Raw genomic sequence first — 144,179 nt, forward strand, 5'->3', positions numbered from 1 at the left:
GATGCTCGAGAGGATGTGGAGAAATAAGAATGCTTTTACACTTTTGGTGGGAGAGTAAATTAGTTAAACCATTGTGGAAGACAGTGTGGCAATTCTTCAAGGATCTAGAACCAGAAATACCATTTGACCCAGCAATCCCATTACTGGGTATATTCCCAAAGGATTATAAATCATTCTGTTATAAAGACATGTGCACATGTATGTTTACTGCAGCACTGTTCACAATAGCAAAGACTTGGAACCAACCCAAATGTCCATCACTGACAGACTTGATAAAGAAAATGTGGCACATGTATACCATGGAATACTATGCAGTCTTAAAAAAGGATGAGTTCATGTCCTTTGCAGAGACATGGATGAAACTGGAAACCATCCTTCTCAGCAAACTTACACAGGAACAGAAAACCAAACACCATATTTTCTCACTCATAAGTTGGCACTGAATAATAAGAACACATGGACACAGGGAGGGAAGCATCACACACTGGGGCCTGTTGTGGGGTGGTGGGCAAGGGATAGCATTAGGAGAAATATCTAATGTAGATGATGGATTGACGGGTGCAGCAAACCACCATGGCACATGTATACCTATGTAACAAACCTGCACCAGAACTAAAGTATAATAAAGAATATAACAATAATAATACCTTCACAGCAAAAAAATAAATAAAAGCATATGTATTTTTTAACATCTGTGATGGGGGATGTGGCCTGCCTTCCCACTAAGACTCTCACAGTGGCAAATTCCAGAAAGGACAGGGATTCAAATGCTGCACAGCTAAAAAGAGACAAACATGTAGTACATTAAATGATTTTAAATGGACAGAAACATTAATTTGTAATGTATCCAGAAGTTTTTAAAAAGTTGTTTCACTATGAAGTGGGGAAACATTGGTATAATAGACTATGGGAATTGTTCTTCTTTTCTGCCTAATGTTCCCACCCCCCTTTCTTCAGAATCCTTTGGGAAATATCTCCTCTATGCATTAGTGCTGGGGCTGCTAATCATAGGAGCATGAACACAGAACCTGAAATTGAGATATGGACATCGGTAGAGAGTTATTTGGTTTATTTCCTCCATTGCGATTGCTTAACTGGGAGATTTGAGTTTGTCTGGCAGCCATTTGTCTGCCACTAGGAGAGACTCTAGAAGAATAAAGCAATGCAAACAAAGAGTTGGAGAGACAGTCTTGACAGCAGTATTTGAGTTTCCAGATGCACTCTTGCCTTAAGATGCACTCTTGCACTTTCCAATTACATGAACCAATAAATCCTTTTTGGAGGAGTTGAATTTCGGTCACTTGCAACCAAGTAGTCTGACTTTATGCAATGCATAAGATCTAGGAGATAATAAGGGCAGTATCATTTTTTTGAGTCCCACAGTTGCAAATATTTGAAGAAATATAGTTCAAGATAAGAGTGGGATAGGAAAGATATTTGAACAACAATTCATAATGTAGATTATTTTTAAAAGCTAAGACAATGCAACCTCTCTTAGAATCAAAGGAACAATGCTTTGAGAAGACAGCTGTGAAGTTAACAATTCCTTGAGAATATAAAAAACATCAAAAGCATGAGTAAAAGACATAGCTGTAAACTATACCACAGGAAATTCATGTTTAAGAATTTCCTTTACCACTAAAGAACTTATCCATGTAACAAAACTACCTTTACCCCCAAAACTATTGAAATAAATTTTTTAAATTAAAAAATATAGGAATTTCCTAATAGAGAAGAAATAATTGAATGTTTCATTATTTTTTAAAAGATTAGAATCTAGCCTGCTTAATACAAAGTGTAAATAATACTGTAATAAAAATCAAAGGATCCATTCTAGACAGATCTCTCACTACATATCCATATAATCTTAATTTATCTGAACCTGTGGTGTCTTACCTCTAAAGCAAGTGTGGTGGTTAATACTGTCAACTTAATTGGATTGAAGGATGCAAAGTATTGTTCTTGGGTGTTTCCAGGAGGGTGTTGCCAAAGGAGATTAACATTTGAATCAGTGGACTGGGAGAGGTAGACTCACCCTCAATCTGGATGGCCACCATCTAATAAGCTGCCAGTGTGGCTAGACTGGTGGAGTCTTCCTGCCTTTGTCTCTCTCCTGTGCTGGATGCTTCCTGCCCTCAAACATTGGACTCCAAGTTCTTCAGCTTTTGGACTCTTAGACTTACACCTTTGGCCACAGACTGAAGACTGCACTGTCGGCTTCCCTACTTTTGAGGTTTTGGGACTTGGACTGGCTTCCTTGCCCCTCAGCTTGCAGATGGCCTATTGTGGGATTTCACCTTGTGATCTTGTGAGTCAATACTCCTTAATAAACTCTGCTTTATATATACATCTATCCTATTAGTCCTGGCCCTCTAGAGAACTCTAATATAGCAAGCATCTCTTTCACCTCTAAAATTGTGACAACATTCAAAGTTCATTTTAGTCTAACAATACATTTTCTACTACCACCTATAGTCATGAGCTTAGACAAAAAAAGGCAGGAGAAATACTTGCGCAAAACATTTCAAATCACGCATTTCAGTTTAACACAGAATATAATTTGGTGATATTTATCTTCGGAATTCTTTTTGAAACTGCTTTATGCATTTCTTTTTTTTTTCATTGTACTATTATTATACTCTTACTCTATAAATTGTCCCCTTTTCAACTTCTGATACATATATAGAAATCCATCCACAGCTTCTGAACTACTTTAAAAATTTTTTATTATTATAGCAAAATACACTAAACATAAAATCTACCATTTTAACCTTTATTTTTCAAATTGTTGTAAAATACACATAAAATTTACCATCTTAACTATTTTTAAGTGCACAGTTTAGTGGCATTTAGTACATTCACATTGATATGCAACCATCACTATTACCCATCTCCAGGCCTCTTTTTATCTTGCAAAACTGAGATTCTGTACCCATCAAACAATAACTCCCCATCCTTCCTCCCCCAAGTCCCTGGAAACCACCATTTTAATTTCCGTCTTTATGTATTTGACTACTCTAGATACATCATATAAGTGTAATCATACAATATTTGTACAATAATTTTGTGAATACCTTATTTCACTTAGAATAATGTTGTCAAGGTTCATCCAGGGCTGAGCACAGTGGCTCATGCCTATAACACCAGGCCTTTGGAAAGCTGTGGTGGGAGGACTGCTTGAGCCCAGGAGGTTGAGGCTGCAGTGAGCATCCCACCATTGCACTCCAGCCTGGACAACAGAGCAAGACCCTGTCTCAAAAAAAAAAAAACAAAAAAAAAAAACATGTTTATCATCGATGTTGCAACACGTGTCAGAACTTCCTTCCTTATTAAGGCTAAATAATATTCCATTGTATGTATATACATTTTGCATATCCATTCACCTGTTAATGAATACTTGGTTTACTTCTGCCTCTTGGCTATTGTGAATAATGCTGCTATGAACATGGGTATATGAGTATCTATTAGAGTTCCTGCTTTTAATTCTTTTGGATATCTTAGAAGTGGAACTGCTGGATCATACGGTAATTTTATGTTTAAGTTTTTGAGAAGCCATCATATTGTTTTCCACAGCAGCTACACCACTTTACATTCTCATCAGCAATGCATAAAGGTTGTATGCCATTCGGGACTTTTATACATTAAAATATTTTATTAACCATTGTTAAATAGTACATGATATTTCAAAAACACAATGAGATGATCATCTGGAACACCTCCATGCAAATACAACTATCATTTTGTAAAATTCCAAGTTTTGTCATTTGTATATTTTCATAGAATTTTAATAGTTTATAAAATTTTGATTTTCTTCATATTATGTATCTAAGCATTTTCCATGGCATTACAAAGCCATTATCATTATCATCCTAATGTTTATGTTATAGTCAACCAAGGGGAAATACTATAATTTTCTTAATCATTGAACTATAGAACATTCAAGTTGCTTCCAATTTTCTAATATTGGAAACATGCAATACATATGTACATAAATCTTTACTTCTTTTGAATCCTTTGCACAGAAAAGTATTAGTTAAAAGTATGCACATTTTTAGAGTTGCTGATAAATATGAATACATTCATTTTCAAAGTGATCATATAGATGTGTATTACTTCAGCACTCTCACCAGTGGGGCCCATAACAAGAGGTACTGGTACTCTTTCATCACTAGTCCTCTAACAAATTGTCTATCACCTAGTAAACACACAATAAATGTTCACTAATTGAGTTCATGAGTGAATAAATGAGAATGCCATGTTACTGAATCCTCACTATCACTGAATCTTATTTTGTTTTCTAGTTTAAGACAGCTGGTACATTTTAGCTATTTTAAAACTATTTAAAATAATTAAAAACTTGGTCTTTGAATCAGAAGTCCATAAGAAATGAATCTCCTTGCCAGAATAAAGGTCTTTCTTGGTATTTAAACATTTTTCTATACATTGCCAAGTGTAATGTAATTTCATTCCATTATAATTTTTCTTTCTAAGCATAAAAGCATTATTATGGGAGCACTTTTCTAACTTGCCAGGTTTTGCCATATCAGGTAACTGTAACCTCTATTTAGCATTTGGCATAAGAAAATGAAATTGTATCAACCATACACAACTCATCATAACTGAAATGCAATTGGCTCTAAATTTTTCTTATTTTGTTCGTTTCTTTTTATTGTGAATTTCCTACCCATTAAACTGAAAGCTCTTTGAAGTTAAATCTTTCTTTTTCATCTCTATCTGCCAAGTTGATTAGCACAAAATTTGGCACATAGTAGGCATCAATAAATATTTCAGGCATATTTATTATGCTCTATGGCTGATTTTTGTTTGATCTAATTGAGAATAATTTTCAAGAATCATGATAAAAATAAATTATATATGCATTAAATACATATTACAAGGATTTCTTTATGTTAAGGTAGTAGAATAAAATTAGGAGATAAAAAGGAAGCCTTAAACTATCCTGGTAGTCAATGTAGTATTCAATTCTTTACAGACTGTAAATTATAATGGTAATGGTACTAGAATTATCAAATTTTTCCCAAAGCAATCTTCAAGGCTAATCAACATAGACAATCACTCTTTTCATTTCTATAGCAATAAGAAAATTTTAAGAAATATCTTTTGATTGGAGTTGTCTTGAAAATTGCTTAGTTGGAGGCCTTATTTTAAAATGCAACAAGCCTGAAATATTAAATGTAATTTGCCATGCAGCCTAGAGAAAGAATGAAGCATTTGGTACATTTTTCCTAATTGTTTCTGATTGCTGCCTGGGTAGCTCCAGCACTTCATGTTCAAAATCACCTTTGAGGGCTTCGACATCTTTGACTACTACTTTTAATCAAAAAGAGGCAAAGTATAAAATAATTTGACTATTACATGGCAGAAATCCTCATAATAACTGGCTTTAACATTTTTACTTAACTGACCTTAAAGAAAGAGCCCTCAGAAGGTAAACTGTTGGTACTTAATGAATACTGATTAAGGTGACACATTACCTGATGCTAATATTCACAGAAATCACTGTCCCAAGAAAAGCGGTCAATACTGAAGTAAAGAGAGTTAGTTTTCTAATGATAGTCATGTTTTGTTTAGGTCTGCTTAGCATAAAGCTCACTCTTATGTTTAAGTATGTTATTTTAAAAATTTATGCACTTCTAAAAATGTATTTGCATAAAAAATAAAATTGTATAGACTATCTTTATTTCCACCAATAGCATGATAAAACTAACAGAAAAATAATATAGAAGTAGAAATATACAGTTATACGAAAATTTAGAGACAGACCGATCCTTAATATCACTGAGGAGAAAAGGAAACCTAGAGACTGACTTGCCCAAAAGAAAATTATCAAGTTTCTTGCAGAGCTCAAATGGTAATTCAGATCTCATTATTTCTTGTTAAATATGCTTTCCATCACCTTATGAACATCATTATCTTTTTCTTTCACACTAAGAACACTGTTTTCTTAATCAGTTATTGAGTTCATGCTTTGACGAGGAATGAGGAAAATAACTGGTCTAGTAAATGGAGATCATGCAAAGAGGACAACATATTTCAGAGTGTTCTTAAGTAGGCATCAGTGGATGGGGTATTTGGATATAATCAAAAGGAGGGGAAATGGGCTTCAGGCCTTCCTTGTTCTTAAAGATTGTTTACTGACTCATAAAGCAAATACTATTCATTCTGTGCATCAGAAGAAAGTGGAATAAAAATTCTAGAAGAGTCCACACTATATTCAGGTTAGTCTTTTAAGATGTACTGTATTTTTAAAGAATTTGTACATGGGGAAAGAAGGCAAACATAAAAAAAGGAAGTCTTTTCATAAGAGTAAATATAACTTTTAGGTTTTCACAGCCCACTCTTATAGCCCAGAGTACATTTGGGAATATGAATGATACAGAAACAAGTTGCCCAGGGATACTGAATTGTGCAATTCAGGGTGTATGCTTCTACACGAATTTGACCACTCAAAATAAAAAAACTGTCATTGAATTTTTGCAGTACATAGTATGGGTAAATTTTTTGGTTTTATTAGCTGTATTAGGCAGGGCGTACATGCTCTTAAAGCTTGCCTCTAAAATTTTATTATTTTCATTATTATGATGTCAGGAGAAAAATTATCAGGGAAAAAGTTCACAGGGAAAATGATCCATAGGCTAGTTTTATATAAAAGTCACAAAAACATCCATTGTTTCTTACTACATGGTTATCTCTACTAGTATATGCATCTCTTTTGTGCATACTGCTCTTTAAATGTGTATGAATTTTCTACCAATTACAAAGTCTTATAGGAGTAAAACTGATATGTAATAAAAACATGAATCAGATATTTGGCTTGGAATTCATAAATAACAGAATTTTTTAAATTCCATGGGATTAATAATTATTCTAATATTTATTTCTATATATTGGTTTTAATTTAAACTAAGAGTCTAAAACACAGCTCTGGTAAAATAAAAATATTTTAAAGTACCAGCATAAATGTTATTAAAATGATTACACTTCAAAACTATACTGTTAAAAAGAAACCACATCTAAAAATTTCCTACAGTAATACTTAGTCATTGCTGATTCAACAAAATAGAGTATATTTTATTTTGCATGTTATATATAACATATACTTCACATTTGTACAAATTTTTATAGATATACATATCTGTATATATACACAAATATATCTCAACACATATGCTAAAATTTATATTTTACAGACATTTGAAAAAATCAAACAAGCTTCAGAATGTATACATAAATTCAGTAAATGTTCTCATTTACTATATAAAATGAACTAATTTTAAAGATTTCAAAAGATGACCTATTAATCTAATACTACAGTGGTCTAGTATCCCACTGTCTGATTATCAAAGCTCAAAATTTACCAATATACCAAATAAATTACAGTAATTTTCAACTGTAATACAACTTTAAAAAATAATATGGCACTTCTCTTCCTATGAAAGCATCAATACTTTAATTTCTTTATTCAGAAAAACAACAATTTTTCCAAATATATTCTGGATAAAGGTACTATTATAAAAACAAAAATCCACTACACCTCTATACTGGTTATACAGTGGCTAAATCACTTAACGGCTTGGTGAGTTTTTTGGAGGGTAGGAGTACTGCAGCCAATTTAATGCTTTTGTTTTTAATTTTTTTATTATTTAAAGATTATAAAATAATATATATTATTTAAAAATGTATTAACAGCACAAAAGAGTATAAGGTAAAATGTGAAAGTTCCCCCTCCAGTCAAATCCCAGTTAATCTCTTGAGGTTAAGGTCTGTTGTTTCTTATATGTCCTTCAGAAATATGCATATATAAAACATGCTCATGCTTACATCCAGTTTAACATAAAATCATACCATGCAAAATCATAATTTTTAATTGTTTTAATTAATGTAAGTTGGACATCTTTGCATAGATGTACATGCCAATATATCTCCTTTTTACATAATCTTTTTACATAATCAGTCCCCTATTGAAGACTGTTTTGTGCTTTTTTGATATTACAAATTTTCTAGTACAAACACCTGTAATAGCAAAAACACTGAACAGTCTTCAATAAGGAATAGGTTCAATACATTTAAATGAAATTCTGTGTCAAGGGAACTGCGTTTTAAATTTTGTTAAACACAGCCAAGCTAAGTTTCAAAAATGTACCTCTAATCTACCATCCCACCAAAACTGGTTTTTGTTATTTTATGCATAAACTGTATTTGCTAAATGTGGTTTCATTTCCCATAAATAATTATTTAATATGAGTAACCTCTAGTTTTTGTGTTTTAAAATATATTAACCTAAAGAGAGCATCACAATGTAAACTGCAGGAAGTAATTGTAACAAATGTGGACTTTTCCACTCAACAGTATAATGAGGCTGGAAAGATTGCAGAGGGGTCAACAGGCTTTCCTCCAACATTAGGCAAATTACACCTAACTTTTCCCCCCTACTCTTATGTAATCATAACTTTCCTACTCAGTAAAAATTCTCTCAGTTAACTTGCACATGGCACTTCCATTTACATATTCATTCAAAAGGAAAGTGAAGATAATATTCACAAAATTCTAAATGGTTAGTACATTTATAAATGGAGAACTTGGCAGGCAAATGCCAGGAAAGGGGCATCTACTTGAGGTTGCTAACTTCAGTTATAGCTTTAGAAATTAATAAGGCATCATATCCTTGGTTACTGTCAGTAAGTTAACTGATGCTCCAATCTAGTGTAAAATGCTGGGAGAAAGACTATGAAATCTGCATCATCAACTATCAATAATGTTTGCAAAAATAAAGGAGAATGATTATACTTAATTCAGATGTGTGTAATTTAATTTTTGTAGAATCAAATTGTTAAGTATGCCTGTGGATGGTGTATGGCAGACACACCAGACAGCAAAACATAAACATATCCTGAGAATGACCCTGTATGGCAGACACACCTCAATGTAGGTTCCGTCTTCCCATCATGGCCAACCCAGAGATTCATCCTTATCTATGAGAACATCTGAGCCCCATCCCATCCTGTGGAACGTGGGCCTTACAGAAGATTGAGGTCCTTTGTTTTGGGTCAAATGAAGGTTGCCAGATGGAGGTTGCTAGGGGGAGGGTGTTAAGTGCAAGCACTATCTAAACTGCATGCTTTCTGCACATGGTGGCACTTCTCCTGTCTAGCCCACTGCCACTGTACTGCTCTGTACATAAGTTCCCTTCAACAAACCCAGTATCTCATTTGCTGGCTCTGGGTCTCTATTTGGCCTCTTGAACCTGGTGCCATCCATACTGAAGTGAATGGGGTCCGGCATGACAGATATTTACAGTTTTGTTACCATTAAAATTTGATCTTTCGGTGAAGTTAAAATTTTTACAAATTGTCATATAATTTAAAAAATTAAAGTCTTGCTTTTTAAATATTCCAATTTACTGATTTCCAGTCCACTAATAATTCTACTGTGTTCTTTCTTAAACACCTGTGTTTTTTTAAACGATTATCCAAAATAAGTTTCCAGTAGTTACAATGTTCCAAAATAATATCCACTGGAACACCTCTAAAATGAAGTCTCATCTGTGAAGTTATTGATGTGGAATAATAGTGAAATTTAACAGTTATATAGGAAAACTAAAAATTCTTTATAATAACCAAAATTTGAAACTATCTTTATCATACACTCCCCATCAGTAATTACTGTAAATTTTTGAGTACTGGAATTTAAAAGACACATATTGTATCTTAGAGTAAAGCTTGAGACCAACCAATGGCAAAGCTATGATTACATTATATATTGTTTATTTGATGGTTCTATTTATGAATGTTTATGGGATATGAAAGTTTCTATATTAAAGGAAATTTCAATATAAAACATTGTAATTAACCATTGGGTACTTCCTGTCTTCAATATTCTCATAACTCATAACTTGCCCAACCCAAATCTCACGAACATGCTGAGACACTCTAAAATTTCTACCCACCACATGCCCTTTCACATGATCTTTGATGCATATCATGATCTATGATACAGTGACTTTCAATAAGCCATATAACAAGTCAGTCTTTTTATTTTATAGTCCTTTTCTTCTTCAGTTTTCTTCTTGTCCCATTAAGATATAAACTTTGGAATTCTTTTCCAATCTTATTACTGCAACTATCTTTTTTTTTAAAAAAAAATTATAGAATATTCTATGTCTTAACTTCTCTCCCAAGGTCAATATGTAATATAGGTCCTATTCTGTATTTCCAACTGGTCATAGGCACCTGCATATCCCATCAATCCCTTACACACAGGTCTCAAAGTAGATTCATTATCTTTCTTCCCAAAGCTATTATTCCTCCTGTGCTTCTTTAAAGACACCCGGAACTGTGGGCCTGATTTTGCCTCCCCTTTAGCCCATACTTAGTGCTGCAGCTCTGATTATTTTCAGAGACTTCTGGCCAGTGGTCTCTGGGAACAGGGCAGAGTGAGGGTTTATGGGGTGGGTTTTGTTTTTGTTTTATTTTTTAGCAAGAGAAGTAACTTGGGTATGAACTGAAAACGGGCATTACCATTACACAATAACATGTATGTCATGATAATGCCTGACTAAACATCTTCTCTGGCTGAAGCAGCAGTTCCAGATTTTTCACAATTTGTTTCATTTTATGTGAATCGCAGGGCAGGAAAAATATATGAACTCTGAAGACATACAGATATGGACTCAACTCCAGATGTCATCACTTATTTTACTTTTCTCAAGCTCAGATTCCTTACATTTGAAATAATAATAAGCTACCTCATGAGGTTAAGATTAAACGAGGTACACAAAGTACTGATTCTATGTATGCTCTAAATGTGTTAAATGAATTAAAGAATAAATGTTCCTCTACCTGGAATATCTCTTCTCCCAGCTAACTCTTTTTTTTTCTTGTTTTTTTTTTTGAGACAAGATCTCACTCTGTTGTCCAGATTGGAGTGCAGTGGGGTGATTTCGGCTCACTGCAACAACCTCTTACCTCAGCCTCAGAGTAGCTGGGACCACAGGCGCACACAACCACATCCAGCTAATTTTTTGTATCTTTTGTAGAGACAGGGTTTCATCATGTTGCCCAGGCTGGCCTCGAACTCCTAGGCTCAAGCGATCCTCCTACCTCAGCCTCCCAAAGTGCTAGGATTGCAGGCATGAGCCACCACACCTGGCCCAGCTGTCTACTCACCCTTTAAAACCGGATTGCAACTATCCTTAATTTCCCCAGAATTATGTGTCCCACTTTGTTTCTGAACTTCAGCGCATACCTGTTTATCACACACACTGTAATTACTGATGTCCTGTTGTTCAAGTTATATCCTTGATGTCCAAGTTACCTTTTGATAAATTCCTTAAGGATCATGTTTTATTTGACTTTCTACAGCAATTAGTGTAGTTCCTGACAAATAGGAACCACTATTCCCTTCACTATTTCAATAAATGCTGAATGAATATTTTATACACAGCTAACCAAAGGGCTTGTACCATATGCTCTACTAATTTTATTCTAAGAAAGTGTGATGTTCAAATATATTTGAAAAACAGCAGATATTTCAACAATAAACATGTTAATTCTGATTGGGTCATACGTAAAGGCCATGAGAAGAACAAGCATAAATACACCCTCTACATAAAGATAATAGCTCATCCTTACTAAGCATTTATGCTGTGCCATTTACTCTGCTAAGCAATTTACAATTATTTGATTTAATCCAATGACATAACTCTCTGTGGGTTAAGTTCTATTGTTTGCCTTATTTTACAAGATATGCGGAAACCGAGCACTAGAGAAATTACATAACCTCAAGATCACACAAGTAGTGAGCAGTGGTGCCAGGGTTTCAACCCAGAGTTCCTGACTCTGGAGCCTCTACTCTTAACCATATGAAACAGACTTCTTAGCGGTAACTGGTGCTTCCAAGATGCTTAATGTGGTACTCTGACCCGCAATAAGTGAGCTTCAATGAGAAAAACTTAGGATGGACCAACAGCACATTTTCCCATATTCTATCAAATCGTGAAGACACCAAACTACGAAAGGGTCTACCTGCAAATTAAGTCCTTGAAGACAAGTATATGTATATCCCGGGTTTTCTTCCACACGCTTTCAACAAACTACACTTTTCCTCTGAACAGAATATCTTAAAAATAAATAAATAAATACAACTTTGGCTTTCTTTTAATATTCACACAGTAATTATTTTTCTATTATGAACTGAAAACCTAAATACTTAAATACAAAGTCATCATTTCCAGGATAGCCAAGAGCCAAGAACTAAAAAAAAAAAAAAAAAAATTAAGGCCTCGTTTATAGTTTTGAGGAATGGGGATCCAAACAACACAGTCCACAAGTCATCTTGGGACTCTGAAGTGTGCAGAACTTGCTACAGTATCTAACCAATCACATGGGGGAGTTGCGGGTACCTTGATACCGACAAGTTAGCTTCAAAGTTCCCTTACACGAGCCTCTAAATCAGCTGAGACCAATTATTGTTAATGCTCTCCGGGGCCGTGTTGAGGACTCCCAATTGGCAATCTGGAACGTTTCCAGAACTTGGTGGGGGGGAGGGGGCTCATATTTCGTGGAGAATGGGGGAGGTGAGCCCTGGATATAGGGATAACTTTTTAACTAGCCTTAATTGGGGTCTTTGCGGCCAGGCTGTAAAGATTCCCGCCACACTAATAAGAATCAGCCACGGCCTTTTAATTGGAACGCCGGAACTCTGCCTTGTTTTACTAATATCTTAATAACACGTTTCTATGATGGACATGTTGGTTCCTTGTATTTTAAGACGCGGCCACAAACTGAAGCGATAGCGATCACGTATATGCAGTCCCCCAATCGTCCAAGCCGAATAGGTTGCATGTAGTATCACTCAAAAAACATTCATTACCGTCGGTGTGTTGAGTGGTGAGGGCCAGTGTGCGAATTCATTAATGGAAGTCGCGGGACCCCGAGCGGTTGGAGCCCTGCCACACCCCTCTGCTTGCGTTAAGACAACCTGACCCAACCTCTGGGGAATTGATGCGCAAAATGGCGGTTGCACTTCTGTTCTCCGACCCCGGCGCACAATCCTGAGGAAGGACGTCACGTCACCAGGGCAACGACGCTCCTGCGTAAAGGCCCGGCCCAGTGGAAAGTTCAGGGCGTCCCCGCTCTCGCCGCTGGTGCTTCTCCTAGGCCCAGTGCCAGACCAGAGCATGAGCGACTCACGTCGTCCCTGGCCAGGCAAATGTTGGCCTAAGCTTGGCGCGAACGAAGCGCGCTATTTCCCTGCTTCCTTTAGGCCAAGCCTGCTGTACGGCAGGGCCCGCCCCCGGAGCGAGCATAGACCGGGGCAGCGAGGCCAGCCGGGCGCCGGCCAGGTCCTGAGCGCGCACGCGCTCTGTTCAGCTCCGGGTGGCGGTCGCCGGAGTTGACGTTAGCCATGGAAACCGAGAGCTGGCCCGGGCGGGGCCACGGTGAGCTTGTTGTTGGGACGCCGCAGCTTTTCTGCCTCCGCATTCGGGCAATAGCCAACCTCCCGGCGGGAGCGCCTAGCCCGGGTTTACCTGCAAAAATGCAGTCCCCGGGATGCCTTCGCGTCTTCGCTTCCCTCGGTTGACTTGAGGTACGTTCGTTGTCCGATGTCCACCTTGGGACTTCTTCGGCGCTTTAATGTCCAAGCCTGTGCGGAGAGCCAAGTTGTTCTTGGAGTATTCATTGCCACAAGAAACACATTTTTCCTTTTTAGTTTCAAAACCTGTAAGTGCAATTATTGCGCTTAATGAACTCAGTCATTAGAGATAGTAATTCAGTGTGATTTTAACTTTACTTTGAAAGTCTACTTTAGTCTGTTGAATTTGTAGCATTTTGTTTCTAAGAGACTCGTACGAAATGGAAAATGGCACACCCGGAGCTGTGTCCCTTAGATAGAACTGTACTCTCACGCCTTATCTCCAGCTAAACCTCTTTTGTCCGAATTGTTCAACTCTTGGGCCCCTGAACGTGAAGCGCTCCTTCCCCCACTGATCTCGATCTCTGTCCCCACAACCTCCTGTCTGTCCAGGACCAGAATTTACTCCAGTGAATCGAAAGTTGTTTTTCATGCCGCTGCATTGGTTATCTGCTTCGTATCCATCATTTTTCACTTACTCATTTTTTACTATTTTTAGGTGTTTGTTTTCTTCATTAAATCATTCCTGCAGTTAGGGCAAAGACTGTCCTTCATGTTATTTGGTATCCACCGCCACTCACGCCAGATCCCCAAACCTTTAGCATAGCATCCAGTTCAGATGTTGCCTTTTTACAAATTTAACTGTTTGGAGCATCTGTTGGCTACTCCTAAATTTCCTACTTAAAGAGCTGCCTTCTAATTATTAACTGCTGTGGAAAATACCAATCGGGGAACCTTTTCTTTTTCCTTTTTAAGAGCTTTATTGAGATGTAATTTACATTCAGTAGAGTTCACCCATTTACAGAATTGTGCAACCCTTACCACAGTCAAGTTTAGAACATTTGCATCACCCCAAAAAGAAACTCTTTACCCTCAGCAGTCACCACCTCCCCCATTAACCTTACCCCACCAGCCATAAGCAATTACTAATCTATTTTCCGTCCCCATAAATTTGCTTATTTTGGACATTTCACAAAGATAGGATAATACAATATGTGGCCTTTTGTAACGGGCTTTCACTTAGTGTGTTTTCAAGGTTCAGCCATGTTGTAGAATGTATGAGTACGTCATTCCTTTTTATAGCCTAATTCCATTGTGTGGATATATCACATTTTATCCATTCATTGATGAACATTTGGGTCGTTTTCATTTTTTTGGCTGTTAGTAATATTTCTTCTATGAATGTTTTGTGTACAGATTTTTGTGTATACATACATGTTTTTATTTCTGTTGGGTGTATACCTGAGAGTAGAATTACTGGGTTATATGGTAACTCTAGCCTTTTGAGGAACTGCCAGACTGTTTTCCAAAGGAGCTGTATCATTTTACATAACCGCCAGATATGTTTGAGGGTTCTGATTTCTCCACAGTCTCATCAATACTTATTATTGTCTGCCATTTTTATTGTAGCCAGTCAAGAGGATTTGAAATGGTACCTAATTATGGTTTCAACTTGTGTTTTTCTAATGAGTAATGATGTTGAGCATCATTTTATATTTTCTGTGCTTATTAACCGCTTGTATATCATCTTTGGTTAAATGTCTATTCAGATCCTTTGCTCATTTTTTAAAGATTGGATTATTTGACTTCTCGTTATTAAATTGTAAGAGTTCTTTATATAGTCCAGTTGTAAGTCATATATGTATATATATATGATTTGCACAAATTTTCTTCCATCCTATAGGTTGTTTTCACTTTCACAGTGGTGAGGACCTTGTTTTTTAAACACTTTCTCACTTGTTACAGGGTACTGGATACCAATCCCCTCATGCTGGCTTAGCTATCAAAAGTTTCCCATTTTTACACTTTGTAGATTCCTCTTGGACCCACTTTTCTCCAAAGAACCCTCTTCCCCCAAGTTATCCTTCCAGTTCTCTAGCTTCAAAATGAAATTCCCTTTCATTTGGCAGTTGTTAGTCCAAACTGCACCATTTTGTAACTCCCCCCACCATTTTGCAGACCTTGGTCAAAGTAACACATTCCACGGGAGTTTGGGCTGTGAGAAACATCCTGCCTAACCACCTGACCACAGTGCACAAGAACATCCTTATCATACCCTGCTAAGCAAAGGCCCGACTGAAGGAACATCCCTATCATACCCTGCAACCGGAAAAAAGGGCCAAACCACCTGATCATAGGAACATCTTATCAATATCCTGCCGGGCAGTGAACCAGACAGCCCAGACCCCTTCTGCCCATACCTGTAAGTCCCCAGCCTGTGAAGGGCGGTAGGCTCTGGCGTTAAGCTGCTCCCCCATCTCTGCAGGTTTTTGCAATATACCTGTGTTGCTGTAGAGCCCCCCCACCCCCATCTCTCTTTAACCCCCACCTTCCCTTTTAAGAAAACCTAACAGCAATAGCATGGTATGATTTAAAAACTCATTCTGCCACTAACTGACGTTGTATCTTGGTTAAGTCACTTAATATCACTAGTTCTCAGATTTTTTTGTAAAATTAATTAATTTCTTTCTGGTAATTCATGTGAGTAGCAGACTTTCACCTGATACTTGATTTTAAAAGAAAAGTTTTTCAACCCAATTGAATTTGTAGTGGGTGTCAAGAAAAATGATGGGACAAGTCTCAATCATTTTGGATTTATTTGCCAAAGTTAAGGACGTGCCCGGGAGACAAGTCTATGCCTTTCTCTGAAGATGATTTTGAGGTGTCCAAATTTAAAGGGGAAAGGGCAGGATATTGAGAAGTACACAATTGTCATATAAGAGGTAGGTAGGGGCAAATAGTCGTTTATGCCTTTGTCTGGCTCAGTGAATCTCCATTTTTTACATAAGATGACATAAAAGGGGCAGAGGAAAAAATGGGGGGAATCTGCATTTTACGTAAGATAACAGACAAAATGGGGTGGGAAACAATCAGATATGCATTTACGTCTGGTGGGCCGGGGTAACTGCCCCTGTAAGCTATCAATTGGCATTGCCATGATGAAATTTTAGCTCACTGGGAATTTCCTTGTGGGCAAAATACAGGGGAAGTGTGTAGCTTTCCATCTTGTAGCCATCCTGTTTAGAAACCAAAGGGGGAGACAGATTTGCATGACCCAGTTCCCAGCTTGACTTCTTCCCTTTGGCTAAATGAGTTTGGGGTCCCAAAATTTAATTTCCTTTCACATTTCCCTTCTTTTTTCTGTAAAATCTTTTGGAAAAAGCATTTTAAAAGGAATACGAGTTCCTGGCCTCAGGTTGGTTTTTCCTCCCTTTTTCAAGCTGCTTTCTTACTGCTAGGATGGTTTATTCCTAGCAGTTCAGGTCCCCAGTCTCTAGGAAGGCTCATTCCTAGGAAGTCATGCCCCATGAAGATTAAAAACAACAGGGAGAGGAAGGAAGTAAAAAAGGAAAGGGAAAAAAAGAAAAAATATGTAGGCCAGATTTATAGCAACAAAAGGAAATCACACCTGGAAGCTGGGTCAGGCTATATTACTGCCTTCTCAATTAGAGCAATTTTCTAGGGAATCATTACCCTAGCCCTTTCAGTTGACATATTTACAGGCACATCCCATAACAACACTGTAAGCAGAAACAGGACACAACACAAATTAATATTACTAATATAAGCAATAAGCTTCTGCCACCAAGTTCCCCAGGATCCAAACCCACCACTCAACCAGTTGATTAACGAGGGTTTTGGATCTAACAGGTATCTGGGTTTTCTGGGTTTTCATATCAGTCATAAGTCAGGTTATGTTCTTCAATTCATCTGGAGTATAAACGCAACATTCCGTTTTTATGATGGCGCAGGTCCTCTCTTGTGCTGCCGTAAGTCTATCTAAAGGCATACAGTTTTGCAGCACAACTTTCCTCATAAGCATGACTTCCTTGTTTAGCGAGGAGATACTCATGCAGCTATCATTCAGGACCTTTTGGGTGTAATTCATTAAAGCCTCTATATGCCATATAACATCTTCAATACCTATCTGTGGTACAAAGATTCAAGCTAAGTGGTCATACCATTGAAATACCAAATGTGTCCAACAAGATTGTAAATGAAAAAGGTTTGCTGGTTTTGGCAGGGTCTGAATTACTTATCCTTGTGCCCAAGCATAACCTAGGGAACATTGTCCTAACCACTCTGGAGGTAACCACGGCCATAAGTTAGTGCCACATAGCCAATATGTCCCATTTGGAGCTAGCCAATAAATACCTGGTCGTTGGCACCCAATGGGTGGCATGCCATTCAATGTCTTGTAATATGATAGTGTGGTCACATCGTTTTCCAGGTATCTACCCCATATCTCTTGTACTGTTTGGACATAGGTCCTTGGTGTGATTTATTTGCTCCCAGCACAAAGCATTTTGGCTGAGTTGGCCAAATGAAGCGGTGAGCCAGATAAATCAATACCAATTTAAAAGGCCTATGTTGGCCGGGCGCAGTGTCTCACACCTGTAATCCCAGCACTTACAGGTGGCTGAGGCGGGCGGATCACGAGGTCAGGAGATCGAGACCATCCTTGCTAACACAGTGAAACCCCGTGTCTACTAAAAATCCAAAAAATTTGCCAGGCGTGCTGGCGGGTGCCTGTGGTCCCAGCTACTCAGGAGGCTGAGGCAGGAAAATGGCGTGAACCCAGGAGGCGGAGTTTGCAGTGAGCTGAGATGGTGCCACTGTACTCTAGCCTGGGCAACAGAGCGAGATTCCACTTCAAAAAAAAAAGTCCTGTGTAACAAATAATTGTTCTTGCTGTACTGTATCCAAATAATTAAGCCAAGTATAATAAAGCAAGCCAGTCCTGCCATGACTTGGCTTTTAATAAATGGGAAACTGGAGAGAGAAAATTATGTTTCAAAAACTGTAGCACACCTGTTGTTAAATTCTAGTCTTGCCTAATGTTTTTCAATTTTTATTATTTTCTACAGTTTAAATTAAATTCTAATTTTTCTGGCTACAAGTTTCTAAATAAGTTGTGCTTTCTTAAAGCCCTATGAACTGAAAACTAGATGTTTTATCAGGCGCTGCCTCTAAGCCCCCCAACTATCACAGGAAGAAATCTCTTCACTGCTGGGCACTGACAACTAATAGCTGAGGGTGCCCGGAATCCTTCACCCCCATGTCTAGTGAGTCTACGGAACCAGGGTAATTGAGACAATATCTTTTACAGGAATCAACTCCTGGATACATCACACTGGAGTCGAAGCCTGGTAAGCTGAGGAAGCAACCCCTGACAGCCCAAAGGAACGTCTTAAATATGATGGAAATTATTTACTACGCCACCCTTGTGGGAATTGCTTTACTCACTGTACTGTTTGCAGTAGGACTATATACTGTAGCACCCTCAGGGTGGAATATCTGACAGGGAATCTCAATTGCTGTAGCATTTTGCTTAATTATTATCCTCATAGAAGGAATAACGGTTACTAACAAAAAATAATACATGGGCCTTTCCAAACATGTGCCTCTGCCTCTCATTAGGTAGGGAATGTTGTTTCTATCTCAACCAATCAGGCCTAGTAAGAGACTCTGCTGAAAAACTTAAAGAAAGGGCTAAAAAGCTAAGGGAATACCAAAACAACCAAATAGATTCTTTGGGAGCAGAATCATAGCATGGGTCACCCCATTCCTGGGCCCTCTCCTAATATGCCTAGGACTAATGTTCTTACCCTGCCTAGTTAACCTTTTTCAAAGATTTTTAACTGACAGAATCATGGCCATTTCACAGACAACTACCCAAGAACATCTACAGATGGTGTTACTTCTGCAGTCAATGCAAGACTCAGAAACTGTCTATCCCCTTGTCAACAGGAAGTAGCCAGAAAGAACACACCGCCCCTCATCCTTTTTATAACTACAGGGTCTGGATTGACAGAGCAGGAGCATCGCCATCTTGGACGAAGACCAACATTTTAAGTTTCACCTTGATCAAAATCCACCAAAATCCAAAGGGCATTAGCCTTATAGCTAAGGTCAGCATGACCATAAATCATACATAACATCTCTGACCAGAAACATTCCAAACCCCTCCTGGACCAGAGACATGCCAGCCCCGACATGACCTTCCCTCTGGCTGGAGAGATGTCAGCCCCAAGATAACCTCCCCTCCGACCAGAGACATTCCAACACTGTCATAAGCTTCTCCCCCATGTAGAAACATTCCAAGCCTGTAATAAGCTCTGTCACCAATAAATACTCCTCGTCTGTAAGAGAGAGCTTTCCTGACTGAAATTGGCCAGAAGCCTCTCTCAGGTTTATTCTCCAAAACAAACCTGTCTTTGACTGTTGAGCCACTTGTTGTTTTTCTTTCCTCTTTAACTTACACTGTGATCTTATAGAACACTCTTATTCAAAAACCCTCCAAAAGTTCCTCCAAAAGTCTTGAATTTGAATACCATTTTATAGATCCAAAGAGATGTTAATGTGCTTGTTCCTTTTCAGTCTTTCTTTTCTAGTACTTGGGTAGACTTTCCTTTCACTGGTTGGGGAGGAGGGTGCTTACCATATAACTTGTAAACCAAAGCATGAAATGTATGTTTCGGTTTAAACACCAAAGTCTTTCGCCGGGTGCGGTGGCTCACGCCTGTATTCCCAGCACTTTGGGAGGACAAGGCGGGTAGATCGCCTGAGGTCAGGAGTTCAAGACCAGCCTGGTCAACATGGTGAAACCCTGTCTCTGCTAAAAATACAAAATTAGCTGAGCCTGGTGGTCCATACCTGTAATCCCAGCTACTCTGGAGGCTGAGGCAGGAGAATTCGCTTGAACCCGAGAGGCAGAGGTTGCAGTGAGCTGAGGTCATGCCATTGCACTCCAGCCTGGGCAACAAGAGTGAAACTCCGTCTCTAAAAAAAAAAAAAGTATTTCAAAAGACTCCAGAATTTAGCTGTTTATCCATGGAATAGCATTCAGTTAAGATTCCATAGAGTATTTTCAGGATTATAATGGTAGCTATCTTTGCATCTCTGGATTCCTACTGGTACCCTCAACAGATAGCAGATGGCTGTAAGACAGACTTCATATGTGCATACTTTTTAGAATTGCGCTAGTAGTAGCAAGTGATTTTTATCCAGAGCAACTGAAAATTAAGTTCTTTCATATCATGCTTTTGAGTACTTAGGTGTATAGGCCAGTTTGTTTTCTTTGCCAGGTATAAAGTTTTCTGTTTTTCGAATTACAAAATGTGGTAATGCTTGGAAATGTAAAACTTTAGTATATTTCCTTGCAGATTTTGTAAAATATTTTTTAGGAACATGGATGAATACATTGTATTTATTATTGAAAATTTGTCTAATTTTTAAACAAGCAGAAATTAGTTTTTCTTGACAAGTTTGAGTTTAATTTAGGTTATTTATAAATTAACTTTATGTTTCTTGCTTAATAATGAAAATGGAAAGACTTCCAGAATTGCTTCTACCAACAACAATTATTTGAAGGGAAAATGATATTTACTGGATTGTAACCTTTGGGTTAGAGAGAGCAGTATTATTACTGAGCACCTTGTAGGTACTCAAAAGTTTGTAACTAGAAGTTTAAATTGTGGGAAGTAATAATTTATCTTTTAGCTGTTTCTTCATAGAAGGAAGAGTAACACATTTGGCCTATAATTAATAACTATCAAAATTTAAATATTTAATCTTTTCTAGCATCTTCTAACAGTGCTTTAAGAAAAAGGTAATGGTCAGGTGCAGTGGCTCATGCCTGTAATCCCTAATTCCAGCACTTTGGGAGGCTGAGGCAGGCGGATCTCTTGAGGTTAGGAGTTTGAGACCAGCCTGGCCAATACAGTGAAACACCATCTCTACTGGGAAAAAAAAAATACCTGGGGGTAGTGGCTCATGCCTTTAGTCCCGGCTACTTGGGAGGCTGAGGCATGAGAATCTCTTGAACCTAGGAGGCGGAGGTTACAGTGAGCCAAGATCGTGTTACTGCACTCCAGCCTGGGCAACAGACTGAGACTGTCTCAAAAAAGAAAAGGAAAGAAAAGGACAAGGTAACATAGGAAAAAAAAAGTCATGTCAAAGAGTTAATGCCCTTCATATATGAAAAGTTCTTCCAAGTTCATAAGAAAAATGTTCAAAAATGATCACTTCAATAGAAAAATAGGCAAAGGACATGAGCCAATTTACAAACAAAAAAAAATAGCATTTATCTACACACACACACACGCCCAAACATATATACATACATGTAATTAATTTTTTTTTTTAATTTTTGAGTTGGAGTTTCACTCTTGTTGCCCAGGCTGGAGTGCAGTCTCGCCATTTTGGCTCACTACAACCTCCACCTCCTGAGTTCAAGTGATTCTCCCGCCTCAGCCTCCCAAGTAGCTGGAATTATAGGCACCCACCACCACGCCTGGCTAACCTTTGTATTTTTAGTAGAAATGGGGTTTGGCCACGTTGGCCAGACTGGTCTTGAACTCCTGATCTCAGGTGATCTGCCTGCCTCAGCCTCTCAAAGTGCTGGGATTACAGGCTTGAGCCACTGTGCCCTCCATAATTAATATTCTTAAACCATATTCATGAAACAATGATAGGATTTTGAGGACTCAGCTCTGATTTCTTAAATCTTGCCCAAATTCCTGTCTAAGGGGCCTAGAGAGTCATGCCCTACAAATCATAAATTCTCATCAGATGGGTTTTATTTAACCCTATATATCTTGACTTACTTTCCAATCTGACTCTGGCATAATAAGGAAGAAAATCAAAATGTTTTACCCAAAAATATATTTCCTTGCCATACCTTGAAATTGCCCTGCAAAGTCTCTTGTGGGAAAAATCCACATTCTTTAATGAGGATTTTTCCCCTTTCCCCTTTGTTTTCCTTCCTTCTTGTCCAGTTCCAAGAGATAATCAGCTAAGAGCCAGGCACCCTTTTAAGTCTGATAAGAAACATTTTACCACCTGCTGTCTAAAGTCTGCTGAGAGCTTCCTCTGCACAATAAAACTTAGTCTCCACAGTCCTTTATCTTAACCTGAACATTTCCTTTCTGTTGATCCCAGGTCTTCAGATAAACTCATCCTATTGTCAACCAGAAAATGTTTAAATTTACCTATAGTCTGGAAGCCCTTGCTTTGAGTTGTCCCGCCTTTCTAAACCAGACCAATGTATTTCTTAAATGTATTTGATGTCTTATGTCTCTCTAAAATATACATCACTAAGCTGTACCCCAACCACCTTGGGCACATGTTTTGAGGACCTCCTGAGGGTTGTGTCTGGGCTATGGTCACTCATATTTGGCTCAGAATAAATCTCTTAAAATATTCTATATAGTTCGACTTTTTTTCATCAACAATTTCATAAAAAGGAACACTCAGAGATTAAAGAAGAGCTCTTAGAAGTTAAAAAAGTGAACAAAGATTTGATAAATTTCTACACATCTATTAGAAGATAGTCTCCTGAAAGTACAACAAAAATATAGTTAAGACAAGTGCCTCAGTGCAGAAGTACTCCTTACTATCACCTCACCTGTTATGATGACTACTATCAAAAAGACAAAAGATGAGTGTTGGTGAGGATGTGGAGGAATTGGAACCCTTGTATGCTGGGTGGGAATGCAAAATTGTGCAGCCACTATGCCAAAACAGTATGGAGGTTTCTTTAAAAAAAAAAAAAACTAGCAATTTTGCTTTTGGGTATTTATACAAAGTAATTGAAATCAAGATAAAAGTGATACTTGCCCTCGCATGTTCATTGCAGCATTATTGAACTTAAATGTCCATCAACAGATAAATGGTTAAAGAAAATGTGGTGTAGACAGACGATGGAATATTATTCAGCCTTAAAAAAAAAAAAAGGAAACCATGCCATATGTAACAACAGATGAACCTTGAAGGCATTATGATAAGTGAAGCCAGTGACAGAAGGACAACTACTACGTTCCACTTATGTGAGGTATCTAAAATAGACAAACTCCAAATCAGTGAGTAGAATGGTGATTGCCAGAGAATTGGGGGAGGGAAAATGGGGAGTTGCTATTAAACAGGTATGAAGTTTTAATTATGCAAAATGAACAAGTTCTAGAGATCTGCTCTACAACATTGTGCCTGTAGCTGACAACACTGTATTGTACACTTAAATGTTTAACAGTAGATCTCATGTTAGTGTTCCTACCACAATAAAAAATCAAAATCCTAACAAACAGGAAGAAAGGGATTCAATAAATGAAATCAACCAATCAATAAAAATAATATGATAGATTTAAAAAATTTTACTAAACAAAAATCAATCACTACAACTTCTCAAAATTTTTTTGTTGAACTTAGAGAAATATATATTTAATCCAAAAATGTGGCCACTTTTGTTTTGTTTTGTGTGTGTTTAACAGATTTTTAGCGTGGTGTTATATATGTCTGAGTTACATACAGTTTTGGTAACTAAGAATTCCTCTCAGTACATTGCCAAATTGATCTCTGTTTCTTATTCTTCTGAGTAATGCATAAGAAATACAACTCCCAAATAAAGCAACATTACTGTGGCTATTTTGTTGGTCCACTTTCATAGTAGTATATGAAGAAAGCCTATGGCTTAAATCAATGTTGCAATGTCATCTTTATCCCTTCAGTTCTCTTTTCATAGTTTTGTTTTTTTTTCCTAAGTCTTGAGCCGTTTTTAATTTGAATATTGTAGAGGTGGCATCCATACCAATGCATCAGTTCTTCTGGGAATTATTTGTCTTTCAGAACTACGTGCCAAATTCTCACTGGGGGAGTACATTTTAGTTATTGTGAATTTGTTTTCTATGCTAGTAATTCAGGTTAGCATTTAGAAGATTTCTCTATATAAATGAAACTGTTGTCCCCTATAAATAAAGTATTTTCAAATTCTTCAATATTTTTAAATGTTCCAGGATCTGTAATTAAAATTAAATGTCAACGGGTACCAGTGAATCATAATTTTTGTCTTCATACTTCCTTAACGAGTTGTTAGTATCCATCAAGTAATCCTCTTTTATCCTTAAAAAGAAAATAGAAACACCCATACTTTAAATCAGTCTTTAGGTCTGATATGCTTGCTACCTGTCAAATTTCCCTGATAGTTTTTTGCTTGTGTACCTCTGTTCATGACATTCCTCCTTAACTGGCATACCCTTTCAGTTCTCGGTTTGGCTCAATCTTTAAGATCCTGTGGAATCCCAGGCCAGTGTTTCTTAAAGTAGTTTCGATAAAACATCAGTTACGTGATCTGTTATTAGATATCATGGAAAAAGTGGGTTCCAAGGTCAAATGAATTTGGAAAACTCAAATGACACATTTTAAGCAGACTTGCAGAAGTGTTTTTTAATATCAAAGATCTCAAAATCTTTAATCTGCTAATATCCATTGTGACTCTTCAAGATGACAGTATAGTGTATAATTTTTCAAACTGCTTTGACTACAGACGCCTTTTCAGCATATATTCTGTGGGACACATGATCCTGTATCTTTCAGCCTTTTAAAAATTGTTCACTCAAATCACCATACCAGTGTCCTCTCCCATGTTTCTTAGGCTTCTTGAGGGAACATACATTCTCTTTGTACTTCTTGGTCTGGTCTCACTCAATTCTTGATTTCTCCCACTTTATTTTGCCTCTTATGCCTACTGTTCTATGTCTGCCCTTCTTTCTCAGTATGAACTAGTTCTTCCTTTCCTGATGATGCAGGTTAAAGCATAGTATGGGACAGGAAGCAAATTAAAATTGGACTTCTGACATCTTAAAATTCTCTAGTCATTTCCTTCACAGGAGAAACCCAGCCATATTTCTCCCTCAGGCTCATCCTGCTCCTGTGTCGCTATGTGGTATATTGATCTAGCCAGAATCTTCCCTGAACCAGTAATACTATGAATAGATAGTATTATTTGCTCCGTAAAAAATAAGATACTTTCCAAACATTTTAAAACTGAATAAACAGTTTATAGGCTTACTATTTTGAGTAGAGTAGGATATGCTGCAAGTTTTTGAAAATGGTAAATACGGCCAGGCGCGGTGACTCATGCCTGTAATCCCAGTAGGCGGAGATCATGAGGTCAGGAGTTCGAGACCAGCCTGACCAACACGGTGAAATCCCATCTCTACTAAAAATATAAAAATTAGCCAAGTGTGGTGGCACACACCTGTAATCCAAGCTACTCAGGAGGCTGAGGCAGGAGAATTGCTTGAACCCGGGAGGTAGAGGTTGCAGTGTTCTGAGATCACACCCCTGCATTCCAGCCTGGGTGACAGAGCAAGACTCCATCTCAAAAAAAAAAAAAAGAAAGAAAATGGGAAATACTCCCAGCTTCCCTTTAAGACAGCAATATGACATATTTTCCAACTTTAATTGTCTTATTTAGGCTGTGTCATTAAAGTATTACATGCTTCTCCCTGGAAAGGTATTTTGCTAAATATGAGGAATCAAGAATCTCAAGATGTGGCCTCTGTATTTATCCGTTTTCACACTGCTGATAAAGACATACCCGAGACTGGGTTATTTATAAAGAAAAAGAGGTTTAATGTACTCACAATTTCTCATGGCTGAGAAGGCCTCACGATCATGGTGGAAGGTGAAAGGCATGTGTTACGTGGCAGCAGACGAGAGAAAATAAGAACTGAGGCCGGGCGCGGTGGCTCAAGCCTGTAATCCCAGCACTTTGGGAGGCGGAGACGGGCGGATCACAGAGGTCAGGAAATCGAGACCATCCTGGCTGAGTGAAACCCCGTCTCTACTAAAAAAAAAAAAAAATACAAAAAACTAGCCAGGCGAGGTGGCGGGCGCCTGTAGTCCCAGCTACTTGGGAGGCTGAGGCAGGAGAATGGCGTAAACCCGGGAGGCGGAGCTTGCAGTGAGCTGAGATCCGGCCACTGCACTCCAGCCTGGGCGATAGAGCAAGACTCCGTCTCAACAAAAAAAAAAAAAAAAAAAAAAAAAGAAAATAAGAACTGAGTGAAAGGGGTTTCCCCTTATAAAACCATCACATCTTGTGAGACTTATTCACTACCATAAGAACAGTATGGAGGAAACCACTCCCATGATTCAGTTTCCTCCCACAGGGTCCCTCCCACAACACATGGGAATTATGGGAGCTACAAGTCAAGATGAGATTTGGGTGGGGGAACCGCCAAACCGTATCAGCCCCTATGCCCAATAACATATTGGTAGAGAAAATAAATAAACCTGAAAAGATAAAATGTAAAGAGGTGAACAATACAAGAAGTTACTCCAAGAATGCCGTATACTCATACATGTTACAAGGTTGAGTATCCTTTATCCAAAATCCTTGAGACCAGAAGTGTTTTGGATTTGGGTTCCCCCCCGCCCCCCAGATTTTGGAATGTTTACATTATACCAATTATGCATCCCAAATCCAAAAATCAGAAATGCCCCGTTAAGCATCTCCTTTGAGTATCATGTTGGCACTTAAAAAGTTTCAACTTTTGGAGGATTTTGGATATTCAGATTTGTGATGTCCAACTTGTAGTATGTAGAACAAGCAGTGGTTTTGGTATACAGAGAGAAGAGATACTCAGCTACACCAAACTGCTCTGCAAAATTTTCAGAAATGTCTTAAAAGTTGTTTAACGTTACGAATTAGGGAAGGGAGGAGAGGACATCATCCTAGGCAAAGGAGAGAGTATGAGCTCAGTGGTACCCAGGAAGAAAAACATAGAACGTATATACAGGGTGTGAGGTTGAGAGTTCTGGAGGACATTTGGTAATTTGAAGAGATGTTAAATGTTACATATAAAAGACACACAGCTTAGTTAATATTCCTTCTGAAACTTTTTATATATATGCAAGCCATATACAGCAATCTATATATATAGATGTGTGTACTCTTTTTTGGATACAAATGGTATCAGTAGTGTGTTTATTTTACTTTTCAGCATATCATGGGCATCTTTCCATGTTTCCATAATAACGCTTCAGATATTGCACTGTTTGGAATATGATCACAGATTATTTCATCAAATGGATGAAAACATTTAAACAAAACTTTACAAAAGACCCAGAAATACTAACATGCAGATAGATAATCTGGTTTATAAAGTATCTTTACTTTCCCAGGAAGCCACTCTACCTTGTTTCCGAGTTATCTCAGTAGAGCCAGAAGGGCCAACTTTCACCTAACTCCTTGGGGAAATTTCAGGCACATCCACATTCTTCAAAATCCAGGCCATCCATCCAAGTTCATTTTCCTGTCTGATGGCATCTTCCATAGATAACTTATGTCAGAATGTTTATCCCCTCCCACAGGAGTGTGACCCTCCTTACCCATTGGCTTCTATAAGACAAAGTGGAATATTGTACACTGAGCATACGAGACAAGCTCGTACAAAGGGGAAGGAGGCACTCTTTCCATTCCCTAAGATTGACCAGTAGACCACTAACGTTCGATTTGGCCCTGTAGTTCTGTTATTTTGTGAGTATAGTCATCCCTTGGTATCTGTGAAGGATAGGTTCTAGGACCTCTCTCAGATACCAGAATCCAAGGATGTTCAAGTCTCTGATATAAAATGGTATCGTATATGCATATAACCTATGCACTTCCTCCCTGTACTTTAAATCATTTCTAGATTACTTAGAATACCTAATACTATATAAATGCTATATAAATAGCTGTACTTTATTATTTAGGGAATAATAATGGGAAAAAAATCTGTACATGTTCAGTACAGATAGTTATTTTCCTGACTATTTTGTCTGTGGTTGGTTGAATCCATGGATGCAGAACCCACAGACACAGAGGGCCAGCTGTACTTGCAGGGCTGTCCTGTGAGTTAAAAGCTGTGATTCATTCTATGCAGAACTAAGACCAATGACTGGAAGATGTAAGAAGATAGATGTTTACAATTTTTAAAACTCCATAGCGGTATAACAAAGAGGTGATCTAAGGTACTAATTCTTAAAGGTGACCCCCCAAACTTTTCATGCTGCCCCAAATTTCTCTCCAGAATTGATACTGGTTAGGTAGAACTGACTAGAGGAAAGATTATGTTTAAACTGACTGAAAGAAAGGCTATTTTAAGATAGCTTTAAATTTAATTTTTCCTTTCTAGCCTAACATGATCCACCAAAGTAATACTTTGCTAGCTGGTTTTGTGTAGGGTAACTGTTTTTCAGAATAAGCTGCAAAGATTAAGGAAAAGTTGAACTGAAGATAACTTATGTTATTTGATACTTAGATTTTATGGCTATTGAATAAAAGTAGCCTAAATTGATTTGAGTTGAAAGTATTGACATTTTGGATTTTCCATTGACCTCAGAATTTAAATATGTGAGTTAAAGTCTAATTCCAAATATTAGGTTATAAATGAATACAGAATATGATTTTTTTAAAAAAAGAAATAAGGCTGAGCACAATGGCTCATGCCTGTAATCCCAGCACTTTGGTAGGCGAGGCAGGAGGATCACTTGAGCCCAGATACTCAAGACCAGCCTGGTGGGTAACATGGCAAAACCCCATCTCTACAAAAATAAAAAGTTAGCCAGGCATAGGGGCATGTGCCTATAGTCCCAGCTACTCAGGAGGCTAATGTGGGAGAATCACTTGAGCTTGGGAGGTCAAGGCTGCAGTGAGCTGTGATCACGACAGTACTCTCCAGCTTGGGTGACAGAGTGATACCCTCTTTCAAAAAATAAAATAACTGAGCATATTTATTTTGTTTATAATATGTTATAAACAAACTAACACTAAGTTGCTATAAAACACTGTCAAGTATGTGTCAGGAAGGGGTCTGAGGAGTACAGTTATAAATCCTACCCTTGAAGGAAGTAAGGAGATAAAATAGTAGTGTGATGTTTTTCCTCACAGGTTTTAAGTATGACATTTTCGAACAGTGACTTTTTTTTAATTTTTATTTTTTAGAAACTGCTGTGTTACAGAAAAGCATGTGACTTTCAGAATAATCCCGAGTGAGGATGAGTCCAGATGTGCCTCTACTGAATGATTACAAGCAGGACTTCTTTCTGAAGCGCTTTCCACAGACTGTCCTTGGAGGCCCTCGATTCAAATTAGGCTATTGTGCCCCTCCTTACATATATGTTAATCAAATTATTCTTTTTCTAATGCCATGGGTTTGGGGTGGAGTCGGAACACTTTTGTACCAGTTAGGCATCCTGAAAGACTATTACACAGCAGCACTTTCAGGTGGATTAATGCTTTTTACTGCATTTGTCATCCAGTTCACAAGTTTATACGCCAGAAACAAATCAGCAACAGTAGAAAGAATACTAGCCACGGATATCTTAGCAGAGGAGGATGAACATGAATTTACAAGTTGTGCTGGTGCTGAGACTGTCAAATTTCTCATTCCTGGCAAGAAATATGTAGTCAATACAGTTTTTCATTCTGTTCTTGCTGGATTAGCGTGTGGTCTTGGAACATGGTATCTGCTCCCAAATAGAATAACTTTGCTGTATGGCAGTACAGGAGGCACTGCTCTACTATTCTTCTTTGGATGGATGACATTATGTATAGGAGAATATTCATTAATTGTAAACACAGCTACAGAGACTGCAACTTTCCAAACACAGGATACTTATGAAATTACTCCTCTTATGAGACCTCTTTATATTTTTTTCTTTGTTTCTGTGGATCTGGCACACAGGTAAAAACCTACCAAATACTTTGTAACTTGCTTTGTTTTTAAGTATACAGAGTAAGAGAGCTCTCCTTTTAGTGTTACAAAAAAATGAATCCATGGATTAAAAATAAACCATTGGATGACAGGTTATTTTGATAATTATTCTTTCAGGATTAATCTCTGTAAAACATACTAAAGCAATAGTTGAAATTTATTAAAGAGTTTTTTTAAAAACCCTTTTTGAGATAAGGAACTTTTCAATTTTGTGTTTCACTTTAAATAAGGAGCTTTGAGTTTTTAGGATAGCCTGGCTGAAACCTGTGTAAGGAGATGGAACTTTCCTGTGGGGGGGAAAGGAAGAATTTAGAATTTATACACATAAGTATTATATAAAAATTGAGTGATTTAAGACAAATAGAAAATTTATTTCTAATTTTGTGATAGCAACAATAGTAGAAATATTGATTTTTTAAAAACCAACTTGTTACAGAAGAAAAGTAGAAAATAGTTTTTTTAACAAACATGATTGTTCACAAAATTGTTTGATAACCCCTTTTACTTGCCTTTTCAAGTTTGACTTTTCTTTCTCTGTCTCTATAGATTGCAGCTTTCTTTTCTTAGGTTAGTGTCCAGGTAGATATGTTCAGGCATGTTACGGTGTGAATATTTGTGCCTCTCCAGAATTCATATATTTCAGTCTTAAACCCCAATGTGATAGTATTTGGAGATGGGGCCTTTGGGAGGTAATTAGGTCATGAAGGTGGGTCCCTGGTATGATGGGACTAGTCCCCTTGTGAGAGGAGGTACCAAAGAGCTTGATCTCTCCCTCTCTGTGCCATCTAAGGACACAGCAAGAAGGTGGCCACCTGCAAGCCAAAGAAGAGAGCTCTCACCAAAACCTGACCATACTGGCAGCCTGATCTTGGACTTCCAGCCTTCAGAACTGTGAGAAAATAAATTTCTGTTCTTTAAGCTACTCAGCCTATGGCATTTTGTTATGGCAGCCTGTGCTGATTAAGATTTTGCTACTAAGAAGTGGGATGCCTTTGTAACAAATACCTAAAGATGTGGAAATGGCTTTGTAACTGTTGGTAATGGGTAGAGGCTGAAAGAGATTTTTTTGTTTCTTTGTTTTGTTTTGTTTTGTTTTGTTTGAAATGGAGTCTTTGCTCCATCGCCCAGGCTGGGGTGCAGTGGCACAATCTCAGCTCACTGCAACCTCCGCCTCCTGGCTTCAAGTGATTCTCCTCCCTGAGCCTCCTGAACAGCTGCGTTTATGCGCCACCACACCTGGCTAATTTTCATATTTTTAGTAGAGACAGGGTTTCACCATGTTGGCCAGGCTGGTCCCAAACTCCTGACCTCAAGTGATCCACTCGCCTCGGCCTCCCAAGTTCTGGGATTACAGGCTTGAGCCATCACGCCCAGCCAAGGCTGGAAGAGTTTTGATGTGCATGCTAGAAATATGGACATTAAGGGTGATTCTGATGAAGTCTGAAGTCCCCTGAACCCAGAGGAAAGGCAGTCCTTGTTACAAAGTATAAAGAACTTAGCTGAACTGTGTCCTAGTGTTTTGTGGAAGGTAGAACTTTAGAGCCATGAAGTTGGATACCTACGTAAGGAGAGTTCAAAGCAGTGTTGAAAGGAGCAGTTGGCTTCTCCTGACGGTTTCTAGTAGAATGTGAAAGGAGAGAGATGAATTGAAGAAGGGATTAAGCAAGAAAAGGAACCAGAACTTGAAGATTTGGAAAATTTTCAGCCTGGATTATCCACATTGTAAAACATGAGAAAGCATATTCTGAAGAGAACACCAAAAGTGTGGGGCTGGACTGTCACTCAGTAAAGAGCTTTTGGCATTATATGAGTAGGAACACTGCCAGTTTGAATTGAAGCGGTTGGAGACAGGAAGTAATGAAGGCCGACAGTCAAACTTCTTCGATTTGACAGGATGTAATGATAGAACTGTTCAGCTACAAACGTGCAGTATTCTTCTAGAAAAGGAGAAAATGATGCCAAAGGTGATTTAAGGGTCTTGAGGGCTACCACCTCAGTTTCAACAAGTCAGATAGCCTCTACCCAAAGCCTTGGGAGCAGTACTGAACTTCAGAGCCACAGAAGCAGTACCCTCACCTAGATCAGTGGCAGTGACCTGCCACCCCAGTGGCCTGGATGGCAGAGTATGGAACCAAACAGAATTATTCTCAAGCTCTTAGATCTATTGGAATTTGCCTTGCTAGGTTTTGACTTTCTTGGGATCATCACCCTTTTTTTCCTGTTTCTCCTATTGGAGTGGGGATGTCTCTTCTATACCTGCCCTACCCTTAGATTTTGGAAGCACATAACTCATCTGGTTTCACAGGTTCACAGCTGGAGAGGAATTTTGCTTCAGGATGGATTGTACGTAGGTCTCATCCATATCTGATTTAGATGAGACTTTGGACTTTAGCCATCGGAGTTAATGCTAGAATGAGTGAAGACTTTGGGGGATATGGGGATGGAATGAACGTATTTTGCATTTGAAAAGGACATGAGTTTTGAGGGGCCAGGGATGGAATGTTATAGACTAATTGTGTTCCCTCAAAAATGTTTACGTTGAAACCGTAACCCCCAATGTGATGGTATCTGGAGATGGGCCTCTGGGAGGTAGTTTATGAAGGTGAGACCCTAGTCTGATAGGATAGTGCCCTTAGGAGAGACACCAAAGAGCTTGGTGTCTCTCTTTTTGCCACATAAAGACACAGCAAAAAGGCAGCCATGTGTAAGCCAGGAAGAGAGTCCTCACCCGAACCTGACTATACTGGCAGCCTGATCTTGTACTTGTAGCCCCCAGAACTGTTAGAAAATAAATTTCTGTTGTTTAAGCCACTCAGTCTGTGGTATTTTGCTATGGCAGCCCAAGCTGATTAAGACAAGGCATTTAAAAATATTAAGTCAGTTTGGGCACTGAAACTGACCTCTTCTTGGGTGTCTGTTTGCAATTTCTTAACTTTTTTTTTTTTTTTTTTTGAGATGGAGTCTCGCTCTGTCACCCAGGCTGGAGTGCAGTGGCGCGATCTCGGCTCACTGCAAGCTCCGCCTCCAGGGTTCACGCCATTCTCCTGCCTCAGCCTCCCGAGTAGGTGGGACTACAGACGCCCGCCACTGCGCCCGGCTAATTTTTTGTATTTTTAGTGGAGACAGGGTTTCACCGTATTAGCCAGGATGGTCTCGATCTCCTGACCTCGTGATCCGCCCATCTCGGCCTCCTAAAGTGCTGGGATTACAGGCGTGAGCCACCGCGCCAGGCCAATTTCTTAACTTTTAATCTCTTCTAGTTACACTGCATTTATGAACCAGAGGGCGGTGTAATGCCCATGTAATTCTTCACCTAACCAAAACTGTAAGGGGAGGATTAATAAACAGGAAATCCATTTATAATTGGTTTCTTAATACCACCACCATTTACTGACTATAAAATATATTCCAGTTAAATACTTGTTTTGGAAAGTTAGTAAAATTGAATTTAAGTGTGTGTGTATACATGATTGCCTTTAAAATATTTAAAATTTATAAGGTGGTTATTTTCAGAATACAAATTACTGAGTTACTGTCTCCGTATCCCATTTCTGAGATCAGAAATTGAATGCCTGATGTAATCTTTGGATTCAAAATGATGTCCTAAGTTCTTTAATTTTAAAAAAGAATCTTTTAATTTAGTTTTCCTGACATTCTGCATTACTCATTTCTAAAAGTACATAAAAGGTTTTTTACTAAAATCTTGTTGGATTTAATACACAGTTTTAATGTTTAAGATTTGATAATTACAAAGAGTTATTTGTTTTTGTTTTTTTAACTGTAACTAAAAAGACAAAGCCAGTCCCCACATCTATTTTTAGAGAAGAAAAATGACTATTTTATCCAGAAAAATTACCTCCGGTTTCACTTTTGATTCAGAAAATAATAGAATTGAGATCATCTCTAGACAATAGGTGTGATACTGCAGCCAAATGATGTATGAAATGCATGGACTCTTCAAATTTGGCCAGTTGACAGGTAAATTGTTTCTTAGTTTTATTTCAGAAGATACGAAAGAAAGCGGAAGAGGTGAACCCCACAACGTGGTAATCTTTTCCTTCCCCATTCTTTACCTAGTACAGTTGTGTAATAATACTTTTAAATGACTTTTTCTGTGCATTTTAATTTTTATCAAAAACATTATATCTCCAGTGCTTAGCTCAGACACTCGGGAATTGTTTGAATGAATGATACACATGTACATCATCTTAGCCACTGTAGAAAACATCTTTTTTCTTGACATGTGGATCTTAGTGAGTGTGCAGAATTTGAAACATTTTTATAGCTGTTAGGTTCCAAACTAAGTTGTCATCTTAAGGGCTGAGATTTTTTTTACCCTAGAACATTTTTATTATATTATCAGAAATATTATAATTTAAATGTTTTTCCATATTAAAGAATTAACCACAATAATGATCCATTTGGAGCTAAGTCCTATATACAGGAAAATAATCACATTACTTCAATTATGTTATCCTTGAATATAAATACTTTACTTTGCCATTGCTTATTGTTAAAGGACCAAAAGAGATTTAGGGGTAGAATCTAGTTTTGATAAAAGGTTTCATGAGCGCACATTCTTTTTACACAAATTATCCTATTCTTGATAGAGGGGTGTTGTCTTGGGGAAAAAATAAAAAGACTGTACCAATCTCTGTGTTTTCCTTGACCTTCCTGTGGCTTACTATGTATGTATGGTTTGATTTTCTTGATTTTGTTGTTACTTGAATGGTTTCTACTCAGAATGAAATGAATTTTATTTTATAAAAAAGTATTGTCCTCTAATTTAGTATCACATTGTTAATCTTGTGTTCATTAATTCTCTGCTTATAAAAATTTGAAGGGCATACATTATGAGGCAGAGCACATTAATTGGCATAGTCCTGACATCTGTGTGAGCAAACATACAATGCCATTACTATATTATATCCATAGTTGCTGTACATTTGCTTTGGGATTGTCAGCATATGCTTAAGTGGATAATTATTTCAGAAATTGTCTTTCTTTATTGTTATTATTATTTTTTTTTGAGACGGAGTTTTGCTCTTGTTGCCCAGGCTGAAGTGCAATTGTGTGATCTCGGTTGACTGGAACCTCTGCCTCCTGGGTTCAAGCAATTCTCCTGCCTCAGCCTCCCAAGTAGCTGGGATTACAGGCGCCCACCACCACGCTCAGCTAATTTTTGTATTTTTAGTAGAGATGGGGTTTCGCCATGTTGGCCAGGCTGGTCTCGAACTCCTGACCTCAGGTGATCCACCCACCTTGGCCTCCCAAAGTGCTGGGATTACAGGTGTGAGCCACTGCGCCCGGCCCCAGAAATTGTCTTTCTCCTCAACTTGGATTCCCAGTAGTTCGGGTATTCAAGTACAATTATGCTGTAAGTTTTGAGATTTTGTTGTCTTTTGAAAGTTATCTTTGGAACCCCAGAAGTACTCTGACCTTATTGGTCTCTGGACACAGTGTTTGATTAGCGTTATTTTTTTAAAAATTCATAATATATTGATAATATGTATAGTCCTGTGCTTTAAAATTAAATTATTTGAAGCAGTTTGATGATGGTACATTTAACTGTTAAGTGCTGTGCCAAGTTTGAGTTTTTCCACTTAAGGTAGAGGTAGTCACTCCTTTATGAGGAGATTGTAATGTGCAAGTTTGTGTTCTCAAATTCATACCACTGCTTATGCAAAATGGAACAGTGCTGTAAATGCTAGTTAAGTTGTTAGGTTAACCTGCAGAGATACAGTCATAACCTGAGTTGCTCATTTCTGATATTAACCATTCCAATGTTAAATTCTGGGAGGAGGACAGTACAAGACAAAGAGGAAGAGAAGAGCTTTCCCCTTTTTTTTTTTAGCTGCTAATGTATGAATGTGAGTAAGGCTTTGACTTTCCAAAGTTACTTGAAATTTTAAATTATAAAATTTTAAAACTCTGAAGAATCATTGGTAGAATTTCAGCCAATGTAGTAGTTTAGACATTTAGGGGAGAAATGTTTATGCTCTGGCCTCAGTTGTTCAGTTTTACAAATTCCTGTATTCAATTTACTTACTACTCAATGATGGCTTTTAATTCCTCCTCCTTTACACATTTGAGTTCACATATTCTCTAAATGCTAAGCTTGTACACAATTGTGTAGGGGTAGTTGCTGATGTAGAAGGACACTTGTCACAATTTGTATGTATTGATCATTTAAAAGTTGGGACTAAGACTTTGTGTGTAGCGTGTGTGTGTGGGTTTTTTTTTTTTTTTTGGAAGGGAGTGTGTTGTTATTCTGTGTTGCTTTGCTTTTCCTTAAAAGATCCTCTTCTATATATTTTGTGTGATTTAAATGTTCTTTTTTTATAGGTTTATGGTAAATATGCCAGCTCTAGAACAAATGAATCAGATTTTACACATCTTGTTTGTATTCTTACCCTTTCTGTGGGCACTTGGGATTCTGCCCCCACCCGATGCACTTTTCTTATGGGCAATGGAGCAGATTTTAGAGTTCGGCCTTGGAGGCTCATCTATGTCAACCCACCTACGGTATTTATTTTTAAATATTGATGTTATATGTAACTTATTCTTAAAGAACATTTTTCTTTTCAAGTAAATCTTTTTTTCTTTTTTTTCTCTACAGGTTATTAGTAATGTTCATCATGTCTGCTGGAACAGTTATAACATCATATTTCATTCCAAGCACTGTTGGTGTGGTTCTTTTCATGACTGGATTTGGTTTCTTGCTGAGTCTGAACTTAAGTGATGTGGGTCACAAAATTGGAACCAAATCTAAGAATTTACCCAGTGGTCCAGAAAAACATTTTTCATGGAAGGAATGCCTTTTCTACATCATTATATTAGTCTTCGCTCTTTTAGAAACTGGTTTGCTTCATCACTTTGCTGGCTTCTCACAGATTTCTAAGAGCAGTTCCCAGGCTATTGTGGGCTATGGTTTGATGATATTACTTATAATACTGTGGATACTTAGAGAAATTCAAAGCGTGTATATCATTGGAATTTTCCGAAATCCTTTTTATCCGAAGGATGTGCAAACTGTGACTGTATTCTTTGAGAAGCAAACTAGGCTCATGAAGATTGGTATTGTCAGACGGATTTTGCTAACTTTAGGTAGGAAGATAAAGTCTATTAACCTTGTGTTACAAATCATCTCCTGGAAGTATTCAAAAATATTACTGAATTCCCATATTTGTGTGGTATTATACCACATACAAGTGTTCTTTTATGTTTTGGTTTTTTGTTTATTAGCTTTTTTAGTTCATTGCTTAAATGTGCTCAGAAAAAATGTATATTTGCCAAAATAAAATATGGTAGAAGGAGCTGTTTTGCCTTAATTAAATTTCTCTTTGTTTTGTTTTAGTATCACCTTTTGCCATGATAGCATTTCTCTCATTGGACAGTTCCTTACAAGGGCTCCACTCAGTGTCTGTCTCTATTGGATTCACAAGAGCCTTTAGAATGGTAATCCTAATATGTGTTTAATAGTATTTTCCTATTGCTAAGTTTTATTGTAATTTTGTTTAATAGTTTGCTTAGATTATCTAATTCTACCTGATAAAAATGAATAATTTGTATACTGCAGGTATGGCAGAATACAGAAAATGCTTTATTGGAGACAGTCATTGTATCAACAGTACATTTGATCTCCAATACAGACATATGGTGGAACAGAAACCTGGATACAGGAATCAGACTCTTACTGGTAAATGTGTCTTTTAACAGCTTTACTGAAGTATCTTTTACATACTGTAATATTTATCCATTTAGTGGTGTATATACAGTTTTGTAGTCATCGCTGCAATCTAATTTTAGAACATTTTCAACATCCCAAAAAGAAACCTCAACTGTTATTTCCCATCTCCCCTCTCCATCTCGCCTACTCCCAGAATCTACTAATCTACTTTCTGTCTTTATGGATTTGCATATTTTAGATATTTCCCATGAATGGAATTCTGCAGCATGTGATCTTTTGCATCTGGCTTCTTTCACTTTTATGTTTTCAAGGTTCATTCATGTTATAGCATGTATCAGTGCAGTCATGCACTGCATAAGGACGTTTTGGTCAATGACAGACCACGTATACAACGGTGGTTTGATAAGATTATAATGGAGATGAAAAATTCCTATCACCTAGTGGCATAGCCCTTGTAGGGTAGCTCATTACTCACATGTTTGTGGTGATGCTGGTGTAAACAAACCTACTAGGCTGCCAGTCATATAAAAGTATAGCATATACAGTTGTGTACAGCATGTAATACTTGACAATAAGCAACTACAATTTATGTATTTAGTGTGCTTTTTATCATTATTTTAGAGTATATTCCTATGTATTAAAAAAAAAAAGTTGACTGTGAAACAGCCTCAGACAGGTCCTTCAGGAGGTATTCCAGAAGAAGTCATTGTTATCACAGGAGATGACAGTTCTATGTATGTTATTGCCCCTGAAGACTTTCCAGTGGAACAAGATGTGGAGGTGGAAGACAGTGATATTAATGATCTGACCCTCTGTAAGCCTAGACTGATGTGTGTTTTTGTATCTTCATTTTTGACAAAAAAATTTTAAAAGTTAAAAATTTTAAAATAGAAAAAAGCTTACAGAATAGGGATATAAAGAAAAAATGTTGAGTAGCTGTACAATGTGTTTTAAGCTAAGTGTCATTACAAAAGAGTCAAAAAGTAAAAAAGTTTATAAAATAAAGTTATGGTAAGCTGAGGTTAATTTATTATTGAAGAATCAAAAATATTTTTAAAATAAATTTAGAGTAACCTAAGAGTACAGTGTTTTTAAAATCTACAGTAGTGTATAGTAATGACCTAGGACTTCACATTCATTCACCACTCACTCACTAACTTAGAGCAACTTCTAGTGCTGCAAGCCCCATTCATAGTAAGTGCCCTATTCAAGTGTACCATTTTTTATCTTTTATAATGTATTTTTACTGTACAATTTCAATGTTTAGATACACAAATACTTACCATTGTGTTACAGTTGCCTGCGGTTTTCAGTACTGTAACATTTAGTACAGGTTTGTAGTCTATGAGCAATAGGTTATACCATATAGCCTAGGTATGTAGTAGGCTATATCACCTAGGTTTGTGTATATACGCTGTATAATATTCACTCAATGACGAATCTCATTATTTGTGAGCATATGTTTTCATTTATCTTGGGTATATGTACCTAGGATTGGAATTTCTGGTCATATAGGAACTCCATGTTTAATACTTCAAGATACTGCAAAACACATTTCTTAGAACATATGCTTGTCTGGCTGGACGTGGTGGATCACACCTTTAATCCCAGCACTTTGGGAGGCTGAGGAGGGAGGAGGGATGTGTTTATCTAGATTTCTTTCCTTGTGATATCATTGCCTGGTTTATGTGTCAGGGTAGTACTGATCCCCTGAAATGAGTTAGGACATGTTCCATACTCTTCTATTTTCTGGTAGAAGGTGGTGAAGGATAGGTATTGATTATTCGTAAGTGTTCTGTAGTATTCAATATGTATCTGAAATGTTTTGTGGTATGTAATATTTTGTATTGAAGCCATCTGAGCCTCAGCTTCTCTCTGTGGGTAGTTTTTATTCAATATCTTTACTTTTTGTAGGTTATTCAGATTTTTTATTTCTTCTTGAGCCAGTTTTAGTAATTTGTGTCTTTCTAGGAACTTGTCAATTTCTGCATTATCTAATTTGTGGCCTACAGTGGTTCAACCTTAAAACATAGTTAGTACACTGCCAGCTCTTTTTACTGTTACTGTTTTTTTTTTTTTTTTAAAAGAAAGTCCAAACTTTAAAATGTAGTCTTGTTTATTAATTGTGAGGTTGGAGAAAATTAACAAAGAATCAAAGAATAAGATCTATTTCTTCAAAAATATTGGGACAATAATAAAATTACTGTATAGTCTTTCTTATATGATCTTGAAAATTCATGAAAAATCTTTTAAGGATAGATAAAAATAATTTTTATGTTTCTACAGGTTGGTATCATACGTGATCGTTTGATTCGGTTCATCTCTAAATTGCAGTTTGCCGTGACTGTACTTTTGACATCATGGACAGAGAAAAAACAACGTCGAAAAACAACTGCCACTTTATGTATACTCAACATTATCTTTTCTCCATTCGTGTTGGTCATCATAGTTTTTTCTACACTACTCTCTTCTCCCTTACTCCCCCTTTTCACCCTTCCTGTGTTCTTGGTGGGGTTTCCCCGACCTATTCAGAGTTGGCCAGGAGCAGCGGGCACCACAGCCTGTGTGTGTGCAGATACGGTGTACTACTACCAAATGGTGCCCAGGTTGACTGCCGTGCTGCAGACTGCAATGGCAGCTGGAAGTTTAGGTAAGTAAATGAGTTGTGCTCAAGAATTTCTCACTGATGTATTTAAAGTACAAAAAAATAACAAACAGGAAACAATCGTTTTATCCAACCATAAGATAGCATAGCAACCATAACAATTTGGTGTGTAGTTTTATCCAACCATAAGATAGCATAGCAACCATAACAATTTGATGTGTAGTTTTATCCAACCATAAGATAGCATAGCAACCATAACAATTTGATGTGTAGGCAGAAGGACTAAATATGAAATTAGAAGTTTATCTCCTGCTCCTTGTTTTCATCTAAATTAAGTTACAAAATAAAAATACTTGGGGAAATTTTTATTAAAGTGATTTGATAATTTTTTAAATATATTTTCTTGAATAAATTCAGATTACAATTGCATCATTGAAACATGGAAACACCTTTCCCCCAGGTTTTCCATGAATTTATAATGAGTTCATGTCAAGTAGATGCAATAGCATACATTCATAAAGTTTAGTGAAAACTAGCTTTACATAATATCCGCTTGAGGAGCAGAGGGAATTTTATTCATACTTTACAAGTTATAGAGACTTTAAAGCAGTCTGACAAGATAACTGGACAGGATAACAAAAACTTTGGTCAGTGATCAGTAGGTAAGGTAGCCTCCCAAAATGAAATGCTATGCAGTTATTAGCAAGAAAATAGGTTTTTGATGACAGTAAACTAATTTTATGAGTTTTAATGCTTTTGTCAAACCCTAACTATAAATTTTAACTGTATTGTACTTCTCAAGGTTGGTTTTAGATAAGGTATAAAATTGATGACACTAGTGTGTCATCTCCTACCTTGTGCTTTAACCCCTGAAACTTGTTTTTAAAATGACAGATAACTTTCTGACAAACTCATTCTAGTCAGAGTAGCAATTTAAGATTAGAGTTTTAATAAAATGCTTACTTGGGGTTGAACTTTTCTAATTATTATGTGAGATGATTTATGAGAAGAAAAATATTTTATCTTTGTAGTACAAATGTTTTATGAATAGTCATTTTTCTTATAGAAAATAGTCTATACTTATAATACTTTTATCCAGTGCTAATTAATTTTCATTATGTAATGCTATTCTACTTTTTAAAACACCTGTGAGGTTAAACTCCCATCAGAAATAGTAATTAGATAAAAATTATACTTTATTATCAAACCAATTATATTCAACCAAGAAGTGTATTATAAAGTATTTTCTGGTGGGGAAAAAAGCAATGAGATAATATTTCACATACATCAGAGTGGCAAAAATGTAAACAATTTGACACTACCAACTATTGGCTAGGGCATGGGGAATAAGAACTTTCAGACTTTTCTGGAAGGAAATGTAAATTTTTACAACCACTTTGAAGAGTTAAATGGTAGTCTGTAATAAAGATGTACATATCCCATGGCTGAGGGATTCCATTTCTGATTCCATGATTTAGTGATTCCAGTTCTAGGGAAATTCTAGTACATGTGTTTTGGGGGTCCTCAAGACTACTCCAGGTTTGACGGTTCACTAGAACTCACAGCTAAGATTTATTACAGCAAAAGGATGCAGAGCAAAATCCTCAAAGGGAAAAATAACAAGGAGTAAAAGAGACTGGGTGCAAGTGTCCAGGAGTTGCACAGAGTCACACAGAATGTGCTTAATTCCCTGGCAACAAGTGTGTGTTGACTGCCAGAGAAGCTCATTTGAGACTCAATGCCCAGGGCTTTTATTGCAGGCTGGTCCTGCAGGCACTGTCTGCCTAGCACATACCAATACTCCAGAATCCCAAAAGGAGAGCAGGTGTTCAGTATATACTGTATTGTTTGTACAGGTAGACACAATGGGAGACTCTTACCAGGTAGGGGGTTCCCAGATGCCAGGCAAGGACCAACCATATAAGCAGACCTTTTGAAGAATAGCAGTCGGTTCTGGTATGTTAACACTGTTCTGAACCACATGTTGTACAAGCAGACTTGCACAAAGATAATTTCTGCAACATTACTTACAATAGTGAAAAGTTGGAAACATCTGAAAAGTTTATCAATGAGGAAATGAATACTCAAATTCAATTAAATTGATACAGTGTATTTTCGACAGCAGTTATAATAAATTTTAGCTGTTTGCCATAGATGTGGGCGAATTTCATTAATAAAAGAGAAAAACTAAATTTAAAAAGTATACAGTGTGGTAGCATTTTATGTACATTTTTTAAACCATAAAACACTTTTATATGTTCATATGCATGTATATAAAAATGTCAAAGATATTTTAAGTCATGACTGTCAAGCTGACTTTTATAAACTCAATACTTTTCCTAATATAATTGACATGTATTTAAGATTTTATACAACAACTTCTAATTTGTTTTTCTGGAAAATCCTTGAATTTTTATGTATTATCACCTGCAGATTGTCTGTTCCAGCTGCTCTTGTAAAGAGTTAATTTAATGCCTCTTGATACGCAGTGAGTAGTTATTTCTGTTCATGACCTAATGATAGGGTAGGAGTTGTGAATCAGTTCTAGATGTCTTTTCAGTTTTGAAGATTCACATGGCAAAAATAAAAGAAGCTTGAAAAATGATTTTCTTTTTTTTCTAATTTGTTGTAGGTCTCCTCCTACCTGGATCTCATTACTTGGGCCGTTTTCAGGATCGTTTAATATGGATAATGATTCTGGAATGTGGCTATACTTACTGCTGTATTAACATTAAGGTCAGTGTGCATTTAAAACATCTCTAGTATTTTTATAGTTCATGTGTAAAATTTTACTTGTTATGTTCACATCAAACACTCAGTTTCAAAGAAGAATATCTTTTCAATTACCTGTGAAAACACCTAGGGATTTTTAAAGTATATTTCAATAAGCATATGTTGATGGGTGGACTGTTAATTGTATAATAGAGCATGATAACAAAATATACCTGCTTCCATTCCTTCCGGTCCTATTCTTGTTACCTCTCTCTAGCTGAGCATCTCAAAAGTGTGAATCAGTAACGTTTTTTAACTCCTATTATCATTTAAGCATTCTTAATAAAAACTATATTCTAATCCTACTGCCCCTACCTGCTATACTATATTTCTCTCCTTCCTTGAAGAGCAAATGGCCTTATTAGAGCTGCTTATAGTTGTATCTCCAATTTAATGTCTTCCATTCTGTCTTCAACTTACTGTAGGTTTTTGACCCTGCTACTCCACCCGACCTGCTCTTGTCAAGGTCGCTAGTGACTGGCACATTGCTAACTCCAGTGATCAACTCTCAGAACGAGTCTTATTTGAACCATCAGCAGCATTTTACACAGCTGTTCTTTTCTCTTCACTTGTTTCGTGGGTTACTTCTCTACTTTGTGATTCCTTCTCTTTTCTTTGACCTTTTAACACCAGTGTGTCCCAGAGCCTAGCAGTCCTTGATGACAACTCTGTCCTTCTGGTTGTTCAGGCCAAAAATACTAGAGTCGTGTTTGACTCCTTTTTTACTTGTATACTTCCACACCCAGTCCAACAAGAAATCCTGTGGGCTCCGCCTTTAAACCATATTCTGTATCCCATCTCTTTTTACCACCTTGGTCCCAGCCACCTTGATCCCTTACCTGGATAATTGAAATAACCTCCTAATTGGTTGTCCTGCTTCCACCTGTGTGCCCCTACAGTATACTGTCAACCAGAATGATCTTTAAAATCTAAGTCAAACCATGTCACTTCTGTACTCAAAACCTTGCAGTGGATCTCTTCTTTCATTCAGAGTAAAAGCCAGGCTCTAAATGGCCAGACTTCCTATTCCCTCTTTGGCCTTCTCTATTACTTTAACCCTCTCACTCTATTCCAGCCTACTGGCTATTCCCTCTGCCTGAAACACTCTGCTTTCAGATAATCATCTAACTCCCTCCCTCACCACTTTCAGGTTTTTGCTCAAATGTCACCTCCTCAGTGACCTCTCCTATGGCCATCATATTTAAAATTACACTCCCACTCTTATCCCAGCACTCCCAATCCCCCTTGCCTTGCTTTACTTTTTCCTTATTTTTATAGTACTTATACCTTCTCACAAACTATATAATTTACTTATTAGTTTTACTGTTGATTACCCATGTCCCTCACTTTATAAGTATCACAAGCACAGGGATCTCTTGTTTTTATTCAGGAATACATCCTAAGCCCCCAAAACAGTGCCTGGCACACAATAGGCCTTTAACAAAAAAAAAAATTTTTTTAATGAATTATAAGTTAATTTCTTGTACTAGCACAGATTGGATAAAATCACTAGTGACTAAAAAGCTGTCTCTCTAGTCCAGTGATTCTCAAAATGCAGTGCCCAGACTAGTATTAGTAATACTTCCTGAGAACTTGTTAGAAGTGGAAATTCTTGAGCCCTACCCTGAACTTGCTAAGTTAGAAACTTTGGGAGTGGGCTCAGCAATCTGTATTTCAAAGAGCACTCTCAAGTGATGCTGACTCACCTACAGATTGAGAACCTCTGTTCTAGTCTAACCCATACGAGAAGACAAAAAATATTGAGGACATTTTGATTACTTATTTTTATTCTATTTAAAAATGATATGGTTTAATAATACCTAATAATGTTGATTGATCCTTTGTGCTCTGTGACATATGTGGTTTAAAAATATACTTTTTGATGGTACTCTTTTTTTCTGTCTTTTTTTGATGCAAGCTGGGTTAGGCCATGCCATCTATTAACAATTAATACTTTAAAATTTACAAAGCATGCAACCGTCACAACCATATACACTAGGATTATTTTCCTTTGAAACAGAGGAAAAAGGAATCTCACAGAGGGTAGGTGACCTGCTCAAGTTGTGTGCCAGCCACCTGGTAGAGCTGTGACTTAAAAACAAGTTCTGAAGGCACTGACAGCTTTGTAAAAATATATAAATTAGCAATAGCAATTATAATAGTAAATAGTGACCTGATACATCCTTTTCAAGTGATTCCTTCTAAGGAGGTAATCAAAATGTGTTTAAAATTTATGTAAGGATATATTGATAATATTCATTCACTCAGCATATATTTGTTGCATACCCACTGTGTACCAGATACTGGTTTAGGCACTACTGACATAGCAGTAACCAAAGTAATCAAAGAAGTAAATCTGCATTATGATGTTAGAAATCTGGAACAGGAGAATGATAAATTCTGGCACATCCATACATTGAATAATGCTGTTAGTCTCATAAAGTGGGATGGAAAGGATATAATACTACTGTATATACTGTATATACTGTAGAATTCTAATTTTGCTTTTTTCTCCTCCAGGATTATAATTTGAAAGTTTTTACTGTGTGGCTCACTCTTAACTATGGATATAGTCTTTTAAAATTATATTCATACCTAATAAATTTGCCCAATTTCTAGTAGAATTTCCATAATATTTTCAAAAAAATAGTAGCATTATTTTTAATCCTATCCAGAATCAAATGTGTTAAGTGCCGTTAACTTTAAGTCAGGATGTTGCTCTTGAGTTAAAGAAATTGTTTTTGTCACTTTCCATATTTTTGTGATGAGAATCTATGGGCATTTTCAAGACTAGTTGCTGTATTCTATGTAATAAATGATTATAAACTTAAGTATTTTTTATTTCTTCTTTAGGGGTTAGAATTGCAGGAAACATCCTGTCATACTGCAGAAGCTCGCAGAGTTGATGAAGTTTTTGAAGATGCTTTTGAGCAAGAATACACAGGAGTATGTTCCCTTAATGAACACTTTGGAAATGTCTTGACACCCTGTACTGTTTTGCCTGTGAAATTGTATTCTGATGCCAGGAATGTTCTATCAGGCATAATTGATTCTCATGAAAACTTAAAAGAATTTAAAGGTGACCTCGTTAAAGTACTCGTGTGGATACTTGTTCAATACTGCTCCAAAAGGCCTGGCATGAAAGAGAATGTTCACAACACTGAAAATAAAGGGAAAGCACCTCTAATCTTGCCTGCTTCGAACACTTCACCACCTCCCAAATCCCCAGAAGACATAGATAGTTTAAATTCAGAAACTTTTGATGACTGGTCTGATGACAATATTTTTGATGATGAGCCAACTATCAAAAAAGTAATAGAAGACAAACAGTTGAAAGATTTGCCAGGTACAAACTCATTTATTCCAGGATCAGTAGAATCACAGAGGGTTGGTGATCATTCTACAGGCACTGTTCCTGAAAACGATCTTTACAAAGCAGTTCTATTAGGATACCCTGCTGTTGACAAAGGAAAACAAGAGGACATGCCATATATTCCTCTCATGGAATTCAGTTGTTCACATTCTCACTTAGTATGCTTACCTGCAGAGTGGAGGACTAGCTGTATGCCCAATTCCAAAATGAAGGAGTTGAGCTCGTTATTTCCAGAAGACTGGTACCAATTTGTTTTAAGGCAATTGGAATGTTTTCATTCAGAAGAAAAGGCCTCAAATGTATTGGAAGAAATTGCCAACGACAAAGTTTTAAAAGACTTTTATGTTCATACAGTAATGACTTGTTATTTTAGTTTTTTTGGAATAGACAATATGGCTCCTAGTCCTGGTCATATATTGAGGGTTTACAGTGGTGTTTTGCCTTGGTCTGTTGCTTTGGACTGGCTCACAGAAAAGCCAGAGCTGTTTCAACTAGCACTGAAAGCATTCAGGTAATCCATTTAGATCATATGTAAGATATAACATTGGTGGAAAAATATTGATTTTTCTAAATCACGTACAAGAAGACAGTTGTTTCTAGTTTTTTAAAATTTACTTTCTTCAAAATGAAAAAAAGTTTCATGTGTAGTGTGATTATATCAAGAGTACGCTTTAATTTGTGCTTCCTTTGGTTTTGTTAATATGGAAAATCTATTTTTTTTTATGGCTTACTGATTTCTTCACCTTAACTGCATCATTTCTCCCTCCACTTTTTAGCTGAGATAGATACGATTTCAGTTCAATGTCTTAAAATATTGATTTAACAAAATCTATTTGATCCATAAAGTTGACAACAAATATTCTAAAATTCTTCGGTTCTCCATTTTTTAGGTATACTCTGAAACTAATGATTGATAAAGCAAGTTTAGGTCCAATAGAAGACTTCAGAGAACTGATTAAGTACCTTGAAGAATATGAATGTGACTGGTACATTGGTTTGGTATCTGATGAAAAGTGGAAGGAAGCAATTTTACAAGAAAAGCCATACTTGTTTTCTCTGGGGTATGATTCTAATATGGTAAGGTTAAAAAATTTTTAAGCATATATATACTAACCTTAGAGAATGGATGTCAGTTATAAAGTATTTGAACTAAGTGATAAATGATATAACATTATAGTTGTGATACAGTTTTAAGGCATTTATAATCATGACTTTATGGCGAAGCTAGACGAACTCTAGCTGATTTCTCTCCTTTGCCAACTGAAGAGGAGCCAATTAAAAATGTGTAGCCATAGTGCAATACCTGACCTATAAGAGAGCCAAGTATGTGTAGTATGCTATAACATATTTGACTAAATGGATTGTATTCCTATGTTCAATGTATGAATTATCACTTGGATTTGACTCTTAGAAAAAGTTATTTGTGGCCGGGCGCGGTGGCTCAAGCCTGTAATCCCAGCACTTTGAGAGGCCGAGACGGGTGGATCACTAGGTCAGGAGATCGAGACCATCCTGGCTAACACGGTGAAACCCCGTCTCTACTAAAAAATACAAAAAACTAGCCGGGCGAGGTGGCGGGCGCCTGTAGTCCCAGCTACTCAGGAGGCTGAGACAGGAGAATGGCCCGAACCCGGGAGGCGGAGCTTGCAGTGAGCTGAGATCCGGCCACTGCACTCCAGCCTGGGCGACAGAGAGAGACTCCGTCTCAAAAAAAAAAAAAAAAAAAAAAAAGAAAAAGTTATTTGTAAGTGGCAAAGTATTTTGCTGACATTTATACTGTATTGAAGCAAACCTAACCTGTGAAAATCCAGAGACTTAAAATAGGGGATGACTCTTTAAGATTTAGTACTTGTTCTTATCACATTTAAAATGTCATCAAGTCTACACAATATGAAAGATTCAATGTTACGAGCTTATCGTGGTTTTGTCTGTCTGGCATTATGGTTTGAGGAGCTCTGCAAGTGCACTCCCCAGTGAAACTGATGAAAATTATATTTTTTTAAAATAACCACTTAAAGTCTTAGAAAGTCTCCTAAGGGCATACAGCAAATGAACATAAATTTATTTTTAAAAATCTGCTAAAACCCAGTGAGAATAGTAAGAGACTGCAGTATTTGAACCAAAACCTACCCTACCTGAACCTCAGCAAGATGGAACCTCCCCTCAGACTGGTACAACCCAGAACATAGGCTCTCTTCTCTGTCAACTCCCAGGAGGACTGTTTTCCTAGGAAGGGCAGGAGTTCAACATTTTTAATCCTGTCCCAGCTACCTGTTGCTGAGGCTACATTCCAGGCATGTGAAGTCCAAGCAAAGATTCCCTTCTGGCCCACTGCACTTATGGGATGGAGACTTTATCTTGGGTGTGGTGCCACTGAAAATACTGGGGCCTTGCTCACTCTTGCCCACTCATAATGTGGAGGTCCTATGCTGGGAGAGGCAAGCTGGAAAGACCTGAGGCTACTCCTTCCCTCCACCAAGTGCTTATCTCCTAAAGCAGAAGGGTCACTCAAGAGAGAAGCATGCTATCGCCCAGAACTCTGGCTCAGAGACTTTGCCCAGTGGAAGAAGCAAATTATTACTAACAGCAACAAAAGCTCTGAATCTCTTCTTCCCAGAGGAACTGATTTATCTGCAACAGAGTGTAGACACATTGAAGCCCAAAATGTTCTTAAAAACAGTGGAGGACTTCCTGTTTTATGATAGTGTCAAAAAAAGAAAACAACATAAACGATGGAGGTTGTGGTGAGAACTAATTTCTAGGAGACTGGTAGGTTCATTAAGCTAAACGGTAAACTGGCTAGATTTTTTTCAGGGGAAGAAACAGCAAAGAGCCTTCCTGGGATCAAACACATGAAAAGCTATTCCTTTGAAGGAGTTCACATTTAATTGGATCAGTCTGTGGAGCAATGTATGCCTCAGGTCTTTGTTGAAAGTAGAGTAACCAGCTGGCAATCAGTGGAGCTTAATAGCTGGGTATGAACACTTAACAGACAAGATAACCCTGCCAAAACCATCCCAAGGTAATTGTATGCATTCAGTTTGACTGTACTCTATGAGAGGCCGTATCTGAGACTTCAAACTGGGCGGGGAATGGTAGGGAGCAGACAGGGATTGACTTCACTACAGTAAGCCAGCCAATCACTAAACAAGTACATGATAATAACAAGCCCTGGAGTTAGGAATGAAGAGGACCAGCACCCAGAATTTCTACAGTGTTACCTGCAATATCTGATTTTCAACAAAAAGTTGAGATATGCAAAGAAATGGGAAAATCTAACCCATATACCAGGGGGAAAAAGTAGACAACCGGGCTTGCCTGTAAGAGGGAAGAGATGTCAGATTTAATAAAGATTTCATAGTAGTCATTATAAATATATTCAGAGAACCAAAAGAAACCATGGTTGAAGATATAAAGGACAGTATGGTGACAATCTCACATCAAATAGAGAATGTATGTAGAGATAGAAATTATAAAAAAGAACCAAATGAAAAATTCACTAGAGGGGCTCAACAATAGATTTGAACTGGCAGAAGAAATAATTAGTGAACTTGAAGATTCTAGATCAATAGAGATTATGCAATCCAAAGAAGAGAAAAGAATGAATAAAAAGAAAGAGAGCTTCAGAGAAATGTAGGACACCATTAACTGCTCCAACATATACTTAATACCAGAAGGAGAGAGAAGGGATAAAAAAATTATTTGGTGAAGTAATGGCTGAAACTTCTTAAATTTATTGTAAAACATTAATCTACACATCCAGGAACTTCAGTGAACTTTATAATAAATGCAAAGAGATCCGCAGGCAAATAACATCATGGTAAAAATGTGGAAATCCAAAGACCAGGAGAAAACCTTGAAAGCACCAAGTAAAAACTATTTGTACATTTTAAGGAAAGTCATATAAAATTAACAACTGATTTGTCATCAGAAACAATGGAGGCCAGAAGCATGGAATGACATAGTCAAAGTGCCCCCTTAACCCCAAAACAGAAAGCTTAACCAAGGACCCTGTATCTGACAAAGGGATCTTTCAAAAATGAAAGCAAAATAAAGAAATTCCAGATAAACAAAAACAGAATTTGTTGCTACCAGACCCGCCTTACAAGAAACACTAGAGTTCTTCAGACTGAAAGTAAGTGACCACAGACAATAATTCAGATTCACACACAAAAACAAAGAGCACCAATAAAAGTAACTGTGTAATGATAAAAAAGAGTAAAAAGGCATATTTCTTCTCTTAACTGATTTGAAAAGCAATTCTATAAAATGTATTCATGTATTATTGGGCCTGTAATATATAGGAATGTAATTTGCTAATAATTGCACAGAGGAAGCCAGTTAGGGGCAAAGCTGTACTGGATAAAGGAAGTGAATCCAGATGATTCGTTTCTGGATTCTTGAATCTACAGGAAGATAGAGAAATAGCATTTTTATAAAGGGTAACATAAGGCTGGGTGCAGTGGTTCACGCCTGTAATCCCAGCATTTTGGGAGGCTGAAGCAGGCGGATCATCTGAGGTCAGGAGTTCGAGACCAGCCTGGCCAACATGGTGAAACCCTGTCTCCGCTAAAACTACAAAAAAATTAGCTGGGTGTGGTGGTGGGTGCCTGTAATCCCAGCTACTTGGGCACCTGTAATCCCAGCTACTTGGGAGGCTGAAGCAGGAGAATCACTTGAACCCAGGAGGCGGAGGTTGCAGTGAGCCGAGATCACACCACTGCACTCCAGCCTGGGCAACAAGAGTGAGACTCCATCTCAAAAAAAAAAAGGGTGCCGGGCATGGTGGCTCAAGCCTGTAATCCCAGCACTTTGGGAGGCCGAGACGGGTGGATCACGAGGTCAGGAGATCGAGACCATCCTGGCTAACACAGTGAAACCCCGTCTCTACTAAAAAATACAAAAAAATAGCCAGGCAAGGTGGCGGGCACCTGTAGTCCCAGCTACTCGGGAGGCTGAGGCAGGAGAATGGCGCAAACCCGGGAGGTAGAGCTTGCAGTGAGCTGAGATCCGGCCACTGCACTCCAGCCTGGGCCACAGTGCCAGACTCCATCTCAAAAAAAAAAAAAAAAAAAAAAAAAAGTAACATAACAATGCTGGGCATGGTAATTTAGGACTACAATCCCAGCAAGTTGGGAGGCCAAGGCAGGAGGATTGCTTTGAGACCAGGTGTTTGAGACCAGCCTGGCCAACATAGCAAATCCTATCTCTACAAAAAATAAAAATTAGCCAGGTATGGTGGTGTGCATTTGTAGTCCTAGCTACCACTTGAGAGGCTGAGGTGGGAGGATTACTTGAGCCAGGTGTTCAGGTTATAGTGAGCTATGATTGCACCACTGCACTCTATCCTAGGTGATGGAGCAAGACCCTGTCTCTAAAAAAATAAAAATAATTAATATAACACAATAAATGCATACTTGCTCCCTTTTCTCTTACCTTCTTTTAAAGGCATAAAATTATATAAAGTGATAATTAAAACAATGTACTGTTGGATTTGTAACGTTTGTAATGTGATATGTATAATAGTACCACAGAAGGGAAGAAAAGGGACTAGAACTTTGTAATATTTCTGCTTCACCACAATTAGTATAAATCTAAGACTGACTCTTGTAACACAGAGATAGTAAGCTTTAGTCAACCACTGAGGAAATAACTGAGGAAAAAAGTGAAAACCGTCATTAAAGAAATTTAAATGGCATATTACAAAATAGTCACTTTCTTGACAAGAGAAAGGCAAGAAAGAATAGAGGGATAAAAAAGATATGAGACGGGAGGCTGAGGCAGGAGAATGGCGTAAACCTGGGAGGCGGAGCTTGCAGTGAGCCGAGATCGCGCCACTGCACTCCAGCCTGGGCGACAGAGTGAGACTCTATCTCAAAAAAAAAAGAAAAAAAAAAGATATGAGACAAAACAGAAAGGAAAATGACAGACAAAATTCAGCTATTTCAGTAATAAAATTAATGGGAATGGATTAAATAATCCAGATGAAAGGCAGAGATTATCAGACTGGATTTAAGAAAATGCTTGTAATCCCAGCACTTTCGGAGGCCAAGACAGGTGAATCACTTAAGTCCAGGAGTTCAAGACCAGCCTGGGCAACACAGTGAGACCTTGTCTCTAAAAAAAAATAAACAAAATTATCCATACATGGTGGTGTGTTCCTGTAGTCCCAGCTACTCTGGAGGCTGAGGTGGGAAGATTGCTTGAGCACGGGAAGCACTATGATATATAAACTATATAATATTTTATTAATATAAATATGTAATATATAAAATATATAAATAAAAGACACAAACCATATGATCATCTCAGTAGATATAAAAAAACTAACAAAATCCCTCACCCTTTCATAGTAAAAACAAACTAGGAAAGAAGGGAACTTCTTCAACCTGAACATCTATGAAAAACTCACAGTGAACATCATAATTATTGGTGAAAGATTGGATGCTTACCCCTAAGATCAAGAAGACAAGAATATCTACTCTTACCACTTTTATTAACCATTGTACTAGAACTTCTAGCCAGGTGGTATGGACTGAATGTTTACACCCTAAATGTACATGTTGAAGCCTAACCACCAATGTGATGGTAGTAGGAGGTGGGGCCTTTGGGAGGTAATTATGGTTAGATGAGATCATGAGCATGGAGCCTTGTGATGGGATTAGTACCCTTATAGGAAGAGGAAGAGACACCCACAGCTTCCTGTCTTTTTGCCATAGAGCAGAATAAGAAGATGGCTATCCATGAGCCAGGAGGATAGCCCTCATCAGAACCCAGACATGAAACCACCCCGATCTTGGACTTCCCAGCCTCCAGAACCATGAGAAATAAATGTCTCTTCTTTAAGTCACCTAGTCTATGGTATTTAGTTATAGCAGCCTAAGCTAAGACACCAGAGTAATTAGGCAAGAAAAAGAAATAAAAGGCATTCAGATTAGGAAGAAGTAAAATTATCTCTATTCACAGATGACATGATCTTGATGATGTATAGAATATCTAAGGAATCAACTAAAAAGCTTAGAACTGATTAACAAATTCAGGATGGTTGCAAGATATAAGATCAACATTAAAAAATCTGGTGGATTTCTATACACTAGCAACGAACAAACCAAAAATGAAGTTAAGGAAATCCCACTTAAAATAACATCAAAAATAATAAAATACTTAGGGAAAACGGAACAGTAGTAGTACAGAGCTTATACTCTGAAAACTACAAAACATTGTTAAAAGAGAAAGTTAAATATCTAAATAAACATCTAGTGTTCATAAATCAAGATAACATTGTTAAGATGGCAATACTCTCCAAATTTATCTACAGATTAGCACAGTCCTTTTCAGAATTCCAGTTGGCTTCTTTGTGGAAATTGAACAAGCTGATTTTCTAAAATTAATATGGAATTTCAAGAGACCCTGAATAGCCAGAACAATCTTGAAAAAGAAAATTGGCCGACTCATACTTCCAAGTTTCAAAACGTATATGAAACAATAATCAAAACAGTATGGTACGGGCATAATGATAGACATATAAATCAGTGGAATTGAATTGAGGATCCAGAAATAAATCCATGGGTCTTTAGCCAACTAATTTTCAACAAGGATGCCAAGACCATTCACTGGGGAAATCATCTTTTGGTAGCAACATTCAAAAGAATAATGTTGGATTACTAGTATTAGTTTCCCAGGGCTGTTGTAGCAATTACCACAAACTGGGTGACTTTTTAAAAAATGGAAATGTATTCTGTCATCATAGTTTTAAAGGTTAGAAGGCTGAAGTCAAGGTGCCAGTAGAGCCACGCTTCCTCTAACGGCTCTAGGAAAGAATCTTTCCCGGCCTCTTCTAGCTTCTGGTGGCCCTTAACATTCCTTGGCTATGGCTGAGTAACTCCGGTCTCTATCTCCATATTTACGTGGCCTTATTGTCTATACTCTTCTGTTAATTTTCCTACTACTTTCTTTTATAAGGATGTCAGTCACTGGCTTTAAGAGCCACCTAAATCCAGGATGATCTCATCTCTAAATTTTTAATTACATCTGCAAAGTACCCATTCCAAATAAGGTCACATTCACAGGTAACTTCAAAGAGATGCTATTCAACCCACTACAGACCTTACTTTATATACCATATTTTTAAAATAACTCCAAAATACATCAAAGACCTAAACATAAGAGCCATAAAAATGTTAGAAGGAAACATAAGGGTAAATCTTCATGACCTTAAACTTGGCAATAGATTCTTAGATATGACACCAAAAGCATGAGAAACAAAAGAAAAATAGATAAATATGACTTCATCAAAAGTAAAAACTTTTGTTCCTCAAAGCACACCATCAAAAAAGTAGACAACTCACAGAATGGGAAAAATATTTGCACTTATCTGTTAAGGGACTGTTACTAGAATATATAAAAGAACTCTTACAACTCTATAATAAAAAGGTAAATAGATTTTAATGTGGACAAAGGATCTATATAGACATTTCTTTAAAGAGGATGTACAATTTGCCAGTAAGTTCATGAGAAGTGCTCCGTATAATTAGTCATCAGGGAAGTGCAAATCAAAACTACAATAAAATAACACTTCACACATACGGGATGGCTAAAATCAAAAGGTCTGAAAATAAGTGTTAACAAGATGCGGAGAAATTGGAACCCTCTTCTGCTCTTGGGAATGTAAAATGGTACAGCCACTTTGGAAAACATTCTGGCAGTTTCTCAAATAGTTAAGCATAGAGTTAACATACGACCTAGCAGTTCTATCCCTAAGTATATATACCTAAGAGAAATAAGAACATAAATCCACATGAAACCTTGTACATGAATGTTTATAGCAACATTATTCTTAATTGCTATAAGGTGGAAACCAACTGTACATCAATTGCTGAAAACAAATTTTAGTATATCCATATGATGGAATATTATTCTGCCATAAAAAGGAATAAGGTACTGATACATGTACAACATAGATGAACCTTGAAAATATGCTAAGTGAAAGAAATCGGTCACAAAAGACCACATACAAGTGAAATTTACAGAAGAGGCAAGTCTATAAAGATAGAAAATATGTTAGTGGTTACTTAGGGAAGGGTCAATGAGGAGATAGGATGGTGATAACTAAAGAGCACAAGGATACTTCTTGAGGTTATGGTATTTTAAAACTTAACTGTGGTAATGGTTGCACGTATCTGCGACTATAATAACCATTGAATTGCGTACAGTAAATAGATTGTATGGAATGTGAATTATATCTCAACAAAGCTGTTTCTTTAAAAAGAGCCTATTGTATCATTCACCACCAAATAGTATTTATGACTATGCGTCGCTGAGGCAACAGATCAGAGAAGGAAGACAGAGAGAAGTGACTAAGATTTTGCCTAATGGTGATTGAGATGGCTGCCAGGAAACTTTCTTTTATTAAAGAACAAAGGAAGTAGAGGTAATTCTTGATTCTGAATACAAGCAACTCATTGTGTACATTTTTAAAACTTTCTGTTTTTTGAACTTGGGAAAAGTTTGCTTAATTACAATGCAATTTTTCTATAAGTTTATAAATAAAATATGAAGACCTAAATGTAATCTCTTTTCTTTTTCTCCTCCTACCATTTTTACTGTAAAGGGAATTTACACTGGAAGAGTACTTAGCCTTCAAGAATTATTGATCCAAGTGGGAAAGTTGAATGCTGAAGCTGTTAGAGGTCAGTGGGCCAATCTTTCGTGGGAATTACTTTATGCCACAAACGATGATGAAGAACGTTATAGTATACAAGCTCATCCACTACTTTTAAGAAATCTTACGGTACAAGCAGCAGATCCTCCCCTGGGGTATCCGATTTATTCTTCAAAACCTCTCTATATACATTTGTATTAGAGCTCATTTTGACTGTAATGTCATCAAATGCAATGTTTTTATTTTTTCATCTTAAAAAAGTAACTGATTCTTGTAACTTCAGGACTTCTCCCCACCCTCATTCAGATGCCTGAGAACAGCTAAGCTCCATAAAATTGGTTCTCTTAGCCATCTTAATGGTTTTAAAAAACAACAAAAACATCTTTTTGTCTAATGTGAAAGTTAGAACTATTTGGCCAATACTTGTGCCCTCTGGACTTTAGTAGACTTTGGTAAATATGAGAAAACATTTGTGTAATTATTATATAATGAATTTTGTAATGCTTTCTTAAATGTGTAATAGGTGAATTGCCATATAAAGTTAACAGCTATGTAATTTTTACATACTTAAGATAGACATATCAGTGTTCTAAGTAGTGATAATGGATCCTGTTGAAGGTTAATATAATTTATAGTATTTTCAGATGTGCTGTTTTAACACCTAATATTATCTGAATGTTTTGATATAGTTTGTTTTCATAGACTTCAATTCACAAACTTTAAAAAACTTTTAATAAAATATTTTCTTTCCTTTTCAAATATCCTTTTGATATATGTGAAAGAAGCAGGGTTCATCCCATTCATCATGTGAATATTCACAGGAAGAGCAATGTTAGGGTAATCTGCATATGACTACTAAAGCATAGATCTGACTCATTATATATTTCTTTCAAATGAATTTACTGCTTCTGAAAAACGATTCACTCAACAGGACTACCAGTTACTAATGTCTTAAGGTATATGAACTAAAGAGGAGATGGGAAGAAAATTTTTATAATATGATCTGAATTTTACTTTCATTCTCTTCTTGCTTAGGAACGTTTTACAGATACATGTAAGGGGGATTAACAATGAATCCACATCAGTTGAGAGATCAGTTTCCTCTACTTCTTACTTAATTTCCAATGAAATCGGTAGGAGCCCCCTAGATTTATAATAATATATTCTCTTTAGAAATCATTCAAATTATATGAAATGTACCAGTTAAGCTGCTATTAATATTCCATTTATTTAGTATGTGGACCAGTTCACTCTAACAATGTTAAAGGATAACTTTTTGGACCAATTTTCAGTTAATGAATTCAAGAGATTTGTATGTTTATCTTTTTTTTGGAGGTAATATAGTACAGTTACTAAGATAAGATTTTATATTACTCTTGAGTTCACATCTCAGACTTATGATTTAATTTACATGATTGAGATTTACTAGCTGTATACCTTTATATCTTTGTCATGTAGAAATATTTTCTCATGTCATTAAAAGTACTTTGTAATTATCACCTTTTTTTTTTTTCGAGACAGTCTCACTCTGTCGCCCAGGCTGGAGTGCAGTGGCACGATCTTGGCTCACTGCAACCTCCGCCTCCCTGGTTCAAGCAATTCTCCTGGCTCAGCCTCCTGAGTAGCTGGGATTAAAGGCACGTGCCACCATGCTGGCTAATTTTTGAATTTTTAGTAGAGATGGGGTTTCACCATGTTGGCCAGGATGGTCTCGAACTCCTGACCTCATTCTCCACCCACCTCGGCCTCCCAAAGTGCTGGGATTACAGGCGTGAGCCACCGTGTCTGGCCGTAATTATCGCTCTTAATGACAGCATAAAATTCCATTGATATTATTTATTGGATTACTATCCCCCAAATAATGTGAATTTTCAGTTGTTTAGAGATTTTCACTATAATAATAATAATGCCAAGCTATGCCTTCCCTTAACCTTGCATCCTCCTCAAACTATTCTCATATCTCCATTTCATTCATGGCCAACTTTTCTCTTTCATTTACTTGTCAAACCATTCCAATCTGGATCCCATCTCCATGACTCCCCCAAATTAAAAAAGAAAAAAGTTTTTATTAAGGTCACTATCGACCTTTTTATTGTCAAACCAGCTAGTAGTAATTGACATATTTGACTATTCCTTGAATCAGCTTTTGTGTTTTCTTTTGGACTTTCCTGATACTACATTATCTTTGTTTTCTTCTTATCTTCCTAGCAACTCCTCAAACATCTTTGCTGCCTTTCCTCTTCTACCTGACCTCTAAATTTTAGAATTTCTCACCAGTTGGTTCTAGGCCCCCCTTTGTATTTCTGCAATCACCATAATCTCATCTACTTTAAGACTTGAAATAGCATCAATAAGTTGATGATGATCAAATATATGTACCTAACCCAACCTCTCTTCTTACACTGAACCTGTATATATCACTTACTTGATATCTTCACTTAGTATATTAAAAACTGACTGTTAGATTTTGAAGGGAAGGCGAGGGTTAAAGAAAGACACACAGAAAGAGGATAGCTTGACAGCAAATGCAGGCTTTACGTCCAGCATAAAACCTACAGAAGTGGGGGACCAGCTTAATGCCAGAGCCTACCACTGCTTCCAGGCTGGGCGTACTTATAGGCATGGGTGTGAGGGGTCTGGGCAGTATGGCTTGCTGCCCAGCAGGATATTGATAAGATGCTCCCATGATGAGGTGGTTCTGGCCCTTGTTCTAGCAGGATGTCATCATGGTATTCCTTGGAACTTTGCCCAGCAAGATATAGGGATATTTCTTAGGTTGGGCCTTTTTCCACCTTGTGATCAGGTAGTTAGGCAGGATGTTTCTCACTGCCCAAACCCCTGTGAAATGTTTCACTTTGATTAAGGTCTGCAAAATAGCGGGGAGCTTACAAAATGGTGCAGTTTGGACTAACACTAACCTTACTGAATTTTCCCTAAAACCTTTTCTACTTCCAACTTTTAGTGGTGCATTCATACCAACTATTTCAGAGAGCTAGAAAAGCCAAGCAAAATAGTATTTTAAAATCTGCTTAAAGACATTAGAAAACCAAAAGACAGTGAAGAATAACATCACTAAGATCTAAGACAGAATGAAACTTAGATACCTGAGCTCAGCATTTGGGCTGCTTTTCTTGTAGGAGATATGCCAATTCAGGATAAGGTGGTTGTGAGTCTGAGACACTAAGTAACACTTATGACAGCCTTGCTGCTGAGTTAGAGGGACAAAAACTGGAGACCAAGGCTCTCCAAGGAGGTAGGGAAGGGGAAAGGAACCCTAGTTAACTGACCATACATTGGGTTGTGTCCCCAAGGACCATATCCAAATCGTAAGGGTGAAGAAAAACCAGATGCAGTTAGGATCTTCTCACTTCCCAAAACTGGATTAAGGTGACCCTTTGTCTGCTACCCAGAGCAAATGTAAATCCTCTCTGATCTTTTGAGTTATTTTTATAACTTTTCACGTTTAGTATTGGAAAGTTATTTAAGGTATCTGAGGAAACAAGGCAACGTGATCAAAATCCGAAAGAAGCAACGGATGATAGGACCGAGCCACAGGGGACCCAGATAATGAGCTACACAACACAGGGTCTAACATTACTATCTTTAGTGTGTTTAAAGATCTAAAACCCAAGATTGAGAATTTCAGCAGAAAATCAGAAACTATATAGAAGAATCAATCAAGTCCCCAACTTAAAAGTACTTTAATCAAGTTTAAGAATTCAGTGAATAGGCCGGGCGCGGTGTCTCACGCCTGTAATCCCAGCACTTTGGGAGGCTGAGGTGGGTGGATCACGAGATCAGGAGATCAAGACCATCCTGGCTAACACAGTGAAACCCCATCTATACAAAAAAAAAAAAAAAGCCGAGCATGGTGGCAGGTGCTTATAGTCCCAGCTACTCAAGAGGGTGAGGCAGGAGAATCACTTGAACCCAGGAGGTGGAGGTTTCAGTGAGCCAAGATCATGCCACTGCACTCCAGCCTGGGTGACAGAGCAAGACTCAAAATAAATAAATAAAAGGATTCAGTGAATAGATTTGATAGAAACTGGATACAGTGAAGTAAGAATTCGTGAACTAAAAGTTATGTCAGAAGTAAATACCAGATATGAAAAACTAAGACACAAAAGAATGGAAGATACAGTAGGGAGAATAAGAGACATAGAGTTAACATGAGGAGATCTAACATACACATAACTGGATTTCCAGAAGGAGAAGAGAGAATATGACAGAAGCAACCTGTGAGGAGATAATGACTGAGAATTCTCCAAATTTTTAAAAGACATGAAGACTTGCAAGATCAAAGCATGATAAATAAAAACAAAATTACACCTTAGCACATCCTAAGAAAAAATAAAACACAAAAAGAAAATCATTAAAGGAGCCAGACAGTGATAAAAGACATTACTTTTAAAGGAGCCACAGTTTTATTAAACTGACAGCTAACTTCTCAACAGAAAATATGGGAACCAGAAATCAATGGAATGATATTTTCAAGTTACTGAAAGAAAATATCTACAATTTTAGAATTCAATACCCAGCCTTTCCCCAAAAACAGTTCTTGAAGAATGAAGGCAAAGACACGTTCAAACGCAACAAATTTAATAGCAGATTGTCATTAAAGGTAATAGTAAAGGGGATTCTTCAGACAGAAGGAAAATGATCCCAGAAAAGGGTTACGGATAAAGGTAGGAATGAACAGTAATTTTAAAAAATAATATACAGTTTAAGGAATATTAACTATATAAAATAGTCTTCAAGGTTAAAATAAATAATGTTAAAACGTGACAATAATATATACATTTGGTCCAGGAATTCTAAGGTCCTTACAATTATCAGAAAGATTATAAGTAATATTAGACTGCTGTGTCATCTATAGGGTAACCACTAAAAGAACAGCAAAAAGCAAAATAAATCATATAACTACAAAGCTAATACAGGGCGAAAGTGGAATAATAAAGCAAAAAGGAAGAGAAAATATAGAACAAATAGGACAAATAGAAATCAAATAGATTAGGAGGTTTAAACTTAAATATCAGTTACAACATTTATATGAATAGACAGTGTACCAATTAAATGCAAAGATTATCAAAGTGAAAAGAAAGAAAACCCACAAAGTACCTTTATGCAAGAGATGCCTTAAGTATAGGAGTACAAGGGTTGGAAGTAAACAAGAATGGAAAAAGTTAGAGTATGAAATACAAAAACAAAAACGATAGGGCAGGAGGTATGGTGGCTATTGCAATATTATTTAATGTTGACCTTAAGGTGAAAAGTATTGTAAAGAGAGACAATTTGTAATGATAAAAGATTTGATTCACCAGAAAGTTTCAACAGGTCTAATATTTTAATGATTTAACAATATAACCTCAAATATATAAGCTTAAATGAACAGAACTAAAATGAGAAAAGACAAATCTGCATTCCCAGGTTTTAATACACTCAGTAACAGAACAGCAGCCATGCAAAAATATGTAAATATGTAAAGATTGGAATAATATTTTAAAACTTAACCTACTTGGCATATATAAAACAATACCCCCCAACAACTGCAAAATACACATTATTTTCAAATGCAGGTGGAATATTTATCAAAACTGACCATATTCTAAGTCATAGGGATGGAATATATTCTTTGGTCATGTTCATTCACTTAGAAATCAATAATAATTTCAAAAACAAAAATTCTATTAAGTCCATTAATTAAGAAATATACTTCTAAATAACTCATGGATCAGACAATAAATTACAATGAAAATTAGAATATATTTGAACTGAATAGTAAAAGTGCTACATGTCAAAACTTATGGTAGACACCTAAAGCCATGCTTAGAAGGAAATGTATAGTCTTAAACGCACATTTAAAAAGATTGAAAATGAACCTAGTAGTTATCTCAAAAACTTCTAAGAATAGCAAATTAAACCTGAAGAAAATAAAGGAAATAAGATAATAAAGAACAAGAATTAATAGAGTAGAAAATGAAGATAAAGTTGGATCAACTAAACCAAAAGTTGATTCTTTGAAAGGATAATTGATAAGTGTCTGGCAGACTGAAAAAGGAAGAAACAACCAATATCAGGAATGAAAGGATATTACAAATCCTACGGTCATTTGACAAAATATGTGCATGACTTCAAGCCAATAAATTGAAAATTTTAAATGAAGTGAACAAATTTTTTAAAATATGGAAGAGCCAAAATTGACAAATGAAAAAATAGAAAATTTGAGTAGTTCCCTATCTGCTAAAGAAATGGAACCTATAGTTACTTTATTTGCTTTTCCATAGTGAAACAACAAGCCTAGATGGATTGATTCATCAATGGAAAAACAATCTTAAATTCTTACAAAGAGCAGCAGAAATGCAGGAACCCTCCCCAACTCATCTTATGATGCCAGAAAACCTAGATACCAAAACCTGGCAGAGACTTCCTGAGAAAGAGACCTATTTCATTCCCCCCAACATCAATGCAAAAATCCCGAACAAAATATTAGCAAACTAAACTACACACATACACACACACCTACACACACGGAATAATAAATCACAATCAAGTTGGGTTTCTTCCTGAAAAAGTGAGGTTGGTGTGATGGTTGCAAATCAATCAATATAATTCAACACATTAACAGAATGAAAGGAGAAAAATAATATTTCAGTAGATCCAGAAAAAGTATTTGATAAACCAGTATCCACTCATAAAAAGTTTGCTTTTTAATATTCATCTTTATTAGTCTTATCCTGAGTATGCACATAAGATGTTCTGGGTCAGAGATAGATTTCTTATTACTCAGGGTAAATAAGTGCACCTGCCCACCTTCACACTAGTCCATATCCCCCAGAGCAACCTGATAAGAACTCATGGGATTTTGGCTGTGTAAGTGGCCAAATACTGCCTAGGCAAGGGAAAATTAATTTTCCCTACTTATAAAGACGAAAGAGGCAGCTGTCCTCTTCCCTGCCTGAAAGGGTCTCCTTTTACTCTAGTCTTGTGGTAGACAAAGTCTCTCCAAAAGCCAGATAGCCAGCCCCATGTGTCTCCTAGAGCTGTCTCCTACATCCCTAGGAAGATAGCATATTAGAAATGAGGAAAGATCTCAGCACAATAACCTAAGTTCCCACCACAAGAAACAAGAAAAAGAATAACAAAATAAACCCGAAGCAGGCAAAAGAAAGGAAATAACAAACAGCAGAAATCTATGAAACTGAAAATAGAAAAATACATAAACAAAAAACTGGTTCTTCGAAAAAACATCAAGAAAATCCATAAAGCTGTAGAAAGACTGACAAAAAGAAAAGAACGCAAATCATCAAGAATGAAATGGCAAATATCACTACAAATCAGGCAGTCATTAAAAAGATAATGAGAAAATACTGTAACTTTCAGCTTATACACTTAACAACTTAGAATAAATAATCTGATTCTTGAAAACCACAAACTACTAAAACTCAACCAAGATGAAATAATCTGAATATCCTATAACCATTAAAGAATTAAATTCATAATTTAAAATCTCCTGATAAATCTCCAGACCCAGATGCCCTGGCTTCTTTGAGGTTCTTCCATGTTGTTGCATGTATCAATCATTCATTATTTTTATTGCTGAGTAGTGCTGCTCTGTATAGAATGTAACACAGTTTGTTTATACCATTCACCTGTTGGTGGACATTTGTTGATTCCAGTTTTGGGCTGTTATATAAAGCTGCTATGAGCATTCATTTACAAGTCTTTATGTGGCCATAAGCTTTCATTTCTCTTGGGCAAATACCTAGGACTGGGCTGGCTAAATCATATGATAAGTGTATATTTAAATGTTTAAGGAACTGCTAAAAGTCTTTTTCAAATTGATTGTACCATTTGACATTCCTGCCAGCAGTTTATGTGTGCAAAGTCTGTAATTACATTTATGTAAAACTATAAAATGCAAACTAATCCGTAATAATGCAAGCACATCATTGGTTGCCTGGAATGGGGTGGGTGAGGGGAAATGATTACAGAAGGGCAAAGGGAAACTTCTGGGGCTGATACCTGTGTTTACTCTCTTGATTGTGGTTATGGTTCACAAGTGTAGCCATATAACAAAACTTACCAAATTGTACACTGTAAATATGTGCCATTTATCATATATCAATTATACCTCAGAAGGTGTCAGAAGTAACAGGATATTTATATTTAAATCTGCCTTTGAATTACTGATTGTGACTGAGGTCTCATGTGGCTTACTGGTGAATCCAGTAGCTGAGCAGACTAAAGCTGTCACTTCTGCTAACTCTTTTACCAACTCACCTACTGTCACCTTACACAACCCCAACTGTGTTTCAGCTTTGGACTAATGAACACACCATTTTCTTCCTACTTAAAAAGACCACTCAGGATAATGATTAAGAAATACATCGATGGTGAATAATAAATACTTTCAAAAAAGTTAAATGTGAACATTTAGCTTTCATAGCTCTTGACTGTCTTTGACAAACCTTGACATAAAGCTGCCTTTTCCATCTTGGGCTGTTGACAAAAAAAGCCTAAGAAGGAAAGAGGGTGTGTACAGAAAATTACATGCCATAGAAAAATACCATACACAGGCCAGGAGTGGTGGCACTTTGGGAGGCCAGGGCGGGTGGATCATTTGAGGTCAGGAGTTTGAGACCAGCCTGGCCAACATGGGGAAACCCCATCTCTACTAAAAATACAAAACTTAACCGGGCATGGTGGTGCACACCTGCAGTCCCAGCTACTTGGGAGGTTGAGGTAGGAGAATCGCTTGAACCCGGGAGGTAAGAGATTGCAGTGAGCTGAGATGGTGCCACTGTACTCCATCTCCAAAAAAAAAAAAAGCTATACAGATGAATCTTTAAAGATTTTAATTTATATATACCTCTTCTACCATGCATTGGCTGTAGTAGTTGAACAGACATCAGCAGGCACAATGCTAGGCAGGCACCGGAGATTCAGTGATGAATAAAACAAAACTGACCTGGAACCTGGCTTCCTGAAGCTTCTCTTCATCTGTCTAAATTCCTTTCTTTCAAGGCCCAGTGCAAGTGACACCATCAGAAAGAGCTTCCACACTATTCTATCTGCAAATCTCCCTTTTCTGAGCTATTATGCTTATAGTATGTACCAGGCCACATGACATATGTTATTTTGTGGCATTCTAGAATTATTCCAATCTTTTCATTTTTATAACTGGTGTGTTGTATTCAATAAATAATGTTATTCCAATTTTCATCACTGGTCACGCAAGAGTCCTCTCTTCATTATATTTTGTCCCCATAGTGCACCCCCAGTTTCCTCCCCATCCTAAGTAACCATTACAATACCTAAATATGTATCTAATTAGGTTGTATGTTTTCTTGCAAAATGAGCACTATCTTCTATGCACATGTATTTGTGTATGTCAACAGTATTGTGTTAGCATTGCTTCTCTATTTCTTCACTGTTTACTATGCCTCTAGTACATATCCATGTTGTTATGTATGCATTTATTCCATTGCTTCTACCCGCTATACCTCATGGTGTACCTCTACCACATGTCGTCTTCCCTCTTTTCCAAGGACAGCTACTTGGGTGGCTTCCAACTTGCCCAACAACTATTCTAGTTATTTTATGTATGTTACTTTGGCTCCAGCTCAGTTGTGAACTGCTTGTAGATAAGGACCATGTTTTTCTTTACCTGTTACTCCTGCTGATTTTCTATTAGTGCCTGTGCATGTTATCTGCTGTAAGGTGGTAAACATTAAAGTAAAACTAATTATAGAAGTAAGGAGTTGCCAGTGGAATCTTCCTGAGCTGAATCTAATCATGGCTTTACCCCTTACTAGCTTTGTGACCTTGACCTTGGAAAAGTAAAACCTTGTTGCTCTTTCTTCATCTATAAAGGTAGATAATACCATCCATCTTAGTGGGCCGTTATGAGGAATGAGTTAATTAACTAATACTAAGCACTCCAGTACAGCAGAAGACATACAACAGGTGTTTAATAAATAATAGGTACTATGAATCCTACCTACTGCTTCAAATTACAGCCATCTATACCTGTCAACTTTTCTAAGAATATAAGCATCCTGGAGGTAAGGTCATTTCAAATACTTCTTTATATCTGCTCATTACCCAGCACTCTGCTGTGTGTGAAATATTCTATACATTTATGTTGCTATGGTTTGGATGTTTTTGTCCCCTCCAAAATTCATGTTGAAACTTAATACCCAATGCAACAGTATAAGAGGATGTGGCTTTTAAGAGGTGACTGAGTAATGAATGGGATTAAATGATCTTTTAAATGCATTTTTGCCCTCTTTCCCTTCTGTCCCTTCCACCATGTGAGGACACGCATTCCTCCACTGTGGAGGATGCAGCAATGAGGTGCCATCTTGGAAGCAGAGATTAGCCTTCACCAGACACTAGTTCTGCTGGTGCCTTGGTCTTGGAATTCCCAGCCTCAAGAGCCATGAGAAACAGATTTTTCTATTGTTTATAAATTACCAAATCTGTGGTATTTTGTTATAGCAGCACAAACGGACTAAGACAAATCTGTTAACTCAGATTTTAAGCATATGTGCTAAAGTATTTTAAAAGGTTATTTTATCCAAGAATATAGTATGAGTTAATATCTTTTTTGCAAGATTCATGGCAATCTTTTATTATTTTTTATTTCATTACATGTTGAAAACAAAATCATATCTATTAAAAAGTAAAATCACAAATTAGTCTTTGATTATTCAGAAGCATAAGAAGATTGCTGTTTCATGTTTTCCATTTCTCCCTCCAGTGGCTTGAAAAGTACAGGAGCTCTTTTCAGTCACGTTTTGTCTTAAAGATTTTAAAATAAGAAGAGTCTGCATCCTGTAAAAGAGGGACAGAAACATGAATCAGTACCTACTCCTATTTACCCCAGTTTTTAACATTTTAAGTCCTTCTGTTTTGAGGAGCTATATCATTATGGTTCACTATTAAGAATCTTCACAAAATTTGAGAAACCGCTTAAATTAGAATTAAAAAATCATAGCCAAAATTTTAGATGCACACAAAAGTACCTCTAATGAGTTTAGCATCATCTCTGGTTTAGAGGAGGCATAAATAGCATTGGACTGTAATGCTAAATTCTCTATAATGACTTCTATGGATCAGCATATCATACCTACACTGCTTTGCTCTAATAAATAAAAACAATAAGTCAGATTATGTAGAATTGAAATATATGGGAGATAACGCTTTAAAATTATTTGTGGCCAGGCAGGCACTGTGGCGCAGCTTGTAATCCCAGCACCTTGGGAGGCCAAGGTGGGCAGATCACCTGAGGTCAGGAGTTTGAGACCAGCCTGGCCAACATGGTGAAACCCCACCTCTACTAAAAATAAGAAATCAGCTGGGCGTGGTGGTGTGTGCCTGTAATCCCAGCTACTTGGGAGGCTGAGGCAGGAGAATTGCTTGAACCCGGGAAGCGGAGGTTGCAGTGAGCTGAGACAGTGCCATTGAACTCCAGCCTGGCCAACAAGAGGGAGACTCTGTCTCAAAAAAAAAAGAAAAAAGAAAAAAAAATTATTTGTGAACTTTTTGTATATTGCTTAAGGAATAAAACAAGGCAACTTGATAATCCCCAAGATGTGATGTTTCTTTTGGGAAGATATGCATTTACTACTTCCAAAACTTTGCACTAAGAAAGACAAAATAATAATAATGATAATACAAAAGTCAGTGTAGCCACTGTTCTTGATCCCTAAAAATAATAAAGATTCATTAAAAACAAAGTTCCAGACATAATGTTCTTAGACTAAAGAAGCAAATTCTAGTTAACAACAAGTACTATTAGCTTGAAATAAGTTATACTAGCATTTTCTTAGATGCTTATCAATAAAATATATATATACACATATATGTAAAATATAAAATAATGGGAGAGAGGAAGAGTACAGACTATAAAGAATGAGGTATTATGTCCTACAAATTGCTTTGGGAGATGACAGAATGCCCAGCTTATCATAATAAAGAGCAACAAAGTAGTAAGACTATATAATAAGCAATATTTCAAAGATGGTGGTAGGAAGAAAAAGGCTGTCATTTTTTTTTTAGAAAAGCCTAGGTGTAAAAAACATGCGAGATTTGCTAAATGATGTTTATATTTTACAGTTAGATGTTCTCTAAACAAAACAAAATACCCTTCATATGGACATTTCTGAAAATACTATTACAGTGGGACTGAAATTCTCTAGTCCCTGGTCCCTCTTTCCTCTCTGAAAAAATCACTTCTATAATATATTCTTTATCTGCCCTATTATTTAAATTGAGGATGTGAACCAGTACACTCATTATGGAAAATATGGAAATTCCTCAAAAAATTAAAAATAGAATTACCATCTGATCCAGCAATTCCATTTATGGATATAAATCTAAAGGAAGTGAAATCAGTACCTTGAAGTGATATCTACACTCCCATGTTCATTTTAGCATTACTTATAATAGCCAGGATATGGAAACAACCTAAGTGTCCATTAGTGAATGAATGGATAAAGAAAATGTAGTGTGTGTGTGTGTGTGTGTGTGTGTGTGTGTGTGTATGGAATACTATTCCACAATGGAATATTTTTCAGCCATAAAACGATGGAACTCCTGGCATTTGTGAAAACATGGATAATGGACATTAATGCTAAGTGATAGAAGCAAGATACAGAAAAACAAGTACTGTGTGATTTCACTTATGTGGAATCTAAAAAGTCGTACTGAAAGGCAGAGTAGAATGATGGTTGCCAGGAGCCAGAAAAATGGGGGAAATGGGGAGATCTTGGTCAAAAGGTACACATTTTGGCCAGGCACAGTGACTCACACCTATGATCCCAACACTTTGGGAGGCCAAGGCAGGTGGATTGCCTGAGCCCAGGAGTTCAAGACTAGCCTGGGCAACATGGCAAAAACCCATCTCTACCAAAACTACAAAACCTAGCCAGGCATGGTGGTGTGTGCCTGTAGTCTCAGCTACTCAGGAGGCTAGGGTGGGAGGATTGCTTGAGCCTGGGAGGTGGAGATTGCAGTGAGCCATGATCACGCCACTGCAGACTCCATCCTGGGCAACTGGGCGAGACCCTGTCTCAAAGAAAAAAAAATTAGAAATTTTCAGTTATAAGATAAATAACTTATGTTATTATAACTTACAAATTCTAAGGATCTAATATATAGCATGGTGACTATAGTTAATAATACTGTATTGCATATTTGAAATTTGCTAAAAAAGTAGATTTTAAGTGTTCTCACCACAACAAAAAAAAGGTAACTGTGGGTGACAGATGTGTTAATTAGTTTGGTCATGGTAATCATTTTACAGTGTATTAGATCATCACAATGTATACCTTAAATATATATAATTTTATGTGTCAATTATAATGAAAATCTTTGATCATTAAGGAAGCTGAATATCCTGCTATATCTAACTCAAGATGAGAAGGGGAAAAAAAGCACAATAGCTAACACTTAGAACACTCCAAGTTGTGTTTTAAGTGCTTTTCATATATTAAATTCATGTAATTCCCATACGATCCTGTGACTGGGCACTATTATCACTAATCTCCATCTTATATTAATAGATGGGGAGACTGAGTGATAGAGAAGTAACCTGCTTTAAGAGCGTGGGGCACAGCTGGGATTTGAACCCAGGTAGCCTAGCAGCAGGCTGCATGCGCTTTGCCAGGAGACTGTGCTTCCTCTGTAGTACAGTGGCCTGTCCCTCTCAACTCTTTCCATCACTGGGCACAAAGCTACTGCATCAGCTGTCCTCCATGTTTAAAACTCAGGTTTAATCTTTGATGAAGCTTTACCTTTAGAGCTTCTACCCACACTACCAAGTCCCAACAATACCAAAACACTCATAAGCGATTTGGCCCAAAGCAAACTGTTCCACATTACTACTTGGTAGAAAATGAAAAGCTCCTTTGTGATTGTTCACACTCTGGACATTTTAGTGTGTCATGACCCAGTCTGATAACCTTTTATGTCTCTTAAGCATTTTGTTGTGTTTGTAACTTTTTACCCCCTAATTCATTTTCACTGTCCTGCAAAGAGTTGCAATAAATTAAATGTCTAACAATTAGTGGATTACTTAAATATTTGCAGGTATGTATAGTATGATCCTGTTTTATAATTCTTTTTTTATCTATCAAACCCTATTGATTCATTTCTAAAAGAAGGTGGTAACAAAGTATATCAAAGGCTAACAATAAAAACTATCCTCAGCAATAATCTTTTGCTGCATAATCATCTATAATTTTTTGTTTACTTCATTACATTTCCTATACTGTCTATAAATTAAATTCTTTTGAGGGTCACAATTTCTCAGAAATGGTTAATAGTATTCCCCGACTAATTGCTATAAAGAATGAGTGCTGAAAGAATGATCATCAGCATATTTCCTTAGACAGGGGAATAGGCACATCTTAGATGTGCTGAGTACTTCAGGAATGAGGTAAAAGCGCATGCATCTGTTTTAACAATGCAGTAAGTGCTTTGACAGGAAAGCACAGGGGCTGAGGTGCACCTGGTCCTGGGGAGAAGTGGGAGGGAAGGCCAGGTACCATTCCAAGGAGGTAACATGGGAGTTGAGACTGGTAGGATGGGTAGGAGTTGGTGGGGAGAAACAGTAGGGAAAGAACATTTTGACACACACACTGGCCAAACAGTATGTACAGAAGAAAAAAATGGCAGTCTTTGATTTGATTTTACCTTGTAAAAAAACTTCTTTCTCCAAGACTAGTAATAATTTATACTAAACCAAAAGATAAGCATGGTGATAAAATATTTTTTATTTATTTTTCTTTATATCATGAGATTGGTGGAAGGCTAGAAAGGTTTTTTTGTTTTTGAAACAGAGTCTCACTCTATCACCCGGGCTGGAGTGCAGTGGCACCATCCTGGCTCACTGCAACCTCTGCCTCCCGGGTTCAAGCAATTCTCATGCCTCAGCCTCCCGAGTAGCTGGCATTACAGGCGAGCACCACCATGCCCGGCTACTTTTTGTATTTTTAGTAGAGACGGGGTTTTACTATGTTGGCCAGGCTGGTCTTGAACTCCTGGCCTCAAGTGATCTGCCTTGGCCTCCCAAAGTGCTGGGATTACAGACATGAGCCACTGTACCCAGCCAGAAAGTTTTTTAACCACTGGAAAATTCTGTACCTTCCTGCAAGATCGATACATATTATTAAGAAACTTAGAAATTGGTCTTACCACACCACTCTTAAAGTTCTCAATCCTTTTCTTCCCCATCTTGCTGGTTATCCACCAGGCCCAGGTTGGCATGTATTGCCACAAATATGTTACTAACAAGAAAGGTTGTTGTGAGATCCAAACTTCTTTCAAATCATTGGCCATGCTGATTAACATCAGCCGCACACAACGACTGGTTGCCATCTTGTGGGACTGGTCTCCATTATTGGCTATAGTCTAAGAAAATTTAAAAATTAAGTGAATTTATCCAAGCAATTTCACAGAAATTTAAGCTGGAAAGGACTCAAATGCCATCTAGTTGAGTGGTTCCTTTAGTGGAGCTTCATGCCCCTTAGGAGTCTCCATAAGTACTAATGGGAGTTTATAAACTATTTGTAATATTTCAAAAAGCCCAACAGAAACCATATGCTTACTAGATAATACAGCGCAGGCTAACTAAAAGGTGAAGATTCTTTGCTTTTAATTAGAATTGCATCACCCTAATGTGCTTAAAGACAATTACTACTTTTGTAATAAAAATCAAACTATTAAGACAATGCATTTAGCAAATGAAATTCCATAAACAATTTTCATAATGGCAGAAGTTGTTTTGTGAATAATTCACACAAAAGCAGTTCTAAGACAAAAACTGATATACAGTGATACAACACCAATATATAATGCCAATATGTAACTAGTAAACATTCAAATTATTCCCAACCAGAAATTTTTACCTTTGTGACTTCTCCAGCTAGGGAATTCTCCACAATATTTGATTGCACTGGTCCTGGGCAAATGTTAGAAACTATTATACCTGGGTATGCGGCAAGTTCTGTTCGAAGGCCATTAAAAAAACCCTAACAGGCAAAAAAAAAAAAAAAAAAAAAAGGAGGAAAAGAAGGCAAATAAATACAGACACGTATCTCATGACTTATCAAAATATGTTCTAAAATGTGTGAGTAAAGAACAGGGAGTGTAATCATGCAAGCTTATTAGGCACTTTTAACCGTAGACTGGAGGCAATCTAGAACAGACATTCTCAGCTCTTTCCAGGTATAAATGGTTCACCCCCTTTGATAGTGATGGGTCTTGCCATCAATGATTTTTATGGTAGGCATGCACTGGATACGTAAAAAAAACTATCCCTGAAGATTCTGATATACCCTCTTCATACCAGTCCTCCTCTCCCCACTCCAAAAGGGGTGTATGTCCTTCACTGAGAATCACTTAGGTCGGGTTTCTGTTTATTCCCCAAAGTAGTCTAAAGTGCAAATGTTTGGGACAAAGGTGAGGAAGATGGGATTAGTACTTTGCAGAAACTATCACAAAGAATGATTTCCACTTTTCCCATGTATATTGCTAATTTAACAGAATTAATTCATTTCAGCAAACATTTATCTTTTGGGGTAATAAGAGGGTACATGGCTAATTAAAAATGTAATATGATTGCCTACTGAATGACTTGTGTAAAACAGACTAGACCTTCTAGACTTAAAGATACTAACCATTTCTAAACCAATGGGGAGTAAACAGAAATCTACTGCCTGTCATCTCTTCCTAAATTAGGAAATGTTCCAAGACTACATTGTTATAAGGCTGGGTTATCTATTGAAAAGCCTAAACAGCTAACCCACAGTACATCTGTATATGATCCAAAAATGTTAAACCGCTATCAGCCCTGAATGCTGACCCCAACAAACAGAGGGGCTATGAGGGTTTACGATCAGAGACCAATACAGTGCCTGACTCAGAGATGAACCAAAAAAAAAAAAAAAAAAACCCTTGGTAAATTAATGGAAAACTTCCATAACTTTAACCTTCTGCCTCTCTGTAGCAAAAGAGGAGAGAGGACACCAAGCAAGCCAATACATCAAACACTAAAACCTCTCCTTGTTTGAAATCACATCTAGCATTGTGTGTAAACTTTTCAATGATAAACAAGTTAATTCTGTAGCTTACTGAGAATCTGAGAAGGAAATGTGCTCTTCAAAAAGAGTTTCCTGGTAACTACAGTCTCAACCTGCCACATTTTATCATAGGATCAAATCCAGTAATAAAATAATGAGTGTTGCAGGGCAGGCCAGACAGCTCATCTGTGTTTACTGAAAGCATCCGGCATATCTTATGAGATACATGGTGCCAAACAGATGGGTGGCCGCCCTCCCCCATCTGCCTGCCTAAGGCTTGCCCAACTGCTCTCCAGGAAGTGACTGATGCCTGTTACTAAATATGAGGAAATCATCAGTGTAGCGTTCTGCTTCATCACTGTCTGCAGTTGTCTGCACTTTGCTGCAGAAAAAAAAGATGTCCTAAAGAATCAAAGCTTCAAATTTTCATGAAACCATGATAACCATGTAGCTATTGCATCTCATTATTCCAACAGTGAAACATTCTACTTAAACTGACTTCAACAGCATTAAATATAGATTTTGTGTCTTCTTTAATCATTCTTTTCCTATTGGCCTTATAATTTCTTTATATCCAGTCTTAAGCCACCATTAAAAATTCATCCATTTCTAATATTTATACCTTATAACTTACGCAGTCCAAATCAAGCTTTTCTCCTTGCCTCTGCCTTGACTAGATTTTCTTCTTCCAATGAAACCAGAGTGAATACAGTCAAAATTTTTCCCAGTAAGGATATGAGACCAGGACTAATCATCCTGTGGGAAGTACCTATTTCTGACATGCGTATATAATTAGACCAGGCAAAACACACACCAACTACAAGGGGCAAAGAAAAGAAGTCACAGAAATGGGGAGGAAAAAGTACATCCTGAAGTATATGTAGACGAAAGGAGAAGTGGACCCCCAATTTTCCATGAAGGTGTGGTAGGAATAAGGACAAGGTGAAGAGTGACATGTTAACTAGATGATACACTTTTTCAGGGCAGAGACCCCATCTTACTATCTTTATATCCCCAGGGTCTGTTGTACTGCATGGCACAATGCAGTGCTTGATACATATTTATTTGTTCAACAAGTTAAGAGGCATGTGTGGATCAAGTCTTTTTTAGCATCCACTGGGGGTGTCCTCTACCAAAGGTCTCCTTGGGTCTCTCTGTCTCCCCACATCACTTCCCAGCTCCAAGGACCTCACACAGTGATGGCCATATCCCCCACATACACATTTAAGTCAGTTCTATCAGAGTTGAGTTTGAGCAGCCTTACCCGGAGAGCATGCTTGCTAGCACAGTATCCAGTGGAAAGAGGTGCAGATATGATACCGAGGATGCTATTCACAGTAACAATCTTTCCTTGCTTCCTCTCGATCATGTGAGGCAGAACACATTTTGTCAAGGACACCGTCCCTAAGTAGTTAAGCTCTATTAGCTTTCTGTAGACATCCAAGCTGGTATCCATGCACAAAGAACGCTGGGATATTCCACTATTGTTGACCAGAATGTCGATCTAGTTAAATAAAATCAGAAAAGGGGTGTTTGGGGGATGTCCTGTGGATAGACTGATGGAATTCCTATAGATGGTTGGTTATATTGTTAACTTGAAGAATCAATGGAACAATGGTATATTTCCAGAAGTCAGAAATTAAAAAGATAAAACCCCGAATTTACCTGTGGAATTAAATTCCCATTTTAGGTGACTTTTTATGAAAGTTAATAATTGTCATAAAAATAAATAAAAGCAGCCAGCCAGGCGCAGTAGCCTGTAATCCCTGCACTTTGGGAGGCCAAGGAGGGTGGATCATGAGGTCAGGAGTTCAAGACCAGCCTGACCAACATGGGAAAACCCTGTCTCTACTAAAAAATACCAAAATTAGCTGGGCGTGATGGTGCACACCTGCAATCCCAGCTACTCAGGAGGCTGAGGCAGGAGAATCACTTAAACCCGGGAGGAGGAGATTGCAGTGAGTCAATATCACACTACTGCAATCCAGCCTGGGCGACAGAGCAAGACTTCATCTCAAAATAAATAAATAAATAAAAGCAGCTGTGAATTTTTAGCTTCTTTTGTTCTACATGGAGGAATTTGTACTTGTTAAGACATGAAAAGTACTAATTCCATAACGCCAAAGACTCAGAGATTAAGGGGCCCAACTCATGGGCCCTATCTCACTGCATGGACCCCACTTGCCTAAAGCCCTTTGTATGACAGCACCACGGATGGGAATCTCTTCTGCAGTTACTTCAAAGCAAGACTGTATCAATATAAGATGCTACTTACTCTACCAAACTCCTGGAGAACAGCTTCGGTAGCCGCTTCATGGGAACCGGTGTCGGTCAGGTCAAGAGGCAAAACAAGTATATCTTTTTCTTTTAAATTGCCATTCTCTAAATAAAGACAAAAATTTGTGTGGAAGTCATGCCATAGTTCAATCAAGCTCCTTGCTACTCCACTAACATCCACCCTGCAACAAACTCATGTCCGGGTGGCCCTGTGAGAGTTCCTCTCAGTGGTCAGGAAGAGGACTAGTGGTTAAATGATGATGTCTTACCAGACAAAATGCTGGCTGGCCTCACAGGAAGTAGAATGGCAACTTGAATATGCAGTCTAACTTTACAACTTGATTTCTGGGAGAAATCAAGATTATACTACAAACTACAAACTAGAAAAGAGCAAAAATTTTGGAGCAATTTCTTTAGAAGTACAGAGGTACCTTTGTTTTGTAATAGGCTCACAAAGATGAGTTGCTCTTCTACACCCAAAACAGCTATTTGTGCTTAAAATCAGTAAGAAGCTTAGAGTCCTACAGTCAAATGACATATAGAAGCTTCTCTCCAGAGGCTAAGGATTCCTGGAAGTAAACAGGGAAAAGGACACATGCCTGAAATTCCCATCCAAGAAACATGCTGCTGAGTTGTGATTGGCTCTTTCTGTTCATGAAAAGAACAACTGAAACTAATTTTCCTGGACTCTAACTTTGAAATACAAGTAACATCAGTAAGAAAAACAAGCAAATATAGAAAATACAAGAGGTACAAAGACTTCATGGGCAAAAGAGTTAATTGTGAAACATCAACCGTATTAAATGAAAAAGTGGGCACTACAGATCTGCAAGATAAAAGGAAATAGCCTTGTGCCAGGTAAGAAATGCTGACCTGGTTCATCTACTCCACCAGTACAGGACTTGCAAGTCACAGCAGCAGAGGAACAACTACTAAAAGAAGTGGCCCAGTGCAAAAACACAAGAGGCCTTTGAAAGAAGTATCATGAAAGAGGCCCATGGCCCTGCTGAGCACTACTGTGGCAACTAACTCTCATTTCTGGGTGATTAGCTTGATCAGCAATTAAATATTTAAAAGAATGACAGGTAGAGAGATGGCCCAAAAAATGGTCTGTTGGAAAATTCAAAATTATCTCAGTTTAGGTACTATTAATAAATGGTCCATGAAAAATAATAACTTTCCTGTTCTATGAAAAAAATAACTTAGGTACTATTAATAAATGTTGCATGAAAAATAATAACTTGAGGTTGCTTTCAATGTGAACATAATGGCTGGGCGCGGTGGCTCACACCTGTGATCCCAGCATTTTGAGAGGCCTAGGCAGGCAGATCACCTGAGGTTAGGAGGTCGAGACAAGCATGGCCAACATGGCGAAACCCCGTCTCCACTAAAAATACAAAAATTAGCTGGGTGTGGTGGTGCACATCTGTGGTCCCAGCTACTTAGGAGGCTGAGACACAAGAAACACTTGAACCCGCGAGGCGGAAGTTGCAATGAGCCAAGATCACACCATTGTACTACAGCCTGGGCAACAAAGTGAGACTCCATCTCAAAAAGAAAAAAGTGAACATAACTACACCAAAACTCAAACAAAAATATTAACACTGTTGCCCTTTATGTGAACACGAAAGTATTACCTCAAGTTCTATTTTTTAAACCTAATTCCATTCCTGTTCTTTTATCCTATATAATAAAAGTCTTATCCCATATGATTTTAATATCTGATACATTAATAAAATGAGTAAGGATTCTTCCTACTTTCTATGATCAGATACATGTATGTCATGGATAAGAACGCAACTGTTTTTTCTCTAAGACAAAAATCTAAGTCACTTGGTCACTAAAAATCCACCAGCATTAGATACAATTGTTGGTCACTCCCTAATGCCAAGAGTCAGTGCAAAAAAACCATAGAAAGGTGGCAGAAAAGAAGAAAAGGCAAGGGCAGCCAATTAAGACAAAAAGGAGAGGATCTGAGACGAAGCACTTAGAGCATCTGGAGCCAGGGGGCAATCTCACTCCTCTCTAAAAGTCCCAAAACTGTATTTGAGTTTGGATTCTGATTTATTTCTAGGAAGCACCTCTGCTATTTCAGATCTGCTTACCTAGACATCTTCTTTTCACCCTTTCCAGCTCGTGCACTCTTCTGGCTGACAGCACAAGAGAAACTCCTAGTTTAGACAACTGGTAAGCCAGCTCCTCACCAATTCCACTCGAGGCTCCAGTCACCCACACCACCATATCAGTCAGCTCCCATTCTATGGAAGGAATGACAATGGAAGGAAGAAAATAAGCAATGAATTACAATCATAAATCAAAGATTAGAAAAAAGAAAAGAAAGCCTTAAACAATACCACTAAATATGAAGGCATGATGTATGGAGCTTAAAATTTGAACTATTCTAAGAAAGCGTCTCCTTAACTAAAAAAAAAGCATTAATACAAATCATACTAATAACAGTTATCAACATAGTATTCCTAGACTACAGAACCTCCATAACTTTTCCAGACTTTACTTCAAGGTAAGCCTTGTAACCCCATGTTTTCACCCCAAGGCTCTATTTATGACAAACAGATAAGATAAATATGATAGATAAGATAAACAGGCTAACTAAACAGGAAATCACTGCCTGGACTCACTTTCCTTAGCCATTAAATGAGCCATTCAGATTAGATGATGGCTGAAGGTCCCCTCCAGTTTTTAATTATATTATTCTAATATTTTGCAATGGAGGTTGATGAAGAATCTAAATATACCAAGTTCTGTGCTGTTGATGGAAACATCCTAGATTTTTAAAGTAATATTTTCCCCATTTGCCAATCATGCCTGATGCCTATCAGCTCAAGGTCATTTTGTAAAAATGCTCCCCAGATGCCTGAGCTTTCATCTTAGGAGAATATAGTAATTCACCCAAGAACAAATGCATATTACAGAGAGATGAAATATTGTACTCTGCTTCTCCAATTATGTTCCTCTTAACAACTAAAAATGTTACAGTACTAAAGCAATGACAAATGGTTTATTCTTTTCTCCAATGAAAAACTTGTTAGCACTGCAGGAGATGATATTCAGTGTCTCTCTGAACTCGTAAAGTCACTGTTATGCAAAGTTCCTGTGTACCTTATTTAATAAAATAGATGTTATTTATCAAAAATATTAAACAAGGTATCACTTAACATTACATTTCTGATTTTAGATCAGAAAAGTTAAAATCAGGAAATGATTGTAGTGTTTTAAACAGCTCTAAATCCTAACTGTGATGTTAACAGTACCATCCCTGGAGACTGCCAGGGTTCAAATGCCAGCTCCAACACACACAGCACTGAAATGTTCCCAGGTGAGAACTCGGTGCCTTAATTTTCCACAACTGAAAATGTAATGAATAAGAACACATCCTTCACGTGATTGTTGAGAAATGAGTTAAAACATAGAAAGCACTCAGGGCAGGATATATCCAGTACATACTCAGTGTTTAATAAACATCAATTATAATTATTGCTTAAGTTTTTTAATAGATGGACTTCGCTACAGCAAAACATAGAACAGTCACTTAATAACCTATGTCTCCTAACTTCTCCAGCCAGGGAAACGGGGTTACAAATTCTAATGGCTTAACATTTTTATATGACTTCCTATGTACTTAACACATTATCTATTAAAAGCCTCACCAGAACTGTATGAAAATGTATTATTATCTCAGTTTTACAGAAAAGGTAACTGAGGTTTACAGAGATTAATTTGTCCCCACTAGTCAGTAGATTCCATTAAGGGTAGGACCTTGTCTTCCTTGTTCATTGGTGTGGCCTCAGTGCCTAGCAAGGACTGGAATATTGAAAAGGCTCCATAAATAACTACTGAATAAACAAACACCCAAGAATCCTGGCAGAGCCGGGATATAAGCCCAGGTATATCTAGCTCCAAAGCCCACACTGTCCACTATTTCATGATATACATTTAAATATGATCAATAATTTAAAGCCCAACTGTTTCTTAGACATTCAAGAAAATACCACTTGTCCTTAGGAAAAAGGTTTCATGTAAATATCTCAACTAAGGCCAGGTACGTTGGCTCACACCTATAATCCCAGCACTTGCCTGGAGGCCAAGGCAGGCAGATCACTTGAGGCCAGGAGTTCGAGACCAGCCTGGCCAACATGATGAAACCTGTTCTCTACAAAAAATACAAAAATTAGCCAGGTGTGGTGATGCATCCCTGTAATCCCAACTACTCAGGAGACTGAGGTGCGAGAATCACTTGAACCTGGGAGGCAGATGTTGCAGTGAGCCAAGATTGCTCCCCTGCACTCCAGCATGGGTGACAGAGTGAGACTCTGTCTCAAAAAAAAAAAAAAAAAAAAAATCTTAACAAAGGATGGAAACATCCCAAATACTATGTCTGGGCTACAATGCTTTCCTGTCTCATAATGTGCTTTCGTAAAAGGCACAATTGGGCAACCTTCCTATAGGACTTTATGAAGAACAATATAACATCTATTCAGATAATCATTTATTCATTTATTGACTACTTGTTGTTCCCAAGTTCTACAATCATCAGACTCTAAAGTGAATATCATTTTTTTTAGAAACACAGGATTTACTAACCAGCCTCAAGCTAACAAAGACTTCTTGATGTTTACACAACTAAGCAAATATTTAAAGCTGATGGTGTAAACCTTTAATGCAATCACAGTTCTGGCCTCTTCCTCCCACCCTAAAGAAACTTTTTTATTTAGCACCATTTGTTTCCCGATTCCACAGAATCTGGTATACATAATGGTCTCCCTTTAAGAGCCCCTGAAAGTAGATTCTTAGAGTTGAAAGGAAAGTGACAGTGCAACTCCCACTCCAGTTTGAGAATTCTCTTCTCAAGCCCTTGACCCATCTCTAATTCTCTCACAGGATGAGGAAGCTAATTATCTCTGAAGCTTCAGTTCCTTTTTTGGGGAAGTCTAATCATTCAAGGGATCTATTTTATACTAATGTGATAAGCTTGTAAATGCTATCAACTGGTAGCAGTGTGCAGTAATCCTGCCTTGTGGTTTGACAAAGAAGAAGTCAAACTTCTGGTGTCGGTGGGTCCAAGTGTCTGGCCTGAGGCATCCTCCCCATCCCTCCCTCTCCCAGCACCTCAAACATTCATCAAGGATTTTGTATCCAAGGCCCAGAAGTTTGTTACCCAAGATGACGAATATTGACATAGATGCACTTGATGCTGAAAATCATTTGGAACTGGAGGAAAAAACACAGCTTATTAATCAAGTGTTGGAACTCCAACATACACTTGAAGATCTCTCTGTCAGAGGAGATGCAGTTATGGAAGAAAATCTCAAGCTAACATCAGAAAACCATGTTCTTGGACAATACACAGAAAATTTCATGTCAGCTTCTAGTGTTTTTCAAACAACTGACACAAAAAGCAAAAGAAATATAGAATTGAAGCCCTTCTGTTTTATGGAATTGCGGCTGATCTTTCTTTATATATTGGACAGATTTCAAAAGTGATAGTACCTTTGTTTGTGGTTCCATTGAATATTTATAAAGCTAATGTCAGATGTAGGCAACATTCATAGCATAACGGGAGACTTCCATAAGTTTGTGTATTCTGTTAGTCTATGAGAATGTGCAGATGTATTGGAGACATGATTTAGAATAGCACACATTTATGAAACTTAAAGATGAATGTTTTTAAAATTTGCTCTGATTTGTGGGTTTAGCCCTGTCTTTTATTACAGGCTTAGTAAGATATACAAGAAAATAACCATCACACTGTGAAAAAGTGACCCAAATCAGGTACTGACTGTACAGCTTCATGTACCCTATCCGTCTTCTTGGGCCCCTTCTCCACTGGCTTCTTCCTTCCTATCTCCCCTCCCCTAGGGAAAAATTGGTTTCACATTTGTAAAAGCAATTTTAATACTTAATCATCTCTGAGAGTAACCTGAACTTTAATTGTTGAAACTTAACCAAATGAAGACATTTTCTCAGCTAGGGCTTCTCATTTGTGATATTTAATACTAAGATAGAATTGCTGGTTTCTCTTTAATCTATTGAAAACAAAAAGAGGCTATAAAAATGAAGATTTTTCATTGAAACTGAATTGTCAATCTGGGAAGATAATTTTTTGTTGTCAAAAACTTCTTTTTGGCCGGGTGCAGTGGCTCACGCCTGTAATCCCAGCACATTGGCAGGCCGAGGCAGGAGGATCACCTGAGGTCAGGAGTTCAAGACCAGCCTGGCCAACATGGCGAAACCCCGTCTCTACTAAAAATACAAAAATTAGCTGGGCATGGTGGTGGGCGCCTATAATCCCAGCTACTTGGGAGGCTGAGGCAGGGAGAATTGCTTGAACCTCTAGGAGGTGGAGGTTGCAGTGAGCCGAGATAGTGCCACTGCACTCCAGCCTGGGCAACAAAGCAAGACTCTATCTTAAAAAAAAAAAAAAAAAAAAATCTTTTCTTTACAAAATTACCTACTTGGTATCTGAAAAGATATAAATTATGGTCGTGTGTGTTTAAAATAGAAAAGCTTAAGGGAAAATAGAAATAGGGTAGAAAAGTACTTGGTAAAATACTAGTAACCAACTCCAAATATTTTCACTCCAGATTTGTGTTATCTCTGGCACAGAGTAGATCTTTTGGGAAATACATGAGAGTAGATTAAGCTCAACTAAGCTTTTTTTTTGGCGGGGGTTGGGGGGCGTGGGGGGGAGGTGGGGAGGGGACAAGGTCTGGCTCTGTCACCCAAGCTGGAGTGCAGTGGCATGATCTTGGCTCCCTGCAACCTCCACGGCTCAGGCTCAAGCCAACGTCCCACCTCAGCCTCCCAAGTAGCTGGGACTACAGGCGTGCACCATCACGCCCGGCTAATTTTTTTTTGTGTATTTTTTTGTAGATATGGGGTTTTGCCAGGTTGCCCAGGCTGATCTCGAACTTGTGAGCTCTAGCGATTTGCCCACCTCAGCCTCCCAAAGTGCTGGGATTACAAGCATGAGCCACCACACCTGGCCAACTTTGACTAATCTTAATATACCACATCTGGAAGAGAACAGTTACAAAGAGTTTGGTCTTAAGGTTTATTTCTCGTCAGCAGATTAACTTTTGCAAAATTCCTTAAGAATGTATTAGTATCAGAATTGTGAAAAATGGGAGAGTTTCAGATGCATACTTATTGAAAATCTTGCTCAGTTTTATCCTGCTTGTTCTCCCAGAATTTTCTGTAAACTGAACGACTCCGTTTAAAGAGTTTGTCACCTTTAACAATTTTTAAAAATTCAGTTTGTAGACTCCATTTGTTAAAGGAATCAATATCAGAAGGAATACTTAAATGTTATATTAGGAAAAGGGATCCACTAATATAGCTTATGGTTATTAGAGCTGGGCTACTTTTAATTTATGGAAGTATCTTACGTATAGGTGTAAGAATGACTCACTATATGAATACATACTAATCATACTGCAAACATTTTGCATCTCTTTTGTGACCTACACAGACACTTAAATTGTGTTGCAATTCTGCTGTCTTGTTTTACAAAAAGCTCTTTAGGGAAGAAAAGAAAAGAAATCAAACCTGTCTTCCAAATAACAATCCCTCACAGTTGTTAGGGAAGACAACCATTATGTCTTCCCTAAGTCCTTTCATCTCTTACTCCTCTAAGGCTAAATAAAACTATACAATTTCTCCACCTTCCCTTACATGACATGATATCAGGTTTCCTCGCTCTTCTGCTCATGCCCACCTGCACCAATGCTAGTTGGTCAATGTTCCTGTTTATTAAAGGGTACTGGCTAGGGCAGGACACATGATTCGGTAGGGTCTGGACAGTGCAGAGCAGGATGAGATGACAAAAATCACTTCCCTTGTCCCCCAGAAGGTAGGGTCTATGAGGGCCTGGACTGTGGCTGATTCAGTCACTGCAGTGTCCCCAGTGCCCAGCACAGAGGCTGGCACATACAAGCAGCTAGTCAGGAGACTTCTGTTGTTTGCAGCTGTTGCTTCAGACACTGAAGCCTACAAGCGCAACCCAAGGTTGCCTAATCTTTTCTGGCAGCCACTTCACAGCTGACTCCTATTGAGGTTACTGTTAACAAAAACGAGTTTTGCTCACATGTGCTGCTGCTGAAATTTTTCCTCCTCTAGACTTCTGCCATGGATTTTTCTGGACCATTTTAATGTCTAAAATTAGTCACCCTTAAATTTCGCCGTGTGTGGCTGGGCTTGATGGTTCACATCTGTTATCCTAGCACTTTGAGAGGCCAAGGCAGAAGGATCACTTGAGGCCAGGAGTTCAAGACCAGCCTGGAACATAGTGAGAGCCTGTTTCTACAAAAAGTTTAAAAATATCCAGGTGTGGTGGTTTGTACCTGTAGTCCTAGCTACTGGGGAGGCTGAGGTGGGAGAATTGCCTGATCCCAGGAGTTTGAGGCTGCAGTGAGCTATGATCATGCCACAGCACTTCAGGCTGGGTGACAAAGCAAGACCTTGTCTCTCTATTAAAAAATATATATATCACCATGTGAGATACATGCTTGGAAATGCACAGAATTTCTCTAGACTAATCCAGCAGAGGCAGGATGGTGGCTGCCTCCAGAGAGGCATACTAGGTAGCTAGGGCACAAGGGTCAGAGAAAGCTCTTTACTTTTTACTATATATCTTTTTGTATTTTTTACTTTTGTATTACATAAGTGTGCTATTTTTTTAAGGGACAAAAAATAATAAACCTACAGAGAAGTCAAGAAGGATAATTTTTTTTTCTTTTTCCATCTTGATAGAGTCTGCCCATCTCTCCAGTCTGAGCTGTTTTGGGAATCTGAGTCTATTTCAATTTTCCTTTAATCTTTTCTTCTTTCTCACTCCCTACCTCCACCAGGAATCTTTTTAGACATTTTTTTCCCTAAAACTCTCCTGTGAAATGTTAATTCCACAGATATACTGTATATCATTTATGTACTGTACATATATCTGTGCTTTATACATAAAAGGAGTTCTGTAAAGTTTACTTCTGCCAGGCATGGTGGCTAATGCCTGTGTTCCCAACACTTTGGGAGGCCGAATGGGGTGGATCACCTGAGGTCAGGGGTTTCAGACCAGCCTGGCCAACATGGCGAAAACCCAGCTCTACTAAAAATACAAAACTTAGCCAGACGTGGTGGTATGTACCTGTAATCCCAGCTACTAGGGAGGCTGAAGCAGGAGAATCACTTGAACTCAGGAGACAGAGGTTGCAGTGAGCCAAGATCACACCACTACACTCCAGCCTGGCCAACAGAGCAAGACTGTGTCTCAAAAAAAAAGAAAAAGAAAAAAAGCTTACTCCTTGGTTAATAAGCATATGACTAAATTTTAAGATTAAGTTAAACGTTAAATTAAAATTTAAAAGTTATTAACACCTAACTTTATAACTGTATTTGCTGAAAAACATTTTTATGGTTTTTGACACAGTGTCTCACTATGCTGTCCAGGCTGGTCTTGAACTCCTGGACTCAAATGACCCTCCCACCTTAGCCTCCAGAGTAGTTGGGATTGCAGGTACATGCCTCCACACCAGATTTTTGCTAAATAACTTTTATGTAACTTATTTACTTAGATAAATAGCAATTTATCAAACTACATGTGCAAATTTGCAAATTATATAACTACATAATAACAATGTAATTAAATTTAAAATCCTTCAAACTGTTCTTTTCCAGCAAAAGATAACCGAAAATATTAAATGAATTTCTTAAAATTGTCAGTGATCTTAACTTTTAACTTTTCCTTAATATAAGAAAATAACTTTTAGTAGCTTAGAGATATTCATTCAGATGTTGTCAACAATTTTCCTTTTTAGCACTTGACATAATTTGATAGGTTGAATATTTTTTGTAGGATTAAATTATAAAATATAATCTATTTTCATTTAATTCTCCAAGTCCAAGTGAACACAAAAGCACTAAGGATCAAACACAAACAACGTCTGCAAGGCAGCCAATGGCAGCCAATAGGCACACATATTCCCCCACTGGGATGGAACAATCAATCAAGAGAAAGCCCTTGGTTAATGAAGTTGTTCAGTATTTGGGATTCCGGCTTTAAAAGGAGAAAGCCCAATCACTTGCCATAGTTTCTTAGCACTGCTCTCGCGTCTATGTTGTGTATTTTTCGTGAACTCAATGTCAGTGCTGCACAGGCTATACCCAAGAAAACCCAACCAGAAAAATGAAATACTAAGGAATAACATTTTCTCGGGTGGGGTTAAGCTTTGGAGGGGCACAAACCACTGTATCAGATTTTTTTTTTTTTTTTTTTTTTTTTTGGTCCACAAGAACCAATTCTCACCTTGGGATAAATATCACCCCCCTCAACGCCCAACTCATAGTGCCCCCACAACATAGTCTATCTTTTGAGCTACTATCTCTTCCAAGCAAACTTTGTAACATGCTTTGAGTATTTTTATACCAGAAACTTGGTCTAGGGAAACCCCACTTCCCCAAGTCCTTAAGGATCCAAAGCCTAGCTTTTGGTAGGTCATTTAATTTCTCTGAACATCAGTTTCCCTATCTGGAAAATAAGACTAATAATGCCTACCTTGTAAGAGTTGGAAACGTTAAAGGTTATGGGTATAAAGCGCTGAGCACAGAGCCTACATATAGCAAACAAACACAATGTCAAATACGAAGCAAGACACAGATAAAGTGAGATGGGCAGTATGCCAACAATGATCTCACTCCAGCAAACTGCCATTTCAATTCTTTCTAGTGTTCAACTTTCATCCCAATAAGTAGGTAGGTGAGTGACTTCGGATTATCTCAGATTTTATTTCAAAACAGCAGGAGTGAGAAGTGGAGGCTAGACAACTTCAGGTAGTAGAATGACGGGGCTTCCAGTACTTACAAAGGAGGTTCCCTTACAAACGCAGGGGGACGCTCACTGTTCTCAAAGTATCGTCCTCTGAGGCAACACTAGAATCCTTTGAGTCCTGAGTAGGATGTCAGAGTCCTCAGGGGCCCCGCCGACTCCAGTGCTCTCTTATAGTTTGGCACTCCCTGGAGAGGTTTCCTAGCCTGAATGGCAAGTCCGTGCCATCTTCCGACCAGGACAGAAGACAAAGGGGCTTTTCAGCCCTCGCGTCCTCCTCCCCAACCCGCAGCCCAGCGTAAGGCGCAGCCAGGCCTTCCGGAAGCTCCACGCAACCCTCAAAGGACCCGGGATCACCGCGGAACCCCCGGAGACCCGGACACGCCTCGGCAGCTCCGAGCCCGGCCTCCCAGTCGGGAGCGGCTTTGGCAGTTCCTCACCTGGGCGTCGTCCCTGCCACTCGGCCCATAGTAGCGTCAGGTCGCCGTCAGCCCGCAGGAAGCGCAACAGCTGCACCACTAGCAGGAGCAACGCGCACAGCGCCAGCAGCCAGAGCAGCAGCTCCCAGTTCATCGCGGCCGCGCACGCCCAGCTCCGGGGGAAGAAGACAGCCCGCACCAGAGTCGCGTCGCTGCCCTGCGGGATCGCAGCGCCACTCTTTCGGCCAGCCCAGAGCGGCACCGCCCCGGCTCTGCCCAGGGAGCAGGCCGGGAGGAGGAGCCGCTCGGGCGCCCCGGGCTCAGCACTCGCGGCCGCACTCGCCTCCCTGGGGCTGCCCGCGCCCTCTTGCGCCACACCCAGCGGGGCAGGCAGATTGCTTGAATTCAGGTTTCCAAGACCAGCCTGGGCAACATTGGGAAACCCTGTCTCTACCAAAAATAAACAAATAAAATTCCAGTATTTTTTAAAAAGCTGATTCAAACATAAGCTACATATTATATACTACATTATTTCCTCTCTGTACAGGAAAACTAGCAACAGTCAGGAGACAAAGAATCATTCTTGCCCGGCCCCTCTTCTCCATTCCTATTCAGAAAGAACATTCCCTTTTCAAGTTTCAGTATCTTTTCATGAGGTCGAGAGAGTGCTGAAGAGTGTGGCTATCACTCAAAAGACCCCACAAGTCAAGGCAATGGTCCCTCCATGGGGACAAGGACCTTTTACAATTAGAGAAAAAAAGACTGAAGCCATGTGCTGTGTTGGCACCTTACAACCTGGTTCTGACCACACACAAACTTACTCTCAGCTAAAGTGTCTGTTTGGCAACCAAAGCCTAGCTTGGTACCAAATCCTCCCCTTACCCAAGCCATGATTCACATCCTAATATAAACAGCAAATGAAAACAGAGAACGTAATGAAAATACCAAGGTCTTGCCTACTCTAATACACAAAAGAGTAAACTACTGTTCTTAATTTCCGTTTGAAATGAGCTTCAAAACATTTCATTACTTCCCACTAAATACCTACATGTGTTTAAGGCATTAACAGTAGCATCTTTCTTGTTTTCAAGCATTTGAAAGCAAGAGGGCTTTCCATTCACAAGCCTCAGAGGGACCCAGTTAGAGTGCATAGATACTAGGCCATGTATGAGAACGACCTGTGACCAAATGGAGAAAGTTCTGGACGTTGATGCAGTAGAACTTTCATCCTCTTTATGTCCTAGAATACCTTGTATGCTCTGATGTCAAAGGCTGTTCCTTGGCTGAAACTAAATATGACTTTAAAACAGTCATGGAAATAAAAGAAGCTGTGACTTCCTTCCCCAATGTTGTTTTCTTTTTCCAGTCTTGCGTGCCAAACTTTTGTTTTTCTTCAAATGTTTTGAAGAATGTTACTTGCAGTAATCAAATTTCCTTAAACAGCTCTTCCTTCTCTTTTTTTAATCCTATTATAAACCTTCCCACCCTCATCCTTCTCTAAAAAGCTTTTTGGAGTTATCTGGACTCACAGTCATCTCTACCCTAATCTCAGCTCTTTCCACAATTACTTCTGAACTATGTTTGATATTGTTTTTTAATTATTTTCAGGGTTAATATATTATTGTTGCAATAGAACTTTAGAATCCTTGAAATAGAGTAGCAAATCTGATGCTCATTTTGAAGAGTCTGCAATACATAGCTTAGTGTTGACATGAGAAACAATAAGCCCACATTGGTTGAATTCTCCTTTCCTTGAAATTTAAACCTCCTTCAGAGAGAGTAGAAGGATAGTTACCAGAGGCTGAGAAGAGTAGTGAGAGGGTTGGGGGAAACTGGAGATGGTTAATGGGTACAATTATAGTTAGAAAGAATGAATAAGACCTCATATTTGATAGCACAATGGGTTGCCTATAGTCAATAATAATTTAGTTGTATGTTTTAAAATAACCAGAAGAGTAAAATTGGATTGCTTGTAACACAAAGGATAAATGCTTGAGGGGATGGATACCCCATTTACCATGAGTGATTATTACACATTGTATACCTGTATCAAAGTATCTCACATACTCCATAAATATATAGACCTACTATGTACCCACAAAAATTAAAAATTAAAATTCAATTTTTTAAAACCTCCTTGATGTTCTGAAGTCAATGTTAAAATGAGAGTTGCTAGCATTAAATATGTCAGTCTTCTCTGAGTATTATTAAAATGCTTTGAATAAAGTCACAGCCAAGGGGTCCCAAAGTCTTTCTATAACTGGTAACCTTCATTTTTAATTGCAGATGTAATAGAATGGTACCCTGCCTTCCCTCCTTTTAGTAATGGCCACTTTTGATGGTCTGGGCTCAGGCCTATTCATGGCAGCTAAGGCCCATTCAGGTCAGCTAAGATGAAGGCAGCTGTGCGTAAGCAATTGCCACCTTCCATAACAAAAGAATTACACAAAAATAACTTTAAAAATCCAGATCCTCCAAGATTGGCAGTCCCTGGGTGGGGGAAAAAGAAAAAGTGAGTGGAAGCTGTGAGTGGAAACAGGAACCAAGGAAGTCTAGGGAGGGAATATTTTTCCTCAAGAACAAGAAGGGGTTTGTAGTTTTTGATTGAGGGTGTTTTCACATCCCTTAGATGCTTTTGGAAATGGGTTGGATGAACAGTTGCCATAGTGCCAGCTAGCCAGGGTGCCATCAGAGTGCTAAAGGTCTGGGCACTATGTAAAGACATACCCAACAAAGAATTGCCCTGCCCCCAAAACTCACAACACCCTTACTCAGAAATCCTGCAACCTGGCTGGCCACAGTGGAGAGGAGGAGCTCTGCAATCTATTAGCTGCCTCCCACCACACGCTCCGGCTTACACCTGCCTGGCTATACCCCAGGTACAAGCATTCAGGTCATTGTCTAGTTTTCTGATATTCTTCAGGCAGACAAGGTCTTACCTAGAGTCTTATTTATAAGAAAATATAAGTTATTTTCTTATCTTTAGTAATCTCATGGGATCCCTCAATAAGAATATCTCACTCCACTATTCACCACAAGCAGTTCCCCATATCAGTGCGATTGTTTGTTTAGATTAGCCAATTTCCACAATATCTTGAGACTCTTAAACATAAGCAGTTTATGGCTCTCACTCTCTCTCTCCCTTAAATGCCGTGTTTCAAACTTCCCTTTATATATCTTGGTATATGATTTAGTAGTGGTGGTGGTTTTTCGAATCTAGAACTTCAAACACTCATACACACATGAGTACATGCAAAGCTGGTGAAAGTTGAATGAGGTCTGTGGATTTTGCCAATACCAATCCCCTGGTTCTGTTATTGTTTTAAAATTATGTAAAATTACTAGTGGGGGGAACGGGGTACAGGGTACACATCTATTCCATCTTGGCAACTTCCTGTGAATCTATAATCATTTTAAAGTAAAAAGTTAAAAAAATTAGGTTAAATTTCTTAAAATATGCGAATATTTTCTTAAAATTCTAAAACTGCTCAATGCTTTTCTCTCTTTCTCTTTTTTCTCCCCTCTCCAGCCAGAACCAGCCTTGGAGATAAGCAGAGTGAACAGAAATTTATGCTCTCAGATTTAAGGAAAACAAGATTCTTTCTTGCTTCTTAAATCATACTCCATCCCATCAACTTGCAAACATGCTGACACTTCTCATAATTTCACTCTTTATAAACCAAAGCGTAAGGTCAGAGGAGAACTTGACATATTAGAAGACTTAGGCATTGAAAGTGGTTAGTCTAACTAACCCCTTGAGGTTCTGGAGAACCTGGGACTCAAATTTTGGAAGATGTGACAGATGATGTGTTAAAATACATTGCACCGAGGCTGAAGTGGGAGGATCGCTTGAGACTGCCTGGAAGGCAGAGGTTGCAGTGAGCCGAGACTGATGGTGCCACTGCACTCCAGCCTAGGCAACACAGCAAGACCCTGTCTCAAAACAAAACAAAACAAACAAACAAACAAACAAAACCAAAAAACAAAAAAGCCATTGCACCAAGTAACAGTCAACTTTTCAGCAGAGGTGAGTAATCAGTTAAGGCTTTCTGGAATGCCAGCCCACCTCAAGGCCTTGTACATATTGTTCTCTCTACATAGAGGGATGGCCAGAAATCCCCCAGATGGATCCACGAATGCTCACCTCTTGTGTGCAAACCACCATGTATTTCCCTCCCATGTTGTATCAGGGTTGATCACTGCAACCAGTAGAATGCTGCAGAAATGATGAGTGTGTGACTCCCAAGGATAGGTCACAGAAGATATTGCAGCTTCTACCTCTGGCTCTCTCTTGTTTATACCTTTACTAAAGTATGATTCGAGTACAAGAAACTGCACATATTTAAGGTATACAATTTGATGAATTTGTCAAATATATACACCTGTGAAACCATCACCACAATCAAGGTAAACATTTCCGTCACCCCCAAATGGGATGACCCTTTGAAATCCACCCCTCCTCTACCTTTTCCCTAGGCAGCCACTGGTCTATTCTCTGTCACTGTATGGAAGCACCTTACCTGTTTCCTCTGTGGGATGTAAAGTCCCATTTCTGGATCCTTTCAGGTCCCTGTCTAATGTCTATTCTCTTTGCCTTGCCCTTACTTTTGTTCAGACCAAATTTAGCCTTAGTGGGGAGTTTGGTTTTGTAATTCCGAACCCTAAGCAGTCTTGGATTGCTGTCTGCTGAGATGGTGCATGAGAGCAGTGAGGAGCATGATCTGTTTTAACAAAGCTGTATGCTGTTCCCAGCTAAGACCAAGGCTCATCTCTTTCTAGTAGGATCTTGGCAGGAGCCACAAGAAGTAACCAACACAACAGGAGTTAACCTGTCCATATGCTTTCTAAGTGCCAGGCCTATTCTAAGTGCTTTATATATATTAAATCCCTTAATCCTCACAATAATCCAGTTAGTTAGGTACTATTTTAATTCCCATTTCTCTGATGAGGAAGCTTAATTGTGATTAAGTAACTTGCCCTAGGTCACACAGCTAGGAGATAGGGTCTTTGAACCCAGGTAGTCCAATTTCAGTCTTTGCTCTTAAACCACCATATGATACTGCCTCTCACACCAGAGCAGCCTAACTTTGTTCTGCTGGATTCCCTGAAGCTTCCACCTTAGTAGGTACAGGTCTGAATCCCAAAGAAACTACAATAACATCTTAATGAGCTGCTTCATTACCATATCATAAAGACTGCCCACTTCCCACCCAGGGATGGAGGGAGATGGAGAGAGCCTCACTGCCTCCTACCCCACCTTGACACAACAGTTCACATTTTAGGATCTTTCATTTCTAGCACTCTACTTCTGGGTACTAATGTCTTAATCAGTCGGTACTCTCAACTGCAAATGGCAGAGACCCACTCAAATTAGCTTACGAGAAATATTAAGGAATGTATTGGTGCCTCCATAGGTAAACCCCCTACCCTAAGGATGTGGCCTGCCTCTGCCCCCACCCTGAGGTCCAAGTGAAAACCACTAACCTGAGGGCCAGGAACCCGAGCACAGCAATGAGGCCTGTTACTCGGAGACAGAAGTGCTCAAGCAAAGTCCAGGGTCATTACCCTCATTCGGTAAGAATTTTGATGTTGATTTCTAGTGTCTAGAGACCTCAATATCCAAAATAAACATTACTATATTAATTTGCTAGGGCCGCCATAACAAAGTATCACAGACTGGGTGGCTTAAACAGCAGAAATTTATTTTCTCACAGTGCTGGAGGCTAGAAGTTCAAGGTCAAGGTGCTGACAGGGCTGGTTTCCTCTAAGGTCCTCCTTGACTTGAAGTACGGAAGACCACCCCTCTCTCCTTGTGTCATACCTCAGAAAAAGAAAGAGGAAGCAAAAGTTACAGAAAGGCAAAAATAAGATCAATAGTCAGATAGCCCAGCGCAGCACCTCCATCCTGGTGTTAAAAATCAACCCCTGACCTAGCTGCTTGTATCATCCATAGATTCCAGGCATTGTGTGAAGAAGCATTGCAAAATTTTCTGTTCTGTTCTGTTCTGTTCTGTCCTGTTCTGTCTTGATTACCAGTGCATGCAGCCCCAGTCCTGTACCCCATGCTTGCTCAATCGATCATGACCCTCACATAGACCCCCTTAGAGTTGTAAGCCCTTAAAAGGGGCAGGAATTTCTGTCTCGGGGAGCTTGGCTTTTGAGACACAAGTCTGCGGAAGCTCCCGGCTGAATAAAGCTCCTTCCTTCTTTAACCCAATATCTAAGGAGTTTTGTCTGTGGCTCGTCCTGCTATAGTGGATGGCCGTCTTCCTCCTGTCTTCTTATAGTCTTTTATCTGTGTGCATCTCTGTCCTAATCTCCTCTTCTTATAAGGACATCATCAATCATATTGGATCACGGCCCACTGACATGACCTTGTTTTACCTTAACCACCTCTTTAACAACCTCATCCCCAAATACAGTCTCATTCTGAGGTACTAGGAGTTAAAACTTCAACATATTAATTTCAGGGGAACACCATTCAGACCATCGCAATAAACAAAAAATAAAGCTGAATTTATTGCTTGGTTATATAAGGGAGAGCTATGCTGACCAGGCCCAGTCTCTCTAAGCAGATCAGGGAACTGATCTTAATACGGTTCTGCAGAAGCATGGAGTTTGGTGACTGGCAGAGTAGGTCAGTGTCAGCTGAAGAACTGTAGTTACTTGAGTGAGACTTTAGTAGATTCGTTGGCACTCAGTGGTATGTTCATTGAAGCAGTCCATTCCCAGCTGGTTTGCTTTCACAAGCAAGGGGTTGTCGCTGCTGGGATGGCTTCCAGAAGCATGCTTGCAGAGGTGAATTGTTGACTGATTAAGTAGATTTAAAATCATTTCTGGTGGTTGATCTTGTATACTGGCTGTAAATCTTTCCTAGGAGTGTGGGAACTTTTAAAAGTTTTCACTAGTGTCAAAAATAATACTTAAGTTGGGCATGGTGGCTCACACCTCTAATCCCAGCACTTTGGGAGGCAGACGTGGGAGGATCACTTGAGCTCATAAATTTGAGACCAGCCTGGACAACATGGCAAGATCTCATCTCCATTAAAAATCAAAAAAATTAGCCAGGCATGGTAGCACACATGTGTAGTCCCAGCTACTCTGGAGGCTGAGGCAGGAGGATCACAGGAGCCCAGGAGGTTGAGGCTGTGGTGAGCTACGATTGTGCCACTGCACCCTAGCCTGGGAAACAGAGCAAGAGCCTGTCTCAAAAAATAATACTTCAGAAAGAGTTAGTTATTCTCACTCAAGTAACTACAGTTCTTCAGCTTACTTATATATATGAAAGAGAAGATTCAAGTAAAAAAAAGCAAAGCATTATTTAAAAGGGTAAAGAGAGAGATGAAAGTATAAGCAGCCAGGAAACAATACATCTTGTTCACACAATCTGTGGATAAACTCATTACCTGGCATGTAGCAAAGAGGATGTCCTGGATAGTTGTCCTTGGGCAGATGGATTGAGGGAATAAAAAAAAAAATTGTTTTTTTTAAATGGAGTTTTGCTGAAAAGCACACATGACAGGCTGTGCCCGCTGTGTAATGTCTCCCCCTGTGTCTCCAGGAAACACTCCCTTAGCTAGGCCAGGTCTGCACCCTTTCCCTCATCAGCATCCCTCACCAATCACAGGGTTCCCAGGAAACAGAGTGGACTGCCTGGTAAGAGAGTTGTGTTGTCAGAGAACTTCGGGCCTACATGGCACAGTTGCTGAGGCAGTTCTCATATCCCTCACTGGCTCCAATAACAGTGCAGGGAAGGGAAGACAAATGCTTACCTTTGTTCCTTCTGGTGTACAAAGCTTACCATAACCAGATTGGCAATTTGCTGTCAAGGAGTGAGGCCTTCCTGTCTCTGCAGCGCAAGACATGACTATGCCATGGATCAGTGAGAGGTCTCATTGTAGTTGTTTTTCCCTCTAACATTGGATATTGTGTGTGTTGGAGGTTCTTACAGGTATTATTTAATATATTTAAATATGTTTGGACCACATCTGCATCAAAGGAATGTACATCAACAAGAGGTACCAGACTTGAAGGTGAATGCCAGTGACTTCAGGTTGTCTTTCTTTGGGAAGCAATGCATGGACTATATACAGAAGAGTTGCATTTGTCAGTAAGGGGCACTTTAAAAAATGCAAGGGAAGAAGTAAGTGTGTAAGCACTAGTCAGCCAGTGGCTGCATATGTCACCCACACCTGGCCAAAGAATGCTCATCCCCCTAGTCTAACTGATGAGTTCTGGGATGGACACATGAGCCCAGCCAACCATTCAGCATCCCTCCAAGGACTCACTGGCTAGTGCTGTTGGGGAAGATTTTTCTGTTGCTTTGGGAAAATGTGACCAAACTCACTGACCAGGTGGAAGAGGCACATTTGAACTATGAAAGAACGAGAACAACATGCAAAGAAAAGCAGAAGCAGACATGAAAGATGAATGAGGAGAGCTTGGTCACTGTTAAACCCCTAGTTTTTGAGGCTTCTCCCCTAGTTTTATGACCCATTCTGTATTCTCCCAATTGATATTTGTGTCAATAAATTCTTTCCTTTTTTTTTTAACTCAACTGATTTTTTTTTCAACTAGTTTGAATTCAATTTCTATTACTTGCAACCAAGAGTCCTACATGATATAGTGCTTTTTACTTTTATAAAGATCATCATAATTATGGCTTTATTATACTTTTGACCTTAATTATAATTGCAATTTTACTCATGTTATTTTCTCTCCTCCATCATAAATTTTTTCCTCTATAAATTTGCATCAGTATAAAACATGCACAATATGTTCCATCTTAAAGAAAAAACATTTCTTTGATCCCCCACATTCTCCTTCAGTTATTGTTTCATTTTTCTCTGTGCCCCTTTAAATCGAAATTCAAGAGTTTTCTATGTGCACTGTTTCCACTTCATCATCTTCATTCTCTCTTCAACTTACACCTGTCAGGCTTTTGTCCCCACTATTCCACTGAAACCACTCTTCTTATTGTCACCAGTGATCCCCATCTTGATATATTAAATGATCAGTGGTCAGTCTTCATCTTACTCAGCCTCTCAACAGCATTCGACACAGTTGGTCATTTCCTTTTTCCATTTTCCGTTTTCCATTTTTCAAACCCCTCTTTTTACTTCATTTCCAGTGATGTCCCTCTTACTGATATAGAGGTTAAAAAGAAATTATTTAGGCAGATAGGGTAAGGAAGTCCTCGGTAAGGTTTTCCTTTTAATGAAAAGCAGCCACCAAATCATTTGCTTTTCTAAAAAAGAGCAGCCTGTAAAATCAAGCTGCAGATATAGACAAGCAAGCTGGAAGCCTGCATGGGTGAATGCCAGCAGTTCTGTCAATAGGAAAAGGCGACTTGGGACTAGGTATGATCAAAATGACGGCTCCATCTTCCCTTCTCTTTGCCAAACCATGTGTACAGTAAGGAGGAGAAAACATGGCACCAGCCAGGTGAAGACCCCATTTGCATAGTAAGATTAGGGTGGAGTAGCCAGCTTCCCCATGTGTTATGTAAATGTCACATCTGGTCCAACCAATCTGTGGGCCCTATGTAAATCAGACACTGCCTCCTCAAGCCTGTCTATAAAATCTGGTGCACTGAGCTGTGGGCTGGAAGTCTGATTCAGGTGTCCCTCTCTCTTGCAAGAGGCAGAGCTGTTCTTTCTCTTTCTTTTGCCTGTTAAACCTCAGCTCCTAAACCCACTTCTTGTGTCGGTGTCCTTGATTTCCTTGGCGTGAGACAATGAACCCCAGGTGTGTACCCCAGACAGCGATGCTACTTCATTAGCTCATAGGTGCTGGTTCCTTCTTAGTCTGCATTGTTGGGTTCTCCTTTTCCTTTTCCTGGCCTTTGAATTTGGAGTACCCCAGGACAGCCTTTGACCTTCTCTTTCTCCTCTATCTATTCATATATGCTGGCATTCTCTGTACTCTCCTGAGTCCCAAAAGTGTGTTTCTGGCACTGACCTCTCCCCTCAGGTCCAAACTCACATCCTTACTTGTTGCCTAATCCTCATCTAATCTTAAAATATCTAAAACAGAACTCATGATTCCTACCTCCAAACTGTTTCTACCTGCAGTGTTCTCCCATCTCAGTAGATGATACTCTATTTGTGCAGCCCCAAACCTCAGAATCATCCCTAATAAGATGTTGAGTGGAAATTTTCTTGTGGCCTCAGAATTGGCCACTAGAATCCAGCTCTGAGAAAAAAGATACATCTTGCACAATCCATATTCTAAAAACAGCCAGACACCTCCTCAGACTTATTCATAGGAAAAGAACCTGTCATGCCACTCCTAAACATGGCCCCAGTGATTCCCTCTCCCATTTTTAACCTGTCCCAGAAGGAAATGTCAGAAAGAGTCATGGGAAATGAGGCAGTGAGTCAACAGCCTCAGAGGAGGGCTGTGGCTTTTTCCTCCTTCCTCATGCAAAGGAGGGAAGCTCACAGGAATTGGGATACCCGAGAGAACGGAGACTGTGGAGAAAGGAGACTGATATTAGCTCTTGCTCAGGCAACAGACTTCAACAGGGAAAAGAGAAGGGAGAAGTGAGATGGCAGAGCAGAGAGAGGGACCACAGTGGGGCTGCCTGTAAGACCATTACTGGGTGTGGCAAGGACTCTAGAACTCCCTGAGACCAAAGTGATGGGAGGTAACAAGACTTATGTCACCACATCAGGGGACTGGCAGCATGACAAAGGGAACCAGACAGTAAGACCATGGGGATGGAGCTGAGAGATTAGAAGAGGTTGGATTAGAAGAGGTCCGATCTCCCCTGGCAGAAAACTAGGCAGAGGGAGGTCTCATTGGAATCATTCTGACAGCCTCCATATGACCACTCAAAAGGCCAAAGAACTTGGATGTCCGCTGCACAGAAGGCATCAACAAAGTGGAGAGGTTTGCAATTAATCACACAACCACTTAAATAAAAGTGAAGGCCGGGCGCGGCAGCTCACGCTTGCAATCCCAGCACTTTGGGAAGCCAAGCTGGGAGGATTGCTTGAGCCTAGGAGTTTGAGACCAGCCTGGGCAACATGGCAAGTCCCCATCTGTACAAAAAAATTTAAAACTTAGCCCAGCGAGGTGGTGTGTGCCTGTAGTCCCAGACACTGGAGAGGCATGAGGATGGCTTCAGCCCAGGAGATTGAGGCTGCAGTGAGTTATGATCATACCACTGTACTCTAGCCTGGGCGACAAAGTGAGACTTCGTCTCAAAAAGGAAAAAAAAAGTGACTTGTCCCTTTTCATCTCCCCTCTCCCATTCCAAAATTGGCCTGCATGGGTAGCAATGGGAGATAGGGAGTGAGCATGTGTGGGTAGGGTGTAGAGAAGAGATGAACATGAAATTAAAATTGAGATAAAGTTTTACATTGAAATAGGCTAGATCAGGCATTATAATGCTTGCACATGATCAGATAACTGTGCCACCTATCAGAAATACTGTAAAGGGACAAGAAAGGAAGATTTAATAGTAACTAGAATAAAATAAAACTGTTTCAAATGTATACCCCTGTGGGATTGAAATGGTCAAATAAGCCAGTTACTATTTCTAGCTCTAAATAGGCTTCTCTTCTAATTGACTACACCTCAAATCCTGCCATTATCCTGGTCCAAGCTAACATCACCTCTTCACTTAATCACTGCGATGGCCTCCTCACTGGAACCACGACTATCACTCTCCACTCCTCCTCCCCCATGTCTATTTTCTACTCAATGGCTAGAGTTCTCTTTTAAAAGCCGAAGTCAGTTACCTACTCAAAATATTTGGAATGAAACCTAAACTTTCACCGGACATGGTGGCCCACACCTGCAATCCCAACACTTTGGGAGGTTAAGGTGGGAGTATCAGTTGAACCCACGAGTTAGAGACCAGCCTGGGCAACATGGTGAGACACTGTCTCTACAAAACGGTAAAAAATTAGGCAGATGTGATGGCATGCAACTGTAGTCCCAGCTACTCAGAAGGCTGAGGCAGGAGGATCACTTGAGCCCAGGAGATCGAGGCTGCAGTGAGCTTTGATGGGGCCACTGCACTCCAGCCTGAGCGACAGAGCAAGATCCTGTTCCCAACAAACAAACAAAACCCCTGAACTTTGCCAAAGGGAGCAGCAGCTGGTGTGTTGTATTTCTGTAGAGTATCAGTAACCTATTATATTAATCAACAGTGATGAGTAATTAAAGAGAAATCTAATTCAAATAGGAAAAGAAAAATATTGTTGCCTTTTGTTGATTAGGTACAGAAAAATTTGTACCATATTGTAAAAGTACCAATTTCCTTATCTCACCCAAGTTGATACAAAACCATCATTCCCGTTGTCTACCATCTCACAGAATCACACAAACTACTGGAGAATTTTCGTCTTCCTTTTCACTCCCACCAAAGCATTCATTTATTCATTTAAAAACAATTGCACTCACTATATACCAGCTTATGAGCTGTAAATACAACAATGGATAGAACAGACAAAAATTCCTTCCCTGATGGAACTTACATTCTGGTGAATGAGCCTTTTACTTTAATGATTAGATTAAAATAATGCTGTGAAGTATGCATGTGGGGGGGAAAGTCATCAAAATGCTATCACTCATTTATTCATTTAGTTATCCATTAGGCAGTAAATTAGGAAGTGCATATTACATTCTGAAACTTACCTTTTCAGAAGTCAGTTGCCAGTATAATGAAACACTTGCTTTGAAATGATGAAAATAAGATTTCAGCTGGGCGCGATGGCTCACACCTGTAATCCCAGCACTTTGGGAGGCCGAGGCGGGCTGATCATGGGGTCAGGAGATAGAGACCATCCTGGCTAACACGGTGAAACCCTGTCTCTACTAAAAATACAAAAAATTAGCCAGTCACGGTGGCGGGCGCCTGTAGTCCCAGCTACTTGGGAGGCTGAGCCAGGAGAATGGCGTGAACCCGGGAGGCGGAGCTTGCAGTGAGCAGAGATCAGGCCACTGTACTCCAGCCTGGGCGACAGAGCGAGACTCTGTCTCAAAAAAAAAAAAAAAGATTTCAAATAAAAAACTTTTTCATTTTTATAAATTAACCTTAATAGATTTTTTAAAAATTTCAAAAATAGCAAAACTTTATTGCAATCCATGTAAATAAATGATGCAGGAAGGCTTAAGGAAAAGTAGATGATCTTCCCTGTGTGAACTCTCACCTACCACAGTAGGCTAACCATAGCTCAGAGCCTGGGATGAGCCTTCCTACAACATTCCCTTTCTCATATAAACATTCTCAAATATTATAATGAATTATACGAACTTTCCATTTTCGTAGATTTAAAAATGATCAAATATCAGCAATATCCCTATGGATTTTTGGTTGAACTTATAAAAACAGTATTGTATTATACACTTCACACTGAGACTTGCCTTTCCAGTTTACCAATATCATGAACGTCCCTCCAGATAGATTCAATAGATTTGACACTTTCTTTTTAATCACTATCCACTGCCTCATTGAATAGATATATCACAATTATTCAATCACATCCATTACTGATGGGCATTAAAACTCTTTCCTTTTTGTATTAAATAACTACAACCAATGGTTTATATCCTTGTGTATGTGTGTTCCTTCTATACTGATGCTGTTACTTCTATGAGCTGAATTTCTATGAGATGAATTCCTAAGAGTAAAATTGCTAAATTAAGACTATATTTAGATATGTTTAGATACACAAATACTTACCATTGTGTTATAATTGCCTACAGTATTCAGTACAGTAACATGCTACACAGGTTTGTAGCCTAGGGTATAGTATCTATCCTAGATGTATAGTAAGCTATACCATCTAGGTTTGTGTAAGTATACTCTATGATGTTCCTACAATGACAGAATCACCTAACAACCCATTTCTCAGAATGTATTCCCATCATTAAGCAACACATGGCTGTATTTGTTCCTTTGTACTCAATATTGCTTCATGCTATTTCAAATTTTATGTTCTTTTAAATTATGTTTTCTAGTTGCTTGCTGCTGGTATATGAATATGAAATTAACTATTATAAATTGCTTCTATAACAAGGCACTGTGCTAAATTCTACTATTTTTAAATTCTCCTATTTTTAAATTCTATATGTTTTCTATATAATTAAACCTATTATTTATAATATAATTATAGTCTAATTTCTTTTTCCCAATTCTTATGTCTTAATTTCTTTTTTTTTTTTTTTTTTGCGCACTGTCAGGAATTTCTAATACAATGTTGACTTGAAGTTATAAAATGGGTAATTGCCTAGTCTCTCCTGCAGGACAGAGAGTGAAGGAAGCATTGGATGCTGGCATCTGGTTGGCTTCTGGGGAGGCCTCAGGAAACTTACAATCATGGCAGGAGGCAAAGGAAGAGTAGGTATGTCACATGGCCTGAGCAGGAGCGAGAGAGAGCAAGAGGGGAGAGGAGGTGCTACATACTTTTAAATAACCAGATTTTGCAAGAATTCACCCACTATCACAGGAAGAGCATCAAGGGGATGGTGCTAAACCATTCATGAGAAATCCACCTTCATGATCCAATCACCTCCCATCAGGCCCTAAGTATGACCTGTCACCCTCTACATTCTCTTCTGGTGAAAGAGCTTTTCAAGTTGAATATGCTATGAAGGCTGTGGGAAATAGTATAGTGATTGGAATCATATATAAACATAGCATTGCTTTTGGGGTCTAAAAAAATTAGTGCTTTCAAAACTTTGTGAAGGAGTTTCCAACAAATGACTTATTAATGTTGATCAGCACATTGGATTGGAATGTTGGAATGCTGGCAGCAGGTTTGTTGGAAGTTGCTTGCTCTTTAGCAGACATAGCAAGAGAAGAAGTTTCCAACTTTAAATCTAACTTTGGCTATAACACTCCACTAAAACATCTTGCAAACACAGTGGACATGTATATACATGCATATACACTCTATAGTGCCGTTAGATCTTTTGCCTTCAGTTTCATGTTAGGATCTTACAGTATGAATGACAGTGCACAATTTTCCATGATGGACTCATCATGTGTTTTATATGGTTATTGGGGCTGTGCCATGGGCAAAGCCAGGCAAGCTGTAAAACAGAAATAGAAAAGCTTCCAATGAAAGCAACGACCTGCTATGACACTGTTAAAGAAGTTGCTCAAGTAATTTACATAGTACATGATGAAGTTAAGGATAAAGCTTAAGAACTCAGCGGGGTTAGTGGTTTAACTAAAGGAAGACATGAAATTGTTTCAAAAGGTATAAGGGAATAAGCAGATAAATATGCTAAAGAATCTTTGAATGAAGAAGACAAGTCAGATGATGATAATATGTAACATTTACTCCAGCATCTATTCTATTTTAAATTCCTATCACAATCCCATGTAACTATATAGCCCTGTGGATTACACATACCCACTGAACAATTTTTATTAAATTTTCATCTTGTAAAAGACAAAACAGAAACAATAACAAGATAATCTTAAAAATTAAAAATATTACCCAACTGCTTTCTGGCCTCTATGATTTCTAAGGAGGAACCCACCATCAGTCTTATTAAAGATCACTTGTACATGATGAGTTGCTTCCCCATCTTTGTCTTTTGATAATTTGATTATGTGTCCTGGCATGATTCTTTTTGCATTTATCCTTTTTGGAGTTCATTGAGCTCCTTAAATGTTTAGATTCATGTTTTAATTTTAAAAAATCAAATTCAGGAAATTTTTAGCCATTATTTGTTCAAATATTTTTTTCTGACCACTTTGTCCTCTCCTCTCCTTCTGGGATTCACAATATGTGTATTTGGTTTGCTTAATGGCATCCCATGGGTCTCTCAGGCACTGTTTGTTTTTCTGCATTCCTTGACTGAATAATTTCAATGGACCTATCATCATGTTTGCTAATCTTTCTATCACCATGCTCAAATATGCTATTAAAATTCTCTAGAGAAATTTTTATTTCAGTTACTCTACTTTTTAGGTACAAAATTTCTGTCTGGTTTCTTTTTATAATTTCTATTTTTTATTGATATTTTCTATTCAGTTATCATTTTCCTGATTTTCTCTCACATTTTGTCCATGGTTTCCGTTAGCTCTTTGAGCATATTTGAGACAGTTTGACTAGGTAGTCCAATGTCTGTGCTTTCTCAGAGATAGTTTTTGTTCATTTCTTCTGTGAATGGGCCATTCTTGTTTCTTGGCATGCTTTATAATTTTTTGTCAAAAATTGAAACTTAAAAGCAAGATAAAGAACAGTATTATAATGTTTATTTAATAAACTCTTATATAGCCAGGTATTTTTCTGAATGTTTTACGAATATGAAATAATTTCATCTTCTGAACAACCCTGTGAGATAGTGTTATTATTATGTTCATTTTACAAGTGAGAAAACTGAGGGATAGAGAAGTTAATGTCATGCAGCTAGTAAATGGCAGGGCCGGGATTTGTAGGAGGTGGAACTCTAGAATCTGTGATTTTTGTCACTGTGCCGTATTTCATCTCTGTAGCTAGAGATTACTCTTTTTTTCCATTTATTCTTTATCATGGTAAAATATGCATAATAAAATTTACCATTTTAACTATCTTTAAATATACAATGCAATGGCCTTAAGTATAATCAAACTGTTGTGCAAATGTGATCCAAATTTGCAAACATTTTTTCATTATCTCAAACTGAAACTCTGTATCCATTAAACAATAACTCCCTATCCTCTTCCCCTGGCCCTGGTAACCACTATTCTACTTTCTTTCTCTATGAATTTGAGTATTCCAGGTACCTCATATATATGAAATCATATAATATTTGTCCTTTGATGTCTAGCTTATTTCATTTAGCATAATATCCTCGAGGTTCATCCATGTCATAGCATGTTTTGGAATTTCATTGCTTTTTAAAGGCTGAATAATATTCCTCTGTATGTATATGCTACATTTCGTTTATCCATTCTTTTGTCAATAGAAATCTGGGTGATTTCCACCTTTTAATGAATAATACTATGAATATTGGTGAATATTTGTGTGAGAGAAAGATAAATATTGTATACTCTTAGTCATATGTGGGAGTCAAAACGTAAGCTCATAGGAGTAGAGAGTAGAATTACGGTTCTTAGAGACTGGGGAGGGTAGGGGCAAGAGAAGGATAGAGAGAGGTCAGTTAACAGGCACAAAATTACAGCTAGATAGGAGGAATAAATTATCAGGCTCTATAGTACTGTAAGAACTACAGTCCGAATATAGTTAATAATAATGTATTAATTATTCAAAAAGCTAGAAGAGAGGATTTCAAATATTCCCCACACACAAAAAATATAAATGTTTGAGGTGATGGATATATTAATTACCCTGATTTGATCAATGCACGTTGCATACGTGTATCAAAATATTACTCTGTGTCCCATAAATATGTAAAATTACTACATGTCAACTAAAAAGGAAAAATATTTGTGTAAGTTCCTGCTTTCAATTCCTTTGGGTATAGACCCAGAAGTGTAATTACTGTAATTATATTAAAATTCTATGCTTAACTTTTTAAAGAACTGTTATGTCGTATTTCACAGTGGCTGTAGCATTTCACATCCCCGTGAGCAACACATAAGGGTTTCAATTTCTCTACATTATTAGCCACACTTGTTATTGTCTAGGTTTTGATAGTAACCATCCTAACGGATATAACATGGTATCTCATTATGGTTTTGATTTGCATTTTCCTAATAGTTAGTGATGTTGAGCATCTTTTCATGTGTTTATTGCCCATTTCTACATCTGCTTTGAAGAAATGCTATTTCAAGTCCTTTGCCCGTATTTGAGCTGTTTTGTATGTGTGCTCTTGTTGTTGTTGTTTTGCTGTTGTGAAGTTATAATAATTATATATTTTGAATATTAATCCATTATCAGATATATGATTTGCAAATATTTTCTTCCATTTGCTGGTTACATTTTTACTCTCTTTGATAACTTACCACTTTTAGTTCCCTTTTTCTTCATTCAGTATTCACTTTTGGAGCTGTACATTTTTTTGTTTGTTTTAAGGAATTCTCACAAAGTTGATTCTGAGAGTTTTTGCTTGAGTTTTTGATTTTTCTGTGGAGAGACATGCTCTGGGAGCTACCTACTCTACCATTTTTGCTGACATTACTCTATCTGCCTTTTTTCTATAAATAAAGTTTTATAGGAACACATCTTTGCCCACTTATTGTTATACTGTCCATGGCTGCTGTGTCAGGTATCTCCTGACATGGATAGCTCTCCCTTAGTATTTACATCCTTATGCAATTCTCCTGTTTGAATGGGGGCTGGATCTAGTCACTTGCTTCTAACAAATACAATAGAGCAAAAGTGATGGGAAACTGGATATTGCTGCATGCATCTATAGTCCCAGTTGCTGAGGAGGCTGAGGTGCGAGGATTTCTTGAGCCAGGTAGTTCGAGGCTATAGTGCACTATGATAACACCACTGAATAACCACTACACTTCAGCCTGGGAAACATAACAAGACCCCATCTAGGAAAAAAAAAAATGATGGAGTGTCATTTCTGTGGTTCAATTTGGAAAGACTGTGACCTCTTCTTGCTATTATTCTCTCACTCTCACCTTCTCAGCTTGCAAGCATGGATGCAGCAAGCTGCCATGTGTGCAAGGCCCACAGGCAAGGAACTGAAAGTGGCCTCTGCCAACAAGGAATCGAGGCTCTCAGTCAAACGCTCTATGAATCCAATCAACAACCACGTAAGTGAGCTTCAAATCAGATCTTCTTCCAGTTGAGCCTCTGTAAGAGACCATACCGCTGGCCTACACCTTGATTATAGCCTTGCGAGAGACCATGAAGCAGAGAACCCTGTGAGTTTATGCCAGGATTTTGTCCCACAGAAACTGAGATAATAAATGTGTACTGTTTTAAGCCACTAAATTTTGCATAAATTGTTACAAGATATAGAAAAATGATACAGTTGTTTTTGCACGACAACACTAGAGTTGATTATTGTGACAGGGACCATATGATTCACAAAGAATAATATATTTACTATCTGGATTTTTACAGAAAAAGTTCTGTGTGAGAATGCAAGCAAGGAGGCTGGCAGGTATAGTTTTCCATGACTCAGTAAGGAGGGAAGAACCAGCTCCATGAGCACTCGTAACTAGATGAGCTACATGAGCACTAGATAATTCTTGCCCTCTGATGTCCTGATGTACATCAAGTGTCTATCTTGAACTCAAACTGCTTTCTTGGTATGATGTCAGAACTTCTTCTTAAGTATATAAAGGTTGAAGTCTCAGGATAGCCAGTGATATGCGCGTTCTCTCACACCACTTACAATCTAGTCCCCTTTATTTCCTGGAAAGTCCTGCAAAGGCTTTGGAATGAGACTACTTCAGTGATTCTGATGATGAGTGAGGATTGGAAATTACCCCTTCAAACTTCCCCAGAAAATCTCTTTTACAGAATTAATATATTTAACATACTGGTTCATAGAATAAGTGCTTCTTAAAGCAAAAGGGAATTTACCCTCTATCTGGGCCAAATGTGTCATTTTCTAGGTGAGAAAAATGAGGCTCGGAGAGCTTAAAAGGCTATCTAAAGGCCACAGAGCCCCAGGTTTAGAGGAAAAGTGAAAGCGGATTCATTAATTCTCAGCCCAGGGCTTTTAAAAACTATTATTTAATTTAGTCTTTGAGCAAATTATCACAAGATCTGATTCAATTAAATGTTAATTAAGATGATTTTACTGCATTAAGAATAATCTGATCTGCATATTGGTTGAACAATTTACATCTAGAAAAGTCTTTTATTACTTAATTTGCATTTTCTACTGAAGGCATCCATAAATAAGTCAGCATCGCCCTCTACTGGGTGATTTGTATTTATTACTCAATAGTTGCATACAACATGATTTACGAAGAATTTTGGATGTTTATTCTTAATTTCAATGAAAGGTACATGAAAACCAGGACATTCCAGCTGTTTGGATATTCCCCTATGCCTATTAATCTGGTCAGATAACATTTTCCTCTTCCAAAAGAGGCCTTGATTTTCTAGTTTTGAGAATTATAAGTTTAAACAATAAATTCCAACGTGTTAACAAAGAAGGAAAAGACAGAGTCAGAGAAACCAAGAGATGGAGATAGAGATGAGGAAAAGCTAGAGAGAGAGATATAGAAGAGAGGGTCAGTTCTGGTCAGAGTGAAAGCAGACTGTTTTTCTACTTTGGCAGCTTCAAAAAATGAACTCAAACAAATGCTTTCTTTGTGGCATCACCAGCTGCAGTTTTTATAATGCATATGCTAGTTCTAGCTCATGGGATAAACTTTTTATCTTCTTGAGACCACATTTAAGCTGTGAGCTGGGTTGACTACAATGATCGGTTCTTCTGCCTGTGAAAATGGTATGCTCCTATCAAAGCAGGTTAAATTGTGGTTGGTTGGGAGTCAGCCAGCAAACTGTTAATAGCATTAAAACTGACTGAATTATGGCTTGAATTTTGACTTATAAAGTAAGAAAAAATAAACAATAATAAAAAGATACCACTGCACAATTAGCTCTTATATTACAAAAAAAAAAGAAGAATAGTATAAATTAAATTATGTTATGTAAATTACTATGACAAGAACATCTAGATGCAATTGTAACAAGGTAAATGCAAATGCAGAGTGACCCATCATTTCTGGCTTAAGTATCCCCAAACCAGATTCTTCAGCCCTGACCTCTATTATGTAGCCCAGAAGCAGCTTCAGATCCTGGAAAGAATATGGGCTTTGGCATAGACACACCTGCATTCAAATTGCAGCTCTGCCACTGTATGGCCTTGAGAAAAGCCTTGCTTTCCTTATCTGTAAGGTGGAGATAATTGTATATAATTCATACAGTTTGGGGAAAAGTAAATGAAATAAAACATAGAAATCATTTAATACAGTATCTGCCATATATGGCTACTACACAACTCCAGGTGACACACACAGGCCATCATTTCCAAGCTGCACATCCAAAACTCTCTCTCTCTACCTCTTCATCCCTAATGACTACCCCCACTATTCACGTGGTTGCCCAAGCCATAAGTTTGAGCATCACCCTAGATTCCATGTTCCCACTCACCTCCATATATGCTTGCAAAACGTCTCCTCTGTCTTCAAGACAGTTCAGGTGTCACCTCTCTTGGGAGAGGAGTTCTGGATTTCTTTGCCCCTCACAGACTAAGTTCTTGTTCTACTCTCATGTTCCCAAGCGCCCCATATATATGTCTATTAGACAGCTAGTTACACCATGTTGTTGTGACTTGTTTCTCTTTCCCACTGGGCTGTAAGTACTTTTAGAGCAGAGAATTATATATGATCCAAAGTTTTATCCCTAAGTTATACCATTGTACCTGCCACATGAAAATGCTGGAAAGCATTTGTAGTATAAATGAATCAATGACCACATAAACGTGTTGGAGTTTCTTTTGTTTTATTTTAGCTGTATTTATGTATTTGTTATTTATTTTTTAGAGACAGGGTCTTGCTGTGTCGCTGGGCTGGAGTGCAGTGGCCTCATCATAATTCACTGCAGCCTGGAACTCCTGGGTTCAAGCCATTCTCCCAGGTCAGCCTTCCCAGCAGCTGGGACTATAGGAGTGTGTTACTACTCCCCGCTAATTATGTAAAAAAATTTTTTTGTAGCAACAGGATCTCACTACTTTGCCCAGGTAGGTCTCAAACTCCTGGCCTCCAGTCCTCCTACTTCGGCTTCCCAAAGCACTGGCATTACAGGCGTGTGTCATAGAGCCTGGCTTGGAGTTTCTTAAATGTTCATCTCACCCCTTTCCTCTATAGATTCTGAACCAATTGAACAACAGTCAGGAATGATATGAAGAATGCTACGTGGGCTGGGTGAGATGGCTCATGCCTGTAATTCCAGCACTTTGGGAGGCTGAGGCAGGAGGATCACTTGAGGTCAGGAGTTTGAGATCAGCCTGGCCATCACGGTGAAACCCCATCTCTACTAAAAATACAAAAATTACCTGGGCGTGGTGGCAGACACCTGTAATCCCAACTACTCGGGAGGCTGAGGCATGAGAATCACTTGAACCTGGGAGGAGGAGTTTGCAGTGAGCTGAGAGCACACCACTGCACTCCGGTCTGGGTGATAGAGCAAGACTCCATCTCAAAAAAAAAAAGAAAGAAAAAGACCTTTTTCTTGCTACATGGACCTTCAGGCAAGACCAAGCTTCCTATTCCTTCCCCAAGGTTTAGATTTCTTGACCCTGTAAATCAGCTAAGATTTGCTCAGCAACCACCTTCCCACTAGGCAAACAGCTACCTGCCTCATACCTACTAGCATGGAATAAAAAACAAGCCTGCCTCTGGAAGCCTGTCATTGGATCTTGATCCAGGTGTGATTACCCCATAGAATCAGGAACAGAGGAAAAAATATGCCCTTTGCAGGCAGGGCAGTTCTGAAAATGAGAATGCCTATGTCAATGTGGGTTGTTGCCTGCACAGGGTGCCAGCCAAGGAGCAGGTAGGGATTGAAATCCAGCACACATTTCACTAGCTAAGCTATACTCACTGGTTTGAATCTATGTTACATAAAGATACCATCTGTCCATCAAGCCATGTGGACAGAGGGCTGTGTCCACCCAGAGGGAGCCCTTTTGTGTCATCTGTACAAAAGCTCCATGTGAACTCATGGGGCTCTTTTCCCTAAATCTCACCAATCAAATCTTTTCTACTCCCTTGTAGAGGAATATCATAGCTGGAAGTAAGGCCAGAACTTCCCTTCCGAATACTTGCAAGAGTCCAAGTTTTATTTTTATGAACTAGGAAAGGAAGGGAAGAGTTCTACCTAAGAGAGATAAGCAGGGAGAAGACAATTGGCATTAATTGAACATATACTGTATGCCGGGCATTGGAGAGCATATGATATGGATGAGCCATTTCATATTATTTGACGAAGTGTGTTAAGATTGATATCTTCATATGAGCGTCCTGAAGATTACATTAAAGAAAACCACACATCCAAAAATGATGACACTTGAATCCAAAGTCCATCATCTTACTACCACTCTGTGGTACTTTGTACTCTTTTAACAAAAGGTCCTACTGGCAATGCCTATTCTTTAAGATTTCCAGGAGCTGAGGAGCATGAAGTTGAACCATACAGACACAGATGTTATCCCACGATCTGCAACGAGAAACACAAGCCAGGCAGTGAACTCCAAAAGTTCCTCCAAGATTAATGCTTAGCAAGTATTTTTTCTAAGTTATAAGTAAAGATTAGTTTTCTGAGTTAGCTCAAAAAATTGTTTTTACTGTGGTTTGAACCCTTAACCCCTGAGATAGAGCTTCCCTGATTCTCTCTGATCATTGAGTCCCACTGGGTGCCTTTGTGAGCCAGTAAACTCCCAGGTGTACTAGCTGTCTAAAAGGGGGGGCTTATAAAGCAAGCAACATAAAATTAAGGGTCTATGTAAAAAGTCCTACAAATATAGCTTTGAAAATCTCTATTGCAGGGTTTCTCAAACTCAGCACTATTAACATTTTGGGCCAGATAATTCTTGGTTGTAGGGGGCTGTCTAGTACATTATAAAATGTTTAGCAGCATCCCTGGACTTAACCCATTAAATATCAGTAACAACCTCCCACCATCACAAGTTATGATAATCAAAAATGCCTCCAGACATTGCCAAATGTCCTGTGGGGGACCAAAATAGCACTCCGTTGAGACTTTGGAGTGCAATGGCTTCTGAGCAATGGCTTGTAACCATTTAGGTATTCCGTAACTCTCCAAGGCTTAAAACCCATGTTCTGTGAATAAATTCGCTAATGTGTAAAAAAGCATAACATCTTAAAAAGTAAAACACAATTTTGAGGGTTGTGAAGGCTATTTAAAATTTTTTTGAAGATTTAATACCTCTATCTAGACATTTGTAATTTGTAGAAAGATTTAATACTTTTTCTCATATAAAGGATGACTGAAGATTGTTTTTCAATCTCAAATAAAATATAATGTTCCCCAGACAGTGTAAGACATTTTAGATTAAGAATTAATTAAGAATTATGATACTCTTGTTTTCAGGTGGTGATTTAGTATCAACAACAGGCCTTTCCTTTGGCTATAAACAGAAAAATGTGGGTGTGGACATAATGAAGCAATTGCACAGTTTGAAACAGTGAATAACTCACATCCCTCATAGAGAAAGGGTCATGCTACCTTCACAATGCAGGCCAAGAAAATTCCCATGATCTAAGCCACATAGAAGAGTTTCAGATTCCACAAAATACTTTGAGTCCCTCCTTTATTCTCTCATCCCACTATTCTCTGTTTTTGAATGATCAAAAAGTGAAGTTTCCTTCACTTTTGGGCTAATGCCCAAATGCCCCTGGGAAAGTTCAACTTCTCTTTTATTTGAAAATTAAAATTCTTATCTGATGAACTTCAAAATTTCCATCCAAAGATGAATACAGAGGTTGTGAGTTGCTCTAGCTCTCTAAGTGCCACACAAAACAGACGAAGGAATAGAATTCCAGGACTCTGCCTTCCCAGTTCGCTATAGACATTATTATAAATTCTCCAACTGAAAGCCAAATTCCAGGAGCTAGCTGTTACTTAAACTGACTTCTCATCCCCATTTTCTAATACCAATACTTTCAAAAAGAATTGAAAATGTTGTATATAGGCAGAGTACAGCGGCTGAGAGCTGGCATGCTGGCACCCAATGACTTCGATGCAGAATCTTGGATCTGCCACTTACTAGCTTGTGACCTTGAGACCCTCCACCTCAACCTCTGTGTGCCTTTTTTCTCTTCTATCCAGTGGGGATAATAAAAGGGTTCATGCCTTAAGGTGGTTATAAGGAATAAGTGAGTTAATATTTGTAAAGCGTATAGATTGGTGTCTAACACATAGTAAGTGCTAAAAAGGCATCTGTTAAACAAAATTATACAATAAATAGAGCAACACTAGGCCTTTGTCCCATTATTACAATCATGAAATGCTCTAGGGGAAAAATGAGAAAATAGGCTCTTCGTTTTTGCTACTGGCACTTCCTTTTTCCAGTCCCTTCTTCCTTTTTCTGTGTCCATCTCATGTCTTCTTTCCAGGTTCCTACCAGGGTCTTAGCAGAGAACAACTGGTGATGCTTCAGGTGCCAGTCTAAGTTGCCTTCGCAGAGGGACCTTTGAATTTCCCCTGGAGACTCTGAAACACTAAAACGTTCGCAGAACTTAAAGAAGTGAATCTCTATCCCTGCAGCATCAGTGAGCAGTTGTATTTTCAGAAAGGGGGACCCTCCAGGCCTGGTCTGCACACTCCTCAGGCTGGCCCTGGGGAGAAGAGTAATGCAAATTCACACCTTTAAGCTAAAAAATTAAATTTAAAAAATAAGCAACCTCAAGTTTCTGCATTCCAGCATATGGCAATTGTGGCACTGTCTTGAAATGAGTCATCTTAAGCCCAAGTTAGAAGCAGACATAATTTCCAGATGTCAAAAAAAATATTTTTCCCCAAACAGAAAAGCAAGCAAGATGGAGTACAGTTTTCAAAACTGCTTATTTTACTAGCTGTTAATGTTTACTCACTTCTGATTTTCTCAAGATTATCCCCTTGTAAGCTGTGGCCTAAATGCATTTAAATTGCCTTTGAATATCCCAAGCAATCCTTACTACCATGGAAACAGAACCAATGATATGCAAGATGACTCCTCTGGGGCATAATTTGGTGCTCTAGATAGTTTTGATTGGTTGCTCCCTGCTCTGTCACCTCTTCTCTGAAATGTAATCATGTTGGTTGGATTTATTTTTATTATCCACAGGAGCACACAATTCACCAAGTAGTGAAAAATGCCATTCATTCATCAAAGTCCTTCCAGAGAGACATGGGAGGCATTAGCGAGCAAATCCTTATGTGTCAGAAAACACGGGCAGATTGCTCCAGGATTTGGGCCTTTTCCCAACAGTCTAGGAGGTAACTTCCATCTTTAAAATTTTTATTGGTGTAGGAGAAAGGACTACAGATTGGTGCCCCAAAGAATGCTGCCTAATGCCCTGGCTCTGGAGAATGTAAGTGGGTAGTTGTATACTTCTCTATAAATGGTATATGAAATAGTAATAATAAGGGACCAAAACAGAAATATCCAATTCTTGGCTTTGTTGTTAAGGCATTTATAACCTCGATAAAATTACTTAGCTCTGCTTTTTTATGTAAAATGGCCATTCGTAGAGTGGAGTGGACAAATAGGGCTTGGGTTCAATTTGAGGTCAATGTTTGTAAACTAATGAATCCTTTGGGTGAAGGATCTAGGCATAAAGAAAGAACAAATAGTATTTCCCTTGCCTATCTCATCAATCCACAATGAAGATGAGAGAAAGATGTCAAGGTCAAGTCTGTTGTTTTTGTTTAAAAAATACCATCTGAGACGAGAGCATCTATCTTAGCCACTTGAAGGGATAATGTCCTTATGCTTCCTACAAAACTTGATTCATGTAATGTGCACAAACACAAAACAAACAAATACTTGTGATTTTTGGATTCATATTTCCTTCTCTTTCTGGAGTAACTTGAAATTATCTGGGCATATGTCAATGCAGGGGAACAGAGACCAGCTGCTTCTTGGAATAAACAATATCACAGCAATGAAAAGATGCAAAGGCCAGAGTAGGACGAACTGAGCCTACCTGACCTTCACTCTGCACAGAAATGATTGTGGCATTTAGATGTTGATAGATGTTGAAAGATTAAAACATTGGCAACCAAGTTTCAGCTCTATAGTACAGAAGAGTTCCTGTATATTTCTAAGAAATACATTAATAAATACATTTACAGATATTTCTAATAGAAACATTGGCAAGGAAGGTGGACTGATAGTTTATGTAAATGAATATAAAATTAGTTCATTAAAAACTTGAGGGGGAATATAATTAGTAATCAGAAAAATGAAAAAAAAACCCTGTTTTATAACTGATTCGCAAAAACAATCATTTAATGCTGGCAGAGTTATGGAAAGTGAGGCAGACATATGTCACATTTGTGGCCAACAGCATCTTTTGAACAATGTTCTTATATTTGGAGAAGTTCTTATGAGTTCTGCCTCTTAAGGAAAAATAAATAACTTATTTTCCCAACCTCTTTTGCAACAGATACACAGACATGTAACCTAGGCTCCACCAATAAAATATAGCCAATTGAGATTTTGTTAGAGAAGAAGGAAAAGAGAGGGTGCAGATGCTGCACAGAATTTATTTTCTGTTGGAAATGACAGCAGAGTTCCTGGCATCAGCCAGTGCCCAGACTCAGCAGATAAGCTGTGGTGGTATTTCCTGATGGCAGCAGCACGGTTTTCTCCAAAGCAGTCCTGGAGAGTGACGTGAGCATTCTTCAAGGCTGTGTAGTCTTCCAAGACTTACTCTCTGGACTTCTGGAAGAACCAATTATTTCCTTAGTTTTCGACTAAGGACACTGGTTAAATACAGTATGTTAATTTGTATATCCTGGGTGCAAATATAAATAAGAATGCCACTTTAGTATTGTGTATCAAGTTCCAGAAAAAAATTATCTTGCATTTATTAAGCCTTTTTATAAAAATGTATGCCAAGGAAGTAGCCCAAAAGAAGAAAAATGGCAATGTGAATGGACAATTTAAAATTTCAAAGGATTAGAAACAACCTGCAGGCTCACCAACAGGGTAGGAGTTAGTCAGTCACGGCACACTCTTGGTAGTCAGTAGAATGCCAGCATTTCTACGTGGTAGGGGCTTGGGGTACACTCTTTTGTAAGACGGAGGACCGGGGACTTAAATCTGCATTTAGATAGAGTAAATGCTCTTTTTACTTAGACGGAATATTTATTTGGGGTTGCTTGTGGGTAATGAAGAATGGGATTGGAGGGCATTAAAACCTGCCCCAACCATCTCTCTACTGACAAACTATTACATGGTGAATAAAATACCTACTAGGAAGTGTTTGGGTTTTTTTAAGTTTTTAATTTTGGAGGTACATTGTAGGTGTGTATTTACAGGTTACTTGAGATATTTTGATACAGGCATGCAATACTTAATAATCATATCAGGGTAAATGGGCTATCCATCACTTCAAACATTTATCCCTTGTGTCACAAACAATCCAATTATACACTTTAGTTATTTTTAAGTTTATATTTAATTTTTATTGACTATAGTCATCTTGTTTTGATAGCAAATACGAAGTCTTATTCATTCATTCTATTTTTTGTACCTCTTAACCATTTCCACTTTCCCCCTTCTGACATTCCAGTACCCTACCCAGCCTCTGGTAACCATCCTTTTACTGTCTATCTCCATAAGTTCAATTGTTTTAATTTTTAGCTCCTACAAATAAGTGAGAACATGTGAAGTTTTTCTTTCTGTGCCTGGCTCAGAAAGAAAAAGTGTTATTTCACTTAACATAATGACCTCTAGCTTCATTCATGTCGTTGCAAATGACAGAATCTCATTCTTTTTTATGACTGAATAGTACTCCATTGTGTATATGTACCACATTTTCTTTATTTGTTCAACTGTTAATGGACACTTAGGTCCAAATGTTGGCTATTGTGAATAGTGCTGCAATAAACATGGGAGGGCAGATATCTCTAATGTACTGATTTCCTTACTTTTGGGTGTATACCTGGCATTGGGATTGCTGGATCATATTGGTAGTTCTATTTTTAGTTTTTTTAGGACCTCCAAACTGTTCTCCATAGTGATTGTACTAATTTACATTCCCACCAACAATGTACAGGTGTTCCATTTTCTCTACATCCTCACCGACATTCATTATTGCCTGATATAATGAATAACAGGCTTTTGGCTTAAAGCCATTTTAATTGGGGTGAGATGATATATCATTGTAGTTTTGATTTGCAAGGAAGTTTTTGTAGGAATATAGAAAAATATTCATATCTTGTTAAAGGAATAGCACAAAACACAAAATTATATCTATGATGTGACCTCTACTCTTATGTAAAAAAATTGAAATAGTTTTCTGCCAAGCTTTTTCAATGCAATGAATATTTTTGTGCTTTGCAAAATTATTGTAAGTGTTCAAAATTGTATCTTCTCTTTGGCAATGTCTCACTGATGTTATGGTATTATGGCTACCTGCTCAGTGAGGATGCCTTTGACACCTACTGTCTTTCGGCAGAGTTAGACTCAATCTGAGCCTTAGGTAATATGGCTTCTTTAGGCATTCATGGATCCACAGGGCCAAAGGGAAGAGAAATCACTATGTAAAATCTCAAGCCACATAGGCGTTTCCACCAGAATTGTAAACATGCACCTGCTCACATGGGGAACGGGGGACTGCTGGAGGGGGAGTAAATTGGCAAACCTCTCTGGCATTCTCCAATAAAGTTGGAGCTATCCATACCTTATGACCCAGAAATGCCACTCCTAGATATTTATCCTGGAGAAACTATTGGCACATATGCATCAGTAAATATGCCCAAGAATATTTATAGCAGCACTATTCCTATTCAACAAAAACTTAAAACAACTAAAATGCTCGTCACTAGTAGGATGGATTAAAATGGGTAAATATATAGTGTAATCATGTAATGCTATAAAAAAATGAGTGTATATATAAACTACACTTAGACTCAACTGGAGGCTCAGAAACATAACGATGAATGAAAGCAGCAAGATATATGGTATGATTCCATTTGTGAAAAGTTTAAAAACAGGCAAGATTAAGCTATGCTATTAAGGTATGAATATAAAATTGGTAAAACTATAAAGTAGGAAAATGATGATCACAAATGTCAACATAGTGGGTACCTCTGAGGAGGGAAGGAAAGAGGGAGCTGTGTTTGGAAAGGGGCACACTGGGGCTTCTGGCCTGGCAATATTCTTTCTTGATTAGACAAGGTTGTTTGTTTGTTTGTTTTTTCAGATGTTTGTCATTTTGCATCAAACAGTGGGACAGTTGTATTTTATACGTTTTTATGTGTACATTATAGTTTTGTTGTTGTTGTTGAGACAGAGTCTTGCTCTGTCACCCAGGCTGGAGTGCAATGGCGCGATCTCAGCTCACTGCAACCTCCACCTCCTGGGTTCAAGCAATTCTCCTGCCTCAGCCTCCCGAGCAGCTGGGATTACAGACGAACACTACCATGCCTGGCTAATTTTTATATTTTTAGTTGAGAAGGGGTTTCACCATGTTGGCCAGGCTGGTCTCAAACTCCTGACCTCAGGTGATCCACCTGCTTAAGCCTCCCAAAGTGATGGGATTACAGGTGTGAACCACTGTGCCCAGCCTACAGTTTATTTTTAAAAAATAAAAAAAGGAGACTCTAACAAAAAGGTCTGTATGTCAGGAGTTAGGCAGTGGAGAAATCACATTTCTAGAAACAAAAACCCTCTTCAGGTCACTGAAGTGGGAGTTGAAGAAGTTAGTTTAAGATCTTGATTAATAAAGCAGAGCCACCTCGGGGATTTGGTTATCAATGAGGAGAAGGGTTCGGAAGCACTACTTAATGAATAAATATGATCTTTTGAATTCCTCCATGGGAAGTCTAGATCACCAGGAATTGTGCCTTTGAAAGGCTCCAGGGCAGTGGAAAGGAGAGCTCTGTGGGTTGTGGAGGCTGGTGCATGGGAAGGAGTCCTCACTTAGTTTATTCCTGTATCCTCTCCGGCTTCTGCCTCTTCATCTCATGCAGTGTTGACTGACAAACTCAAGAGGGAGGCATGGACCTGCCAATAGAGAAGTCAAGGTTACAGTTTTTAGATCCACATTAGGGTTATCCATCCCTGTCATAGTCATGGACACAGGGGTGTTTATTAACTGGCCAATCCACACTGGGTATGGTGGCCCATGAGAGGGCTCTGAAATGAGGGGGAAAAGCATTTCAGGGGCTGTTAGACTGAAAGCATGACTCCAACAACCTTTTTTTTTTTTTTTTTTTTTTTTGAGATGGAGTCTCGCTCTGTCGCCCAGGCTGGAGTGCAGTGGCCGGATTTCAGCTCACTGCAAGCTCTGCCTCCCGGGTTCACGCCATTTTCCTGCCTCAGCCTCCCGAGTAGCTGGGACTACAGGCGCCCGCCACCTCGCCCGGCTAGTTTTTTGTATTTTTTAGTAGAGACGGGGTTTCACCGTGTTAGCCAGGATGGTCTCGATCTCCTGACCTCGTGATCCACCCATCTCGGCCTCCCAAAGTGCTGGGATTACAGGCTTGAGCCACCATGCCCGGCCGACTCCAACAATCTTAAACGGAACCCAGAATAGCATAGTAGTGAAGAGTGGAGAGTACTTACTACAGTGTACTATGGCCAGTGAGGTCACCTGACTCACTCTCCTGCTTATAAATTGCTGCCCAGGAAAGTTTCAAGCTAAGTCTTATCAAGCCCTCTTCAAACTGACATGGATAGCAAAATACCTAGCAATTGTTCAGTTGATTGATCAACCTGGGCAGTCCGCCCCATACTAAACATTTTACCAAGAACCAAAAGATTGTGCTGATTACCTGTGAATTTGAAATCTATCATTTACAGCTCAAGACATGAGGATTCTCACTGGTTTAAGTTTAGTGTTGTGTTCCTGGCACACTATTAAACTGGAAACTTGGAAAGAAACAAAAGAGATTATTTGGTGCTCTTGCAATGTAGTACTGAGCTTAACTTTGTATTGACTCGGTTATTTTACAACTCTGTGGGGTAGAAGTGAACTTAAAAGTTCTCATCTAGTAGAGATGCAGATAATTTATTTCTGATAGAAGAGATAACCACGAAAGTTATAGTTATGGCCCTACTGGACCATAACTATATAACCAGCAATCTTATGCTAGCACCGTCAAAGACACCTAGTTTCTCAAATGCTCTTTACTCGGATTTGAAACTCAACTTGACATCCATAGGCTAAGAAAAGTCCTTTCCTTTGTGAAAGACCATGTGAATAACAAAGAATATGAAGAAGATAAACAGACAAACTACAGACTGGGAGAAAAATACTTGCAAACTACATATGTAACAAATTAAAACTCAAAACCTAATACTAAAAAAAATAAACAAACAATTCAATTAGAACATGGACCAAAAGCATGAACAGACACTTCTCTGAAGATGGTAGATAAGCCCATGAAAAGATGTTCAACGTCACTAGCTATCAGGGAAATTAAAATTAAAACCACAGTGAGTAATCACTCTATACCTAACAGAAGGGGAAAATTTAAAAAAAAAAAAAAAAAAAAGGTAACAGTACCAAAATGAAGAGAACTGAATCACTCATACATTGTTGGTGGGAATATAAAATGGTACAGCCACTTTGGAAAATACTTTGGTAGTTTCTCTAGAAGCAAAAAAACCAATACTCATATGATCCAGGAACTGTACTCTTAGGCATTTATCCCAGAGAAATGAACTTATACCCACACCAAATGCTGCACACAAATGTTCATATCAACTTTATTCATAATAGCCAAAACCAGAAACAGTCCAGAGGACTTTCAATGGATGAATGGTTAAATAAACTGTGACATATCTATACCATGAAATACTACTTAACAATCAAAAGAAACAAACTATTGATACATGCAATAATGTGGATGAATCTCCAGGGAATTATGATGAGTGGGGAAAAAAGTCAATCCTAAAGAGTTACATACTATATGATTCTACTGTATTTCTTCAACAACAGTTCAATGTTAACATTTAACATATTTTATCATTTTGAGCATTTAATGTTCCTTTATTTAACATTCAATATTTAAAATTATTTAACAAATTTAAGCACATATTTAACATATAATTTCAGAAGTGGAGAACAGGCTAGTGGTTTCCTGAGTTAAGAACCAAAGTTGGAAAGTGGGACAAGAGAGAGGAGAGAGGCAGAGTAAGGTGGTCAGATAGAACCTTCCAGTAATCATCCTCCCAGGAGGAACATCAAATTGAATAACTATCCACAGAAGAAAGCACCTTCATAAGAACCAAAAATCAAGTCAATAATCACAGTATCTAGTTTTAACACCATATCAAGGAAAGAGGCACTGAAGAGGGCATGAAAGACAGCCTTAAATTATCAATACCACCCCTCCCCAATCCTCAGCAGCAGCTACATAGCGCTGAGAGAGAATCTGTGCATTTGGGGGAGGGAGGACAAAGTGATTGTGGGATTTTGCATTTGAACTCAGTGCTGCTCTGTCACAGAGGAAAGCAACATGAGGCGGAATTCAGCTGGAGCCCATGCAGAGAGCATTCAAACCAGCCTTAGCCAGAGGAGAGTTGCCCATCCGAACAGTTGGAATTTGAGTTCCAGCAAGCTCTGCCAGCATGGATTACAGTGCTCTGGGGTCCTAAACAAACTTGAAAGGCCATCTATGTCTACAATTTCTGAGCAAGTCCTGTTGCTGTGCTGGGCTTGAAATCAGTTGTCTGGGGGTGCATATAACCTAGTGAGACAGCCGCCCGGGTGGCCAAGGGAGTGCTCACACCACCCTTCCCCCAACCCCAGGCACTGCAACTTGCAAATCCAGGAGAGACTACTTCCTTCTGTGTGAGAAGAAGAAGGAGTAAAGAAGACTTGGTCTTGCAACTTGGATACCAGCTCAGCCACAGAAGAACAGGGCACCAGAAAGAGTCCTGATGCCTCCATTTTAGGCTCTGGCTCTTGGATGACAATTCTAGACACATTCTGGGCCAAAAGAAATCTGCTATTTTGAAGAGAAGGACCCAGTTCTGGCAGGATGCATCACCTGCTAACTAAAGAGCCCTTGGGCCCTGAGTAATCAGAAGTGGTACCCAGGCAGTTCTCACCGTAGGCCTTGGGTGAGACTCAGAGCTGTGCTGGCTTCAAGTGTGACCCATCACATTCCCATGTGTGGTAGTCACAGGGACAGACTCATTCTGCCTGAGAAAAGGAGAGGAAATAACAAAGGGGACTTTGTCTAGCAGCTTGGGTACCAGCTTGACCACATTGGACTACAGCACCAAGCAGGTTCCTGGGGTCCCAGATTCTAGGCCTTGGCTCCTGGACAGCATTTCTGCACCTGCCCTGGGCCAGAGGGTAGCCCAATTCCCTGAAGTAAGAGACCCAGGTCTGGCAGCATTCATCACAAGCTGACCAAAGAGCCCTTGGACCTTGAGTGAATATTGTTGGTAGTCAGGCAGTATTCACCAGGGGCTCCTTCTGGTTGAAGAAAGAAGAAGAAGGATTGTGAAAGACTTTGTCTTGTAGCTTAAATGACAGTTTGGCTGCAGTAAGATAAAGCAGCAAGTACATTTCAAGGCTCCTGGCTCCATGCCATGGCTCCTAGATGGCATTTCTGGGCCCACCCTAGGCTAGAGGGTGGGAGCTCACTGACCTGAAAGCAAGGACATATACCTAGCTGGACTCACCACCTGCTGACTGAAGAGCTCTTAAGCCTTGAGTGAACATCGGCAGCAGCCAGGCAGTGGTTGCTGCCGGTGTTGGGTAAGACCCAGTGCTGTGCTGGCTTCAGGTCTGACCCAACATGCCCCCAGTGGCAGTGGCCACAGGGGGGCTTGAGTCACCCCTCTCCCAGCTCCAGGAAGCTCAGCACAGACACAGAGAGAGACTCAATTTGTTTGGGGGAAAGTAAAGGAAAAGAGCAAGAGTCTCTGCCTAGTAATCTGGGGAATTCTCTCAGATCTAACCCAAGACCACCAAGGCAGTACCTCTATAACGTTGCAAGAGTCACAACTTTACTGGGCTTGGCGGGGGACCCTAATGCAGATACAATTGCAGTGACCAAAGACTTACATCACAGTAGTCAATTCTCTTTGAATACTTGGAGAACCTTTCCAAGAAGAGTAGGTACAAACAAGCCAAGACTGTGAAAACTACAATAAATGCCTAACTTTTCAATGCCCAGACATTGACAAACATCAAGAAGCATAAAAACCATCCAGGAAGACATGACCTCACCAGATGAACTAAATAAGGCACCAACGACCAATCCTAGAGTGACAGAGATATGTGACCTTTCAGATAGAGAATTCAATATAGCTGTTTTGAGGGAGCTCAAAAAATTCAAAATAACACAGAGAAGGAATTCAGAATCCTATCACATACATTTAACAAAGACATTGAAATAAATTTAAAAGTCAAGCAGAAATTCTGGAGCTAAAACATGGAATTGGCATATTAAAGAATGCATCAGAGTCTCTCAACAGAATTGATCAAACTGAAGAAACCATTAGTGAACTCGAAGATGGGGTACTTGAAAATACACAGTCAGGCCAGGCACAGTGGCTCATGCCTGTAATCCCAACACTTTGGGAGGTCAAAGCAAGAGTATTGCTTGAGGTCAGAAGTTAGAGATCAGCCTGGGCAGCATAGTGAGATCCCACTTTTACAAAAATATTTTAAAATTATCTGAGTATTGTGGCACATGCTCATAGTTCTAGCTACTTGGGAGGCTGAAGTGGGAGGATCCTTTGGGTCTAGGAGTTTGAGGTTACAGTGAGCTATGATTGTGCCATTGTTCTCTATCCTAGGTGGCAGAGCAAGACCTCATCTCAAAAATAAGTTTAAAGGGGGAAAGAAAAGAAGCAAAATACACAGTCAGAGGAGACAAAAGAAAAAGGAATAACAGAGAATGAAGCATGTTTATGAGAGCTAGAAAATAGCCTCAAAAGGGCAAATCTAAGAGTTATTGGCTTGAAAGGGGAGGTACAGAGAGAGATAGGGGTAGAAAGTTCATACAAAAGGATAGTAACAGAGAACTTTCCAAACCTAGGGAAATATATCAATATTCAAGTACAACAATGTTATAGAATACCAAGAAGATTTGACCCAAATAAGACTACCTCAAGACATTTAATAATCAAACTCCCAAAAGCCAACAATAAAGGAAGAATCCCAAAGCAGCAAGAAAAAAGAAACAATAACATACAAAGGAGCTCCAACAGGTGTGACAGCAGACTTCTCAGTGGGAACCTTACAGGCCAGGAGAGAATGGCATGGCATGACAAATTTAAAGTTCTCAAGGGAAAAATATTTTATCTTAGAATAGTTATCCAGTAAAAGTATTCTTTGAACATGAAGGAGAAATAAAGACTTTCCGAGACAAACAAAAGCTGAGGGATTTCATGAACACCAGACCTATCCTATAAGAAATGCTAACAGTTCTTCAACCTGAAAGAAAAGGATGTTAACCATTTGCTTGGTAGATCTTCCTCCATCCCTTTATTTTGAGCCTATGTGTGTCTTTGCATGTGAGATGGGTCTCCTGAATACAGCAAACAAAAAAAGCAGGGGTTGCAATCCTAGTTTCTGATAAAACAGACTTTAAACCATCAAAGATCAAAAGAGAAAAAGAAGGCCATTATATAATGGTAAAGGCATCAATTCATCACGAAGAGCTAACTATCCTAAATATATATGTACCCAATACAGGAGCACCCAGATTCATGAAGCAAGTCCTTAGAGACTTACAAAGAGACTTAGACTCCCATACAATAATAATGGGAGACTTTAACACCCCACTGTCAACATTAGACAGATCAACGAAACAGAAAGTTAACAAGGATATCCAGGAATTGAACTCATCTCTGCAACAACCAGACCTAATAGACATCTACAGAACTCTCCACCCCAAATCAACAGAATGTACATTCTTCTCAGCACCACATCGCACTTATTCCAAAATTGACCACATAGTTGGAAGTAAAGCACTCCTCAGCAAATGTAAAAGAACAGAAATTATAACAAACTGTCTCTCAGACCACAGTGCAAACTAGAACTCAGGACTAAGAAACTCAATCAAAACCGCTCAACTACATGGAAACTGAACAACCTGCTCCTGAATGACTACTGGGTACATAACGAAATGAAGGCAGAAATAAAGATGTTCTTTGAAACCAATGAGAACAAAGATACAACATACCAGAATCTCGGGGAGACATTTAAAGCAGTGTGTAGAGGGAAATTTATAGCACTAAATACCCACAAGAGAAAGCAGGAAAGACCTAAAATTGACACCCTAACATCACAATTAAAAGAACTAGAGAAGAAAGAGCAAACACATTCGAAAGCTAGCAGAAGGCAAGAAATAACTAAGATCAGAGCAGAACTGAAGAATATAGAGACACAAAAAACCCTTCAAAAAATCAATGAATCCAGGAACTGGTTTTTTGAAAAAATCAACAAAATTGATAGAGCGCTAGCAAGACTAATAAGAAAAGAGAGAAGAATCAAATAAAGGCAATAAAAAATGATAAAGGGGATATCACTACCAACCCCACAGAAATACAAACTACCATCAGAGAATACTATAAACACCTCTATGCAAATAAACTAGAAAACCTATAAGAAATGGATAATTTCCTGGACAGTTACACTCTCCCAAGACTAAACCAGGAAGAAGTTGAATCCCTGAATAGACCAATAGCAGGTTCTGAAATTGAGGCAATAATTAATAGCCTACCAACCAAAAAAAGTCCAGGACCAGACGGATTCACAGCAGAATTCTACCAGAGGTACAAGGAGGAGTTGGTACCTTTCCTTCTGAAACTATTCCAATCAATAGAAAAAGAGGGAATCCTCCCTAACTCATTTTGTGAAGCCAACATCATCCTGATACCAAAACCTGGCAGAGATACAACAAAAAAGAGAATTTTAGACCAATATCCCTGATGAACATCAATGCAAAAATCCTCAATAAAATACTGGCCAACCGAATCCAGCACATCAAAAAGCTTATCCACCATGATCAAGTGGGCTTCATCCCTGGGATGCAAGGCTGGTTCAACATATGCAAATCAATAAATGTAATCCAGCATATAAACAGAACCAAAGACAAAAACCACATGGTTATCTCAATAGATGCAGAAAAGGTCTTTGACAAAATTCAACAGCTCTTCATGCTAAAAACTCTCAATAAATTCAGTATTGATGGAACATATCTCAAAATAACAAGAGCTATTTATAACAAACCCACAGCCAATATCATACTGAATGGGCAAAAACTGGAAGCATTCCCTTTGAAAACTGGTACAAGATAGGCATGCCCTCTCTCACCACTCCTATTCAACATAGTGTTGGAAGTTCTGGCTAGGGCAATCAGGCAAGAGAAAGAAATAAAGGGTATTCAGTTAGGAAAAGAAGAAGTCAAATTGTCCCTGTTTGCAGATGACATGATTGTATATTTAGAAAACCCCAGTGTCTTAGCTCAAAATCTCCTTAAGCTGATAAGCAACTTCAACAAAGTCTCAGGATACAAAACCAATGTGCAAAAATCACAAGCATTCTTATACACCAGTAACAGACAAACAGAGAGCCAAATCATGAATGAACTACCATTCACAATAGCTTCAAAGAGAATAAAATACCTAGGAATCCAACTTACAAGGGATGTAAAGTACCTCTTCAAGGAGAACTACAAACCGCTGCTCAGTGAAATACAAGAGGACACACACAAATGGAAGAACATTCCATGCTCATGGATAGGAAGAATCAATATTGTGAAAATGGCCATACTGCCCAAGGTAATTTATAGATTCAATGCCATCCCCATTAAGCTACCAATGACTTTCTTCACAGAATTGGAAAAAACTACTTTAAAGTTCATATGGAACCAAAAAAGACCTCGCATTGTCAAGACAATCCTAAGCCAAAAGAACAAAGCTGGAGGCATCATACTACCTGACTTCAAACTATACTACAAGGCTACAGTAACCAAAACAGCATGGTACTAGTACCAAAGCAGAGATATAGATCAATGGAACAGAACAAGGCCCTCAGAAATAATACTACACATCTACAGCCATTTGATCTTTGACAAACCTGACAAAAACAAGAAATGTGGAAAGGATTCCCAATTTAATAAATGGTGCTGGGAAAACTGGCTAGCCATAAGTAGAAAGCTGAAACTGGATCCTTTCCTTACTCCTTATATGAAAATTAATTCAAGATGGATTAGAGACTTAAATGTTAGACCTAAAACCATAAAAACCCTAGAAGAAAACCTAGGTAATACCATTCAGGACATAGGCATAGGCAAGGACTCATGCCTAAAACATTAAAAGCAATGGCAACAAAAGTCAAAATTGACAAATGGGATCTAATGAAACTAAAGAGCTTCTGCACAGCAAAAGAAACTACAGAATGGGAGAAAATTTTTGCAATCTACTCATCTGACAAAGGGCTAATATCCAGAACCTACAAAGAACTCAAACAAATTTACAAGAAAAAAACAAACAACCCCATCAAAAACTGGGCAAAGGATATGAACAGACACTTCTCAAAAGAAGACATTCATACAGCCAACAGACACATGAAAAAATGCTCATCATCACTCGCCATCAGGGAAATGCAAATCAAAACCCAATGAGATACCATCTCACACCAGTTAGAATGGCAATCATTAAAAAATCAGGAAACAATAGGTGCCAGAGAGGATGTGGAGAAATAGGAACACTTTTACACTGTTGGTGGGACTGTAAACTAGTTCAACCATTGTGGAAAACAGTGTGGCGATTCCTCAAGGATCTAGAACTAGAAATACTATTTGACCCAGCCATCCCATTACTGGGGATATACCCAAAGGATTATAAGTCATGCTGCTATAAAGACACATGCACACGTATGTTTATTGCAGCACTATTCACAATAGCAAAGACTTGCAATCAATCCAAATGTCCATCAGTGACAAACTTGATTAAGAAAATGTGGCACATATACACCATGGAATACTATGCAGCTATAAAAAAGGATGCGTTCATGTCCTTTTTAGGGACATGGATGCAACTGGAAACCATCATTCTCAGCAAACTATCACAAGGACACAAAATCAAACACCACGTGTTCTCACTCATAGGTGGGAATTGAACAATGAGATCACTTGGACACAGGAAGGGGATCATCACACACTGGGTCCTATTGTGGGGAGGGGGTAGGGGGGAGGGATAGCATTTGGAGATATACCTAATGTAAATGATGAGTTAATGGGTGCAGCACACCAACATGGCACATGTATACATATGTAACAAACCTGCACCTTGTGCACATGTACCCTAAAACTTAAAGTATAATAATTTAAAAAAAAGAAAAGAAAAGGATGTTAATGAGCAATCAGAAATCATCTAGGACAGGCATGGGGGCTTATGCCTATAATCCCAGCACTTTGGGAGGCCAAGGTGGAAGGATCACCTGATGTTGGGAGTTCGCAACCAGCCTGGCCAACATAGTGAAATCCTGCCTCTACTAAAAATACAAAAATTAGCTGGGTATGGTGGCAGGCATCTGTAATCCCAGCTACTCAGGAGGCTGAGGCAGGAGAATCACTCAAACCCAGGAGGCAGAGGTTGCAGTGAGCCTAGATTGCGCCACTGCACTGCAGCCTGGGCAACATAAGTAGACGCTGTCTCGACAGCAACAAAAAAAGAAATCACCTGAAGATACAATAGTAACTTGCAATGGTTAGTACCAAGACAAAAACACAGAATATTATGTCACTAACTGTTGTGTGGAAACTACTCCTATATTGAATATAAAGACTAAAAGATGAACCTATCAAAAATAACTACAACAACTTTTCAAAACATAGACAGTATAATAAGATATAAATAGAAACAGCAAAATGTTAACAAGTGAAGGAATGAAATTAAAATGTAGAGTTTTATTAGTTTTCTCCTCACTTGTTTGTTTATCTTTGCAATGAGAGTTGTCATCAGTTTAAAATATTGGGTTATAAGATGTGATTTGCAAGCCTCATGGTAGCCTCAAGTCAAAAAACCCACAACAGATACATCAAAAATGAAAAGCAAGAAATTAAAACATACCACCAGAGAAAATCATTTTCACTAAAAGGAAGACAAAATGGAAGAAAGAGAAGACTATAAAGTGACCAGAAAACAAATAACAAAATGGGAGGAGTAAGTCCTTACTTATAAACAATAACATTGAATGTAAATGGACTAAATACTCTAATAAAAAGACAGAGTGGCTGAATGGATTTTTAAAAAATAAGATCCAATGATCTGTTGCCTGCAAAAACACACTTCACCTATAAAGACACACATAGACAAATGAAAGGATGAAAGAAGTTATTCCATGAAAAGGGAAACCAAAAAAGAGTAGGAGTAGCTACTTATATCAGACAAAAGAGATTTCAAGACAAAAACTATAAAAAGAGACAAATAAGGTCACTGTGTAATTACAAAGGGGTCAGTTCAGCAAGAGGATACAACAATTGGAAATATATATGCACCCAATACTGGAGCACCCAGATATAAAGCAAATATTATTAGAGTTAAAGAGAGAGATACGTCCCAATACAATAATAGATGGGGACTTCAACACTCCACTTTGAACATTGGACAGATCATTCAGACAGAAAGTCAACAAAGAAACATCGGACTTAGTCTGTGCTATAGATCAAATGAACCTAACAGATATATACAGAGTATTTCATCCAATAGCACATTCTTGTCCTCAATACATGGATTATTCTCTAGAATAGGTCAAATATGAAATCACAAAACAAGTGTTAAAACAGTCAAAAAATTGAAATAATACCAAGCGTCTTCTCTGACCACAATGGAATAAAACTAGAAATCGATAACAAGAGAAATTGGAATTGGAAACTATACAAACATATGGAAATTAAACAATATACTCTGAATGATCAGTAGGTCCATGAAGAAATTAAGAAGGAAATAGAAATATTTCTTGAAACAAATGATAATGTAAACACAATATTCCAAAACCTAAGATGTACAGTAAAAGCACTACTAAGTGGTAAGTTTTTAGTGATAAGCACCTACATTGAAGTAGAAAAACTTCAAATAAACAACCTAAGGATTCTGTTTAAAGAAGTAGAAAAGCAAGAGCAAAACAAACTCAAAATTAGTAGAAGAAATAATAAAGATCAGAGCAAAAATAAGTGAAATTGAAATGAAAAATATATAAAAGATAAATGAAGTGAAAAATTGGGTGTTTGAAAAGAAAAACAAAATTGGTGAACCTTTAAACAGACTAAGAAAAAAAGAGAAAACACAAATAAATAAAATGAGAAATGAAAAAGAATACATTACAATGGATACTGCAGAAATTCAAAGGATCATTAGAGACTACCATGAGTAACTATATGCCAATAAATTGGAAAACCTAAAAAAAGGATAAATTATAACTACCAAGATTTAACTACAAAGAAATCCAAAATCTGAATAGATGAATAACAAGTAATGAGATCAAGTAATAAAAAGTCTCCCAGCAAAGAAAATTCCAGGACCCAGTGGCTTCACTGCTGAATTTTACCAAAGATTTGTAGAGGAACTAATACCAATCCTAATCAAACTAATCCAAAAAATAGAGAATGGGAGAATACTTCTAAACTCATTCTACAAGGGCAGTACTACCCTGATAGCAAAACCAGACAAAGACACATCAAAAAAAAAAAAAAGAAGAAGAAAAGAAAACTACAAGCCAATATCCCTGATGAGCGTCGATGCAAAAATCCTCAACAAAATACTATCAAACTGAATTCCACAACACGTTAAAAAGATCATTCATCATGACCATATGGGATTTATCCCAGTGATGCAAGGATGGTTCAACATATGCTAATCAATCAACACTATACATCTTCTCAACAGAATGAAAGACAAAAACATATGATCATTTCAATTGATGCTAAAAAGAACTTGATAAAAATCAATATTCCTTCATAATAAAAAACTCCAAAAAAACTGGATATAGAAGGAACATATCTCAACACAATGCAAGTCATATACAACAGACTCACAGTATAACACTGAATGGGGGAAAACTGAAAGCTTTTTCTCTAAGACCTGGAACACAGTAAGGATGCCCACTTTCACCAATGTTACTCAACATAATACCAGAGTCCTAGCTAGAGCAATCAGGTAAGGGAAAGAAATAAAGTGCATCCAAATCAGAAAGGAAGTCAAATTATTCCTTTTTCAGATTATATAATCTTACATTTGGAGAACCTAAAGACTCCACCAAAAACCTATTCGAACTGATAACCAAATTCAGTAAAGTTGCCAGATACAAAATAAACATACAAAACTCAGTAGCATTTCTATATGCCAACAGTGAACAAAATACCTAGTAATTAACCAAAGAAATGAAAGATCTCTACAACAAAAACTATAAAACATTGATAAAAGAAATTGAAGAGGACACACAAAAAAATTGAAAAGATGTTCCATGTTCATGGATTGAAAGAATCAATATTGTTAAAATGTCCATACTACCCAAAGCAATCTACAGATTCAATGCAATCCCTACCAAAATACCAATGATGTTCTCTACAGAAAGAGAAAAAACAATCCTAAAACTTATATTGAACCACAAAAGACCCGAATAGCCAAAGCCATCCTAAGCATAAAGTGCAAAATTTGAAGAATCACTTTACCTGATTTCAAGTTATACTGCAAAGCTATAGTAACCACAACAGCATGGTACTGACATAAAAACAGACACAAAGACAATGTGAAATAATAGAGAACCCAAAAATAAGTTCATGTATCTACAGTGAACTCATTTAACAAAGGTGCCAAGAGCATATGCTGGGAAAGGACAGTCTCTTTAGTAAATGGTACTGGGAAGCTGGATATCCATATGCAAAAGAAGGAAACTAGACTCCTATCTCTTGTCATATACAAAAATCAAATCAAAATGAATTAAAGACAAATCTAAAACCTCAAGCTATGAAACTACTAAAAGAAAACTTCAGGGAGACTCTCCAGGACATTGGTCTTGGCAAAGATTTCTTGGGTAATATCCCACCAGCCCAGGCAACCAAAGCAAAAATGGAAAAATGGGGTCACATCAGGTTAAAAAGCTTCTGCACAGCAAAGAAAACAATCAACAAAGAGACAACCCACAGAATGGGATTAAATAGCTGCAAACAAATATTTATCCCTTCATTTCACAGGGAATTAATACCCAGAATATATAAGGAGTTCAAACGCCTCAATAGGAAAAAATGTGGTAATAATCTAAACGTGACAAAAACAGGCAAAAGCTCTGAAAAGACATTTCTCAAAAGAAGGCATACAAATGGCAAACAGGTATACGAAAAGATGCTCAACATTATTGATCATCAGAGAAATGCAAATCAAAACTACAATGAGATATCATCTCACCCCAGTTAAAAATTGCTTTTATCCAAAATGCAGGCAATAATGAATGCTGGAGAGGACGTGGGGAAAAAGGAACCTTCATATGCTGTTGGTGGTAATGTAAATTAGCATAACCACTGTGGAGAACAGTACGGTGTTTCCACAATAACTAAAAATAGAACTACCATGTGATTCAGCAATCCCACTGCTAGGTATACATCCACAAGGAAGGAAATCAGTATATTGAAGAAAAATCTGAAGAAATAAACTCCCATGTCTATTGCAGCACTATTCACAATAGCCAAGATTTGGAAGCAACCTAAGTGTTCAACAACAGGCATACAGATAAAGAAAATGTGGTACAAATACATAATGGACTCCTATTCTGCCATAAAAAATAATGAGATCCCGTCATTTGCAACAACATGGATGGAACTGGAGGTAATTATGTTAAGTGATACAAGCCAGGCACAGAAAGATAAACTTCACATGTTATCTCCCATTTGTGGGAGTTAAAAATTAAAACACCTGAACCCATGGAGATAGAGAGTAGAATGACAGTTACTAGAGGCTGGGAAGGATCGTCGAAGTCAGGATGGTTAATGAGTGTAAAAATATAGTTAGATGGATTGAATAAGAGCTAGTATTTGATAACATGATAGAGTGATTACAGTCAACAATAATTTATTGTACATTTTAAAATAACTAAAAGGATATAATTGGAATGATTGTAACACAAAGAAATGATAAATGTTTGGTGATAGATATTCCATTTACCCTGATGTGATTATTATGCATTGTATGCCTGTTGCAAAATATCTCATATACCCCATAAATACGTATAACTTCTATTAATGTGTATCCATAAAAATTAAAAATTTAAAGAAGTGGGAGGTAGGTGAGGGTATAAAGGCAACAGGAGAGGTCTTTCTTATGGTAAAGGAACTGCTCTGTATCTTGCCTATGCTGGTGAATACCCAAACCTACAGATGTGATAAAATTGTACAGAACTAAACACACACCCCTACACAAATAAGTACAAGTAAAACTTGGGAAATCTGAATAAGACCCACAGATTGTATCAATGCCAATATCCTGGTTGTGATATCATAGTATAGTTTTGCAAGATATAACCATTGGGGGAACTCAGATAATGGGTACACAGATCTCTATTATTTTTTACAATTACATGTAAATCTATAATTGCCTCAATTAAAATTTTAACTAAAATGATAATACATGCTCTCTGTAAAAAAAATAAAAAATAAAGAAAAAAATGAAGAAAATCAAAATAATCCTCAATTTCACCACTTAGAAATAAGCAACTGCTAAGACTTATTCTTTCATCCCTTTAAGAATTCGTATTTTAAAATACTGGTATTGAACTGTTTTATAAGCCAGTTTGTTTTTTAACATCGTATACTCTGATAAGTTTTCCACGTCATTAAATAAACATTTTTTTTAGAAGCAGGGTCTAGCACTGCCACCCAGGCTGGAGTGCATTGGCATGACCACAGCTCACCGCAGCATCAAACTCCTAGGCTTAAGAAATCCTTCTGCCTCAGCCTCCCAAGTATCTGAGACTACAGGTGTGCACCACCATGTCTGGTTTTTTTCTTTTTTTTTGGTAGAGATGTTGCCTAGGTTGGTCTTGAACTCCTGGCCTAAAGTTCTCCTCCTGCTTTGGCCTCCAAAAGTGCAGGGATTACAGGCATGAGCCACCATTCCCAACCAAAAACATGGTTTTTAGTGACTGTATATTATTCCTTCATATGGAAAATCCAATCTATTTACCCAAACTAGTTTGGTATAAATTATTAAAAAACAGATCTGATGACTTTTCCAAATGTTTCACCATTTGTCTTACCACTATTTATTGGGTGGCTCAATTTTTTTTCCCAAATTTCAAATGTCAATCTTGTTAGTACTAAATTCATGTGTGTGTTTGGGGTTGCTTTTAGAGATTTCTATTCTGTTCCATTGTTCTGTTTACTGTTGCTACAGTCTCATTTTATTTCACTGATTGTACTGATGGGTGGTATAAAAGATAGTAATGCCTGGAAATGCAAGTCTTCATTTTATCATTGTTCTTTTTAAGTTTTCCTGACTATTCTCACCGATATATTTAACGTACTTTTTACTGACTTGAGCATCCAACAAAATATATATGTAGCTGTGACCTATACTTTCATTTCTTCAACTGCTGATCTATCGGGTGTTTACTTTGTGCCAGTCTCTGTTCTAAATGTTTTATATGCATCAACTCATTTAATGCTAGAAGCAATCCTGTAAGGTGGATACCTTTATTGCTCATGTTTTATGAAAGAGGAAACGCAGGCATGGAGAGGCAAGGTTAATTTGCCCAAGGTCACACAGCTGGCGTGTGGCTAAGCTAACCGTTGCATGTAAATCAGACTGCCTGCCCACTCAACCCAGGCAATCTGATTCCAGAGCTCACTGTCTCTCAAGCAGTATGGCAGGGGTTAATACTATTTTGATTTTTTGCTTTAAACTGGAGATACTGTGATTTAATAATCCTTTGATATGCCAAAATGACTACAAACACTGTTCAAATCAGCTTTTTACACACATTCTATAGCAATATAATACTTTTTCTCTTTAAAGTATTGAAGGATGAAATTTTCTTCAAATTATAAAATACTACTAAGAGTGTTAAATTCCAATGAAGAAGCAAAAAAAGGCAAAAAACTATTGCCAGAAGAGCCCTGGATTGGGCAACAGGGAAACAAAAGTTCTGGTCCTTGTTTTGTTGCTAACTAGCTTCCTGCTTCCACCCCCACTCCAACACATACACCCACCAAAATATTGTCCTTATTAGTCTGTAATCCTGGCTAAAATTACAGTATTACAGATTCATTCCTCCAGGTTAACTCTCTTTCTGAGATGTGACTACTTGTCAGAGTATTGATTATTTGCACTGTTTTGAGATTTTAATTCCTCTTAACCAGGAACCTTGCCCTGCCATGATAGGAGTTGTCATGGTTCAACAGGCAGCCGGGAATAGAAAGCAATGTTATTCTGGAGCCTGAAAGGCTGTGAGAGGTATGTGTGGTGAGGGACCACAGCTGACAGAAACAGGCTATGGGGAGTAGCTTGGGTATCTCAGGTGACAGAGACTGGTGAGAGGGGAAGCTGAGAGGAGGAAGATGGTCCTGCAGAGGGAATATGGGTAGAGCCTCCTCTACTTGAAGTTTTCCCAGGGCTGGTGCTGGGTGCAGCCAAGGATTCTAAAAGAAGGCCTTCCTCTGGGGATCAGGAAGGGAGAGAGGGAATATGAAAAGACTCTGCCCCCTTGACATTGACCCAGAGTCTCCGCGAGTCACTGGAAAAGATGCATGAGAAGCTGTGTCTAAGGGTATGCAAACATATACACACAACACCATAAAAGGAGAAAGCTTTTTAGGCTTTCCTCAAATCATCAGGCTTGTGAATTTCTTTAACAAAAATCTCAGAACATCATGGCTCTACCAAACCTTTGCCTATTTGTCATTGTCACAGTGATGCTGACTTTGAATTCCAGTACCAGGGGAAAAAGATGTGTGTGTGGTGGGGGGAGGAGGGCAGTAGTATCACTTTTTTGTAAGTTCTTACTTACTCAACAAATACTTTCATTTTTTTTGTTTTATGGGGTGTGGGTGGAAACGTTTCTGTATTTTTACTGATTATAGAAGCTATGAATGCTTACTGTGAAAAAAAAAATCAATGACACAAAGAAGAGAAATTCTGTCACCCTACCACATTGTAGTGTGTCTCTTCCAGGTTTTTTTCAAAATTCGATCATACTGTTCTGCAATTGGCATTTTCACTTAACATATACAATAAATGTGGTATTCCATCTTATTTATTAATGTCCATAATATTCCATTATATTTATATACCATAATTTATTCAGTAAACCAAGCTGATAAACATTTAGGTCATGATAATGTTTTTATTATATATCATCATTGTATTAATTGTTCCCAATGTATCATAATTTCCTAAGAGAAGAGGAACTAAATGACACACACATAAAATTTTACTGTACGTTTTCCTATTTCTATGGTTTGTTTATATCTTTTGTCATGTCTTTTGCTGGTATCCAGCTCTTTTGTAGAAACCTCTTAAACTTGTCCTTTGTTCTTTGTTCCACTTCACAATTGGTAGAATACGGGTTGATAGGGAGCTCAAAGATTCTCAAATTTGGGGCATCATGTAATCTTTAGATCTTAAAGAAATCTTTCTAGGAGTAGCAGATACCAAGCTACTGGCAAATGAAAATTCTATGTGAAAAGACTACCTCAACAAAGGAGTAAGTTCTATGTCCTCGGTGTTCTGTCATATAATTACATTTTCATGATGATTGTTCTGGTAAAAATGAGTCAGGGAGAAAAGTGTACTGTTTTAGGCTTGATTACCTAGGATCACATGAAAGTACCTGGGAAGGAGTTGCTGAGACCAATGACTACCCTTTGAACCAAACAATATATAAAAAGATCAAAGTTTGGGTATAATCACTTCCTGGGCCACTTAGCTGCATTTTTCTTCCTCAGCACATATTGTTCCCTGCCAGAATTAATACATGAGAGCTGAGATTATGAGAAGCCCAACCAAGACCATGTGCATGACATCAGGGCAGATCTATTGGCACCACTCAAAGGGCGGAGCACAGCGCTCGAGCAGATTAGAACTCATTACACTTAGTGCATAGACTGCAGGCTGTGCTGAGAATCGGGCCATAGTGCCTACTGGAAGGTCAATGGGAGAAGAAATAAAAAGAAAGAAAGAAATAGAAAATATGCTGAGTCAGGGCAGAAGGGTCTTCCGAATCTCCTAAACTGGGGTCATGGTCATGCATGACAAGATCGGGGTGTCGCTGCCGAAGAAAGCACAAATTCAACTGATGGGAACTCAATAAAATATGTGCCCAGCATCGACTGAGTCTTTTCTCTTCCTCAGCAGAACTTGTGCTTATATCCTGTGGGCTTTCCACAGAATTCCTGTCAGGGACTTTCTTAGACCTCCTCCAACCCCCACTGAGGCTCCAAATCTGCACATCTTTGTGTTCTTGTTCTCTCTCTCTCTCTTCCCTTCCCCGTTTCTCTTTTCTCTTGCTTCTTCCCTTTCCTCTCTTCATTCCCCTCATCCCAGTTGCTGGAAATCCATTGGCAAATGAGACCTATATTACTTCTTTCTTTGAATGCCTTCTCTGTTGCCTACAAACTGTCTGAAGTATTTCTTCCTTCAACTATGTTCTAGTTAAAACTGTCTTAGTATCTACTCACTTTATCACTCTTGTTTCTCAGTGAGGTTTCAAAGATTAGAAGGTGGCTAGAGTGTATGTGCATGAGTGTGTGTGTGAGAGAGAGAATGAGTGCATGTGTGTACACGAACCATTGGCTTTACGCAATATAGATGGGAACTTCCCTATGACTCGAAATGGGACCTTAGGCTCTAAGGCAGGGGTTCTCAGCCCCAGCTGCTCATTAGAATCACTAGAGCAGTTTTTAAAAATCCCCGTGCTCAGACTGAATCCCACACCAATTAAATCAGAATCTCTGGGTGTGGGACCTGGAATCAGTCCTTTTTAACAGCTCCATAGCAATTCCAAGGTGCCGGCAAGTTGAAAGCCTCTTCTCTAGAAGAAGTTAATGTATTAGTTAACCTGCTAGAATTAACAACCTCTCACTCATTGTTATCATTATCAGATGGGAGCCTTGATGGTTTATGCCAAAGTCCCCACCAATAGAAATGTGGCAAAATTCCAACACTGCTGGATCTGAACCAGTGGCTTTCTCAGCCCCAGGTAAAGCATCTTGCCAATGTAAACCTAATTCTGTTAGACAACTGGATTTGACCGCCGGTGCTGTAAACAGCTCATTCCCTGCTAAAGTGGAAAAGGTCTTGTGTCACAGAAGTTACATGGACTCCTTGGGCTGTCAGGGCTCTCCACTGTCCAGATTCTCGTGTCACAGTTGTGTGTGTGCGCACATGTGTGTATGCTTGCATGTATGTGTGTGTGTTTTCATGTCCTTTCTTTTCGAAGTGGTTATTACCAAATTTGACCCAAAAAAAGAAGAGGTGATGGAGTGTGGCCATGTAGTGTTGTCTGTTTCTATTTGCCTTAATAATTTTTTGATGGTATCATGTCACTTAATAGGCACTTATTTTCTAAGCTATCTAGATATTATCTTGCTCAATTTCAACATTTCTATGAGATAAGTATTATTTCCATACTACAGTTGAGAAAACTGAGGAGCATGGAGATTAAACTTGCCTGAAGGCAAACAGCTAAAAAGTGATAGAACCAGAATTTGAATTCAAGTTGATCTGACTTCAGAGTCCAGGCTTGTAGACACATTATATTGACAGTTAGAGTATTTTTTGTGATCATCCACATGCCCTTTATCCAATGGCAAGTATTAGTAAAATGTACTTTTTACCTTAAGGAATTCCAGATTTATTTTTACTGATCAGACCCATAATTATGGGTTACTGATCTCCACAAATGCACAGTGGTCAAGGTTGCTAAGGTAGTGCTATGCCTAAGTTGAGTGCCTAATAAGTGTTTACTGAAGGATAGATGGATGGATGGAGGGATGGATGGATGGATGGATGGATGGATGGATGAATGAATGGAAAAGTCAATGCAGGAGTGGATAAATAAATAAATGAATGCGGTATCTAATGTTAATCTACATTATCTTCCCCATTAGATTAGGCTCCTTGAGGGGAGGGGATAGGTCTTGTTAACTACTGCATCTGTGCCTAACATAGTGCCTGACACTTACCAGGTGTTCATGTAAGTACAGAAAGCAGTGGAAAAATAAATAGCGGTACAGGCCACTAGACCAAAAATTACTCTGTTGATAGAATTTGAAGCAAATAAATTGTATCTCAGTATCTTTCCATAGAGTAAAAAGGCCTAAATTCAGGAAAATAAGGATACGAAAGAAGTAGCAGAAAACTGAAAAATGTTGGAAATTCTTCGTGTTGTCTATAAAAATAAGAATCTATACATTTCCATATATTTGGAAAATATACATTTTAAAATATCTTTTCCAGTTTGATTGTATTTCTCAGTGTTGTGTATGTAAAGCTTCAGGATTATATTCACCCACACATGAGAGCTATAATCACAGTGTACTTCATGTGTAGAAAGGAAAGTGGTATTCTCTCAGCACAAAGAGCTTCAAAATCTGATAAGCACCATACCCCTCAGGGTTGAGAAGTAGAAGTGTTCTGTTTGTTGTTCTCCAGAGCCACTTTCAGACATTCCTCCTCATTCCACTTTCTTATAAAAACCTCTTCTCCTCTTAGGCTTGCACTGTATGGACTACACCACGCCCCACCTACCATGGAATAACAAATTGCTGATCACCCTTTTGCTTCCTACTCAAACTCACTGAAGACCCTGATTGACAGCCATTTTCTCCACATGGCTCCTGATATTACCCTTGAAGCTCATCCAGCAGCCTTGCATCTCAGTTCCCTACCCTTCTAATTCGTGATTATCTCCATTCCTGCACAGCTACCCATGGCCATGGTCACCCCCTTGTGTTTTTCACCCCCAGAAATTCATCACATCAAAACCCAAAGGGATTTTTTTTGTTAAATTTATAGAGTACAAGTGTAATATTGTTACATGCATAGATTGCATAGTGGTGAAATCAGGGCCTTCAGGTACCCATCACCCAATTCACATAAATTGTACCTATTAGGGAATTTCTCATCATTCATCTTCCTCCCACTGCGATTCTCTTCTGAGTCTCCATTGTCTATCATTCCACACTCTAAGTCCATGTGTAAACATTATTTAGCTCCCACATATGAGTAAGAACATGTGATATTTATTATTCTGTGTCTTGTTTCACTGAAGATAATGGTGACAAGAATGTACACTGGGAAAAGAACATCCTTTTCACTGAATGGTGCTGGTAAAATTGGATTCCAATATATAGAAGAATGAAACTGGACTCCCATCTCTCACCAAAAAAAAAAATCAGCTCAAGATATGTTAAAAACTTAAATGTAAGACCTGAAACTTTAAAAATATTAGAAGAATACCTAGAGAAAACTCTTCTGGACATTAGTCAAAGAATTCATGACTAAGACCTAAAAAGCACAGGCAAGAAAAACAAAAATAGACAAATGGGACTTAAACTAAAAAGTTTAAGTTTCTTCTGCACAGCAAAAGAAATAATCAACAAAGTGAACAGACAACTTGCAGAATGGGAGAAAATATTTGCAAACTATGCATCTGACAGGGGACTAATATCCAGAATTTGCAAGGAACTCAAACAACTCAACAACAACAAGCACAAATAATTCCATTAAAAGGTAGGCAAAGGACAGGAACAGACATTTTAAAAACAAATCGTAAATTCAAACATCCCATTTGTCATTGTACTAGTCTGTCTTCATGCTGCTGATAAAGACATACCCAAGACTGGGTAATTTATAAAGAAAAAGAGGTTTAAAGGACTCACCGTTCCACTTGGCTAGGGAGGCCTCGCAATCCCGGTGGAAGGCAAGGAGGAGCAAAGTCATGTCTCACATGGCAGCAGGCAAGAGAGAATAGTGAAAGCCAAGCGAAAGGGTAAACCCCTTATAAAATCATCAGATCTTGTAGGAGTTATTCACTACCAGGAGAACAGTATGGGGGAAACCACTCCCATGATTCAATTATCTCCCACAACAGGGTCCATCCCACAACATGCGGGAATTATGGGAGCTACAATTCAAGATGAAATTTAGGTGTGGACACAGCCAAACCATATCAGTCATCCATTATCTCTTCCTTCCAGCTTTCCTGCTTAGTTTTGTTAGATTTTTTTTTTTCTTTTTTTGAGAGAAGGTCTCATTTTGTTGCCCAGGGTAGAGTGCAGTGATGTCATCATGGCTCACTGCAATCTTGAACTCCTGGGCTCAAGCCATCCTCCCACCTCAGCCTCACAAGCAACTGGGACTACAGGTGCATGCCATCATGCCAGGCTAATTTTTTTTTTTTTGGTAGAGATGGAGGTATTGCCATAATTCCCAAGCTGGTTTTAAACTCCTGGGCTCAAATGATCTTCCTACCTCACCCTTCCAAAGCGCTGGCATTATAGGCATGAGCCACTGTGCCTGGCTCAGGCTTTTTGATCTATGATCCTTTCCACTTTTTTGCCATCATGCCCTTTTGCCTTCCCTTCTCCCACACCAGCTTACATTCCTGAGCCCATCATTACAATCATCCTATCACAAATATGCGAGGCTTAATTGGCTTTTTCTCCTTTCACAGCATCTGCCTACAAAACCCCCAGTCCTCCCCTGTGTCAATGCCTAAGCAGCTGAGCGTGGCCGTAAAAATCACAAAACCAATCCAGATTTGTATCACAGTAAAATCTTAATTATAGGTATCAGCAGGTGGTCTACATGGCCCAGCAATCTTACCTTTGTTCTCTAGAAAGCTTGAGCTCCCATTCTCTGCCACTGCTATTTCTCTGACTCACTCTGAGAAGACTACCTATTGCAGACACTGTAGAATTGTCTTTGTTTACAGAATCCTAATTTTATTTGGTTGATGCAGAATGAAGTTTGGGCTAAACCAGCAGTTTTTAACCTGTGTTATGTGAACTCCCAGTGGAACACAAAGACTTTCCAAGGGAACATGGGCACAAATACTCAACTACCTTTTGCAAAATTTAAAACAATTTAGTACATTTTTATAAACCTATCCACCTGAAAATGCACCTGCCAGTTTTTGGTTCTTATCTTCCTTTTCACAATTACCCTGTTCCACCTTACAGAAGAAATTCATACATTTCTCCCTTCTTTTTTTTTTTTTTTTTTTTTTTGAGACGGAGTCTCGCTCAGTCGCCCAGGCTGGAGTGCAGTGGCCGGATCTCAGCTCACTGCAAGCTCCGCCTCCCGGGTTCACGCCATTCTCCTGCCTCAGCCTCCCAGGTAGCTGGGACTACAGGCGCCCGCCACCTCGCCCAGCTAGTTTTTTGTCTTTTTAGTAGAGACGGGGTTTCACCGTGTTAGCCAGGATGGTCTCGATCTCCTGACCTCGTGATCCACCCGTCTCGGCCTCCCAAAGTGCTGGGATTACAGGCTTGAGCCACCGCGCCCGGCCCATTTCTCCCTTCTTAAATCTTACTGTGGTACATTGTACATTAATGTAAAGCTCTGATGTACTAAATCAAGGGAGTGTGTGTGTGTGTGTGTGTGTGTGTGTATGACAGGGTCTCACTCTGTTACCCAACCTGGAGTGCAATGATGTGATCTTGGCTCACTGCAGCCTCGACCTTCTGGGCTCAAGCAATGTTTCCACCTCAGCCTCCTGAGTAGCTGGGATCATAGGCATGTGTCACCACGCCTGGCTTATTGTTTGTATTTTTTGTATACATATGGTTTCCCATGTTGCTCAGGCTGGTCTCGAACTCCTGAGTGCAAGTGATCTGCCCACCTGAGCCTCCCAAAGTGTTGGGATGACAGATATGAGCCACTGCATTTGGCCTAAATCAAGGGATATTTCTAACTATCGATAGCAGAGAAGAATTGTGAAAGTTAGGCACCTCCTCACATATTTTTAAATCAACATCTAACCACTTTTATCAGAAGTTTGAATGGTTAATAAAAACGTAATTACTGATAAAATTTAAATTACTATTAAATAATAAAACTCTTGTACCACTCTTTCAAATGTAGCTAGTAGAACAAAAATACCATAGTGATTTAATACCCACTGTTATTCATTTAAAAAATAAACAGCTTCTTCTTTAATAATTGGATACTTCACTCATTTTTCTTCTTGAACAAGAAGAAAAATTTGTTTCAGTAAGGATCATCTCAATGTGGCAGGGAGAGCTCATGTATGAGTTAATCTGACTATGTGCTCTGTAAGTCCGGTAACACATTTTATGTGCTTTGTTCACCTAGATATGCTCAATGACCAGAGAATCTATATCTAAACTGTTAAGCTCAGCATTAATCTCTGTTTACTTTTAAGTATATGTAGCAAAAATTCAGCACGATTTTTGGGCCACTGACCCCATGTTCAGCCCCACTGCTTGGCCTGGGCACACCCAACAACTCCCCCACTGAAATGTCGGAATGGTACACACTGCTTCTGTAAAGTGACATCTTTCAGATGCTCGGTGGCTTTTTGTATGTGCATATGCCTGATGGCCTGGGCAGTTTCATGAGTGTTCTGAAAGTGAACACAAAGAATTGAACCTCTTGATTTCCATAATTTTGTGGGATTTTCTGGGTCAAGTGAATAGTGAACTATTTTCACAGATCACCTCATGTCACTTAGGGGAAGAGCAATCTCATCATATTTAACTTCTTAGCAGTACTTGACACTGTTAACTACTAACCAATTATCAAACCATCTCTTCCTTTGGACCCTATGAGACCATGCACTATAAGTTTCCTACTACCCTGTGGCCTCAGACTCCTGTTCTGATCCCTTCTTCTCAAGCCACATCTGAATGTTGGGGCTCCTCATGGCTCTGTCCTGAGCTCAATCCTTTCCTCATGCTCTGTTTTGTCATTCCAGGATGATCGCATTTACGTAGGCTGCTGATTCAAATATATATCTCTAATCTAGTCTCCTTGTGGAGCTCCAGGTTTGCATAGCTCATTGATAACCTGAATTCTCTATTTGGAGGTCTCACAGGCATCTCAGATTTAAGATTTACAAAACCAAATTCTTAATCCTTGCCTGCTCAAATGTGCTTTCCTTTGGTCTTCTACATCAATAAATAACATTTTCATCTACTCAGATGCTCTAGCATGAATACTTGGTGTGTCATCCTTGATATAGCCCTTACCTTCAATCTCACCTCTCTCCTTCAATCCCACCTTCAATTCTAACTAAGCCATCACTGAGTCCCATAGATATATCTCTCTAAAATATTCCCTGGAATCCACTTATCTTTGTTTCTGCTCTCACCACAATCCAAGCCATCAGACTTTTACAATAGCTTCTTAACTGGTTTTCCTCCATGTTTCTTTTCTTTTCTTTTTTTTCTTTCTTTTCTTTTCTTTTCTTTTCTTTCTTTCTCTCTCTCTCTCTTTCTTTTTTTTTTTTTGACAGGGTCTTGCTCTGTCAACCAGGTTGGTATACAGTGGCATGATCATAACTCACCATAATCTCAAACTTCTGGACTCAAACACTCCTCCTGCCTCAGCATCTGGAGTAGAGGGGACTACAGGTGCACGCCACCACACCCGGGAAATATTTTAATTTTTTTGGAGAGACCGGGTCTCACTAGGTTGACCAGGCTGGTCTTGAACACCCAGGCTCAACTGATCCTCCCACCTCAGCCTCCCAAAATGCTGGGATTACAGTCAGAAGCCACTGTACCTGGTCCCTTGATCCTTTTTCTTCCATTCTATCTGAATCCATTCTTCACATAGGAGCCAGGGCAATGGTTAAAAAGATAAATTTGATTGTGTTATTTCCCAGCTTAAAACCCCTCGATGACTACCCACTACACTTAGATAAATAAAAATCTTCCATCCTTAATATTGCCTACAAAACATTGCACAATTTATTCCCACTATCCCAATCTTATGACATATCTGTCTCCTTGGCTACAACCCCACCACGTTAGCCTTCTTCAGTTCCTGGAGGGTGCCAAGGTTTTGTTTACTCAAAGCCTGCTCAGTGTCCAATACTCCTTGCCAGGCTTTACCCTCTAGCCTAAATGTAAGTGTCATTTCCTCAAAAGTCCTTTTCTAACCTCCCAATCCAAGTCATACTCCATTTTGATACACAATGTTTATCATTAGCCATACACATTTCCCCACTTCTTTGCTATTTCAAACAGTGCTGCTATACACATTTTATGTGTGTGAGAGTTTCTGGGGCAGTGCTTTTCAAACTGTGGGTACCAATTTGCTGGTGAACTAGTAATATCAATTTTTAAGAAAACAAGAAGTAAAAAAGAAATTGAAGAAGATAGAATAAAAATACCAGAGCTATTGCATGTAACAAGCGTTAGCTTTGTTTTATGAAATTTTTATTTCAGGGTGTGTGTGTGTATTGGATCACAAGGTAAAATGGATTTATTACTGCAGGTCAAAGTAGAAGAAGGTTGGAAAGCCACTATTTCAGGGTATATTATAGGAATGGCTATCTTGGGTCATGGCCTTTGATTATAGTTTCAAATACAAATATAGAAAATTAGAAGATCCAGAGAATATATTATATATTTATACATACATATATTGCCCTTTGCTCTTGGTTTACTCATGCTAGTTTCCATAAACTTTTGTTCACGCTTAAGG

The 144,179-nt window shown here is 38.3% G+C and overlaps 2 protein-coding genes, 2 long non-coding RNA genes and 2 pseudogenes across 25 annotated transcripts; 3 read left to right on the forward strand and 3 right to left on the reverse strand.

Annotated features, from left to right (window-relative positions):
* Nucleotides 1–663: 663 nt before the first annotated feature.
* Nucleotides 664–13,028, reverse strand: LOC135971990 (uncharacterized). Its single transcript, XR_010588503.2, has 3 exons — nt 12,892–13,028; nt 3,075–3,249; nt 664–1,340 (listed from the first exon to the last, which is right to left on the reverse strand). It is a non-coding gene; the product is annotated as an uncharacterized lncRNA (long non-coding RNA).
* Nucleotides 13,029–13,395: 367 nt separating this feature from the next.
* PCNX4 (pecanex 4) lies at nt 13,396–57,051 on the forward strand. 21 transcript variants are annotated; one of them, XM_073997476.1, is made up of 14 exons: nt 13,396–13,608; nt 18,764–18,803; nt 23,323–23,488; nt 29,420–30,161; nt 30,982–31,082; nt 36,537–36,716; nt 36,811–37,298; nt 37,549–37,649; nt 37,771–37,890; nt 40,168–40,531; nt 43,119–43,222; nt 46,112–47,142; nt 47,522–47,708; nt 56,242–57,051. In XM_073997476.1, the coding sequence occupies exons 6-14, from the start codon at nt 36,541–36,543 to the stop codon at nt 56,491–56,493; spliced, it is 2,823 nt and encodes a 940-aa protein (XP_073853577.1). In that variant the 5' UTR covers nt 13,396–13,608; nt 18,764–18,803; nt 23,323–23,488; nt 29,420–30,161; nt 30,982–31,082; nt 36,537–36,540; the 3' UTR covers nt 56,494–57,051. The 21 variants fall into 21 exon arrangements, 14 of the variants coding, with proteins under 14 accessions (XP_073853577.1, XP_015309336.3, XP_073853575.1 ...); XR_012415836.1 differs by lacking the exon at nt 30,982–31,082 and having other exon boundaries at nt 46,112–46,604; XM_015453850.3 differs by lacking the exon at nt 30,982–31,082.
* A 9,846-nt stretch (nt 57,052–66,897) lies between these two features.
* Nucleotides 66,898–87,183, reverse strand: DHRS7 (dehydrogenase/reductase 7). 2 transcript variants are annotated; one of them, XM_005561411.4, is made up of 7 exons: nt 86,931–87,183; nt 77,762–77,914; nt 75,655–75,761; nt 74,644–74,883; nt 72,207–72,329; nt 71,494–71,709; nt 66,898–67,128 (listed from the first exon to the last, which is right to left on the reverse strand). In XM_005561411.4, exons 1-7 carry the CDS (start codon nt 87,061–87,063, stop codon nt 67,081–67,083), a joined length of 1,020 nt encoding a protein of 339 aa, XP_005561468.3. In that variant the 5' UTR covers nt 87,064–87,183; the 3' UTR covers nt 66,898–67,080. The 2 variants fall into 2 exon arrangements, with proteins under 2 accessions (XP_005561468.3, XP_073853579.1); XM_073997478.1 differs by having other exon boundaries at nt 86,527–87,183.
* Nucleotides 80,671–81,158, forward strand: LOC123574546 (short coiled-coil protein B pseudogene; annotated as a pseudogene).
* A 5,408-nt stretch (nt 87,184–92,591) lies between the features above and the next one.
* On the reverse strand, nt 92,592–94,185 carry LOC135971991 (uncharacterized). The gene is made up of 2 exons (XR_010588504.1): nt 92,840–94,185; nt 92,592–92,730 (listed from the first exon to the last, which is right to left on the reverse strand). It is a non-coding gene; the product is annotated as an uncharacterized lncRNA (long non-coding RNA).
* A 7,056-nt stretch (nt 94,186–101,241) lies between these two features.
* Nucleotides 101,242–102,204, forward strand: LOC102124515 (proteasome subunit alpha type-3-like; annotated as a pseudogene).
* The last annotated feature ends 41,975 nt before the right edge of the window (nt 102,205–144,179 follow it).

This window comes from Macaca fascicularis, chromosome 7 (assembly GCF_037993035.2).
Source record: "Macaca fascicularis isolate 582-1 chromosome 7, T2T-MFA8v1.1".
NCBI lineage: Eukaryota > Metazoa > Chordata > Mammalia > Primates > Cercopithecidae > Macaca > Macaca fascicularis.

Bases quoted from the DNA above. Each gene is read 5' to 3' on its own strand.
- DHRS7 (XM_005561411.4), bottom strand. From the start codon at position 87,063: ATGAACTGGGAGCTGCTGCTCTGGCTGCTGGCGCTGTGCGCGTTGCTC. The intron at 77,915-86,930 runs GTGAGGAACTGC...TTCCTTCCATAG, and splicing joins GTGGCAGGGACGACGCCCAG to AATGGGAGCTGACTGATATG. The intron at 74,884-75,654 runs GTAAGTAGCATC...TTATTTAACTAG, and splicing joins TTCTCCAGGAGTTTGGTAGA to ATCGACATTCTGGTCAACAA.
- PCNX4 (XM_015453850.3), top strand. From the start codon at position 29,473: ATGAGTCCAGATGTGCCTCTACTGAATGATTACAAGCAGGACTTCTTT. The intron at 47,143-47,521 runs GTAATCCATTTA...TCCATTTTTTAG, and splicing joins CTAGCACTGAAAGCATTCAG to GTATACTCTGAAACTAATGA. The intron at 47,709-56,241 runs GTAAGGTTAAAA...TTTACTGTAAAG, and splicing joins TGGGGTATGATTCTAATATG to GGAATTTACACTGGAAGAGT.